The following is a 121,896-nucleotide window of genomic DNA, read 5'->3' on the forward strand; positions in this document are numbered from 1 at the left end:
TTCACCCCCAGGCCAGGCCAATTTTTCGCCTTTCAGCGCTCTTGCACTTTCAATTGCGTGGTCAAGCTACGATGTACCCAAACTAAATTATCATTTTGTTCGCACAAATAGAGCTTTTTTGGTGGTATTTATTCACGACTTTGTTTTAATTTTTTTGCGAAAAAAGCGGAAATGGGGAAAAAAAAAAAAAAATATCTTTTTATTTTATAAGAAATCCAATAAAATCGAATTTTGTCATAAATTTAAACCAAAATGTATTCTGCTAAATGTCTTTGATAAAAATGTCTTTGGCCCGGTCAATATTCGCTCCATAGGAAGCACAAACATTTCCCCCCTATTTCCTATTTATTTTCTCTCCCACTTCTTGTGACTATTCACTTGTGTGTTTTTTTTCAATGGATGAAAAGCGTGAGTCCTCAGGCTCACCTTAGCATCTGGGGGGGGGGGGGGGGGTGGGAAGGACGATGTGTGGCCTCTGTGGGGGGGGGGGGGGAGGAGGAGTCTCTTCATGAGATCTTCTTTGACCTAGTATTATAGTTTGACCTTGGCTATCCCAAAAGAACGGGGTCTACCAGGCCTTCTGGCTAGGCAGACCATGTAAACCCATGTCCCCATCAGGAGCTTTGCATCCTGGGGGTCAGGGTAGAAGTCCTACTCCTTCGGGGGGGTGGATAAAGTATCCCTGAGTTTTCAAGGATCGCCTAAAGGCAGACAGTGTAGGAGCTGACCAGTCATACTGGGTTAGGGAGTTCCAGAGGATGCAAGAGGGAAGAACTGAAGACTAGCATTGGAGGAGATGACTACAGAGCAAGAGGTCTTAGGAGGAGCGGAAAGGACAGTTTGGGCAATATCTCAAATTGCAGTTTGTGATGTAGTTGGGGGCAGAGTTATGCATGGCTTTGTACGTTGTGGATGGCTTTGAATTTTATACGCTGGGCTAGTGAAAGCCAGTAAAGGGATTGGCAGAGTTCCTGATCATTCGACCACTGATTGGCAGCCTAGCGCTCACATGATCAGGAGCTCCGCGTAAATGGTGACCTGGAGCAGTCAGTGACCGCTTAGTCAGTGTGCTGGGAGCACGCTTTCAGCGCAGAACAGCAATGCATCATGAACGAATAGGTGTGGCACATGGTCATTAATACGTTCGGCGAGGGATTAAACACAAAGTTCCATCAACTGTCCCTATAGACTTTAGATAAAGGTGATGTCACAGCTAACTGTGAGCTCGGTGTGGCAGTGTGTTCTTCTGGGACTGTGAACTGGAACATCGCCGCTGTCCGCAGAGACAAAAGCGAAGCATCAGCTCCCCTAGTAACAGAGCTACGCTCAGAAGAGACACAACAAGGCCATTATCAGAAACATAAACATTCCACGCCGCGCCCTGCGCACCGAGGTAACAACCTAAGGCAGGCCGGTACTTAATAGGATTGCACACTGTTTAATTATAGACAAGCCAGCTAAAGCCTGCCATTCACTCAGATCAGCTTACTGTTTGCTACATGATAACCAAACATAAAGAATACCCTTCTATTTTACCGGCACAAGTGTCAATCCAAATCCATAAACAATCAGCACTGAGCCAACTTAAAGACGAACTCCGATAAACACTGCTAAATACAAGACGGGAGAGAAGGCTTTACATTTCCCTTTTAAAAGGGTCCCCATCATTAGAAAAGCATGGGGGCTGCCATTGCTGACCACTCCTTTGACACGTACGCCGCCAAAGCATTATTTTTTTTTTTAATTCACGTTTTAGGTCTGAAGATTAGTTAAAACTTCCAAACATTTTCTCAAAGCAGAGACCCTGAAGAATAAAATGGTCACAAGTGCACGTCAAACCATTTTTATTCCCCCATATAAAATACACCAAAACCCTCTTTCACACTGGGGCGCTTTTCAGTCGTTTTAGTGCTAAAGATAGCGCATCTCGTGCCCAAAAGTGACACCAGAGGGGGGAGAAACCAAAAGTTTAATTTTTGGGTGGCACTCTGCTTTAATGCATTTTATGCTTTAAAGCGGGCATCTGCTGACTTTTTATAAATGGACACTTACCTGTCCAGCACACCCGCGATGTCAGCAGCCGAAGCCAAGAAATTGCTCGTCTCTCGGCTGCCCCCACCACCATCCTCGGCAAAGGAATCAGAAGTGAAGCGTTGCGGCTTCACTGCCCGGTTCTACTGCGCAAGCGCGAGCATCCTCGCTGGTCCCTGCTGTCTCCTGGGACCAGTGTGCTTCCCAGAAGACAGCGTGGGAGGGTGGGGCGTGACTGCTGCTGGAGTATATTCCTGGAAGTGGGTGCAAATACCTGTGTTATACAGGTATGTGCACCCCCCTCCCCTTTGAAACGTGCCAAATGTGATACCGAAGGGGGGGGGGGACCAGAAGTTAAATTTTTGGGTGGAACTCTGCTTTAATGCATTTTATACTTTAAAGAGGGAGTTCACCCGAAAAAAATGTTTTAACATTAGATTGATGCTCATTTTGTCTAGGGGAATCGGGTGTTTTTTTTTTTTTAAATCGAAGCAGTACTTACCGTTATAGAGATAGATCTTCTCCGCTGCTTCCGGGTATGGTCTTCGGGAGTGGGCGTTTCTATTTGATCGACAGGCTTCCGACGGTCGCATACATTGCGTCACTAGTAGCCGAAAGTCGGTGCGGCTCTATACGGCCCTGTGCACCGACGTTCGGCTACTTTCGGAAAATCGTGACGCGATGTATACGACTGTCGGAAGCCTGTCAATCAAATAGGAACGCCCAGTCCCGCAGCCCATACACGGAATGGCGGAGAAGATCTCTCTCTAAAACGGTAAGTACTGCTTCGATTTAAAAAAAAAACACCTAAATTCCCCTTGACAAAACGAGCATCAATCTAATGTTAAAAAATGAACTTTTTGGGTGAACCTCCACTTTAAGGTGAAAAACCTATGCTGCAACGCAATTGCACAGAGCAGGTAAGTATAGACATGTTAATGGTTAAAAAAAAAAAAAAAAACACAACCCACAACACACACACACACAAAAAATAAATAAAGTTTACACCCTCTTTCAGCTAGTAAAAGCAAACAAGACATAAAAGGTGAATAGATAAACACATCGTTTAACAACAAATCTGTTGCACTTCGTTACATGTTCTCAAAATATGTAACTAAGGAAAGGAACAAAACTAAAAGATTTGTTACAATGAGCTTATTCAATACCGATGTAACAGACAGGAGGCTTTTCAAGTTTAAAATTCAGAACAATGGACTGTGGCTGGGAACAGCTGGCAGCATGGGCATCTGTCATAAGAAGTGGCTCAACCTTGCAGCTGTTGGGAAACTACTACAGATCCCATCCCAGACCACAGGCTGACTGTACAGAGCGTGGAGATGATTAGCTGGGCTCAAGTTTACCAGCAGGGAATGCAGATTGCAGACTATTCAACCATCCGATTTATAGCAACCAAGAGATTCTGGGACCCATTTAAAATGGTTTAGGTTGGCCATACATGTTCAATCCTCTTGTACAATTTCCCTTGAAATTTGCCAAAAAACATAATATGGAGGTCAAAAACTAAACAACTTTTAATTGCATCCAATTAGGCAGGTCCTTGCACTACATAGTTTAAAGAGGAAATAAACCCTCACATTTTTTTTTTAAAAAAAACCCTGCAAGAGAAAGGCATAACGAGCTAGTATGCACAGAGGTGCCAAAGGTGGCACCAGAGGGGGGGGGGGGGACAAATCGGTGGAAGTTCCACTTTTGCGTGGAACACAGGTTTTTTTTAAAGAAAAAAACCTTCGGGCTTTACAACCACTTTAAGGTAGATCTAAAAGGAAAATTGTGCAAGAAAATTGAACATGTACAGCCAGCCTCAGAACACCTTTAGTTCTCTCAATTTCACAATTCAAAAAAGTTGCTTTCAAGCTCAACATAGAACTGAAGGCAAAACTCTGCCCCCCCATTTCTGGACAGAAGAAGGGAGGGATTTGCCACCCGTGTCCCAAAAAAAAAGGGGGGGGGGTTCATTTCACTTACTGTCCCATAGCCAAAACAGGGAGGGGTAGGAAATCCCTTCAAAGTAATGGAATCATTGGCCGTCACCAGAATTAGTGTCCCTTTTGCAAGATATCCTCTATTCCTGTTCTGGTGACTCAAAATTTGTATTGTTTCCCCACAATTAGTCATAACAGTCACCAGGACAAATAGAGAGGGTCAATCTCCCTCAAGCGGTTTGCCTCTGGTTATACTTTAACCACTCGCCGACCACCTTCTGCATATATACTGTGGCAAGGCGGCTTGGCTCGATGTCCACCGGCCACCTGCGATTGCGGTGAAGTGACAGAACAGGGAACTGCTTTTGTAAAGGCAGATCCCCATTCTTACAGGAGAGAGAAAGACCAGCTGTTCCTAGTGATCAGGAACAGCGATCTCTCTCCTCATCCAGTCAGTCTGTCCCCCCCAACAGGAACACCTCCCTAGTAAACACTTAACCCTATTGATCGCCCCCTCGTGTTAACCCCTTCCCTGCCAGTGTCATTTATACAGCGATCAGTGCATTTTATAGAACTAATCACTGTATTGGCATCACTGGTCATCAAAAAGCGTCACTTAGCCCTGGTTCACATTGCAGCGATTTGACACGTCGAATTGCATTCCAAATCGGCGATTATAGAAAATTTGAGAGCATGGTTTCCACATTTGTTGTCAGAAATTCACACACACACACACACACACACTTTTTCTTACTGTACCTGAGCCCAATCCAAACCAGTGATGTGCACGAGCGCAGCTGCTCCAGCCGTCGTCTCTCTCCTCATTGGAAAGATCGATAGCAGTGGGAGCCAGTCCCGCTGTATGTCAATGGACGCAGCAGAGGAACTCGAGAGCGAGCCTACATGGGTGTCCTCAGGGAAAGCAGCTTTCTGTGGGGGTACCCGATTAGGATGAGGGGCCTGGAGCATCCGCAGGGAACCCCAGAAGAGAATCGGGGCTGCTCTGTGCAACACGATTGAGCAGGTAAGTATAGGCATGTTATTTTTATAAACACACACACACACACACACACACACACACACACACACAGGTTTACAACCCCTTTAAGCTTTGGCAAAAAATAAATACAAATTTTAAATCTGAAGCCGATTGGTTTCTATGCAGAGCGGCTCCATTTTTAGTAAATTACACAACTGTCCAGTGACGGTTCGTCCATAGAGGGCGCTGGAGTGCCGCCCCCTCTGGCTCTCACACAGCCACTGAAATACATAGATTCATGCATTGCATGAATCTATGTATTTTTGCTGCTGCTGCCCACTATTCAGATGGCCGGATGCTAAGCGCTGGCCATCTGAATAACGGCAGCTGGTTGGCTGTGTGGAAGTGCCTATCAGACATCGAGGGACGATAGAAGCACTGCTGACCCCAGAAAGGCAAGTGCCAGGGAGGGGGGGGGGGGCATTTTACAGGTCACAGTGGCAGCATTTTACTGGGCACAGTGGCGACAATTGCGGGGCACAGTGGCTAGAATTGATGGGCACAGTAGTAATTGATGGCACATACAGGTCACAGTGGCATTTTACTGGGCACAGTGGCGACAATTGATGGCTGGGCACAGTGGCGACAATTGATGGCTGGGCACAGTGGCGACAATTGATGGCTGGGCACAGTGGCGACAATTGATGGCTGGGCACAGTGGCGACAATTGATACAGTGAGGCTGGGCACAGTGACTGCGTTTAATGGCATGGCACAGTGGTGACAATTGATGGCACAGTGAGGCTGCGTTTGATGGCATGGCACACTGAGGCTGCAATTGTTTGTTTATTTTTCGTTTGCGCCCCCCAAAAATTTTGAGCATCAGCTGCCACTGTCTGCTTTATCTCTGCAGCCACTGCGTCCCATTTGAGATGAACAGGACTGCTGCACTGGGGATGCATGGAAAGCACCTGTGCATTTCCATGCAGGTAAATACGGTCTTCCACGGGTGTAGCTGTAGTGTGCCCTGTGTGAATGAGGATTTAAAGCAAATTGAATTTTAGCAAAAGGGTGAATATATTCTTTAAATACTCGGCTTTCCCACCTTGCTTTTGGAATATGCTGGGATTTGTAATTTCTCAACAGCTTCCAGGATCAGCTGCTCCCCCCCTCCCCACTTTTTTTTTCTTTAAAATTTACAGATACCCGCACCCCCAGATTCATGTTGCAGGCAAATTGCTTTAAGACAGGTTCCCTTGAAGTTTTACCATGTACGGATACAGTCTGACCATACAGCACATTCTTTGTACAATTACATTTCCCACAACTTTGTAATGTGTATGGTGAGCCTAGGGGAGAATGGTCCCCCTTGGCCTTGTACATACTGGATACAGGGCTTCACTTTATGAAAGGCCAATGTGTACAGTAAGCTTTTGCAAAGCTTCTGTACGATTGTAAGACTTCATAACCACTAGTTTTTAAGATGCATTAAGGGCCGGTTCACACTAGTGCAAAGTCAGACATTGCATGCGATTCGCACCGCAGTGCTGATCACATGCGATGTCCGCACAAAGGGAATTCAGCCATAAACTGTATTGTACAAGACCCTTTTTTTTGTCCGCACCAGACTCGGATGCGATCAGATTCTGCAAATCGTGCTGTGTTTTGTAAACTGATTGCGGGGTGTCATCAACATAAGTATCAACAGGTTTGCGATTTAGACGCGGTGCGGATTTGCATCTAGTGTGAACCGGCCCCAAGACACTGATCTCTCTCATTTGAAAGCCTGTAAAGCAAACTTCAGTTACAGTCTGGGAATGTCAGGGTTTGTTCACACCATGTCCATTGATCTGCATTGATCAATGCAGGCTCAGGGCAATGACACATGGAAAAGAATGGCTATGTGCCCTGTTCACACCATACAGGTGCATGGCATACAAATGTAGGAGACCTGCATTTCGCACAACAAGTTAGGCTCCTTTCACACAGGCTCATCGGGGGAATCGATTCGTTGATCCCTGCACACTGTGCAGAGACAGACCTGTGAGAGCCCTATTCTCCTCCATGTAGAGATCGCATGAAAAAACAGACCACCAGTCCATTTTCATCCGATCCCATCTGCCAGACGGATTGGAAAATAGGGTCACCATCCATCTAGATTTCACGGACAGGATCGGATAGCAGAGGAGTGAGTAACTTCTCTATAGCGCTACAAATGCTCACAATCCCAAGTTGCGGCAGCATGTATGCTTGTGGGTGCCATTTTTTATGCCCCCCAAATATGAAGCGATTCTGCTGCGATTGTCACAAAACACAAGTTTTATAAACACGCTTTACTCGTCACCCGAAAAGAGCACAAGCTTCTCAGGCGACAAAGCTCACATAGGGCAGCCCATAAAATGAATGGGGGCTGCCCTATGTGCAACACGCAAGTCGTGTGTAAATCGCTTAACCAAAATTGTGAGCGGAAACGCTTGTTCCCACCATGCAAAAGTGTGAATGTGGCCTAACAGATGGGACTATAATACCCCCCTTTTTTTTTTTTGGGGATGAAGAAGGGTCTTTAGTTCGGGGGCTTTAAATATGTTGAGCTGCTAACCCAGAACAAAATATATGGACAGCTGATTGCACTTCCTATGTTCCCAACATGTGCGATTATACATATTGCTGAACCCAGAGGGTCAGGAGGTTGGCAATAGCAGCTCTTGCATATCTTTTTCTTAGAAACAATTTGCATTAAAGGAATGACAAAATAAAAAAAAATTGCAAAGGCTGCCCTGAAAATGCCAATTACCTGGCGAAGCTGATCCTCTGCCTTGGGACACGCACCATGGATAGGTTTGTAAACTAGGAGCCAACTTCACTTGTGTTGTAGGTTGGTGAATCAAAGCTATAGGATTAATGCGGCAGCCAGGCAACTAGCATTTACAAACAGTGCTCAAAAGAGGAAGCACATTGTGCCTTATATGGGTTTTGCTAGGCCATTGTATGTATTGTTTAGCAGCCTTGATATTGTAAATGCAAACCTGAAAAGGGACTGCAATGTCACTCTTGCATAGGTATGAATGGAGCCTCGGTGCTGTTGGTCTCCACTTGCCAGTTCCTGTTCAAATGCACATAGTCCTGCAATGGCTGCAACTCATTGGCCCAGATTCAGTAAGCAATTGCGCCTGCGTAACCATAGGTTACGCAGCGCAATTTCTCACTTGCGCCGGCGTAACGAGTTCTCCCGATTCAGAGAACTCGTTACGCCGACTGCAGCCTAAAATCTGCGTGGCATAAGGCTCTTATGCCACGCAGATTTTAGGCTGCATTCTTGCGTTGACCGCTAGGGGGCGCTCCCATTGTGGTCAGCGTATAGTATGCAAATTGCATACTTACGCCGATTCACAATGTTGCGCGGGCTCTGCGTACGCAAGGTACAGAGTTTCCGTACAGCATCTTTAGCGTAAGGCTGCCCCTTCTAATAGTAGGGGCAGCCAATGCTAAAGTATAGCCGCCGTTCCCGCGACGTGAAATTTGAATTTCACGTATTTTGCGTAAGTGATTCGTGAATGGCGCTGGACGCCATTCACGTTCACTTTGAAGCAAATGACGTCCTTGCGACGTCATTTGCCACAATGCACGTCGGGAAAGTTTCCCGACGGAGCATGCGCTCTACGCTCGGCGTGGGAGCGCGCCTAATTTAAATGATTCCCGCCTCCGGCGGGATCATTTACATTGCGCGCGCTTACGCCGGGCAATTTTGCCGGCGCGCCCTCGCAATTTACGGAGCTACTGCTCCGTGAATCGAGGGCAGCGCAAAATATTTGCGTGGGCGCAGGGCAAAATCGCTGCCCTGCGCCTCCGCAAATATAGCGCAGGTCTTTTTGAATCTGGGCCATTGTTTGGAGTTGTTTGGAGTGGCCTGGCCACCGCATAACAGGTAGCGCCTTAAAGTGGAACTAAACTCAAAAAATCAACGGGGGAAAAAAAACACACACACACAAAGAAGTTGCTAGCAGGCAGATTTTCATTGCAGAAGATAGTGTGAGTGTGTGTGTGTGTGTGTGTGTGTGTGTGTGTGTCTCAAATGTATATATTATGTTGTTTTATATATTACATTTTTTTCAAGTAATGTCTTACTGCCAGCAATGTTTTGTGCAGCACAGTGTAGTCATGGCGACTGCTGCATGCCGGGATGAATTAACTCCCATGAGCATCCGCGGGAGTTATGTCACCCAATCTAGTTAATCTAAGATGCTGATCCTGGAGAAAACTAGGCAAAGATGTCAGTGGCAGTGACAAAGGAAACTGCAGCCATCGCAGTGCTGTAGTAGGGCACTTTGTCAGGCAAGTCTGCCATAATGTGCAAACATGTTGTGCCTACTTGCATATGATGGCAAGTACCCTGGGTACCAACACCAGAGTTTAATTCTACTTAAAGCGGGGGTTCACCCCAAAAAAATGTTTTAACATTAGATTCAGGCGAGTTGTTAGAATCACAATCGGGTGTTTTTTTTTTTTTTTTTAATCGTTGCCGTACATACCGTTTTATAGTTCACCACGGCTTCCGGGTATACTCTGCGGGACTGGCCGTTCCTAATTGATTGACAGGCTTCCGACCGTCGCATACAGCGTGTCACGAGTTGCCGGAAGAAGCCGGACTGCGAGTCGGCTCTATACGGCGCCTGCGCACCGACGTTCGGCAACTCGTGACGCGCAGTATGCGACGGTCGGAAGCATGTCAATAAATTAGGAACGCCCAGTCCCGCAGATTATACCCAGAAGCCGCGGTGAACATATATCTATAAAACGGTATGTACGGCAACGATTTTAAAAAAAAAACACCCGATTGTGATTCTAACAACTCGCCTGAATGTAATGTTAAAAAATTTTTTTGGGGTGAACCCCCGCTTTAAGGGAATATCACATCCCATGTGGCTGGTTCACATGCATGCCTCATAATTTAATTGGGAAGGATATGTGCCCATTCACACCTACACATGTGCGTTACTACATGGAGCTGCATGCAACAACAGTGGGAATCCAGCATTATACAAGGACATTCCTGGAAGGTTTTCCCAGGTTTTATAGTAATGAAAATTGGCAGATGTGAAAATGTGTCGTTATTGTTTACATAACCTAATTTCTGCAGTCACAGATGATGATGACCATAGTGATACAAGTTCTTATATTGATACATTTCAGGAAGAGGTTTGGAACATTTGTAATTGCAAAGGGAAACATATAAAAACTAGAAACATAAGTCCGGGTGTACAGTCCTCCTTCACAAGTCCAGGCAACCAGGCACAAACCAAGCCCAGCTATAAACACCTCATCCTGGGTGACAGTTTATCCCCCCAGGCATGGAGCTGTCACCTATAACATGACAGAGCTGCAAGTCACAACATGACCTCCTTCACTACTCCAGTATCCTAACATAGTCACCTGGCACAGACTCTCCCCTTCAGGGGGGCAAAGGGTCCTCAACAATACCAGCTTCAGCATCTCAGAGACACCTCCAATACTGGCACAGGGGGGCCCCAACAATACCAGCTTCACCACCGAAAAAAAAAAAAAAAAGTCACCTCCAACACTGGCACAGATCCTCCACTTCTTGGGGGCAGAGGGTCCCCAACAAATCTTCAGCATCTCTAGAGTCATCTCCAGATTTCCCTGTGCCACTTCAGCATCTCAGACACCTCTGATACAGGATCCTTCATTTCTGGGGGCTAAAAGATGCCCCCTTACCCAAAGTCACTTTTAACACTGGCACAAATTATCTACTTCTCATGGAGGAAAATAACCCCAACAGTCACCTCTGATACTGGCACAGACTGCACTTCTAGGGAGCAACATTACCAGCTTCTCTCCCCTGCTTAAAAATATCAATAGTCACCACTGACCCAAATCATGCCCTCCACTTCTGGGTGCAGAAGATCCCTAACTCATATTTTAACCCCCCCCCCCCCAACATATGTGGGATTGTGTGGAAGATATTCCCATAGACAAATAGGGCTTTCTGTACAAAAATCCCAGCATGCGACACCCTCTTCCCCCCCCAAATAGAAACTTTAATTTCTCTAAAAAAAAAAAAAAAAATAACAACTGGCAGACAACTACAAGAAATGATACATGTATTAGGTGTCCTGAACACAGTGATAGAGGGATCATTGCAGTGCCATGAGCACCCCGACACCATCCACTGCCAGCACCCCGACACCATCCACTGCCACCATCATCTTCCTGCCAGCCCCCCCCCCCCTCCACTGCCCCCCCATCATCTTCCTGCCCCCCCCCCCCTACACACCATCCACTGCCCCATCACCTTCCTGCCAACCCCCCTACACCATCCACTGCCCCATCACCTTCCTGCCAACCCCCCTACACCATCCACTGCCCCATCACCTTCCTGCCAACCCCCCTACACCATCCACTGCCCCATCACCTTCCTGCCAACCCCCCTACACCATCCACTGCCCCATCACCTTCCTGCCAACCCCCCTACACCATCCACTGCCCCATCACCTTCCTGCCAGCCCCCCTACACCATCCACTGCCCCATCACCTTCCTGCCAGCCCCCCGACACCATCCACTGCCCCATCACCTTCCTGCCAGCACCCCGACACCATCCACTGCCCCATCACCTTCCTGCCAGCACCCCGACACCATCCACTGCCCCATCATCTTCCTGCCAGCCCCCCGACACCATCCACTGCCCCATCACCTTCCTGCCAGCCCCCCCCCCCCCCACACCATCACCTTCCTGCCAGCCCCCCGACACCATCCACTGCCCCATCACCTTCCTGCCAGCCCCCCGACACCATCCACTGCCCCATCACCTTCCTGCCAGCGCCCCGACACCATCCACTGCCCCATCACCTTCCTGCCAGCCCCCCGACACCATCCACTGCCCCATCACCTTCCTGCCAGCCCCCCCACACCATCCACTGCCCCATCACCTTCCTGCCAGCGCCCCGACACCTTCCACTGCCCCATTACCTTCCTGCCAGCCCCCCCACACCATCCACTGCCCCATCACCTTCCTGCCAGCCCCCCCACACCATCCACTGCCCCATCATCTTCCTGCCAGCCCCCCCCCCCACACCATCCACTGCCCCATCATCTTCCTGCCAGCCCCCCCCCCACACCATCCACTGCCCCATCACCTTCCTGCCAGCCCCCCCACACCATCCACTGCCCCATCACCTTCCTGCCAGCGCCCCGACACCTTCCACTGCCCCATTACCTTCCTGCCAGCCCCCCCACACCATCCACTGCCCCATCACCTTCCTGCCAGCCCCCCCACACCATCCACTGCCCCATCACCTTCCTGCCAGCCCCCCCCCCCCACACCATCCACTGCCCCATCACCTTCCTGCCCCCCCCCCCCCCACACCATCCACTGCCCCATCATCTTCCTGCCAGCCCCCCGACACCATCCACTGCCCCATCACCTTCCTGCCAGCGCCCCCGACACCATCCACTGCCCCATCATCTTCATGTCAACCCCCCGACACCATCCACTGCCCCATCATCTTCATGTCAACCCCCGACACCATCCTCCTCTATCCGCCCTTGTAGTATCCGGAGACTTTGTGCTCCATGAGCTCCAATCACATCATCCCCGAAGCTCCGCACGTTGTATGGGATGAGATCACTGATCATGGCCCCCCCGGGCCCCCGGCAGCTCCATGCATTGCTCCGGACTGGATGGGAAGTGCGCCCAGCCACGCAGGATGCTGCAATCTCCCCTCCCCCAAATCAGGACCGCTACTTACCCCTATGGTCAGTGTGTGTGCCGGGGTGTCATCCTCCTTGGGGGGCCGGGGGGACACAGATTGCCGGTGATGCCAGATCCCCGGGTGCCGCACTCAGCCTCCCCCACCACTGATCTGTTACTGAGAGCTTTGAACGGTCTGCTAGAGGAGGAGGAAGGCTGTGACGTGTATATACGTCACGCTATATTTCCCAGCGACTGGGCGCCCTCTACAGGCAGACGTGGGTAACAGCAGGTGACCTGGAAGCATCTGCTCCTCTAACATTGAGCTGGGGGGAGGAGAGAAACACAATGCAATACACAATATAAACAATGCAATACACAATATAAACAATGCAATACACAATATAAACAGTACAACACACAACACCACCTACTGTTATTTGTTTATGTATTTGTTATAGGACAAATAGAATGAAAAATAGAAATGGAAAAATGAAACAGGGTTCCAGCTTTAAAGTTCAACCATAAAAAATGACAGTTCCATTTAGAAAAAAAAAAAAAGATAAATGACAGAGAGCTCCAATAAAAAGACACTAAACGATGACAGTTCTACTTTAAAAAGATACATAAAAAATCATAGTTTCACTTAAATGTAAGTTCCACATAAAATAGCCCAACGCCAGACAAAGTTTTATTTTTATCTTTGATTTATTTTTATATATTTATGGTTTTGGGGCTCGTTCACATTACGTTTAGTCTCTGAAGTGTGATCCACACTCGCATCACTCTTCAGAGAGAATTTTACAGGCAGTGAGGAGGCACTGTATCACCTTCTTACTGCCTACTTTAACCCCTTCAACCCTAAACTAGTACATAGAAACATAGAAAAAGGCAGCAGAAACAGACAGAGTAGTCCATCGAGTCTGCCCATTTTTTTTTCCGTGAACTTTTTTTTCTGAGTATTGATCTGTGTTTGTCCCTCAAAATCAAACAAACAAATCCTTATAGTGGAGAACTGCTGGAACCCCTGTCAGGTTTTTATTGTAGTCTGTGTCCAGACTGGGGAGATTAGAATATTTTACAGTTGTCATGAGAACACAAAAAAAGATGCCGACAAAAGAAAAGAAAGAAAGGCGCACCAGCCTAGTGTGTTACCGTTGACAGTTTTAATGAAATAAAATAGTAATGGAAAACTACTCACAAGAGAAATGACATATTAGGCTTGTCAACAACGATGTGGTAGATACCCCTCGAACCACACTCCAGAATAAGGGGGATAGAGGTGTGACACTGCCGGCTGACGCGTTTCGAGGCGACAAGGACCTCTTCATCAAAACGCAGCAGTGCAGACCCTTCCACAGTCACCCCTTTATATACATATACACATGTGCACATTTCCCACCTACCTCAGACCACAGAGCACCTCCCAGGGGCCGTCCAGACTCCTCCCAAACCAGAAAGGGCAGTCCTGGATGTCACATACCCTTTCTGGTTTAATAGGTGCAACTAGAGTCTCTATAAATGGCATCAACTCAGAAGGATGAAAAAGGTCCTGCTGTGCACCTTGCAATTTCAGGTGGGCGTATGAATCTCTAGTGTTTGAGTACCCCTGAAGGTGACTTAAAGTACCTGGCACCTGATAGTTAATGTTGGCCAGCTTTCGGTGGGGCCCTTTTTTTATGTGGTGCACATGAACAGTCCCTTCAATAGTGTGGGTAGAGAATGGCAGATTGGCTGTGAAGTGAGAGCAGTCTCTTTTTGGGTTAACAGTGTGTAGCGGGTATGCAGGTCATATAGTTAAGCTCACTACTCCCGAGTCCCGGGCAGGCAACTAGTCTGGTCCCAATGGCTTGGCGATCAGCAGGTTCCAGAAGCCAGGTCTTGTATCTTCACACAGTACAATTCTTGACAAACCCTCTGCATACTGATATACACCTGTTCCAGCAAACTATGCAATGAAAAACAGGGAATTTCACTTCACATTTTGAAATACTTGTTTAAGCCGGCCAGCTGTGTCAAAGTATAACTACATGTACAAGCTGCAAAGTCCAGGATCAAAGGGAAGAGGGATGTCACTCTAGGAAGGGTGTCTGGAAATGTAACTCTCCTCAGAATAGGAAGAGCAGGTGCAGGCTAAGCATAAGCAATCGGGTGAGGAGAAAATTCTGGTCAGCCGCATTTAAAATCAATGCCTTTATTAAAAAGGGGTAATAATCCAAAAAATGCAAGCCACAGCAAACAACGGAATACAGGAGCTGACGCGTTTCACACTTTCAAAAGTGCTTATTCATAGCTATATTTATCTCAGGATTACTTGAAAATTATATATATATATATATATATATATATATATATATATATATATATATATATATATCGGGTTGTCCCGATACCACTTTTTTAAGACCGAGTACAAGTACCAATACTTTTTTCAATTACTTGACAATACCAAATACCGATACTTTTTTTAAATGTCATGTGACAGTTTCTCAAAGCACAATACAGATTAGGTGGCACTGATATGCAGCACTGATAGATGGCTGACTGGCACTGACAGCTGGCTGGCACTGGCAGTTGGCACTGATGACTGGCTGGCACTTGCAGATGCCACTGATGGCTGGCTGGCACTGGCAGGTGGCACTAATGGCTGGTGGGCACTGGCAGGTGGCACTGCCGTCTGTTGGGCACTGGCAGGTGGCACTGACAGCTGGTGGATACTGGCAGGTGGCACTGATGGCTGGCACTGGCAGGTGGCACTGATGGCTGGGGGTCACTGATGGCTGGGGGTCACTGATAGGTGACATTTATGGGCACTGATGCACAGGCACTAAAATGCCATTAGGGAAGGCTGCCTGCAATGCCCATCCTGGTACTTCTTGCACTCGGCCGCATAAAAGCAGCAGCGGCCATCTTGTTACACCCAGCCCAAACTATATAGGCTGGGTGTAACAAGATGTCCGCTGCTGGCATACTGTGGCCGAGTGCAGGGTGTACCAAGATGGCTGTCTCTGACGTCAACACGGAGCGTCACTTCCACAGCCAAATGTGACGGCTCCGGTCACCCTGAACGCTGCACTCCCTGCCAGCTCGACGCGCCGCCCTCAGCTCTGCCCGCTGACTTCGCCCGCCACTCCGCTTGCAGGTATCGGCTAAGGCATCGGGAGCATTTGTGCGAGTACAAGTACTCTAGCAAATGCTCGGTATCGGCCCCGATACCAATACTAGTATCGATATTGTGACAACCCTAATTATATATATATATATATATATATATATATATATATATACATACATACACACACAATTATTAAGTAATCCTAAGATAAATATGTAAGCTGCCATTGCTTTTGAAAATAAAAGTTGCCAGGCTGCCATGCCAATCTATTAGATTACAATAAGTTTGATTGAAAGCAAGTTTGTAGTTGGGGTATTTTGTTTTTACTTGCTGCATTATTGCGACTCTGACATTACTGAAGCCAAGGACTCAGCATGACTGCCAGGCAATTAGCATTTGCAGAAGGGGAGGCCAGCAATGTTTCTCTCCATACAGGTTTTATGTAATGATGTCACTCTTCATGCTGCATTGCTAAGTGAATGTCATTGTGTGAAGGAGGGATGTCTATTGGATTGATCCATTTACATATGTTGGTAATGCTGCTCTCTATAGGTATTTCGGTAATCTCCTCCGCCATCTGGTGCCAGGATAAGTCTGATTTCCCAGTGCATGGATCAGTGACTGCTCTATAGGCGGCTCAGCTGTAGCCAGGCCTGAGGGTCAGATCTAGGAAAGGTCCCATAGACATTGGATGCCATAGTTCCCATCTATTCACAGACCACGCCAGCCAGGTCTACTCTGATGGTAAAGTGGCCAGACTTGTTAGTAAACTGTGTCCGACTGCCCCCCACCCCCTTCCCCCCGGCTGTCCTTGTGCTTTTGCTACTGCAACACAACCTCCGGCATGTAAAATGTGTTGCTGTATTGTGGCGCCATTCATTTGAGTGCCAACCCAATGCAGTAGGGCAATACATCTGCATTGCAGCCTGCCACAACGCATTGTAGGGCAGTTCGTTAGCTTAAAAAAAGGGTCACGTGTGCTTTTCAAAGCATGTTAGGGTGCGTTGGCAGGCCATTCAGTTTGAGTGGACTGCCTTAAAGGGGTTGTAAAAGTTCATGTTTTTTCACCTGCATTCTATGCATTACGGTGAAAAAACATCCGATTATTAGCGGCCCCCCAGCCCCTCATTTTACTTACCTGAGCACTAGAAAGTCCCGCGTCGTGAACGCGCTCGATCGTTGCCGGGGGTTCTCGGCTCTTCATTGGATAGATTGATAGCAGCGCAGCCATCAGCTTGCGCTGCTGTCAATCAAATCCAATGAAGCGGGTGCTGGGGGGTGGGGTCGAGTGTTGCAATTGGCGGCTTTTTTCTCATTATGAAAAACGGTCGTGTGTACGCGGCACAAGGCCTGATTTACACCTATGCAGGTTGCAGTATGCATATTCCGGGTGCATTTTGCATGTTTCAATATACATTTTTGATCGATTAAAGTCTATGGAACCAAAAACCAGAAAAAAGTCCCTGGCAGTGTTGCCAACCGTCCGTATTTTTACGGACAGTTCGTAAAAACTGGCACTTTTTTCCCCCGTTCGTAAATGCCCGTGGTTGCGGGAATGTGTCAGTAAAAATAGCCGAGATCGGTTCGGCTTGGAACTGCGCATAGAGATTGGAAACAGGGGGTGATGGTGGCTGTGGTGGCACCGCAGAGGGGGATGGAGGCAGGGGGAGATTGGAGGCAGGGGGAGATTGGAGGCAGGGGGTGTTGGTGGCACCGCAGAGGTGGATGGTGGCACCGCAGAGGGTGTGGGATGGAGACAGGGGTTGTTGGTGGCACCGCAGAGGGGGATGGAGGCAGGGGGCAATGGAGGCAGGGGGAGATTGGAGGCAGGGGGTGATTGGAGGCAGGGGGTGTTGGTGGCACCGCAGAGGTGGATGGTGGCACCGCAGAGGGTGTGGGATGGAGACAGGGGTTGTTGGTGGCACCGCAGAGGGGGATGGAGGCAGGGGACAATGGAGGCAGGGGGTGATTGGAGGCAGGGGGCCTGGGGAAGATTGGAGGCACCGCAGAGGGGGGTGAAGGCAGGGGGTGTTGGTGGCAGAGGGGGATGGAGGCAGGGGGTGATGTGACTAAATAATTTGCCCTTATTTTATTGAAAATAACAAAAATATGTTTTTTTACCTTAATATCTACCTTAAATCACATTGGGCCAGATTCACAGAGGAAATACGCCGGAGTATCTGCTGATACTCCGGCGTATTTTCAAATTTGCCGCGTCTTATCTTTATTTGTAATTCACAAAAAAGATACGACGGCTTTTGGCTAAGATCCGACAGGCGTACGCCTTCGGATCCTAGGTGTAATTTTCCGGCGGCCGCTGGGTGGAGTTCGCGTCGTTTTCCAGCGTCGGGTATGCAAATTAGCTGATTACGGCGATCGACGAAGATACGCGCGTTCGTCGCAATCTCTTACGTCGTCGCTAGTCAGTTTTTCCCGTCGCAAACTTAGGCCTGCTTTTTCATGGCTTATATTTAGAACAGCCATGTTAAAGTATGGCCGTCGTTCCCGCGTCGAATTTAAATATTTTTTTTTTGCGTAAGACGTCCGGGAATACGAAACGACGTAACGCACGTCGCCATTCAGAAAAACGCCGGGGCGCCGTAATTTCGTGCAAAGCACGTCGGGAAATTTTCACACGGAGCATGCGCAGAACGTTTGGCGCGGGATCGCGCCTAATTTAAATGGTGCCCGCCCCATTTGAATTAGGCGGGCTTGCGCCGAGCGTATTTATGTTACACCGCCGCAAGTTTACAGGTAAGGGGCCAGATTCACGTAGCTCAGCGGATCTATAGATCCGCTCGATCTACGTGAATTAAGATCCGCTCCCGCAAGTTTAGGAGGCAAGTGGCTAATTCACAAACCACTTACCTCCAAACTTGTGACGGCGGATCCTAAATCCCCCGGCGGAATTCAAATTCCGCGGCTAGGGGAGTGTACTATTTAAATCAGGCGCGTTCCCGCGCCGATTTAAATGCGCATGCGCCGTCCGGGGAATTTCCCGGCGTGCATTGCTCCCACTGACGTCACTAGGACGTCAGTAGTTGCGATGTGAGCGGGACTTGCGACGCGCGTGTTCGTGAATCGGCGTACGCAAACGACGTAGGAAAATTCAAATTCGACGCGGGAACGCCGGCTATACTTAACATTGCCTGCGCCTGATAAAAGAAGGGGTAAGTATACGACGGGAAAACCGCTACGGAAACGACGTAAGAACACTGCGACGGGTCCGCGTACGTTCGTGATTTTGCGTATCTCGCTGATTTACATATTATTTATCGTAAATCAGCGGGAACGCCCCCGGCGCCATTTTTAAATTGAAAAAAAGATCCGACAGTGTAACACATTGTAACACTGTCGGATCTAGCCCTATCTATGCGTAACTGATTCTATGAATCAGGCGCATAGATAGGACCAGTGTAAGTCAGAGATACGATGGTGTATCTGTAGATACACCGTCGTATCTCTTTGTGAATCTGGCCCAAGAGCTTTGTGAATCAGGCACTTACGCTGTAAACCTGCGGCGGTGTAACGTAAATTGGATACGTTACGCCGCCGCAGTGTAACTTATTTCTACCTGAATCTGGCCCACTGTTATTTGCCTAGCGTACTTGTTTGTAGCCTAAATACTGAAATTTGCACCTAAAAATGTAATTTAGTAACTTTTCTGAAATGCCAGTAAAAACGTGGTTGTGCCAGTAAATTTCGGGTGTCATTCCAGTAAATTTCAATCTGGTAGGTTGGCAACACTGGTCCCTGGCCCTTTCCATAAAATGCACAGATGTGAACTACATCCATAGGAAACCATGTTAAATGGACTGTAGTGTGTTTCTGCAAAACTGAAAACGCACTAAAACATGCATAGATGTGAACCAGGCCTAACTATATCTGTCATAAAGTAAAAAAAAAAAAAAAAAACGAACAATATAAAAATGTCTTCTGTATTATAAGTGATATTGAAACTATTGTTGATTAGCTAAAATGTAGACGGGGTGTAGAGATCCAGGAGATGGAGTGGTTAAACATCTAATTGATTCATGCTGTCATTATTTTCTAGCAAATATTAATCTCACCCCGGGGATGTGCCTGCGATGTATATAAATATCATCGTTTAGTTTTTATCATGTGTACATAAAATATATCCATAGTCATGGCTGTAAATAAACACATATGTTCATCTGCGGTCAGATTCCAAGGGAAAGAGACAGATACGAGCAGACGGAAGCTCGTTAGAGGACAGATGGTCTAATTGCATGGTGTGGAAATTAGACTTGGACGTCCTGCAGGGTCCAAACCAATGAAGTACTACAAATCCCAGCGTTCAAATCAATGTCTACTCTTCTCAACAAAACCAAGAAGCTTCTGCGAACACTGCAGACAATGTAAGTAGGTAGGTAGGTAGGTGAGCTCCTCCCGGAACAGAACATTTCCATACTTTCAGACATTTTAAGAATTTTAAACATTTATCTACAGTAACTCACTGGGGCAGATTCATGTAGATCTGCGGATCTTTAGATCCGCGTAATCTACCTGGTTTGCGATCCACCGGTGCAATTTAGCGAGGCAAGTGCATGATTCATCAAGCACTTACCTCGCAAACTGCACCGTCGGATCCTAACTCCCCCCGGCGGAATGCAAATTCCGCGGCTAGGGGGAGTGTACAATTTAAATCAGGCACGTTCCCGCGCCGATTTAACTGCGCATGCGCCGGGGCGAAAAAGCCCAGTGCGCATGCTCCAAATGACGTCGCTACGACGTCATTGTTTGCGGCGGGTACGTCGTTTGCGGCCATCGGTATTCCCGATCGCGGTACGCAAACGACATAGAAAATTTTAAAATCGGCGCGGGAACGTCGGCCATACTTAACATTAGCTACCCCTCATAGAAGCAGGGGTAGCTATCCGCCGGAAAAACCCGAACGCAAACGACGTAGAAAACGAGCGACGGGCGGGCGTACGGACGTGAATCGGCGGTTTTCCTCATTTGTATATGCGACCAGGGGCGTCCCTAGGGGGTGGCCAGAGGGGGCCCTGACCCCCCCAACATCATGCTGTGCCCCACCATGTGCCCCCCCAAAAAAAAAAAAAAAAATATTTTATTTTTTTTATTTTTTTTTGCAATTTTTGTATTTTGCTCCCAGAGAGGGAAAGCGTCCCCAGTCAGCTCTGCGGGGGATTCCTCCCCCTCCCTCTGCTCGCCATCACTGCATAATGCGAGAGCGCTCACACAACCAGATATTCTAGCCTGGACCGTGTTTAAGTGTGTGCACTGCAGACTGCAGTACAATGTAATCACTGAACTACATTATCTCCATCCCTTCTCTCCCCCCCCCCATATGTCTCCCTCCCCCTCTCCTGTTCTTTCAAAACATTCACAATTTACTTTCACTTTCAGTTAGGCAGATAATATACGGTGCAAATTTCTTTCCTGCATCCACAGATTGCAGGAAAGAAACTTGCATGATTCCCCCATCAACAGACAGTGGTGACAGGGGAATATCCCTCCTGCCCAGCAATTATATTCTCCCGACAAACAGTGATTATCACCAGTGGCTATACAGCAACCACTAGTGATAATTATAAGAGAATCTGCTAATTAATGGTTCAAATCTCAGCCAGTTTCTGCTGAACCAGCTGAGATTTAAACTGTCTATGGCTGGTCTTAGCTCTTAGGCAGCCCATACATTGATTAGCACTGTGGAGTGTCGGCTTCCTGGCGGGATCGGGCATGTGGGATTTCAAACACACCCGAGCCCATCTCTATTGGTTGTAGACAGTTGAGCTCCCTGCAGGTTGCTTAGCAGCAGTGGACCCTTCTCTGACATGCTGATCGGGATGCAATCCAGGTGATGCTCTTAGTCAAATCCTAGTCATAAATATCAGAGATTTTATTGATCAAAGCCCACACTTTACAGGCATAGAGCCCACACTTTACAGGCATAGAGCCCACATGGCTGCTGATCATACGGTTGATTATATTTATGTGGTTGTACTCTTGATGCTAATAAATACTGTGTTTATTAGATCTGACTGGGAGCATCACCTGGATCACATGCCGATCAGCATGTCAACAGATAAGGTTATACAGCATTACTGCTGCTAGGTGACCAGCTGGGGGCTCGGCTCTCTATAACCAATAGTGCCAGCCTTCCCCTGCATGCACCCATAATGTCACCAGCACTAGGTCCTAATAGACTGCTGCCGCTGCCAAGGAGACAGACGCCAGACCAGTGCTGTAAATAGCAGGGACAGGATAGCTGGGGATCCCCACTGTGGCAGAACACCAGGGCCCGGTGGCAAGACAACCTTTGCAACAATGATAGTTCTCCCACTGCTTTGGACCCTTATATTTTCTTGGTGTGCTGGTGACATATATCTCTTGTTTTCTGCCACCCTGGGGGGCCCCAGTATAGTAGGAAGGGAGCTCACTGCAGAACATATGAAAGGGCCCATAGTGGGATCGTAGTAAAGGGCCCCAGGATATATATATATATATATATATATAATTGCATTTTATAGTTGGCCCCCCTACTTTTGTCCCTGTCCCCCCATGTGCCCCCCCTAAATATGAAAGCTGGAGACGCCACTGTATGCGACGGGTAAAAAATCGCGACGACACCTAGCGGCCGGCGGGAGATTACAGCCTAAGATTCGACTGCTGTAAGTCACTTACACCAGTCGGATCGAAGGGTGATCTATGCGGAACTGATTCTTATGAATCAGTCGCATAGCTCCGACGGTGGGATCTCACAGATCCAAACGTCGGGTCTCACAGATACGACGGCGGATCAGGAGATCCGCCGTCGTATCTATTGATGAATCTGCCCCAGTATCTCTAATTAGATCTGAGACTTGAGCTAAAAGGGTGATTTTAATCTCTTGCTACTGACAGATTGAAAACCCAACTCTGGACATTTTTAATGATCTTGCAGCCATAGTAAAAAATAAACAAATCTCTGGCTTGGGGAAGAGACTCAGGGCCAGATTCACAAAGGAGATACGACGGAGTATCTCAGATACTCCGTCGTATCTCTCAGAGTATCTATGCGACCGATTCATAGAATCAGTTACGCATAGATATCCCTAAGATCCGACAGGTGTAATTGTTTTACACTGTCGGATCTTAGGATGCAATACCGCGGCCGCCGCTGGGGGGAGTTCGCTTCATAAACCAGCGTCGGGTATGCAAATTAGGAGTTACGGCGATCCACGACGGATTTTCGCGTTCGCTACGTCGCCGCTAGTCTAGTTTCCCGTCGCAAAGTTAGTCGTCGTTTTTGGTGCCTTAACTTTACACAGCAATCGTATTGCTGTCTAAAGTATGGCCGTCGTTCCCGCGTCAAAATTTTAAAATTAACGTCGTTTGCGTAAGCCGTCCGGGAATACGGAATTACGCTACGCGCGTCGCCGTTCGAAAAAATGACGTCACTGTGCGCAAAGCACAGCGGGAATTCCGAAACGGAGCATGCGCAGTAGGTCCGGCGCGGGAGCGCGCCCCTAATTTAAATGGCACACGCCCATTTAAATTACGCGGGCTTACGCCGGAGAGAGTAGTAGTTTTCATCGCAAGTGCTTTGTGAATCAGGCACTTGCAAGGAAAACTTGCGGCGGTGTAACGTATCTACGATACGTTAAGCCGCCGCGATTATACGTGAATCTGGCCCTCAGTCCACTCAAACTAAGCTAAGGGGGGAGGGGCGGGGACAGCCCAGGAGACACTGTGGGGACACTTTACCCATGTCATACCTGGGTTTGATACAGTTAGTAGGAGGAAACTTCCTACATGAAAGCCAAATCCACTTGACAGCAAGGGCACAAGCAGCAGCTGCTTTGGGCTCCTCAACAATGGCTGGACCCAGGGCCGATCCTAGGCAGGGTGCACAGGGTGCATTGCACCCAGGCGCCTGCAGAGGTGGGGGCGCCGAACATCTAACAAACTCTCTAACAGAGGCCCCCCTCCAGGTCCCAATAAAGTGCTCTGCTTCTCTTCCTGTATTTTGTTTATTGTTAAGAGATCATGTAGGGATCCCAGGTTAATGAAGACTTTGTGGGGGAGCATCTCTGTGGTTGAGTCATTGCCATAGAAACATTTGTAAAAGGGAGGAGTTAGTAAAATGACGATGCCCATGTGGGGGCACCAGAAATATTTCTGCACCCAGGCGCCTGTGACCCTAGGATCGGCCCTGGCTGGACCCGGGGGAGCTGCCCCGTTTGCCCTATACTAAAGATCAGTGGTCTCTAAACTGCAGCCCGGGGGCCAGATGTGGTCCTTTGCTTGCCTTTATCTGGCCCTCGGGGCCACTATTCCACCAACTGATACCAATGATAGAGCACCATTCCCCCTACTGGGATGTGAGAAGGGGGAAGCGCTATTCATTCTTCCTACTGACCCCATCAATAGGGCACTATTCCTCCCAAAATACCAATGATGGGGCACTGATGCTGGGGCATTTTCTACTCCCAATGGCTACAGTCTGGCCCCCCTAAAGCCTGAAGGACAGTATCCCGGCCCCTTGCTTAAAAAGTTTGGAGACCCCTGCCCTAGAAGACCTACTGAAGCTGGCCATAGATAGATCATCCCATTGAAGGTCCCTGCTGAACCGGATGAATTTTGATCCATGTGTGGCTGCTCCCACCCAACAGAAGACAGTCTTGATAAATAAACAATAAAATCAAAAGCATTTATGGTCTCATTCACACTGGCGTATCTAGCAGTACACCTGTCTTTGCCAACATGGGGTGCACAGGTGTTCCATTCGTGTCTATTGGGATGCAGAAGCAGTATGGAAACAGCCGCTGATCTCAATTTTACAGCCATGTAGGCATAGGCGTGCGCAACGGGTGTGCCTGGGCACACCCTAATCCTGGGATTGGCAACCTGTCAATGGTGGGCAGGTGACAGGTAAAATGCAATCCTTATTGCCGGTGATCTGACGATATGGTTCCGGTGATCTGACGATGGTTCCTGTAAGGACTGCGCAGGCGCAATCCTTTCTGACAGGAAATCACTGAACCTCCAGGGCGACGTGAAATTCGAGGTTAGTGGCCAGTTGGCTCCGCTCGATCAGCCTAGATGCCGGCCGAGGTTCGGAGATTTCCGTTGGCAAGAGTTGCGCCTGTGCAGTCCTTACAGGAACCATCTTTTTTAGAGGAACCATACTGACAAGTCACCGGTCTTCAGAAACTGCACAGGAGAGGCGGCCGGGGTGGAATTTAGTGGAACCAATCTGTATTTTCCTCCTGCAGCAGCTGAAAGTAGGCTTCTCCTACTCTCCCCTTTGTCAAAGCAATAGGCTGCGCACACCTATGCATGTAGGCACAAGTCCATGAATGCACACTGCCTTTGTTCTGGGGCATACACCCGCATGGCTGTCAAATTGGGAGCAGCGGCTGTGTCCGAGCAGCCTCTGATCTGATGAAAGCTGCAGTATCATTGGTTGGTGTAGGTGGCTACATTTTGCACATTGTAGTTTCATTGGGTAAGTCATCAGCCAAGTGATCTGAAGGATCCGACCATGCTGTCTGCAGATCCTGCTAATGAAAATCCTTCCCGTCCCAATATTTTGGGGCAGAATGTGATAGAGTATCTCCTCTCCTGTGTGATAAATGGGTTTATCAGAACGTTCCACCATTAAAGACGGGAACATATGGACACTCAAGGAACAATAAAGGAGGAGAGAAAGTGATGGATGAATCCTTAGAAGTAGCCGGATTGGAACATCCCACAAAGCACTTGAATTTTTATTGATGTCGGACATATGGGCTCTTTTGCTAATGATATCAGACACGATACAGCAATTAAATCGCAATCCTGAGAAGCGGGACGAGCGCTGGCTCTGGGGTTTGTACAATGACAGTTATTTATGGAGAAAGACGGAACGTACATTTGTTGGCCATGTTTCTACCAGGGAAAATCAGAAAGGTCTTCCACTGGAATTATAATGAAGATCTTCAAGTTAACGATGCTGCCAGCTGTGCCCGTTTTGGAGGCAGTGGGGTGGATTCAGGTAGGGGCGCGCAAAACTGCGGCGGCTTACGAATGACATTTACGTTACGCCTCCGCAAGTTTATACGGGCAAGTGCTTGATTCACAAAGCACTTGCCTGTAAAGTTGCGGCGGCGTAGCGTAAAAGGGTCGGCGTAAGCGTGTGTAATTCAAATGATCCCGTAGGGGGCGTGGATCATTTAAATTAGGCGCGTTCCCGCCGGGCGCACGTACATTCGTGAATCGGCGTAAGTATGTAATTTGCATACTCTACGCTGACATCTATGGGAGCACCACCTAGCGGCCAGCGTCAGAATGTACCCTAAGATACGACGGCGTAAGAGACTTATGCCAGTCGTATCTTAGGCTAAAGTCGGCGTATCTAGCTTTCTGAATACAGAAAGTAGATACGCCGGCGCTACTTAGCAATTACGCGGCGTATCTATGGATACGCCGGCGTAATTGCTCTCTGAATCTACCCCAGTGACACTAAACTCTGGTTTTAAATTCTATCTGAGTTTATATCCTTAAAGCAGTATTAAACCCAAAAGCAAACATGAATTATATTACAGTTTACCAATTCTTGAAGGTGATGGCTGCATTAGCTTTCTTTCTTCTATTTTCATCTGGTGATCCAGCCACTACAGTGCCTTGAAAAAGTATTCATACCCCTTGAAATTTTCCACATTTTGTCATGTTGCAACCAAAAATGTAAATGTATTTTATTGGGATTTTATGTGATAGACCAACACAAAGTGACACATAATTGTGAAGTGGAAGGAAAATGATAAATGGTTTTAATTTTTTTTTTACAAATAAATATGTGAAAAGTGTGGGGTACATTTGTATTCAGCCCCCTTTACTCTGATACCCCTAACTAAACTCTAGTGGAACCAATTGCCTTCAGAAGTCACCTAGTTAGTAAATAGAGTCCACCTGTGTGTAATTTAATCTCAGTATAATTACAGCTGTTCTGTGAAGCCCTCAAAGGTTTGTTAGAGAAGCTTAGTGATCAAACAGCATCATAAAAGCCAAGGAACACACCAGACAGGTCAAGTTGTGGAGAAGTTTAAAGCAGGGTTAGGTTATAAAAAAAACTATCCCAAGCATTGAACATCTCACAGAGCTCTGTTCAATCCATCATCCGAAAATGGAAAGAATATGGCACAGCTGCAAACCTACCAAGACATGGCCGTCCACCTAAACTGACAGGCTGGGCAAGGGGAGCATTAAAGCGGAGGTCCACCAATTTTTTTTTTTTGTTTTAAAAGTCAACAGCTACAAATACTGCAGATGGTGACTTTTAAAATAAGGACACTTACCTGTCCAGGGAGCCCGCAATGTTGGCACCCATTGAAGCCGATCTATCGCTCGGCTCTCATGTGCTGCCGCCGCCATCTTCGGTAAGGGAATCAGGAAGTGAAGCCTTGCGGCTTCACTTCCTGGTTCCCTATTGTGCATGCGCGACTTGCGCTGCGCTATCTCACTGGTTCCTGGGGACGAAGGAAGTGGCGTAGATTCCCGCGGGTGGCTTGGGTATCTATGCCCGGAAGTGGGAGCAAATACCTGTCTTACACAGGTATCTGCTCCCCCCTGAACAGTGCCAAATGTGACACCGGAGGGGAAGAGGGTTCCGAAAAGCGGAAGTTCAATTTTTGGGTGGAACTCCGCTTTAATCAGAGAAGCAGCCAAGAGGCCCATGGTAACTCTGGAGGAGCTGCAGAGATCCACAGCTCAGGTGGGAGAATCTGTCCACAGGACAACTATTAGTCGTGCACTCCACAAATCTGACCTTTATGGAAGAGTGGCAAGAAGAAAGCCATAAGAAGTCCCGTTTGCAGTTTGCGAGAAGCCATGTGGGGACAAAGCGCCTTCACTCTGGTCAGATGAGACCAAAATTTAACTTTTTGGCCTAAAAGTGTCAGCTACAGGGGCGGCCCTTCCATTAAGGGCGCACGGACACCGGTCACCCAATTGGCTGAAAGGACAGGCAATCCTATTGGACGCCTAGGAGGAGGAGAGGAGGAGCTGGAAGCCGCCATCGAGGAGAGGACTCAGAGCCAAGCACCAAGCTGCCTGTCACCCGCCACGATGGGGTAAGTGCCGGACCGACACCGGGGGGAAATGCCGCTCAGGGGGATGGGTGCTTGTTTGCCGCCCCCCCACCCAAAAAAACACACCAGCCCCCACTGGTCAGCTACATAGAGCAGTAAGGCTATTCTCACCATGCATGACATGTTTCCCCCATTTCAACGGGCTTCCCTATAAGAAAGAAATTAGCAAAAGAAGTCCCTGAAGTCCTTTTGAAAAATCGCGCAGCACCAAGACCGTAAGGTGCATTTTGATGCACGCATTAGGAGATGCAGGGGGGGGGGGTTCGCTTATTTGATTAAGGGCAATGTATTTCTGTGCATGCTGGGAAAGCATATAGTTTTGCACATGCACAAAGTGTGAACATTGCTGAACCCTGAGCAACCAATCAAAATTGATATTACCAATACAAAAGGGATTCTGATTGGTTCCCTGCTCTTTGCCCTGTTTTATCTCATGGACCTGTAGTACACATGCTGGAGGTTCAATCCTTCAATGTAAATGATCTTTAAAAGAGAGAGAGGACCCAGGTTTAGACTGGGAATAGTGGTGTCACCCAGAAATCCACCATAGTGGTGTCACCCAGAAATCCACCATAACAGAGATCCATGTACAGCCCAGACACTGCGTACTGCAGCCAGCCAGCGATGGGCCTCCCCCATACAGAGAGACAGACAGGATTCCATCCTGAATCAAGGTCAGCCGCAGATTATGAACACATGATGTCTGCTGTGATTCTCCCAGAGCATCATTACGTCTTCTTTTATCCTACCCAGCAAATCTGCCAGCTTTTCATCATGGTGACTCACCGCTGAGGACGCTGCGTGCCGCACTTAACACACTCACTGCACAAAGGAGACTCAGCCTGGCCTCCACAACCAGCAGCCTCCAATAACCAGGAGAGTCCCCATCTTCCCATCATCATGGATAAAAGGGGAAAAAATAGGAGTAAATATCAATGAGTGAAACAGCGAGAGGAGGGGGAGGGGAGAGAGAGAAGAGAGAAAAAGAATGAAGTACAGAAAGACAGAAGAAGAGGGGCCTAAGGAAAGCAAGACAGGGCGCAAAACAGAGGCTGAAGGACATGTGTCATGGTATGCACTGACATGCATTGCAATAATGCAACCCATTCATTATTCATAATCAATGGGCAGCACAGTGGCTTAGTGGTTAGCACTTCTACTTTGCAGCACTGGGGTCCTCGATTCTAATCCCAATCTATCTGCATGAAGTGTGCATGCCCTCGTTGCCCTGGCATTGGGCGTTCTCCCACTCTCCAAATACATTTATTTGGGTAAATTGGCCCTAGGCACTTGGAATGTGGTGTGTCCGACACCCAGGACTGCCCTAAACAGCAACATTATTTATGGTTATTATTAATATTACTAACAATACAAATAATTATAGCCAGAAAACAAAGGGAAAATAGTAATCTTCCCTCAAATAGGTGATCAGTGGGAAGAATGCTCCTTACATTGGTGATCAGTGGGAAGAATTCTCCTTACATTGGTGATCAGTGGGAAGAATGCTCCTTACATTGGTGATCAGTGGGAAGAATGCTCCTTACATTGGTGATCAGTGGGAAGAATGATCCTTACATTGGTGATCAGTGGGAAGAATGCTCCTTACATTGGTGATCAGTGGGAAGAATGATCCTTACATTGGTGATCAGTGGGAAGAATGTTCCTTACATTGGTGATCAGTGGGAAGAATGTTCCTTACATTGGTGATCAGTGGGAAGAATGTTCCTTACATTGGTGATCAGTGGGAAGAATGTTCCTTACATTGGTGATCAGTGGGAAGAATGCTCCTTACATTGGTGATCAGTGGGAAGAATGCCCCTTACATTGGTGATCAGTGGGAAGAATGCCCCTTACATTGGTGATCAGTGGGAAGAATGCTCCTTACATTGGTGATCAGTGGGAAGAATGTTCCTTACATTGGTGATCAGTGGGAAGAATGCTCCTTACATTGATGATCAGTGGGAAGAATGCTCCTTACATTGGTGATCAGTGGGAAGAATGCTCCTTACATTGGTGATCAGTGGGAAGAATGTTCCTTACATTGGTGATCAGTGGGAAGAATGCTCCTTACATTGGTGATCAGTGGGAAGAATGCTCCTTACATTGGTGATCAGTGGGAAGAATGTCCCTTACATTGGTGATCAGTGGGAAGAATGACCCTTACATTGGTGATCAGTGGGAAGAATGCTCCTTACATTGGTGATCAGTGGGAAGAATGCCCCTTACATTGGTGATCAGTGGGAAGAATGCTCCTTACATTGGTGATCAGTGGGAGGAATGCTCCTTACATTGGTGATCAGTGAGAAGAATGCTCCTTACATTGGTGATCAGTGGGAAGAATGTTCCTTACATTGGTGATCAGTGGGAGGAATGCTCCTTACATTGGTGATCAGTGGGAAGAATGCTCCTTACATTGGTGATCAGTGGGAAGAATGTCCCTTACATTGGTGATCAGTGGGAAGAATGCTCCTTACATTGGTGATCAGTGGGAAGAATGCTCCTTACATTGGTGATCAGTGGGAAGAATGCTCCTTACATTGGTGATCAGTGGGAAGAATGCTCCTTACATTGGTGATCAGTGGGAAGAATGTCCCTTACATTGGTGATCAGTGGGAAGAATGACCCTTACATTGGTGTTCTGCGGGAAGAATACCCCTTACATTGGTGGTCAATGAGAACAATGTTACCTGAATAGATAGCTATAAAGAGCTAGAAATGTCTGTTTGCTCAAGGAACCCCTAGCAATCTCTGGAGGAATCCTGGCGGAGAAGGCTGCTTTAAACCAAAGCGCCTGAAAAATCGTTAAGCTCTCTACTGCCATCCTGTGTACATCTCCGGTAATGCAATCTCAAATGCAAACACAGAAGACAATGTGGAGCTGACAAAGGAAAGAAGCATCAGCATGCACTGGGTAAAAATCACAAACAATAACTGTAACATTGTAGCAGTTGGCTTCTATTTGTTAATTTTGTATTCATCGCATTGTGAACTGAAGGGCAGGCGCAAGATTCTGGGAAGGTGAGTCTACCTCCTTAGAAATTTTGGCTTTGTTTTGATTGAAGGTAAGAAGTAGATTAGAAGTAGTTGCACAATTAATCGTTAAAGAATCGAGATTCTATTGGCCTTGTGATTTTAACACAGTATTTCCTCAATTCAATGCAGGAAGTTCTCTGCTCAAGCCGACAGCTGTCAAAAAAAAAACAACAACCAGGCATCCTGCCAAGTTTATCACAACATTGCTCAGGCGAGATAAAGTGAAACATTGTAACATTTCCTTCTTTTAGATAAAAGGAATGAACTTCTGTCTGTAGATGAGGTCAGTTTAGCCACTTAAAAGATTAAACCTTTTTCTGACACTTGTTGCTAACAAGTTAAAATCAGTATTTTTTGCTAGAAAATTACTTAGAACCCCCAAACATTTTATATATATATATATATATATATATATATATATATATATATATATATATATATATATATATATATATATATATATATATATATATATATATATATATATTTTAGAAGAGATCCTAGAGAATAAAATGGCAGTTGTTGCAATATTTTATGTCACGCGGTATTTGCGCAGCAGTCTTTCAAACGCAATATTTTTGGAAAAAATACACTTTAATGAATAAAAAAAATAAACAGTAAAGTTAGCCCAATTTTTTTGTATAATGTGAAAGATGATGTTACGCCTCGAGAATTGTGAGAGAATCGTGATCTTTATTCTAAGCAAAAAAATTGTGATTCTCATTTTAGCCAGAATCGTGCAGCTCTAGTAGATTATTATTAATAACAACAACTGCATTTGATTTTCAGGCCAACGGTCTTCTATTAGATTTAGGAGTACCTGTAAAGCCGTCCATACAATAAAGAATTGAATTGTACAATCTCCTTTAGATCTACCAACAACTATAAAATGTAAAGCCTCGTTCAGAGGGGCCCATACCACCCCTTTGAAAAGCGATCCGCTGTAGATTGACAGGCAGCTTAGACTCGTTGGCCCGGATTCAGAAAGGACTTACGCCGACGTATCTTCTGATACGCTGCGTAAGTCCACGGATGCGCCGTCGTATCTATGCGCCTTATTCAGCAAACAAGATACGCCTGAATTTTGGCTTCATACGACCGACGTAAGTCTCCTACGCCGTCGTATCTTGGGTGCATATTTACGCTGGCCGCAAGGGGTGCTTCCATTGATTTACGCGTCAAATTTTTAAATGACCTAGATACGCCGATTCACGAACGTACTTACGCCCGTCGCATTAGTCTACGCCGTTTATGTAAGGCGTACGTCCAGGGTAAAGTTATTGCATATAAAGCAGGGGTAAGTCATGTTAGGGTATGGACCAGGGAACAGCCGTCGTATTTTACGTTGTTTACGTAAGTCATACGTGAATGGGGCGGGGTGTAAGTTACGTTCAAGTTGTAGGCATTGAGCCGTCGTATCTTAGGGAGTATATGCGTCATGATTCTGAGCATATGCGCGCATGCACCGTTCGTTCGGCCCTTCATTTACATGGGGTCACGGTTAATTTAAATGTATCACGCCCACTACCTTCCTACTTTGAATTAGGCAGGCTTACGCCGGCCAATTTACGTTACGCCGGCGCAAGTATGGGAGCGAGTGCATTGTGAATACTGCACTTGCCTCTCAGAGTTCCGTCGGCGTAGCGCATATGAGATGCGCTACGCCGGCACAATGATGCACAGATCTACGTGAATCCGGCTAGTTATGTTTAACCCTGAAAAGGGCGAACCGCCATACTGCAGCCACATGCATTGCACAGCAGCCCTTTTCACCTGAAAGGGGTAAATATTAAAACTGTGGTGGCAGCTCTGCACATGCTCAGTTTTCAGTGAGTTTCTATTGCTGAGAACTTCATCCCTACCACATCTGAACAGCTCATGTGACTATCGAGTCACACATGTGGGCGTATACACAGTGGTATATGACAGCCCACTCCCTCCCTTCTCCATGTCCACCAACCAGCTAAGCACAATTGGGGGCGGGATATTACATGTAGATTAATGAATGCTTCACCCCCAACTTATTTTAGGATGGAGGGGCGTGACACAGCCTATGACTGGCAGAAATCCGCCCACACCATGTTATTTCCACAAAATAATAAAGATTTGATGTTAAAGCGGGGTTCCGGGCATCATTTTTGAATTTTTTTTGCAAGCTAAAATTAATCACATTAAATAGTCCCTAAAACATATTAATAGCTCCCCAATCGTTCCAGGAATCATTGCAAACACTTGCCTTATATCCTCCAGCTCATGTTGTGGCCGTATCCATCATATGTGTGGGCATGTGAAGCCCGGTTCCTTTTTCTTCCTGGTTTTCAGGGAGAGGTGCATGCTGGGTGATTTTTAGGCACAGTAATGCCCAGAGACTCCTGGGAAATTAGTGTCATAATTTCCCAGGAGGCAATGGGGTCTTAGGATAGGAAGTTGAACCACCTAGGACCAGGAACTAGGCAGATTATGAAATCTGCCTGTTAACAGCCAAATAGAAGTGAGTAAAAAAAATAAAAAATAAACTTTTTCTTTTTTTTTTTTTTACATTAAAGGCAAGCTATTAATAGAAAGTTCATTTTTTAGGGTGGAACTCTGCTTTAAATACATTTTTTATATGTCAATTTTAAACAGTTTATTGATATTATTTAATTTTACTCTGTACTCCAAAGGCGTTTTTTTTTATTTCTTTTTTTTTTTTTTTTTTTTAACATGTGACCAGCAGAAGAGGACTAGAAACACCTCCTGCTTATGTTTCTCTGCAGACAAGCTGGGAAGGACCCGGGTTATGTGACAGCTGTATATCGATTAGGAAAAGGGTACTTAGATTTTTTATTATTATTATTATATTATTATTATTAACAAAATTACAGTGCCATCATCCATATACAGAAAAATAAATACCGTATTTATCGCGGTATAACGCGCTCCCGCGTATACCGCGCACCCCTAAAGTGACCCCCAATCCTGTGGAAAAAAAGTTATTTTTGTACTTACAGTTTTGGTGTCTTGCGCGGCGTCCATCGGCGGCCTCGTCGGGTCCGGCGTCCTTCTGCGGCTTCAGGTGTCCCTCTGTGGCTTCGGTGTCCTTCTGCGGCGGGTCCGGTGTCCTCTTCGGCGGGTCCGGTGTCCTCTTCGGCGGGTCCGGTGTCCTCTTCGGCGGGTCCGGCGTCGTTCCTCCCCGCTCGTTTCCCGCGCCGAGTTTTGAATACTGCGCCAGCATATACCAAGCGCAATACACTAGGGCAAGCTCGGCAACTGTCGCGCTCACGTCCTGTACGTCCAGGACGTGACCGCGGAAGAAGCCGAGACTGGCCGACTATACCCGAGTGTACTGCGCTCGGTATATGTCGGCGCAGTATTCAAAACTCGGCGCAGGAAATCGTCTATCGGCGTATTTCGCACACCCACGATTTTGCCCTGATTTTCAGGGCAAAAAAGTGCGCGATATACGCCGATAGATACGGTAACAATGTAAATGACTTAGTGTGTGTTTAGTATCACTGAAAATCATATCAGGCCATCTTTCAATGTAGCCATTCCTGATATAAAACCATTACTAGTAATTTGTATTTAAGTCCAAATTAAATGCCAAAGTCAGTCGTGGGTTTACACGTTCCACCACTGAGCACATGGGGCTGCTGAATAGACATCTGTAATCCGTATTCTTAAAGGGGAACAAAAAGTCATTGTTATTCAGTAAGAAGCTGAGAAAAAAAAAGATCTACCCTCAGCAAGAGGAATTACACTGGATAATAATCCTGTTATATTTTCTTTTAATACAGAGAGCTATTTATTATGCTGGATCTTCTTTCTAAAATTGTATTATCAATGAATAGAGAGAACTGTAGGCTCCTCATAAAGGGATTAGAGCAGCTGTCAGAGAAGTTCTTCTATTTTACCTTCTATGAACCAGAGATGAAATCTGTCACTCAGCACATTTTCCTGAAGTCACTGCTGCCTGTAGAGCTGAAAGTGACCTTTAGGTGGCAGTAATGAGAGTCAAATTTTTCGCTTATGTACCCAATTTATCCATAACAAAAAAAAATATATATATATATATATATATATATATATATATATATATATATATATATATAAAACCACTTCAGCCCTGGACCATTTTGCTGGTCAATGACCAGGCCACTTTTTGCGATTCGGCACTGCGTCACTTTAACTGACAATTGCGCGGTCGTGCGACGTGGCTCCCAAACAAAATTGACGTCCTTTTTTACCCACAAATAGAGCTTTCTTTTGGTGGTATTTGATCACCTCTGCGGTTTTTATTTTTTGCGCTATAAACAAAAATAGAGCGACAATTTTGAAGAAAATGCAATAATTTTTACTTTTTTCTATAATAAATAACCACCAAAAATATATAAAACATTATTTTTTTTCCCCTCAGTTTAGGCCGATACGTATTCTTCTACCTATTTTTGGTAAAAAAAAAAACGCAATAAGCGATTATGGATTGGTTTGTGCAAAATTTATAGCGTTTACAAAAAAGGGGATAGTTTTATTGCATTTTTATTATTATTATTTTTTTTTACTACTAATGGCGGCGATCAGCGATTTTTTTCGTGACTGCGACATTATGGCGGACACAATTTTGACACATTTTTGGGACCATTGTCATTTTCACAGCAAAAAATGCATTAAAAATGCATGGTTTACTGTGAAAATGACAATTGCAGTTTGGGAGTTAACCACAAGGGGGTGCTGAAGGGGTTAAGTGTGACCTCATGTGTGTTTACAACTGTAGGGGGGTGTGGCTGTAGGTGTGACATCATCAATTGTGTCCCCCTATAAAAGGGAACACACGATCGATGACAGCGCTATAAACAAAAATAGAGCGACAATTTTGTAAATAAAATAATATTTTTTACTTTTTGCTATAATAAATAAACTTTAAGTAAACTTATGAGCACAACTGTATTTAATTTAAAAGAAAAAAACTTTAAAAGTACTTGAGAACTTATTTTATTATGAACCAAATGCTTAAAGGGGTGTTCCAGCCTTTTTTTTAAGTTTATTAAAAGTCAGCAGCTACAAAAAGTGTAGCTGCTGGCTTTTAATAAACAGACACTTACCTGCTCCACGGCTCCAGCGACGCGCCGGCCGGGGCTCCGCTCCTCGCCCCCCCTCGCCGGCCGGCGTCTTCATTCTTAGTGTGGGCACCCGGCAGTGACAGCTTTCGACTTGACGGCCGGGCACCCACTGCGCATGCGCGAGCGGCAGTGCGCATGCGCGAGCGGCGCCATCCGATTGGACAGGCGCTCACCTACAGGGAGGGGCTGCAATAAGGCGATTAAGCTAATCGCCTTTCCAGCCCCTCGGCGGAAGGAGGAAGTGGGACAGGAAGTCCCCTTCTCCTGAAGCCCCCACTCCCCCCCCAAAAAAAATTACATGCCAAATGTGGCATGTAAGGGGGCGAGGAGTGGGTTAAGAGGAAGTTCCATTTTTAGGTGGAACTCCTCTTTAAGGAAAATAAAATGGCAATTGTTTTTTTTACCTTTGCATGGACACGGACAGCTGAATTCTGATTGGTGGCCATAAGCAGTACAAACCTTGGCTTTCATACGCGCCGCTCACACTGTCCATTAATATTGTATGTATGGTTTGTATTCTGCTCACTGCAGCTGGTGCCGGCCTCTCCTCCCCTGTGAACACCTGATACCATCGGCGAGTTATTTAGTTCTGTTTCCATGGCAACACTTGTCAGGCTTTTTGCCAAAGCGAATAATATAGCATTTAATAGGAATTCACTATGGTGTTGTGTTGGGCCAACTGCTGAAACAAGGCAAATCTACTGATACAATTACTTTCTTTATCTCCTTATGATTCCATATTAATAGCAGTTCTGGGGTATTGTCAGGCCGCTGCTGTTTATTTAGATGGGGGGTCTCTGATCTTTTCACTACGAGGGCCACACGGTGTATTTTACAGATATTCACCCAAGAAAATTTGTTTTATAAATCGATGAATAAAAAATGAAGCAAAGGCCTCCTTACACCAGAGTCCCCACTAGAACCCCTTTACATCAGAATCCCCACCAGAGTCCCCTAAGGAAATCCCACTTACAGTACATCAGAGTCAATCAGAGCCCCCCTTACATCAAACTTTGCCTTAGGTTCCCCCCTAACATTAAAGTCCCCAACAGAGCCCCCCCCCCTCGATCAGCTCCCCAATACAGCCCCCTTTAGATAAAGGTCCCCATCAAAGCCCCCTTACATCAGAGTTCACCTTAGGATTTTTATATTAGCGTCCCCCTACATCAGAGTCTCAACAGAGCCACCTTTACACCAGAGTCTGACTTTGGAGTCCCCCCTTACATCAGTGTCCCCATCAGAGTCCCCCCTTACATCTGGGTCTCCATCAGTGCCTCGTTTACATCAGAGCTTGCCTTAGGAGTTTCAACTTACATCAGAGTCCCCCCAGTGTTCCCATCAGAGCCCATCCCCTCCACATCAGGGTCTCTATCAGGGCCCCCATTTACATCAGGAGCACCCCCACTACATCTAGGTCTTATCAGAGCCCCTCTTATATCAGAGTTCACCTTAGGATTTTTACATCAGAGTTCCCCTTACATCAGGGTCTCAACAGAGCCACCATTACACCTGGAATCCCCCTTTACATCAGGATCCCCACCAGAGTCCTCACTTACTTTAGGGGCCCAATCAAAGTCCCCCCTTACATCTAGGTCCCCATCAGAGTCCCCTTTACTTAAGGGTCTCTTTTACAGCTCCCCTTACATCTGGGTCTCCATCAGAGTCCCCTTTACATCAGAGTCAGCCTTAGGAGTTACAACTTACATCAGATTCCCCCTTACACCAGGGTTATCTTCAGAGCCCCCCACATCAGGGTCCCCATCAGCACCCCCCCCCCACATTAAGGTCTTATCAGAGTCCCCCTTATATCAGAGTCCACCTTAGGAGTTCCCACTTACATTAGAGTCCCGTGTACATGAGGGTCCCCATCAGAGCCCTCTATACAGCAGAGTTTTCTTTAGGAGCCCCTCTTACATAAGACTCCCCATCACAGCCACTTACATCACAGACCTCATTTGAGTCCCCCACTTACATCAATGTCCCATCAGGGCTCCCCTTACATCAGGGCCCCCATTAGAGCCAATCTTGCATCAGCAGCCGCCCCTTACCTTAGATTATGTTATGGCTGTAGTCAGGGCCGTCTTTAATATGTTTTTTTTTTTTTTTTCAAAGGGGGTTGCTTTGGGCCCCCAACAGTGACAGGGCCCTGGGCAGCTGCCACATTTGCCCTGTGGTAAAGATGGCCCTGGCTGTAGTTAGTGTAAGAGGAGGGTGGGAGTCAGGAGCTGGAGCAGGTATGAATGGAGGAAGTTTTGTCTGCCTGCTGGGGAAAGCATGCCTCTGGGTACAAGGACTCCGGTGGACCTACCTAGCACCCAACTGACCTGGAGAAAGACACCACAGGGGAAGAACCCAACCTTAGCTGCACCTGGATGTGATCCTGAAGTGGCCAGGTGTGGCCCACAGGCTGTAGTTTGGAGACTCCAACAATAGCAATGTTCCACAGACATGCAGTGATGTGGATTTAAATGTACTAGGACAGAAGGAAAAGGTTGATGTAAATGGTTTTATAAATGTTGGATGTGATAATATACCTGTTGACATTTGTTCCTCTATTTTTGATAAAATAAAGAAAGATTAAAAATGTTGTCGCGGGAACGACGTCCATACTTAACATTGGTACGCCACACTTACGCTACCATATAGCAGGGGTAACTATACGCCGGGAAAAGCCTAACGTAAACGGCGTAAATTTACTGCGTCGGCCACGTGTACGTTCGGGAATTCGCGTATCTTGCTGATTTACATATTTTGCAGCGTAAATCAGCGTACACGCCCCTAGCGGTCAGCTTAAAAATGCAGTTACGATCCAACGGCGTAAGAGACTTACGCCTGTCGGATCTAACAGATATCTATGCGTAACTGATTCTAAGAATCAGGCGCATAGATACGACCGGCCGGACGCAGAGATACGACGGCGTATCTGGAGATACGCCGTCGTATCTCCTCTGAGAATCTGGCCCCAAGTGAGTTTAATTACCACCTTAATCAGCCACAAAACCTGTGTAATTAATATGTGTTCAGTTTTAAAGGGATGAGGTGGCAACCCTAACTCGGGGGCACACCTACACAAGTGTCCCTTATGGTATGGGGCTCTCCATGGGGGCACTTGATGTGGGGAGGAGCCAGAACACCCCAGAAAAGGAGGATCGGGGCCACTCTGTGCAAAACCCTTGGACGGAGGAGGTAAGTATAGACGTGTTTGTTATTTGTTTTTATTTTTTTTTAAAGAGCCTTTACAATCACTTTCAAATCTGGTAACATATCGATTGATTTATGGGATCTTGAGAAAATGTGGAGCAATGAACTCCCAATGATTCCCCCTGCATAGTTGGTATAAGTGGCAACTCAGTTTTTAGAATGGGTGTGCCCAGGGCTTTTTTTCAGGGGGAACTTGGGGGGAATCAGTTCCACCACCTTTGGCTCAGACCCTTTGGTGCCTGCTCACCACAATCACTTGTAAACACAGAAGTCTGGTTTCTGTGTTTACAAGTGACAGCTCTGCACTCTGTATGTAACCCCCTGAACTCTGTACTCTCTATGTAATGCAATCCTGGTATTTATTGCCCCTTTAAGACCCTTCTACTGTTTGTGAAATTTGAACGGGGTCGTGGTTGAGTTCCTGCACCTATTTTCTGAGAAAAAAAGCTCTGGGTGTGCTCATTAGGACCCTGAAGACTAATGTGATCTGCTTGTGAAAGCCATAACCAGAGAGGAAGTGAAGATATGGCTTATCCTTTGACCTAGTGGAGAGTGTGTGATCATTGCAGCCCTGCCAGAGGATTCAGACAGTAAAGAGGCGACATGAAAAGGAGAGAGGCGACACATAAAGGGGGTCCCGGAGCTCAGACCTCTGGGAGAGGAGCACAGGAAGACTATAGGGGAGCCCCCCGCAGGAGTAAGAGACGGTGAGTGTGTGTACTTAGTACTGCTAATCGTTATGTCATCTCATAGATCTGAACTTTGTTCTTTGTATCCACGCTGGGAACACCGGTGACCACTATACAGAACTGGAAAAATAAATCTGATCGCAAAATGTTTTTTTTTTTTTTACCAATTTTTTGTCAAGTTTTGGGCGTTTGTGAATTGTGGTGTAAGAACATTTTGATGGTATATGGGTGATACTATTGGCTTGATGGTATACGTTTTTGCTATTGATAACATTAGGGCCAAGCGTGCAGTTGAGTTTAGTGGTGGGGTTAAAGCAGTATTAAACCAAAAAAAGCCAGCATTTCTTATCAGTTCTTATGTCGCGTACACACGATCGGATTTTCTGTCGGAAAAATCTTGGATGTTTTTTCCGACGGAATTCCGCTCAAGCTTGGCTTGCATACACACGGTCAAGAACGCGGTGACGTACAACACTGCGACGAGCCGAGAAAATGAAGTTCAATGCCTCCGAGCATGCGTCGAATTGTTTCTGAGCATGCGACTGAATTTTGTGCGTCGGAATTGCTACAGGCGATCGGATTTTCTGATTGGAATTTTTTCCATCGGAAAATTTAAGAACCAGCTCTCAATCTTTTGGTGGCAGGAATTCCGGCAGCAAAAGTCCGATGGAGCATACACACGGTCGGAATTTACGTTCATCGGACTTTTTCTGGCGGAAATTCCAATCGTGTGTGGGGCATTAGATGTGATGGCTGCATTAAGCTGGCCATACACTATACAATTTTCTTTAGATTTACCTTCCACTACGTAGTAGAAGGGCATGCCTGATTGCACACAAGTTGAAAGAATAGCGCACTTTTTATTGTTTGGCTAGAGCTTGTTACACGTCCTTCTTGGATTGGTGATTTAGAAGCTGCTGTCTGTTTGATCCATGTGAGTTTTTATTGCATTTGTTTTACTTTGTTTTTTGTCACTAAGGTTTACAGTTTTTTTTGCAAGTGCACGAATATTCTCTTGGGTTTATTTAGTGCATTTAAATCTGCTAATACATTTAACACGCCCATCCTCTGAGACTGACATTGCATCTGTTTGCTGTGCATCCTGAGCTCCTTTGTCCAGGGTGGGGGCACTCTAATACAGAATGGGGCAGATCCACAAGTATTACGCCGGCGTATCTTTGTTTTGTGCGTCGTATCTTTGTTTTGTATCTTCAAAACAAGATACAACGGCATCTCGGCTAGATCCGACAGGCGTACGTCTTAGTACGCCATCGGATCTAAGCTGCAATTTTTCGGCGGCCGCTAGGTGGCGTTTCCGCCGAATTCCACATTGAGTATGCAAATTAGCTAGTTTACGGCGATCCACGAACGTACGTCCGGCGCATTTTTTTTTACATCGTTTGCGTTCGGCTTTTTCCGGCGTATAGTTAAAGCTACTGTTATGAGGCGTACTCAATGTTAAGTATGGCCGTCGTTCCCGCGTAGAAATTTGAAATTTTTACGTCGTTTGCGTAAGTCGTTCGCGAATAGGGATTTGCATGGAATGACGTCACCGTCGGAAGCATTGGCTTGTTCCGGGTTAATTTCGAGCATGCGCACTGGGATACCCCCACGGACGGCGCATGCGCAGTTAAAAAAAACGTTGTTTACGTCAGGTCACAACGTATTTGCATAAAACTCGCCCCCATCACAGAGATTTGAATGGCGCACCATTACGCCGCCAAAGATACACTACGCCGCCGTAACTTACGGCGCAAATTCTTTGAGGATTCGAAAAAAAAAAAAAGTTAGTGTATCTTGGATACGCTGCGCCCATCGTATTATTGCGCGCAGGTACGTGGATCTGCCCCAATGTGTGTTACTGGCCTGGTCCCCAGGTAAAAACAGAGGGGAGAAAGCCCCCCAAAAAAGTAATGCCGCCACTACACTCAATGATTGGTAAGCTGCAATAACTTTTTTGGGTTTGACGCTGCTTTAGTTTTGTCACAATTTTCACTTTCCAGCCACCAGAAAATGCAAATAAGGAGTAAGGCAAGCAATGGCCAAAAATAAAGCACTCTACCACCCACGATGGACAAGACTTGGGTCAATTGTAAGGTTGAAGTGTGGCAATAAATGGAGAGATTCCATCAAACTGGGATAAAAAGGTGCAATTTTATTGTCTGATCCTGCGTTCACACTTCATTGCGGCTTGCATACAACGACTTCAACAGAAGTCAATGCAAATCGTATTGAAGTTGCACCAAAAGTAGCACAGGAACCCTTTTCTAAGTGAGAGCGAGTCGCACCAATTAGACGGGTTCCATTGCAGTTAATGGGGCGCGACTTGTCATGCGACTTTGAACTCTCAAGTTGCGGCAGTGTGAACCGGGGCTCAATTCCATGTTTGATGAAGGTCAATTAGATCTCATTTCCCTGTTATTGATCACAGCAGATATTCTATGGGGTAGATTTATTAAAACTGGGGAGTGGAAAATCTGGTGCAGCTGTGCATAATAACCAATCAGCTTCAGGTTTTTTGTCAAAGCCTAATTGAACAAGCTGAAGTGAGAAACTGATTGGCTACCATGCACAGCTGCACCAGATTTTGCACTCTCCAGTTTAGTAAATTAACCCTGTGTCTTCAGTTACTTTGAAAAAAAAGTGTAACCCAAAAGCCCAAAAATACCAGCTTTGGGCTCATGGTTAGGCTGGGTTTACAGCAGTGGCGGTGCATCCATAAAGGGCGCAGGAGCGTCGCCCCCTCTCTCTTGTCACCCCTCTATCACCCTAGACCAGGGGTCCTCAAACTATGGCCCGCGGGCCAGATACGGCCCACCAAGGTCTTTTGCCCGGCCCTCCTGGCCTTTTGGGCACAGGTCAGGTTGCATAACTGAGCATAGGTCAGGCTGCATTACTGGGCACAGATCAGGCTGCATTACTGGGCACAGATCAGGCTGCATTACTGGGCACAGGGCAGGCTGCATTACTGGGCACAGGGCAGGCTGCATTACTGGGCACAGGGCAGGCTGGCTGCATTACTGGGCACAGGACAGGCTGGCTGCATTACTGGGCACAGGACAGACTGGCTGCATTACTGGACACAGGACAGGCTGGCTGCATTGCTGGGCACTGATCAGGCTGCCTTGCTGGGCAGACTACATTGCTGGGCACTGTTCAGGCTGCATTGCTGGGCACTGGTCAGGCTGTGCTGCTGGGCACTGGTCAGGCTGTGCTGCTGGGCACTGGTCAGGCTGTGCTGCTGGGCACTGGTCAGGCTGCGCTGCTGGGCATTTATGAGGCTGCTTTGATCCGGCCCCCCAAGAATCTGAGGGACAGTGAACTGGCCCCCTGTTTAAAAAGTTTAAGGACCCCTGCCCTAGATAGACAGATTTGTGCAATGCATGAATCTTTTGTCACCACTGGGCCCTGGCGCTGAGCGGCCACATATTTGCATGAATTAATGGGAATACAGCTGTTACCAGGGCTTAACGGAAATCTGCTGATCACTACTTTTTGATCATGTGACCGCCGTTCCAGCCAATCATAGCGGTCACATGATCATAAATACTTTCTACACGCTCTATGGGAGAGAAGATCCAAGGACAGAAGGCCAGTCCAAGTTCATCAGGGGGAACAATGGTGAACCCAAGGGCATTTTTAACCGGTCCAATCAACTATGATGCCGCGTACACACGACCGTTTTTCGGGTTGTAAAAAATGACATTTTTTAACCACTTAAGGACCGCCTCATGTACATATACGTCAGCAGAATGGCACAGGCAGGCACATCAACGTGTATATATACGTCCTCTGCTTGACGTGGGTCGGGGGTCCGATCGGGACCCCCCCCCGGTACATGCGGCGGTCCCCGTGGCTTCAGGAGCGATCCGGGACGACGGCGCGGCTATTCGTTTATAGCCGCTCCGTTGCGATCGCTCCCCGGAGCTGAAGAACGGGGAGAGCCGTATGTAAACACGGCTTCCCCGTGCTTCACTGTGTCGGCGCATCGATCGCTTTATGCCCTTTATAGGGAAGACACGATCGATGATGTCATTCCTACAGCCACACCCCCCTACACTAGTAAACACATACACAGTGATCCCTAAATGTTACAGCGCCCCCTGTGTTTAACTCCCAAACTGCAACTGTCATTTTCACAATAAAGAATGCAATTTAAATGCATTTTTTGCTGTGAAAATGACAATTGTCCCAAAAATGTGTCAAAATTGTCCGAAGTGTCCGCCATAATGTCGCAGTCACGAAAAAAATCGCTGATCGCCGCCATTAGTAGTAAAAAAAAAATAATAAATAAAAATGCAAAAAAACTATCCCCTATTTTGTAAACACTATAAATTTTGCGCAAACCAATCGATAAACGATTATTGCGATTTTTTTTTTTTTTACCAAAAATAGGTAGAAGAATACGTATCGGCCTAAACTGAGGGAAAAAAAATGGTATATATGTTTTTGGGGGATATTTATTATAGCAAAAAGTAAAAAATATTGCATTTTTTTTAAAAAGAAAAAGCTCTATTTGTGGGGAAAAAAAGACGCCAATTTTGTTTGGGAGCCACGTCGCACGACCGCGCAATTGTCTGTTAAAGCGACGCAGTCCCGAACTGTAAAAACCCCTTGGGTCTTTAGGCAGCATTTTGGTCCGGGGCTTAAGTGGTTAATGGTCTAGAAAAAAAACAATTTTTTTCAACCCGATCGTTAAAACGGCCTTGCCTACACACGATCGTGAAAAAAAATGCTCTAGAAAAGCGCCGTGACGTACAACACGTACGACGGCACTATAAAGGGGAAGTTCCATCCGGATGGTGCTACCCTTGGGGCTGCTTTTGCTGATTCGCGCTTTTCAGTCTGTTACAGCGTGATGAATGTGCTTACTCCATTACGAACGGTAGTTTTACCAGAACGAGCGCTCCCGTCTCATAACTTGCTTCTGAGCATGCGCGTTTTTTTTCACGTCGTTAAAGCCCACACACGACCATTTTTTTACGACGTTAAAAACGACAACGTAAAAAACGTCGTGAAAAATTAGAGCATGTTCGAAATTTTTAATGGACATTTTTTACATCGTGAAAAATGCTCTGGAGCCCACACACGATTGTTTTTAACCACTTCCCGCCTAAGGACGTCATATGACGTCCTGGACCTTCAGTGGGGATATCTGACGTCACGCCCGGGTCCTGGAATGTAAACACAGTCGCAATCGCGGCTGAAAGCCTTAGATCTGTGAATTTTTTTTTCACAATCTAATGCTTTCCAGCCTGGAGGAGAAATGTGGGGTCTTATTGACCCCGCCTCTCTCCATAAAGAGTACCTGTCACGAACCATTCCTATTACAAGGGATGTTTACATTCCTTGTAATAGGAATAAAAGTGATCAAAAATTTATTTTTTTAGAAAAAAGTGTAAAAATAAAATAATAATATATATTTTTTTTAAATGCCCCTATCCCCGGTAGCTCGTGCTCAGAAGCGAACACACACGTAAGTCCCGCCCACATATGTAAACACTGTTCAAACCACACATGTGAGGTATCGTCGCGTGCGTTAGAGCGCCAGCAACAATTCTAGCACAAAAAAAAAATAAGCGACGCCTATGGAGATTTTTAAGTACTGAAGTTTGGTATTTGCTATTGCATGAGTGTGCGCAATTTTAAAGTGTGACATGTTGGGTATCTATTTACTCGGCGTAACTTCGTCTTTCACATTATACAAAAAAATTGGGCAAACTTTACTGTTTTGTTATTTTTTAATTCATGAAACGTTTGAAAAATGATTGCGCAAATACCGTGCGAGATAAAAAGTTGCAATGACCGGCATTTTATTCCCTAGGGTGTCTGCTAAAAAAACATATATAGTTTTTGGGGGTTCTGAGTAATTTTCTAGCAAAAAAATTATGATTTTTGCATGTAGGAGAGAAGTGCCAAAATAGGCCCGGTATGGAAGTGGTTAATGACATAAAAATAAATCTTAATTTTTTACAACCCGAAAAACGGTCGTGTGTACGCGGCATCAGGCTACCCAAAATAGTTGGGACCCTTCCATAGACAAGGGCTCAAAATGGATTTATGTTTATGTACAATGAACTGTTCCTCCACCAACATAAATTGTATTCTTTTTTATTAACATGTCTTTTTTTCTTTCTTTTTTTTGACAGTTAAATGTTTTTTTTTCCTTCCAGCCTATCGAATTGGTTGTTCTTCCTGAAAAGGTTTGGTGTGGGCCTTGTCGTCATTTATATATGTGTCCCTTTCATCATCAGGCTCTTCCCTGCAATACTAGGCAAAGTTGTTTATTTAAACATGGGTGAGTACCAGAAGGATTGTCCTATCAAACGGCTGGCCATGTCCATGTTTGGGACCCTCTAGGGCAGTGGTCTCAAAGTACCGGCCCGCGGGCCATTTGCGGCCCGCGGACCAGTTATAAATGGCCCTCAGGCAGGGTGGAAGTGAGGGGAGCAAAAAAAAAAAAAAAAAAAATAATTTTTTTTTTTTATTTTTTTTTAGCTGGTGCCATCTGGTGGTGAGCCGTTGGTATTACAAGTTAAGCATTACAAGTTAAACAGCAATTCTAATGTCATTTTACACTATTTTCACTGCCATATTCTTCCCTCTAATTAGAACCCCCAAACATTATATATATTTTTTATCCTAACACCCTAGAGAATAAAATAGCGATCATTGCAATACTTTCTGTTACGCCGTATTTGCGCAGCGGTCTTACAAGCGCACTTTTTTGGGAAAAAATTACACTTTTTTTAATTAAAAAATAAGACAACAGTAAAGTTATCCCCATTTTTTTTTTATATTATGAAAGATAATGTTACGCCGAGTAAATTCATACCCAACATGTCACGCTTCAAAATTGTGTCCGCTTGTGGAATGCCGACAAACTTTTTTACCTTTTAAAATCTTCATAGGCGACGTTTAAAAAAATCTACATGTTGCATGTTTTAAGTTACAGAGGAGCTAGAATTATTGCTCTCACTCTACCAATCGCGGCGATACCTCACATGTGTGGTTTGAACACCGTTTACATATGCGAGCGCTGCTCACGTATGTGTTCGCTTCTGCGCGCAAGCTCGTCGGGACAGGGTGCGTTTTCTGGCTCCTAACTTTTTTAGCTGGCTCCTAGATTCCAAGCAAATTTGTCAAACCCTGACTTACACCAGTGCTGGTGGTAATAATGCGCTCGCTGACACCAGTGCTGGGGGTTAATAATGTGTTCGCTGACACCAGTACTGTTGTTTTTGAAGTTTGAAAGTTTGCATGCGGCCCCCCATGGCATATGAAAACTTGTCTTGTGGCCCTCAGGTAATTTGAGTTTGAGACCCCTGCTCTAGGGCCCACATATTTATTTTTTTGCAAACTCTTTCTCTAGTAAAAATTCCTCTGTTTGTGGACTACAAGAATCCCGGAGCGCTCCTGAACCACACCACAAATTTCTACCTCACGTCTGACGAAGGTGTGACCATCGGCGTCTGGTGAGTGGTCATACATGATGGAAGAAAAGTTGGCCGCGCATTTTTATGAGATGTAACCAGGGATTTTTTCTCAGAGAATAGGTGCAGGTACTCCAAACTTCTGAGCCACCCCTAGTCTCCGCCCCCCACCTACCTCTTAGCACCATCCCTTGGTTCCTCAGCCTACCCACCTACCAGTATTACTCATTTTAGAGCAGGGATCCTCAAACTACGGCCCTCCAGCTGTTGTAGAACTACACATCCCATGAGGCATTGTACCACACAGACATGACTAGGCATGATGGGAATTGTAGTTCCTGAACAACTGGAGGGCCGTAGTTTGAAGACCCATGCTTTAGAGAATACAGAACCAAGTATCAAGTTTGTGGTGCTAAGTCGATTGTATAGAATTTGTTAATGAGAACAAGGAAAAGCAGGAAAAATGTATTCCCTGCCGTCAGCAACAAATAAACCCCACAACAATATACCCCTCAGCAACAGCAGACCCCAGCAACAATAGATTTCTCAGCAGCCAGCAACAATAGACTCCTCTCAACAGTAGATCCCTACCGGCAACAATTGACCCCCAGAAAATATGACCGCCCCACCAGCAACAATAGACCCCCCTACAATAATATATCCTCAGCGACAATAGATCCACCCAGCAACAATAGACCCCAGAACAATATACCCCTCAGAAACGGCAGACTCCTGCAACAACAACAACCCTGTAGAAATAATAGATTCACCCAAGCAACAATAGATCTCCCAGCAGCCAGTAACAATAGCCCCCTCTCTCAACAGATAGATCCCTACCAGCAGCAATTAACCCCCCAGCAAAATCTGACCCCCCCAACAACAATAATAGATCCCCAGCAACAATAGATCCACCCAGCAACAACAGACTCTACAGCGAAATATAACTTATACCAGCAATGGGGCACTATTCCTTCCACTGAGACCAATGATGGGGGCACTATTCCTCCAACCGATGCCAATGATGGGGCACTAGTCCTCCCACTGATACCAATGATGGGGCACTATTCCTCCCATGGATACCAATGATTGGATACGATTCCTCCTACTGATATCAATGATGGGGCACTATTCCTCCTATGGATACCAATGATTGGATACAATTCCTCCCACTGATACCAATGATTGGGCACTATTCCTCCCACTGATACCAATGATGGGGCGCCATTCCTTCCACTGATACCAATGATGGGGCACCATTCCTTCCACTGATACCAATGATGGGGCACCATTACTTCCACTGATACCAATGATGGGACGCTATTCCTTCCACTGATACCAATGATGGGGCACCATTACTTCCACTGATACCAATGATGGGACGCTATTCCTCCCACTGATACCAATGATGGGACGCCATTCCTCCCACTGATACCAATGATGGGACGCCATTCCTCCCACTGATACCAATGATGGGGCACCATTCCTCCCACTGATACCAATGATGGGACGCTATTCCTCCCACTGATACCAATGATGGGACGCTATTCCTCCCACTGATACCAATGATGGGACGCTATTCCTCCCACTGATACCAATGATGGGACGCTATTCCTCCCACTGATACCAATGATGGGACGCTATTCCTCCCACTGATACCAATGATGGGACGCTATTCCTCCCACTGATACCAATGATGGGACGCTATTCCTCCCACTGATACCAATGATGGGACGCTATTCCTCCCACTGATACCAATGATGGGACGCTATTCCTCCCACTGATACCAATGATGGGACGCTATTCCTCCCACTGATACCAATGATGGGACGCTATTCCTCCCACTGATACCAATGTTGGGACGCTATTCCTCCCACTGATATCAATGATGGGGTGCCATTCCTCCCACTGTTGGTGCTATATAAATCCTGTAGTATAGTATAGTATATCAATGATGGAGCGCCATTCCTTCCACTGGTACCAATGATGGGGCACTATTCCTCCCACTGATATTAATGATGGAGAACCATTCCTTCCACTGGTACCAATGATGGGGCGCTATTCCTCCCACTGATATCAATGATGGGATGCGATTTCTCCCACTGATACCAATGATGAGGCACTATTCCTCCCACTTATACCAATAATGTGGCACTATTCCCACCAATGATGGGGCACTATTCCTCCCAATGATACCAATGATGTGGCACTATTCCTCCCATAGATACCAATGATGGGGCACTATTCCTTCCACTGATATGAATGATTGGGCACCATTCCTTCCACTGATACCAATGATGTGGCACTATTCCTCCCACTTATACCAATAATGTGGCACTATTCCCACCAATAATGTGGCACTATTCCCACCAATGATGGGGCACTATTCCTCCCAATGATATCAATGATGGGGCACTATTCCTCCCAATGATATCAATGATGGGGCACTATACCTCCCACTTATAACAATAATGTGGCACTATTCCCACCAATGATGGGGCACTATTCCTCCCAATGATATCAATGATGGGGCACTATTCCTCCCAATGATATCAATGATGGGGCACTATACCTCCCACTTATACCAATACTGTGGCACTATTCCCACCAATGATGGGGCACTATTCCTCCCACTGATATGAATGATGGGGCACTATTCCTCCCACTGATACCAATAATGTGGCACTATTTCCACCAATGATGGGGCACTATTCCTCCCACTGATATGAATGATGGGGCACTATTCCTCCCACTAATACCAATGATGAGGCACTATTCCTCCCACTTATACCAATACTGTGGCACTATTCCCACCAATGATGGGGCACAATTCCTCCCCCTAATATAAAATCGGGTAATGTTGACTCCCATTGAGGTCAGGAAACCTTCCACTCCCGCTGGCCACACTCCGGCCCCCCTAAAGTCTGGAGGCCAGTAACCTGGTCCTTGGTTTAGACATTTTGGAGAGCCCTGGTCTGGTAGAATGGATTTGGAATCGCGTTGGCTCAATTATCTCTAAACAATGAAATTAGCAGCGGGAATAAACAGATTCTCTTGAAAGGAAGCCATTTGTAGAAAACAAATATTTGTCTAATTATACAGATAGGGGTTAATTATAAGAACGCCGTTTCTAAGCATGGCGGCTGACTTCACGGACGATTTGTTTAATGATATTTTGTTTCATTGCGGTGGATTTAAGCGAGATGAGACAGTCGCCTCCTGTACACGAAGCATGCATATTAATCACGCCGATTTGTTCTCCTAGGCATACCGTGCCTGCCAGCAGGGGGGAAGAGGCGAGAGAAAAGGGCCGCCGCTGGTTTGAAGACTCTCTCGGTGATGACAACCCAATTATAATTTATCTCCATGGCAATGGGGGAACCAGGTGATTACAGGCTGATCCGCCGTAACCGCGGACCGGTGTCACTTTATTCTGCGCGTTTCATGTGAAGGGCCACAGTCTGGATAGAATATTAAGAAAACATTCCGTTCATTATATCCTTCTTTTATAAATGAGATTGTGCGCTTGCTTTAAAGAGATCTCATCGCCTTACTTATTCAGGGGAAAGTCACAGTGTCTTTGCAAAAGTTTATATATTTTTTTTTTCTTGCAAATAGAGCTTCCTTTTGATGGTTTTTGATCACCTCTGCATTTCTGCTTCTTCTTTTTTTTTTTTTTAGTTCTAGTTTTGCTTTCTGCTATAATAACAGATTATTTTTTTTCCGCTGTACATACCGTTGTATAGCTATTTTCCGCTTCCGGGTAGCGGCTCCTGCGTGAGTGGGCGTTCCTATTCAGAGATTAAGTGATTGACGTGAAGACAAAAGCTTCCCCCCCCCCCCCCCCGTCGCATAATGCGCGTCGCCAGTTTCCGAAAGAAGCCGAACGTCGGTGCGCAGGCGCCGTATAGAGCCGACTCGCAGTTCGGCTTCTTCCGGAAACTGGTGACGCGCATTTATGTGCCGTGGGAAAGCTTTTGTTATCACGTCAATCACTTTGTCTCTGAATAGGAACGCCCACTAGCCGGAAGCCGGGGGGGGGGGGGGGGGGGGAATAGCTATACGAGGGTATGTACAGCGAAAAAAAAATAAAAAAACAGCATACTGTACATGTCGGCAGTATGCTGGATGGAATGGTATATACATGTTTTAGGGTGAACCTCTGCTTTAACCACTTAAAGCGGAGGTTCACCCTCAAAATGAACTTTCCAGCATCCTTAAAGCAGAAGTAAACCCAGCTTTGAAAAAGCAGTTACATTCCTGGCATGCCGGAAATGCTAACTGTCACATTGGTTGTGCTCTCAACCAAACTGTCAAACCATCCAATGGCTGGTGTCATAACTGATCACATGTGCAGCATCATGGCAGTTGAAGATTAAACAGAGGCCAAGACGCGCCTTAGCAGCCATCAATCAACTCCTCTTTGCTTAGAAACGCCCATTCCCCGCAGGATTCCCCGCTTGGAGCCGGAAAACAAGGGCTCATATAACGATAAGTACAAGTAAAAAAAAACAAAAAAAAAACAGCATACTGCAGATGTTAGCAGTATGCTACAGCTAATGTCAAAAAGTGGATTTTTGGGTGAACCTCCGCTTTAAGCCCTGGACCAATATGCTGCTAAATGCCCAAAGGCGTTTTTACAATTCGGCCCTTGCGTCGCTTTAACAGACAATTGCGCGGTCGTGCGACGTGGCTCCCAAACAAAATTGGCGTCCTTTTTCCCCCACAAATAGAGCTTTCTTTTGGTGGTATTTGATCACCTCTGCGGTTTTTATTTTTTTGTGCTATAAACAAAAATAGAGCGTCAATTTTGAAAAAAATTCAATATTTTTTACTTTTTGCTGTAATAAATATCCCCCAAAAATATATAAAAAAAATGTTTTCCTCAGTTTAGGCCGATACGTATTCTTCTACATATTTTTGGTAAAAAAAATCGCAATAAGCGTTTATCGCTTGGTTTGCGCAAAGTTTATAGCGTTTACAAAATAGGAGATAGTTTTATTGCATTTTTATTTTTTTATTTTTTTTTTACTACTAATGGCGGCGATCAGCGATTTTTTTTTTTTTTTTTTTTTCGTGACTGCGACATTATGGCGGACACTTCGCACAATTTTGACACATTTTTGGGACCATTGTCATTTTCACAGCAAAAAATGCATTTAAAATGCATTCTTTATTGTGGAAATGACAGTTGCAGTTTGGGAGTTGACTCAATGGTCAGTCCGCCCCTGGTTGCCTGTAAGGAGTCCTCTTCCACTATAGGGGTGTACAGTGTTGCTAATGATGATAAAGTATATGATACATTGATTGTTCAGATGTCTGTTTCTGCAGCCGTCCTGCACATTCACAGAGGATGCAGAACCGTCTCCTACAGCACACACTTCAGTTTACTCTCAGTGAGATGATTTCTGATTGGTCCTGTGGGTGATTGCACTATATACACTACTTTATATAGTATTCAATCAGGTAGTTAGACCTGCCTGATTCTTCCTCTACAAGACACAGTCACAGCAAGCTTATGTTTCATGTCCACAAAGACCTCAACTTCTTTTTTCTTTCTTCCTCCAGGGCTGTCGATCACAGAGTGCAGCTAATGAAGGTGAGCATGTCTCCATGTCTGTGCTGTGAATTTCTGCCTTTAAAGCACAACTCCGGGCACAGAACTTTCCTTTAAATATAGTCCTCAATAGCGGCAAAGGATATCAATGCATTTTGCGTGCACCAAATGCCTTTTGCATACCCAGATATTACCTTGTTAATGAAAGAGTGACATCATCACTGTGCTGTACATAGCCTGTATGGAGAGCAGAGTTGTGGGAGGGGCTCAGCAGGCCCCACCCACTACAGGCTGCCTGCAGAAAACTACAGGAGGGGGCGGAGACAAGACCAGTCACCCTGCAAAAGGAGAGAAAGCAGCAGTGTGAGGTCTTTATTGCAGGAAGCTCCTGCACAGAGGTAAGGGTTTCACTCGATTACGGCACAGACCTGGAAGAAATACCCAAAGCACATTAAAATTCAAGGAAGATGGGGAAGAATATTTGGCACAATGAGTGACCTATGTACACAGATAAAATTCAGCAAAATTCAGTTCAGCAAGAAGCCATTAAAGCGGAGCTCCACCCTAAAGTGGAACTTCCGCTCATCGGAACCCTCCCCCCTCCGGTGTCACATTTGGCACCTTTCAGTGGGGTGGGGGGGTGCAGAAACCTGTCTAAGACAGGTATTTGCACCCACTTCCGGGAACACACTCTGCGGGGACCTGTGGGTAGTGCGTCACTTCCCGTCCCCCGTTGTGTTCTGGGAATCACACGGCTCCCAGAACACAGCAGGGGACCAGTGAGGACGGCGCAGCGCGTCTCGTGCATGCGCAGTAGGGAATCGGGTAGGAAACGCTTCACTTCCTGATTTCCTCACTGAGGATGGCAGTGGGGGCAACAGAGAGACGAGCGATTGCTCGTCTTCTGCTGCCGATGTCGCTGGACTCCAGGACAGGTAAGTGTCCATTTATTAAAAGTCAGGAGCTGCAGTATTTTTTTTTACAGCGGAGCTCCGCATTAAGTACAATTAGAACATACAGGGTGACTTCTTGCTGGCCCCAGACATTTGGTGCAGCACCTCTGGAGAAACTGAAGTAACTGTGGATAACAAAGTAGCAGAGAAAAGGGCGAAATCTAAGTGCAGTATAAATACACTTAGTGCGGTGAATAGACATATGGCAACTCACATTAACAGCTAAAAACAATGGCTCGTCAAAAGACAAGGGAAGTCCTCAGCACAGTAGGGTGTCTGGGTCCAGACACCACAATGGGTAGGCTGCAGGGCCGTTGGAAGAAATTTGGGGGCCCCAAGCAAAATGGGGGCCCCCAAGCACCCCCCGCGCACACAAAACCTGCGTTAGGTTTTTAAATTTTTTACACCTATGTTCTTACTCCCCCCCCCCCCCCCCACCCAATACCTATGTATTTCTATTCTCACCTCCCCTTCTTCCCTGTAGGGTGGCCGAGCTCCTCTTAGTCCGGTGTTCTATCATTATGGGTCCCCAGCCCCCTATCAGATAGTGCCGGGGCTGGGCCGTGTACTGCGTGTGGTACAGGAGATTCAGTTTCCTGTGTTCCCGGCCGGACTGAAAGGAAGTGAGCACTCAGTGTGCACTTCCTGTCAGTCTGGCAGAGAACCGGAAACTGAATCTCCTGTACCACGCGCGGTACCCGGCTGGACTGACAGGACTCCAGGAGGAAGGAAAAGGAGTTCGGACACGCTACAGCGTGGAAAAGGGAAGTTGGGGGCCCCAGGCCAGCTCGGGGCCCCAAGCAATTGTTTGTTTTGCCTGTCCTGTAGCAACGGGCCTGGTAGGCTGTTACAGTCACCTGTAGGGCCAAGGCATACTGTGCTGTGGACTCCCCCCACTGGCCTTTATCTTTTGATGAGCTTTTGTTTTTTAGACATGTGCAATTTGTTTAGTTCCGAATTAGTTTTTGTTTAGTTCCGAATTTCCGTTTTTTTTTTTTTTTTGTTTTTTGTTTTTTAATTTCTGAATTTTCGTGGTTCTCAAATGTCGAATTTTCGAATTCCGATTTTTCAAATTCCTGAAATTTTGGAATTTAGAAATTTTGGACATTCGGAAATTAAAAAATGTAAAAATCGGAAATTTGAAAATTCAAAAAATTCGAAAATCTGAAAATGTGGATTTTCAAATTTCCGAATTGCCAATTTTAAAAATTCAGATTTTTCGAATTTCCAAAAAAAGCTAAAAGATGAATGAAACAAACAAACACATTTTTCAGCAGTACATACTGTATGTCTATTGTTTTTAGCTGTCAATGTGAGTTGCTATCTGTCTTTTCGCCCCAAATAAAGATTGTGCCCTCTTCTCTGCTATCCAAACAAACCTATATCTTATATCTTGGTAGTTTTGGCTGGAGCTCTGCTCTATATGAGATTTAGTTTAGGTTTATGTTAAGAGCTGAACCACTTTATTGAATCAGGTCAAATCATAAAGAGTAAAAAAAAATGAAAAGTATATAAATGAATTAGAAGGGATTCATGATTGTATTTGTGGTCCTGATGTGATGTGGAATCCCCCCGCAGGTTCTCAGTGAAGCCGGCTTCCATGTATTGGCTCTGGACTACAGAGGTTTGTGACTCCCTGATGCCCAATTGTGGCCGAGTGACAACCTCTCCATGCCCTCACTATTCATTATTCTTTAGGTTTTGCTGAATCCACTGGAGAACCGAGTGAGGCCGGTGTGACCCACGATTCCGTCTATTTATATGAATGGGTGAAGACTCGCAGCCATGGAAACCCTGTCTGCCTTTGGGGGCATTCTCTGGGCACTGGGTAAGTTCTGCCCAGGGGCGGACTGACCATTCGAGCACCTGGGCACTCCCTGAGGGCCCCATGCCACTAGGGGGCCCCATCAGGGTTGCCAGCATCAGTAAAACCTGGGACATTATGTAAAAGTCAGTGTTTAGAAAAAAAAAAAAAAGATTATAGCTGCCCCGCCTCTCCAGTACCTTTTCAGTGTGTGTATACTGTGTGTATATAGTGTGTGTGTATACTGTGTATGTATTGTGTATACTGTGTATGTATACTGTGTGTGTGTATGTATACTGTGTGTATATAGTGTATACTGTGTATGTATTGTGTATACTGTGTGTGTGTGTGTGTGTGTGTATACTGTGTGTGTGTATACTGTGTGTGTGTATGTATACTGTGTGTATATAGTGTGTGTGTGTGTGTGTGTGTATACTGTGTATGTATTGTGTATACTGTGTGTGTGTGTGTGTGTGTGTGTATACTGTGTGTGTGTATACTGTGTGTGTGTATGTATACTGTGTGTATATAGTGTGTGTGTGTGTGTGTGTATACTGTGTATGTATTGTGTATACTGTGTGTGTGTGTGTGTGTGTGTGTGTGTATACTGTGTTAGGTAGATTCAGGTAGAGTTGGGCCGACATATCAGTAGGTAAGTCGACCTAACTCAGAATCTACGCCGACTTATGTTTAAGCATATGCTCAAACAGAGATACGCTTAAACATAACTAAGATAAAACGGCTTGCGCCATCCTATCTTGGGTTGCAATTTTTCGGATGGCCGCTTGGTGGCGCTTCCATTGCGGTCGGCGTAGAATATGTAAATGAGTTGATACGCCGATTCACGAACGTACGCCCGGCCGCCGCAGTAGTTTTACTCCGCTTCCGTAAGCCATTAGCAGGCCTAAAGTTATTCCACCTATTAGGTGGAATAACAATGTTAAAGTATGGCCGCCGTTCCCGCCGCGAGATTCAAATTTTTTACGTCGTTTGCGTAAGTCGTCCGCAAATCAGGATTTACGTAGTTTACGTCCACGTCGAAATCATTAGGCCCGTGCGGGCCTAGCCTAGCTAATTTACGGCGGCGTAGCCTAAACACGCTAAGCTACGCCGCCGTAACTTTATTCCAATGTACCTGAATCTACCTAAAAGTGTATATTGTGTGTGTGTGTGTGTATACTGTGTATGTATACTGTATGTGTGTGTGTATACTGTGTGTGTATACTGTATGTGTGTGTATACTGTGTGTGTATATTGTGTGTCTGTGTGTGTATACTGTGTATGTATACTGTATGTGTGTGTGTATACTGTGTATGTATACTGTATATGTGTGTGTGTGTGTGTGTGTGTGTGTATATTGTGTGTCTGTGTATGTATACTGTATGTGTGTGTGTATATTGTGTGTCTGTGTGTGTATACTGTGTATGTATACTGTATGTGTTTGTGTGTATACTTAGTGGCCCCGTAATCTCCTATTGCCCGGGGGCCCCATGAGTTGTCAGTCCGCCCCTGGTTCTGCCCATTGTTTTATCTTGTTCATGGGCATCATAGTTTATCTGTAAGCTTAAAGCTGAACTCCGAACACAAAAACATCCATTTAAATATATTCCCCAATAGCCACAACGGATATAAACCTACTTTGTGTGAACCAAAAACCTTTACAAATAAAAAGTGTGTGTACCTTACAAGCTTCCCAATGACTTCACACACTAATAAATGCCAACCAGCACCCCCCCCCCCCCTCCTGCAAGGTTTCCTTGGCTCTGCACACCCATTGGCAAACCCAGGAGGACCAGCATGGCGGGCACCACTGGGTAGAGGGGGAAGGTCTGTTCCCTGATCTCCCCTTACTGCTAATGACACAGAAGCTACATGTAAAACATCACTTCCAGGTTCTTCTGTCACTTCCCATTTTCCTCAGCCAGTGTGATTGGGGAAAATCTCTTGGGGCACTAATTGCATTCTATTGGCTTCATTACAGGGCAAGTGAGACATCAGGGGTGTTTTGGATGAAATTCCATTTATAGTCAGGGCCATCTTTAATGTTGATTGGACCCTGGGCAAAGAAAATCCCCCCCCCCCCCCCCCCCCACCATGCAATTTTGATCTTCACCATACAATAAATATCAGCTAGACTTAAAATCAGTTTACTGTATCAGATCAGGCAGTGATTGTGATTGGTTGCCAGAGGTTACAGCATATCATTGCCACTTACTGACTAGTTGCTAGAGGTTTCAGCACACATTACGGCTCACTGATTAGTTGCTAGAGGTTACAGCACATGATTTCTTCTTGTTGATTGGTTGCTAGAGACTGTACAGTAATACTGCTCACTGATTGGTTGCTAGAAGTTACAGAACGTCATCTCTTCACTGCAGAGGGACATGATATACACAGGGCTTTTTTTCAGCGGGAACGCAGTTCCGGCACCTCTAGCACTGAATGTATGTGATGTCAAGAGGTGCTGGGTTGTGCTACAGTGTCTATTGCTGATCTCGGTTGCTGCAAGGGATCTATATTTGCAGGGGGAGGGTCTATTGATGCTGGGGAGGTATATTTTTGCTGACGGGGCATCTATTTTTGCTGGGATGGGTCTTATGTTGCTGGGTCAGTTGTTGCCTGGAGGGATCTACAGTTGAGGGAGAATTATATTGTAGCTGGCTGCTGGATGGTCTATCGATACTGTCTTTGGGGAGATCTTTTGTCGCTGGGTAGGGGGTCTGTCGTTGACGGGAGATCTATTGTTGCTGGGGGTCTATTGTTGTTGGCTGCAGGGGATATATTTTACTGCTTTCCTTGTTATCATTAACAAATTAAAGGTGTAGTACTGGGAGGGGGGTAGGGGGTGAGACCAAGGACGGTGCTCAGAGTTAGGTAGTGGTAAAGACGGGGTAACTCCAAAAGGGAGAGTTCCTGCACCTATTCTCTGAGAAAAAAAACCTGGATATACATATGAATGCCGCCTTTTATTTAAATATGAATGCTGCCGGCCTCTGATATTTACATATGAATGATGGTTATTTACATGTAAATACAGGGGGGGTGTTTACAAAAGGCAAATCCACTTTGCACTGCCACTGCCATTGCAGTCGCTTTAGATCTTGGGGGAAGACCTGAAATGAGGGGAAGCTCTGCTGATTTTATCATCCAATCATGTACAAGCTAAAATGCTGTTTTTTATTTTCCTTGCACGTCCCCCCTAGATCTACAGCAACTGCACTTCCAAGTGCACTTCTAGTGCAAAGTGGATTTGCCTTTGGTAAATCAACCCCAGGGTCTTCAGGTGAGTCATCTGCACACAACAATAGGGCAGAGCTGGGCAGCATTAGTAGCAGCACTTCACACTAAGATACCAGGACACAACACAGGACTAAAACTTCAAGGGACAAGGGAATTTAAACTGGGATAGTTGGCAAGTATGAGGCAGCTGCTTTGGGCCCCACATCGATGACAGGGCCCAGGGCAGCTGCCCATTTTGCCCTGCCTTAAAGCGGAGTTCCACCTAAAAATGGAACTTCCGCTTAACCCACTCCTCACCCCCTTACATGCCACATTTGGTATGTAATTTTTTTTGGGGGGGGGGGGGGGAGTGGGGGCTTCAGGAGAAGGGGACTTCCTGTCCCACTTCCTCCTTCCGCCGAGGGGCTGTAAAGGCGATTAGCTTAATCGCCTTATTGCAGCCCCTCCCTGTAGGCGAGAGCCTGTCCAATCGGACCGCGCCGCTCGCGCATGCGCAGTGCCGCTCGTGCATGCGCAGTGGGTGCCCGGCCGTGAAGCCGAAAGCTGTCACTGCCGGGTGCCCACACTAGGAATGAAGACGCCGGCCGGCGAGGGGGGGTGAGGAGCGGAGCCCCGGGCGGCGCGGCGCTGGAGCCGTGGAACAGGTAAGTGTCTGTTTATTAAAAGCCAGCAGCTACACTTTTTGTAGCTGCTGACTTTTAATAAACTTAAAAAAAGGCTGGAACTCCCCTTTAAAGACAGCCCTGTTTATAGTGACTACTGAAACTTCTGGTAAAAAAGATGAAGTCTTGTCTGTGTTTTTAACCTGGCTACACTGTTTCAGTACAGTCTGGATGGAGTTGTGTATGTAGAATCAGCGAGCACAAGCCGAACTCTGGGAATTTACTCTTGCAACAGTTTCTGTGTTCTCAGTGACCTCAGAATAAATTCTGCCATTTGTCAAGAAATTTCCAACTTCGCTAGCACCATATTGTCCATATTTGTATGCTTGTTCAAAAGAAAGAGAAAGTCATTTGCTTATATATTACATTTATTTGTTTTCATATCGACAGTATTGCCACGAATGCAGCCAGGAAACTGCAAGAAAAAGGTGAGCAACTTTGTTACCTACAAATACTAATTCCATATTATGAAAATTCAACTATATTAAATCTCACATGAGAAAAATAAATAAAAATTCACTCACCTCGGTGGATGTTTTTTTACTCCAAATGTCGGAAATGTCCGTAATTGCCGGTCTGCGCATGCGCGGCCGACTTACGAGCATTTCCCATCTACAAACAGGAGGAAAGTCCCTAACGGGTTCGTAACCCGGGGACCCCCTATGCTCTCAGTGTGAATGGAGCCTTACAAAAAGAGTTTTTTTTTTTTTTTTTTTAATGTCTATACATAAATATTTTGCCTTTTTATTTCTAATTTAAAATACACGGGTTGGTTTACAAGATGATAGGTTACAATTTTAGATGCGTTTGGGCATGTTTTGAGTTTGTACTGCTCTTCGACTCCTCTCCTGAATGCTCCTTTGATGGGATTTTTTCTTTGCCTGTAGATGCTCCTTTTTTTAATACGCCTATAAAAGTCTTTGGCCTGGATTCAGATACAATTGCGTATCTATCGGCGGGCGTAACGAATCTCAGATACGTTACGCCGCTGTAACTTAGGGCGCAAGTTACGTATTCGGAAAGAACTTGCTCCCCAAGTTAAGGCGGCGTAGCGTATGTGGTCCGGCGTAAGCCCGCGGAATTCAAATTCTCCATGCAGTGGGCGTGTTGTATGGTAATGAAGGCTGACCCCACGTAAATTACGTTTTTGGCTAAGGGCGCATGCGCCGTCCGTGAACGTATCCCAGTACGCATGCTCCAAATTAACCCGCAAAAAGCCAATGCTTTCGACGTGAACGTAAATTACGCCCAGCCCTATTCGCGAACGACTTACGCAAACGACGGAAAATTTGACGCTGGCCCCGACGTCCATACTTAAAGCGGGAGTTCACCTGAATTTTTTTTTTTAACATTAGATTGAGGCTAATTAGGCGAAGCAGAATCGGGTGTTTTTTTTTTAAATCAATGTAGTACTTACTGTTTTAGAGATAGATGTTCTCCGTGGCTTCCGGGTATGATCTTCGGGACTGGGCGTTCCTATTTGATTGACAGCCTTCCGACGGTCGCATAAAGCGCGTCACGAGTTGCCGAACGTCGGTGCGGCTCTGTACGGCGCCTGCGCACCGACGTTCGGGAACTCGTGACGCGCTGTATGCAACCGTCGGAAGGCTGTCAATCAAATAGGAACGCCCAGTCCCGCAGCCCATACCGGGAAAGCGGCGGAGAACATCTATCTCTAAAACGGTAAGTACTGCATTGATTTAAAAAAAGACACCCGATTCTGCTTCGCCTAATTTTGCTCAATCTAATGTTAAAAATTAATTTTTCGGGTGAACCTCCACTTTAACATAGGATACGCCTCATATAGCAGGGGTAACTTTACGCCGGAAAAAGCCTAACGTAAACGACGCAAGAAAATGCGCCGGGCGGACGTACGTTTCTGAATCGGCGTATCTACCTAATTTGCATATTCCTCGCGTAAATCTAAGGAAGCGCCACCTAGCGGCCAGCGTAAATATGCAGACTAAGCTACGACGGTGTAAGAGACTTACGCCGGTCGGATCTTAGGGAAATCTATGCGTAACTGATTCTAAGAATCAGGCGCATAGATACGACCCCGCCACTCAGAGTTATGACGGCGTATCCGGAGATACGCTGTTGTAACTCCTATCTGAATCCGGGCCTTTGTGTGCATGGAGACATAGGCTAGCACAGAGGTGCTTTTATAGGCTGAAGAACCTAAATTCTTCTAATTAATCTTTGTTAGTTATACAGTAAAGAGGTGCAAGCTGAGATTGTAAAATAAAAACTCCCCTTGATTCCTTATAATAGATTATCATAGGAATGTTGGAATTATTGTACAAATGTTGCCATTGCTGTTTATGATTTGTGATTTGTCTCCATACAGGGAATGCAGCTGACGCAGTGATCTTGGAGGCCCCGTATACCAACATCCGAGATGCTGGAGCATATCACCCTTTCGGAAAGGTCTGTGATTGTAGCATAAAACTGCAACATAGAACTTCTGTATATTCTGTTATGTATATCATAATATGAGGTGATCCCACAGGTCATTGTACAGTATATTACCAGGATGTGTTATGTGGGGGAGGGGTGGATTTCTCACTTTTTATACTGTGGATCACCTCATATTATGATAAACATGTCCAAGCTAGATATGTAAATAACCTGTCACTCAAAGCAAGGATAGAGGAACGGACTTTTTATTTAGACAGGGTTGTATCTGGAAGTCTGTTAATTTTTCACTGAACAATAAAAGAGGATTGCTCAGAGCTGGATTAACTCTGTGTGACAAGACTGGGCACAGATGATAGGAAATCTTATACTTATACTCTACATTGTCGCATCAAAAAAATAAAAATAAAACATTTTTGGGTTTACATCCACTTTAAGTAAGCTAAATTTGCACTGTCAGATAGGAAGTGTATGTCAGGGTCAGAACCCCCTGCCAAGAGTCCTCTTTTCCTGCCAGTGATAGTGGGGCAGGGACCTAAAAAAACTTATTTTGCCAGAGCTGGGATTTAACACATGCTGCTAAGATTATTTGGATTAAATGGATCTCTTTCTTATATATTTCTACAAGCAGTAAATAGGACGATGGTTTTCTTTTGCTATAGAATGGCAGGGAGTGACACGTAAGGCTGATGTCCTGTTCTGACATCCCAGAGACAGAAAACTGCTAACTGTCATTGTAGTTCTGCTTTTTACCCCATTTTTGCCTTTTATACTATAACGTTCTGTCACTTTTATAGGAAGCACTAGTCACATGGTTTGTCGCTGTTGCAAGAATTGATGGGGATATTTTCAGATCTTGTCATGTGGATTTTCCATCATGTGATAACTGATATTTTTTTCTCTGGCAGATCTACCACATTTACCCCGGATTCGAATATTTTTTCCTGGACACATTTGCACTCAGCAATCATGTGTTTCCCAATGATGAAAAGTAAGTTTTTTTTTTTTCCATTTTTTTTTTTTTTGTTAGGGCTCTTTCACAGGGGTGGCTGGTAAAAAAACACGTGGCCCTTTGTTGGAACTGTAACTACAAAGCTAGGATGCTTTACTTGAGTTCAGTGGGGCACTGCAGTTGTAGCACTGTTCCATAATGTAAAATTGCTGTTTGCCTATTAAAAAAAAAAAATTTTAAAAAACAAAACTGGAGCCCCACTTTCTTCCTGGACTCCAGCAACTTTGTAAACAACAAAGGCACACTATTAGCCAGATTCAGGTACGGCGGCGCATCTTTACGGCGGCGTAGCGTATTGTATTTACGCTACGCCGCCGTAAGTCAGAGAGGCAAGTGCTGTATTTACAAAGCACTTGCCTCCTAACTTACGGCGGCGTAGCGTAAATGGGGCCGGCGTAAGCGCTCCTAATTCAAAGGATGAGGGGGGCGTGTTTTATGTAAATGGGTGGTGACCCGATGTGATTGATGGGTGCATGCGCCGTCCGTGTACATATCCCAGTGTGCATTGCTCCAAAGTACGCCGCAAGGACGTATTGGTTTCGACGTGAACGTAAATTACGTCCAGCCCCATTCATGGACGATTTACGCAAACGACGTAAAATTTTAAAATTTTGACGCGGGAACGACGGTCATACTTAACATTGACTAGGCCAACTAGGGGGCAGCTTTATCTTTACGCCAGCATACCTCTTACGGAAACGGCGTATCTTTACTGCGACGGGCACACGTACGTTCGTGAATCGGCGTATCTAGTCATTTACATATTCTACGCCGAACTCAACGGAAGCGCCACCTAGCGGCCAGCGGAAAAATTGCACCGTAAGATACGACGGCGTAGGAGACTTACGCTGCTCGTATCTTAGCCTAATTTAAGCGTATCTGGTTTCCAGAATACGCTTAAATTTGCGACGGCGTAGATTCCGAGTTCCGACGGCGTATCTACTTATAAGCCGGCGTAACTCTTTATGAATCTGGCTACATGATTTAGTCTAGCAAGGTGCAAGACACCTCCTGGGCTTAGATGTATTATTTACATCTGACAGCTTTATAGTACTTCCAGAAGACAGCTATTACTGTAGTTCCGGGAGAGTGATGCTGATCCTTCTGAGCTATGCATCCTGAAGAGGAGACTCAGTGCATCCGCTATGTCCTCCCTCCCCTCCCCTCCTCCTGCCCACTCACAGAAGACTTTGTATTATATTCACAAAATACAAAGGCTTCTCTGAATGGGCAGCAGAGGGGAGGGGTAGGCATAGCTGCTGTGTGTGCCTTTCTCCTCTCTCACCCCCCCAAGTGTCTTGACTTTAATTCCCTGCAGAGCAATAAGCCCATCAAATATAAATAAGAGAAACGCCCAGGAGATTTCATGCAGCTCCTTGGACTTAACTTATAATGTACCTTCACTTTTTACAAAGTGGCTGAATTCCTGGATACAATTTCTTAATACAATAGTGTCTGCAATCTGGCTAATGACATTCTCTGGTATGGGTCCCAATGCCATAAAAACATTAGTTCCAGGAGAGAATATTAATGGACAGTTCAAAAGTAAAAAAAAGTTATGGAGATAAGTAAAGCGAAATGTGTACAATAGTCCGGCAAGGAAGAACCTCGGGCAGGGAGGGGTGGCAGTGTGTAATTATGTGACTTCTAGAGCCTGGGAGGATATTTCCTATGAACTCAGTCTAGAGAAAATAATGTTCCGCAGTACTAAGCAGGAAGCAGAGCCTGCAAATGTAATGAGCAAACATAGCTTCCCGATGTACATACTATATATGGCAAAAAGTCTGTGAACACCAGACCATCCCATCTATATGAGCTGTTTTCTAAAAATATGGCCATGGAGTTGCCTCCATTCTTCTGGGAGGGCTTTCCACAAGTTTTTGGAGGGTGTCTTTGGGAATTTTGGCCCATTTGCGAGGTCAGGTACTGATGTTAGATGAGAAGACCTGGCTCACCATAAATGCTCCAATTCATCTCAAAGGTGTTTAGTAGGGTTGAGGTTAAGCCTCTGTGTAGGCCATTAAACCATGTCTTTTTGGAGCTGGCCTTGTGCACGGAGTACAGTAAATTGTAACAAATAGTTACTGTAAGTTTCCTTTCCTGGTGCCAGTCCATGGCAACAGATGTGGTAGTATCCCGCCATCTTGGCACCAGAAAAACAATTTTTTTTTATCAAATACTTATGTAATTTTCCCATTCCTGGCACCAATCCATGTCAGCATACTACCACGTGTATACTGCTATGCAGGGCCGATCCTAGGCAGGGTGTACAGGGTGCTTTGCACCCAGGCGCCTGCAGAGGTGGGGGCGCCAAAGTGCCAGAGTTCTCCCCTCCCTCCTTCTCTCCTTGTTTGTGTCCGTCCAGAACTAGTGTTCTGAGCATAGGTGTGTGTCTGTCCAGAACTGATGTGTGAGCATTAGGGAGCCCGTCCAGCCTGGCAGTGCTCGGGGGAGGGGCCGCTCCTCTTCCTGACACAAGGGTTCTAGTTTTCAGTGGCTGCTGAGTGCTGATGTGCAGGAATGAATTCCTCACACTGGGAGTCTTGGATCTGGCACTGTCTCCACCAACTCCAGTTGGAATGCCTCCCCATCCCATCTCGGGCTGCACAGAGAGAGAACCAAGGTGAGTCACAGTGTTCAGTGTGCTGGCATCCCCAGCATCCCTTTACATGTGCTCTGGGCTGCCCCTGCTCTAGATGTTTTATGGCATGATAGATTGCATAGGATACACAGCCCCTGCCCATCTCCTGTACTATGTCTGCAGTTTCTGACCATCTCCTGTACTATATTTGCGGTCTCTGACCACCTCCTTTACTATCTCTGCAGTTTCTGACCATCTCCTGTATCATGTCTGTAGTATGTCTGGGGGCTCTTTCTAACAGACTCTCTAACAAATGCCCTCTCTGTGTCCATCAGAGAGGCCCCCCTTCAGGTCCCAATAAAGTACTCTACTTCTCTTCCTGTATTTTGTTTATTGTTAAGAGATCATGCAAGTATCCCAGGGTAATGAAGATTTCGTGGGGGAGCATATCTGTGGTGGAGTCATTGCCATAGAAACATTTGTAAGGGGAGGAGATAGTAAAACAACCACGCCCATGTGGGGGCACCAGAAATATTTCTGCACCCAGGCGCCTGTGACCCTAGGATCGGCCCTGCTGCTATGTTGGCCCAGAAATAAGTTTTTTCCCTAAACTGTTCCCACACATTTGTCTTCCTTGTTTTGCTGTAGTACCCTTCACTGAAAACCTCCGAGCTCAATCATTTGGAGGGTTGTCCATATCTGTTTGGCCAAATATTTTTATTATTTTTACAAAGTATAATGGATACAAGGTTTCCAAATATTATTTGCCCGAAGCTGATAATACGAATACCTATCATGCCAAAAATATAACAGACTTTTTTATGGCCATTGTTCTGCAGCATTAAAACCATGACCAGTCCACTCATGATCCTTCATGCCGAAGATGACAACGTTGTTCCTGTGTCTATGGGAAAAGAGGTGAGTTTGTGGGTCCAAATATATTGAATCTCTCCAATCTGTAGGCGGTGGACTACATTGAACAGCTTTGTATCACTAATTAAATTGACAAAAAAAAATCTGGTTTAAAAAAAGAAAATTCTATCGAAGTATGTAATCTTAACTAAAAAAAAAAAAAAACATCTATTACTCCACTTTTTTGTTTGCTGTAAAAACATAGCCACATTGTATGAAGAAACACGGGGCCAGATCCACGTAGCGGATCGTATTTTTATGCAGGCGTAGCGTATCCTAGTAACGCTACGCCGCCGCAACTTTGAGAGGCAAAGCATTTGCCTCTAAAGTTACGGCGGCGTAGCGTAATTCTCCTGGCGTAAGGGCGCGCAATTCAAATCTATGTGATGGGGGCGTGTTTTATGTTAATACTTTGTGACCCGACGTAAATGACGGGTTTTTTTGAACGGCGCATGCGCCGTCCTTGGGGGTATCCCAGTGCGCATGCTCGAAATTAAACCGTAACAAGCCAATGCTTACGACGGTGACGTCATTCTACGCAAATCCCTATTCGCGAACGACTTACGCAAACGACGTAACATTTTCAAAATTCGAAAAATAGCAGGGGTAACTATACGCCGGAAAAAGCCCAACGCAAACAACGTAAAAAAAATGCGCCGGCCGGACGTACGTTTGTGGATCTGCTCTATTTTTTTCTCGTAGTTTTTCACATCGCCATTTTTCTTTTGTGGATACAAAACAGAGATACGACGCGGGAACTTTGAAATTACGCGGCGTATCCATAGATACGCCAGCGTAATTCGTTTGAGGATTTGGCCCACAGTAGCCACCCTTCCTTACTTGCTCTCAAGATGGACTATGGGATGTGTAGTGTGCACAGAGCAGTGTACATGACCGCAACTAATCTGCATTGCTTTTTAATAAAAGTATCCTGCGATTTAGGTAAGTGGGGGCAGTTTCGGGGATGTTGTTGTGCCCATGCTGTTCTACCCTAAATAAGAGTGTAACAATAAACATGATCTAAAACCAGGCCTTAGCCTTCAGGGTACATTCACACCAAGTGCGGTGGGGCTGCGCTGGGCAGCGAAGTCCCACCACAAGATCAGGGCCGTCTTTAAGGCAGGGCAAAAGGGGCAGCTGCCCTGGACCCTGTCATTGTTATGGGGCCCAAAGAAGCTGCCTCATACTTGCCAACTATCCTGGTTTGAATTCCCTTGATGTTTTAGTCCTGTGCTGTGTCCTGATATCTCAGTGGGAAGTTTTGTTACTAATGCTGCCCAGCTCTGCCCTATTGTTGTGTAGGGATGACTCGCCTGCAGACCCTGTGTTTACATGTAAATAACCGGCATTCATGTGTAAACTGTGACGGTATTCATATGTAAATAGTGGTGTCGGGTGGAATTGATATACATATAAATGCCATCTTTATTTACATATCATGCCCCCCTAAAGGTCGTATCCACTATCACCTATACTCAATGCTGCTGGATCCCTAGGAGTTTTCTGTCTATTGACGGGTCCGCTCACCTCCCCAGTCCATGGTGTGCAGGCAGTGAGGAGATGATGTGCTGTAACCTCTAGCAACCAATCAGTGAGCAGTATTACTGTACAGTAATCTCTAGCAATCAATTAACAATCAGAAATCATGTGCTGTAACCTCTAGCAACTAATCAGTGAGCCGTGATGTGTGCTGTAACCTCTAGCAACCAGTCAGTAAGTGGTAATGATATGCTGTAACCGTTTGCAACCAATCACTGCCTGATCCGATATAGTAAACTGATTTTGAGTCTAGATGCTATTTATTGTATGTCTCAGAGCAGGTGAAGAGCGAAATTTGGGGGGGCCCCAAGAATTTTTTTGCCCAGGGTCCAATCAATATTAAAGACGGCCCTGCACAAGATAAGGCAAAATGCCTCCTCTCTCGTCGGTTCACACTGCTGTGTTAAAGCGGAAGGAAACCCATCCAGAAAACATTTCATTTCCAGCTTGTGCCGGAAATGCAACTGTAACGAGAACCTTGCTCGCTCGCTTCCGCTCCCCCGACACTCCTCTGCTACTATTGAGTCAGCTTGCAGATCGCAACGTCTGATGGTTCGGTCATCCAAGGCTCCGGGATCCAAACTACAGCTATGTGCTGTTCGGAATCCATTAGAACAAACACCAGGCAGGCTGTATGTAAGTTCAAACAGGAAGACCTTTATTAGAAGCACACAACACACTTTTATACATAATTTGGAACATCCCGCCCCCAACAACCGCTTTCCTATTGGTCAATTGTAAAGTACATGCAGTTCTCCTTCAGGTCCTCTTACCAATGCAAATGAGGACTTGAAAATGGGTTCAGCAGGGATTGGTCCGATAGCTTGAGTAGAAGGACTGCTATGTGTAATGAGACAGAAGCCCCAGGGGGCAATCAATGTACACAATAGCCACACAGAACAATGGAGCTGTCTGGCACCTTAAGACAGAGCAAAAGACCCCCCACTGTGTAACAGATTTCAAGGAAGAACACTTCCGCATTCCAAGGTCCATGACAGCAACACTCCCATTGGTTGTGCTCTCAACCAAACTGTCAAACCATCCAATGGCTGGTGTCATAACTGATCACATGTGCAGCATCATGGCAGTTGAAGATTAAACAGAGGCAAAGATGACAGCTTTCTTGTCTAAAAACAATAGGGGCGGGTTTGCTTACACTTTAAGGGTTCTACTTGCAGCTCCTTAGGGGGTGCGCTACATATTTTGGGGTTTTACAACTTTCTTTACTTTTTTTTTACAGCTGCATGAAATCGCCATAAACTCGCGTCATCCTAGGGACGTGAAGCTGGTACTGTACCCCGCCAACCTGGGCTACAAACACAAATATATTTATAAAGACCCCAAACTGTCAGAGAAGCTTTGGTGAGTACAGTATATTGTTCTTAAATCGGGTTCATGTAGATAGGTTTTGATTTTCTGTATTTGTGGCATAAAATATACAGATCTCTAGTTTGGGGTGGAGGAACTTGACTGGCCTGAACAGAGTCCTGACCTCAACCCCATAGAACACCTTTGGAATGAGTATTAGAACCGAGACTGTGAGCCAGGCCTTCTCTTCCAACATCAGTGCCTGACCTCACAAATTCACTTCTGGAAGAATGGTCAAACATTCCCATAGACACACTCCTAAACCTTGTGGACAGACTTCCCAGAAGATTAGAAGCTGTTATAGCTGCAAAGGGTTAAAACAATCAATATTGAACCATACGGACCAAGACGCAATTAAAGTTTATGTGCGTGTAAAAGGCAGGAGTCCCAATACTTTTGAGTGGGTGCAGCAGCAATAATATACACTCAGTCCATATGCGATTGAAAGAACTTGTATTGAAGTCAATAAAAAATAGTTCAGTAAGCCCAACCAGGAACATTTAGATGACAGCAGTGTGTATAGCAGAACAGATCTCAGTCAAGCTGGCAGAATGCAGCCTGGCCAGTCTGATCCCAAGTAGGGAGATTTTCAACAAAAGTGGCCGATCCCTACCGCTAATGCTGTCCCTACACTACCCACATGCTGAATGCGCACCAAACCAAGGAGACAGGGTCTTAAATGGACTCTGCCTGACCCAAGATGGCTGTCGGCATCCAGCCGGATTGCTGCCCCAGTGACCTGAAGAACCATGTTCCTCCTGACTTACTCTCCCTATGCACTGACCCTGCAGTTGAGCGCCACCTGCAGTGAAGAAAACAGACTGCACCTGCCTACAAGCTTGATGGCTTAAGCATTCTATAAAAGTAATATTTTGTTGACATTCTCTCCCAGGGCTTTCCTGAACAACGCCTGAAGCTACATCGCATTCTGAATACCAGGAGATTAAACCGGGATACTTTTTTTTTAACCTATTTTGTTTCGAAAATTTCCCAGTAAAAATAAAAAAAAAATGTGAGGACTCTGTGTTATGACCTTTGGATGTTACTTTTCACATGGATTCCTACACTCAGTGCATCTCCTGGATCCACCTGTATATATGGTGTGCCCTATAGCAGCAGATCTATGGGGGCAATATAGTAAGACTGATATACAGAGAAGCTGTACATAGTAACCAATTAGCTTCTAACTTTAGCTTGTTCAATTAAGCTTTGAGAATAAAACCTGGAAGCAGATTTGTTGCCATGCGCAGCTGACCAGCCATTTTAGTAAATCTTCCCCACTGTGTTCTTCAGCAACAGTAGATAAGGCTGGGGGACCCAAGCATCAGCAAGAACCTGTCCATTAGGACAAAGTATTTGCCATCTGGGGGGCTTTAAATAAATATATATATATATATATATACACACACACACAGGCTGGTAGAAACCAAAGTAGAATTATTCTTCAGCATCATTACTTAAAGACTTTGTACACTTTACATTTTTTTTACAGTTTTATTCTCAGTTGCTCTTACATGGTGTCTGCAGTTTGTAGTGTCACTCATGCCTGATCAATTCCCCTGTATCCATTCACTTAGCTTGTACTCCTTCACCAGAAGAACAGACAACTTCTTGCTCTGGGTCACACTGTGTCCAATGCATCCCTCACAATTTCTTGAAATCACATTAGCACTCCTGCATTTGTGATAAAAAAACATTTTTTCCAGGATGGTGATCTTTGTTTCTCAGTTTGTGTCTGTGTCAGAGCTAATCACTGTTTAGTTCTCACCTGCAGAACACAAGCCTGGAAGACCCAGGGATATGTAGTTTCTTCACAGGAGGGGTTGGTTTTTAGGTTAGCGTTCATACACTGATCTTTGTAGTGCCATGCCACGTCTTATGTAACTCAAAAACTGAAAACTTCTGGCATCAGAATGTGAACATTTAATCAACTATAGAAGTGGTCTTCAAACTGAGGCCCTTTGCCAGCTTTTCTTTAGCCCTTGGGGCATTATTCCCCCTGGCAAAGTAGTAGTCCTCTTACTGACACCAACGACGGGGCACTAGTTTTCTTCTCTCCCCTGTGATGGGTCACAATTCCTTCCACCAATAATGAGGCATTTACTCCCACTGATGCCATAACTTTTTTTTCTCCCACTGGCCAGTCTAGCTCCTAAAGTATGAAGTATAGTAAACTGTCCCTTGCTAATAAAGTTTGGAGACCCCCCCAATGTACTCTAGGGCAAACAAATGACACTGCAGCTAGGAAGGTTTATTTTACCTTTAATGCAATAAATAAGGGGGGGGGGGGGGGGTCGGAGGAGCACCTGCTTTAATCAGGAACCATTCATTCCCATTGAACAGTTTTAATTCTGGTATGTTCTCCGACTATAGCTAGCTTTGTTAGAGGAATACCTCATCACTTCACAATCAAACATAGCCAGAGTTCGGATACTCAAGAACTGCAGAATACACAGCAATTACAAGAACCCTCCCAAAACATCCTACCTTGTACTAGAGCACCAACTAACCCCAGGTTACTACAAGTAGCAGACACATAATTCCCATTGCTGTAGGCCAATGTGGGTAAATATGTGCTGTAGGCATAAGAGCCGTTTGGTCCTATCCAGTGGGTTACAGTCAGACTGGGCAACACTTAGCCCTCTAGAACAGTGTCCAACGTCAAGCTTCCTTGGGGGAATGAATTAAGAGTTAGAATTTTCCTCGCCAATAAACTTGCGCCAGCTGTTTCTAAGCACTCAAATCGGATTGTTCACATGTGAAAAAAAAAAAAAAAAAAAGAGGATCAAGATGTTGTGTCTGTATTTTGACCATCTAGAACAGGGATATGCAATTAGTGGACCTCCAGCTGTTGCAGAACTACAAGTTCCATGAGGCATAGCAAGACTCTGACAGCCACAAGCATGACACCCAGAGGCATGATGGGAATTGTAGTTTTGCAACATCTGGAGGTCCGCTAATTGCATATCCCTGATCTAGAAGTATTAAAAACATAAGTGGTCAGAGAGGTCCCTGACTGCAGCAGTTCTACATGGAACCCGCTAGCCATTTGTTGATTAGCTTCCCAGACTATTATTCTGTAAATTTCCAAAAAATAAATGGGCACAAAGCATAAGTATTCTAAATTGTTTCACATAATTACAGCTCTAACCCCCCCCCCCCCCCTCTTCCAAATTGTAATCTGGAAATTTCAACATAATGCTCTATGCAGAATTGTTAAAGCAGGGTTCCACCCAAAAATGAACTGCCGCTTATCGTGTTCCTCCCCCCTTCGGTGTCACATTTGGCACCTTTCAGGGGGAGGGAACAGATACCTGTATAATACAGGCATTTGCTCCTACTTCCACCACAGGATCTGCGCCATGTCCAGCCCTACCACTCTTCTGGGAAGAACTCTGGTCCCAGAAGACAGCAGGCACCAGTCCGGACTCTCGTATGCACAGTAGGGAACCAGGCTATGAAGCCGCAAGGCTTCACTTCCCGATTCCCTTACTGAAGATGGCGGCACCTCCACCCGGGAGCCTAGGGATGGGTCTGCTTCAGGTGAGGACATCATGGGAGCCCTGGACAGGCAAGTGTCTATATTCTAAAAGTCAGCAGCTGCAGTATTTGTAGCTACTGACCAAAAAAAAAAAAAAAAAAGCGGCACATACATACTTAGTAGGTGCGCCCACTGCTATCAGACAGTTCCAGCCCCTATCATAAACTAATATATGCTTTGCATTTGTTTCAATAAACGTTTTATTTCCTCAAATAGTGTAGCAAATAAACACCATGGGTTTTATTGAGTGCAAAATCTGGTGCAGCTGTTCATGGTAGCCAATCAGCTTCCAACTTCAGCTTGTTCAATTAACCATTTGCCTACAGGGCACTCACCCCCTTCCTGCCCAGGCCAATTTCAGTGCAGTCGCACTTTGAATGACAATTGCGTGGTCATGCAACACTGTACCAAAAAAATAAAAAAGTATAATTCCCCCACACAAAAATAGAGCCCTCTGTTGGTGGCATTTAATCACCAAGTTTTTTTTGCCAAATAAAAAAAATAAAAAATAAAAGTTCAGAAATTAAACAAAAACTTTTGTTTGTTATACAATATTGTAAACCAGTAATTTTTCACTGATGGAGGCAGGATGAGGTGGCACTGATAATTGGGACAATAAGTGCCCTTATTACCAGTGTAGATGTCCCTTTTAGAGAAGCAGGTTATCAGCTCTTATCCTCTCCTCATTCTTTCAGCGTGAGGAAAGGACTGCCGATAACCAGCATCGGTTTACCGTCATTATCAGTTAGAAAACTGCGCTGTAGCAGTCATTCAGCTACAGTGTGGATGATACGTGGTTAAAGGACATGTTCACCTTTGGAAACATGTTCACCTTTGGAAACATGTTCCCAAGCCTTCAGGATCTCCCAGATCTGCTACATCTAGGTGACAGCAAGTGGAGGACAACTGTCAAATAAAAAAAATAAAAAAAAAACACAACACACACACCAAAAACTTCTAACTTTGAAGGCTAGGTATCCAGACTAAAGTTCTTCAATAACGAAAGGATTCAATAAACTTGTCAGTCAATAATTTTAACAATACATATAAACCGTTTCTCTTTAATGATGGTGGCAGATTAGTAAACGTTTTCCAGATATATGCACAGAATAGATGTAAAAGACAATTTTTGTTCAGAGGAGAAAACACGAGCAGCGCTGGTTGGCAGAAATACAGGTAACCAATCTGAAAAATAAGCAAAAACCGCTTTGATACATAAAATCTGTATAAACCTTCTACATGGCACATGTACAGTGCATAAAGAGATTTTTTTGCTGAACAAAAGTACATAAGCAAGTTCTTCCCGAATCTGAAAATTGTGAGCTTTGCAGACAAAGAGCAATGTGCAGAGTCCAGGATCCCATGGTAAGCATTGGCATATTGCTGGATCTCGTTTATTCAAACCAGACTGGTTGCCATGAGTTCCTGCACTCTGCTACCTCATTTAACACCATGGTGTTAAAGCACTACAGGTGCTCTGGAACTTCATGCCTGTCTTGCCAGTGACCCAAGACATCATGGTAAAGCCCTTTTCGCAGCGGGGGCAGCAGCTTTCACATCCTCAACAGTATCTCTGGGTTCGTTGGGTGGTGGGATCTTCAAGTCAGAGGGCTCTACCCCCCAGATGTCCCGGGCATACTCCTTGATGGTTCTATCACTAGAAAACTTCCCAGATGCTGCAATGTTCTTGATGACAACTTTGGTCCATTCTTTTGGATTCTAGGAGCAAAAAATAATAAAAAAATCACATAAACAGAAAATACAGTGCAACATTCCTGCAGTCTTAAAAGAAAAAGGTAACCTAAAAAAAAAAGCGTTAAAAACACACAAGTATAATCAGTCTGTAATATGCAGTAAAACATGCTTGTTCTACTCAGTGTGGAACCTAAGGGGTTGATACTCTGCATTGTGTAAAAAGGCTGCTTGATCCTGTATGCACAGACCGACCCCCCCCCCCCACTGTCCCCCTCACAAGTCCAGATAATACAATCTTTGTAGTCGGGCTGCACATGCAAAGTTGGGTGTGTATTGCTAGAGATTTTTCTTAGGGGAGTGCATCAGCATTGAACAGGGCCAATCAGCACTGACCAGACAGAGGGTCAGGAGCCCTGCAACCTCATTTGACAGCTTAGTGCAGTATGAAAACTCCTCCTACAAGCCCTTTACCAGGAACTGATACAAATCACAAGACTGCTGATGAGAAGGCATTTCGCCATTTATATTTACTAAAATTGCATTTCCATGTACAATGCGAGACCAAATTTAGCAAATGCAGGGCTTAGTAACACTTTAAAACAGACAAAAAAAAAAAATTTTTATATATATATATATATATATATATATATATATATATATATATATATATTATATATATATATATATATATATTAAATAAAAATTGGACAATTTGCTATGGTATTGACATTACTTTGGCATGTAGAGCAGAAGACAGCAGCCCTGGATAGAGGGTGGGAACTGCTGAGTTAATTCTTCACATTAACAAGCCAATGATTGGTTGCTAGGTGGTCCTAGCAACCAATTACATGCTGTTAACTCTGACAGCTCCCACCCTCTTTTCAGCACTGCCGCGTCTCCCACTGTGTACAGAAATGTTCAGTTTCCTGCTCTGTTAACTGACAGAGGCAATCTGGCACTGGGTGTCACCCCTCTGGTGGGCGTAACCCAGTGTGGTATATACCCCCCATAGAGACACCACTGAGCGGGATTAATGGATGCCACCAATGGGTGCAAAGGTGGACAGAAACCCTGGTGACCTCCTGTGGAACCCCAGTTGAGAAACCCCTTTGTGCTATGCAGAGTGTAATAGGAGCAAACTGTATGTAGATTAGGGGGAGAAGTAGTCATACATGGGCCCCATCAAAGCTGCACCATGTAGGTTACTGACCTTGTACAGGGCGCTGACCTTCTCCTGGCTCTTCACATAAGCTTCATAGTCTGCAAATACTTTAAACCTGAAGAAATGCAGAAAGTAACATTAGTGCAAACAAGTTTCAGTGGACTTTCACACAATGGATGATCTTGCATAAGTTGTGCCGTACATAAACAGGAATGCTTTGCATGTTGCTAAAACTCAGTCCAATAAGTTACTCACCTATCATGATCGAAAAGCATGTTGACTATGTCTTTGAAAAGGTCGGGCTTTGTGGGAGAGAAAAAGCCGTTTTGTATCTGGTCAATAACTTTCTTGAGCTCTGGAAGTTTTTCATAGTAATCTCGTGCATTGTACCTGAAAAAGGCAATATTAGTAAGAAATCAAAATCTGAAGAAAAAAATAAAAAAATAAAAAAGAAATTAAAGCAAAATAGTGTACAGGAGAGGAACAGTTTGAATGGCAGCATATAGGGGGTATAGTCTTGTAGGGCAGTTTACAGGAATAGTTGGGCACTGTACTGGGGGGGGTCTGTAGGGCAGACAGGTGTCAGGGCACTAGGAAGAGCTTTTTCTCTCATACCTGCAGTGTACACCTGCAGTGTACACCTGCAGTAACCAGCTACACAGTGTGCAGATTGTAGCTGTGTGTGAAATAAACACAAAGGAGGACGATGAGGACGAGGACGAGGTCTTGTTGCCTGTGCACAGACAGTTTACACTGCAGGGATGGACTATGGTCAGGCACAGCAACCCGGGGTGGCCGGCAAAATTAAGTGGCTGAGCTGCAGTCCAGCAAGTGTTAACATGCCACTGCCACATTAGTACTCTGCCACAGTGCAGCAAAAATTACACCAGAGGTTGCAATTGGTGGGTAGTACAGGCATTCAAGAGGCTACATATGGCCTCGGAGCTGCCCGTCACTTGCCTGTGAAAATTGATAAAACGGTAATTGCTTCTCAGAGGGGAGGCAGTGACAACAGTAAGTGTAAATTCCATCAGAGGACCTTTCAGGCTAGTGCCTCCTAAAGTTAAGGCGACGGTGTACCATCTTTCCAGCTTAAGAAATGGCACATTGTAGTTGGTACACTGGAATAAATGTAGCCATCTCAGCATGCACATCAGTTTCTTCATACTTCATAGAGAGGCCATGTGTTGAGAGCGAGACAAAAAAAAAAAATATAGTGCCAAAGTCTATTGCAATGTACTCTTGTACATGGATCTAGTGTTGTCAAACAGCCAAGATTGTAATTTTAGCATACTTTTTCAAAGTAGGATTTTAATTTCTCTAAATCCTAGGACAGGCTCTGCCTCAGAGAAAGGACATATGATAAGTGGTGTATACATCACACTGGACACATTTAGAACATACCCCTTTTTGTCCATCTCAGCCACATCCTCAACTCGCATTCCAAAGATGAACAGGTTCTCCTCTCCGGCCTCCTCTGCCATCTCCACATTGGCACCATCCATTGTACCAATAGTCAGCGCTCCATTCAACATGAACTTCATGTTCCCAGTGCCAGAGGCCTCAGTGCCGGCTGTGGAGATTTGTTCTGACAAGTCTGTGGCCGGGATCACTGTCAACGCAACACAAGAGATTATATTTCTGCAATGATGGTTTGCCAAAACTTTAGACTCTCAAACCAAAATTTAACAAAATACAAATAAATATCACATCCAATTTTGGGTAAAGTGTAGCAGAAATAAAATGCGTTCGATTTTTGTCTGACTCCATTGAGGGAATTTTCCCCTCACCTTCTGCCTTTACAGGCATATGAACATGTAATGGCATCCTAGTCTTAGTCCGTAGGGCATACCTCCCAACTTTGAGATGGGAATGAGGGACACCTATTAGCAAAAATATGCAGGCATAGGACACACCCCCTTAAAGGAGCAATATACAGAAAAAAAAAATTGTTAAACCCACTAGTTATCACTACTATTCCTTTATGTTGGCTTTTAAAATTTACAAATGTAGCAATCCAGAAATCGGATGAAAGGTTTAGCACTGGGAAACCTTTTGATAGATAAAAAGTGCATTTTATATACAACTATACAGATCAGACCAAAATGAGGGACAAATGAGGGACATTTCTCCGAATCAGGACCAGTCCCTTGGAATCAGGGACAGTTGTGAGGTATGCATAGGGTTAAATATCGAGTTGGCCCACCTTTGGCTTGTTTTCTGTCCCGACTAGAAGTAAGGAAGACAAATAGGGAGACAGATGGCAAGAAAAAGCCTGACCAGTGGATTTAGTGCTTCCCAATCCTCACTCCATCCAATACCAAGAAAAATGGTTGCTGGAGCTGGGCTTTAAATAAGTGATGACCCATAATGCAGTGCTGACAATCTGGTTATGTAACCTCTAACCCCCAGTCTGGAGGACTACCGACTAGTATTACCAATTACTGGGCAGGTTCACAAAATGCCTCTGCAGGCAAGGCTTTGTGTATAATGGATGGGTTTGTTTTAAATTCTGTCTGGAGAGCATCTTTAAAAAAAAAAAAAAAAAAAAAGGGAATTTCACAATTTACGACTTTCCTCGGCTAAAATGCCAAGAAGATGTACTAAAACTGGTGTACACAGAATCTGGAGCAGCTCTGCATACTAACCAGCTTCTAACTTCAGCTTGTTCAGTTAAGCTTTGACAATATAACCTGGAAGCCGATTGGTTTCTATGCAGAGCTGCACCAGATTATGTGTGCTCCAGTTTTAGTAATTTCCCCCCTCCCCCCCTCCAATATATGCCAGTAAACCAATATACATTTAAAGATAAGTACTTGCACTTTTCCAGAAAAACACATTGCAGGAGCCTGCATAGAATGGGACCCACTGTGAATAAGGTTAAATAGATTATAGTATGTTTGTGGCTCTGAAAATTCACAAAAAAAAAAAAAAACCCCCTAGACCAGGGGTCTTCAAACTATGGCCCTCCAGGTGTTCAGGAACTACAATTCCCATCATGCCTAGTCATGTCTGAATGTCAGAGTTCTGCAATGCGTCATGGGATTTGTAGTTCTGCAACAGCTGGAGGGCCATAGTTTGAGGATCCCTGCCCTAGACCAATGTTCACATCAAGAACTTTGAGCCAATTTTGAACCTGCTTGACCTACTGCCATCATCCTCTGCTTCAAGACAGTGAGAACTTGACCCAGAACAGGGCAGAGGTCCGACACGCAATTTTCTTCAGGTCTGCGATTCATTAAAGTGGCGTTTCACCCTAAAAACACATTTCTACCATGCCATCAAGCATACTAGCGCGAGCTACAGTATGCCTTTTTTATTTCTTGGCGCCGTACTTACGGTTTACTGCCGTAGTGAAGTTTCAGACTCCCCGCGGAGAATGGGCGTTCCTATGCACAGGGAAGATGATTGACGGCCGGCTATGGCGCGTCACGCTGCCCGAAGATAGCCGAAATAGGACTTGCCTCTTCACGGCGCTATACGGCGCCTGCGCACAGACATCGGAGCTGACTGCGCAGGTGCCGTGAAGAGGCAAGTCCTATTTCGGCTATCTTCGGGCAGCGTGATGCGCCATAGCCGGCCGTCAATCATCTTCCCTGTGCATAGGAACGCCCATTCCCCGCGGGGAGTCTGAAACTTCACTACGGCAGTAAACCGTAAGTACGGCGCCAAAAAATTAAAGAAAGGCGTACTGTAGATCGCGCTAGTATGCTTGATGGCATGCTAGAAAAAAAAAAAAAAAAGTTTTTTAGGATGAACCCCCGCTTTAAGTAGCAATGGCTGGATAAGTACGAAACCATTGGAGCCTGCATCTTCAAAAAAAAAAAAAAAAAAAAAAAAGTTGGCAATAGCAGCTCAATTCATTCTACAAGGCACATGTCCCTAAACTCCTAGAAAAGACCAACCATGTCCACTATTCAACCACCACCATTATCCAACCACAACCAATATGAAGGTTATAGTTCTAAAGAACCTGTGAACTATACAAAGAAATAGGCCCTTAAAGGGGTTGTAAAGGAAAAAAATAAATAAAAAAAGAAGGTCTTCCCTAAATAGCTTCCTTTACCTTAGTGCAGTCCTCCTTCACTTACCTCATCCTTCCATTTTGCTTTTAAAATGTCCTTATTTCTTCTGAGAAATCCTCACTTCCTGATCTTCTGTCTGTAACTCCACACAGTAATGCGAGGCTCTCTCCCTGGTGTGGAGAAAGCCTCTTGAGGTGGCGAGCAGGAGTGTCACCAACACACAGCTCCTTTCTCTACCTGCAAAGGAGAGTGTCCTGACTTGCCTACTCGCCCCCTCCCACCTCAGGTTTTCTCCACACCAGGGAGAAAGCCTCGCATTACAACCGGTGCACAGGTGACTTCCTGTGATAATTCTACAAAAGATCCCATCTTCCCAACATCTCCAGCACAAACCTTTTTCTGCCAGAGAGACCCTGTAATTCTCCAGGTAAATGACTTTCAGCTTGTTCCCCACTCCAGGGTCATTGTTCACAATCTCCCCCACAGCGGTGATGAGTTTTATGATAATCTTGGCCATGTGATACCCTGGAGCAGCCTGAAAACACAGAAAAGTGAACATTGGATTAACATTGCAGATAATGTGTGCAACTTGCATTTCCTTTTCAGCCATGAGACCAGCATCTCATTCCATGGGCAGCTAGCACCAATGCAATTTAGAGGGCCTGTCTAAAGAACCCTTGTTGCCATATCAAGTAGGGCCTGAACCATGCCAGGCAACTGTAGTATATGGTACAGCAACAGATGAGCCCTCTACTCCAAATCAGAGGCGATAAACCTTAAAGCGGAGTTCCACCCAAAAGTGGAACCTCCGCTTAAGCCACTCCTCGCCCCCTTACATGCCACATTTGGCATGTCATTTTTTGGGGGGGAGCTTCAGGAGGAGTGGGACTTCCTGCGGTTTTCAAGCTACACCAGGTACAAGGAAAAGATCCCCACCTGCAGTTACAGATAGGGAAGTTCTGGTGGCAGAAGGCACCAGAATATGGCAGGAAGGGGGGGGGGGGGGGGGCACCACACAGGCTCCTAAAAAGTAAAATATAGCCTTTAAAGCATTTTATCTGCCATTGGGGAAGTTATCTTTGTGTGCTCAGAGTATCATACTAGGGCCCAGGGGTGGACTGACAACTCCTGGGGCCCCCAGGCTTACAGATGGCCACAACGCCAGGAGGCGGGGCAGCTAAAATCTTTAACATCAAAAAGCATGCCGTTTCGGACATATCAGGGACAGATGTAAAAAAAAAAGAAAAAAAAAAAAAGATTTTTACATACTGTCCCTGGTTTTATTGAGCCTGGCAACCCTGATGGGGCCCCCCCAGAGGTATGGGTCCCTCGGGCAGTGCCAGGGAGTCCCAATGGTCAGTCCGCCCCTGCTAGGGCCAATTTTAGACAGGATCCAATTAACCAATTTAGGCATCTTTGCTGGTTAGCTTGAAAGTGTGCTGGGGACCCCCTTTGTATATTGCCTGGCCTATGTGGATCTCTTCTTTTGACAATTGGAAATAGATCTGAAGGACTATAGATTTGATTTTATTCCCTGAAACACATCCATGTCTTTAGAGCTTTTCGGCCATAGTGTCAAGATTTTATAATGTACTACTGATGCAGTTTGCCATGCGATTTGACAGTTTCAAAACACATGACAAGTCGGCAATGGAACCATTCAAAGTGCCAACTTTGAAAGGTTCCTGGCACTACTATTTTCTGATTTTATTGAGACTTGCATAGACTTCTGGTAAACCAAGTTGCAATGAAATCAGAGATGTAAATATCTCTGCGGCTTTGAAATCACACTGAAAAAGCAAGGATCTCAAAACCAGTGTGAACCAGAGCTAAACCAACTTAACTTCTGCATTCACATAGACTTTTAGAAATTGCAAAACCTACTTGAAGTAAACAAAAGCCCATCGACACCAGGTCTGATGCGGCGTACACACACACACGATCATTTTTCGGCATGTAGAAAAAACAAAGTTTTTCCAACTTCATCATTAAAACGGCGTTGCCCACACAATCATTTTTTTAAAAATGCTCTAGCAAAGCGCGGTGACGTACAACGGCACTATAAAGGGGAAGTTCCATGCAGATGACGCCACCCTTGGGGCTGCTAGTAAAAGACGATTCGCGCTTTTCTGTCTGTTACAGCGTGATGAATGTGCTTACTCCATTATAAACGGTAGTTTTACCAGAACGAGCGCTCCCATCTCATAACTTGCTTCTGAGCATGCGTGGGTTTTTAACGTCGTTTTAGCCCACACACGATCATTTTTTACAACCCGAAAAACTACATTGTTTAAAACGTCGTTGGAAAAAAAAAAAAAAAAAAAAAAAAATTCGAACATGCTGCATTTTTTGTTTTTCAGAACCCGAAAAATGTGGAACACACACACACACACACACACACACACACACACACGATGATTATTTTAAATTACATTTTTAAAAAACGTTTTTTCATGCCGAAAAAATGATTGTGTGTACGCGGCATAAGGCCTGGTTCACACCTATGCATTTTCAATAAACACACTAGTCCATTTAACATGGTTTCCTATGGATGTAGTTCACATCTGTGCATTCTGGCTCTCGTGCCCGCGATTGTGGGTGGCCGACATTGGACACCCACATCTGGTGCCCCACTGTACAGCATGTTCTATCGCCCTTAAAGGTGCCGCGTTCGCCTACAGCGATTTGTGGGATCGTGCTGACCTGTCGCAGTATGACAGTGGTTGGTCGGCAAGTGGTTTAAAAGCAAGACATTTGTCTGCATGGGCAGATCATAGTTGTGGCACCCAAGCGGACAGCAGGCCATATGTTAACACTATGGGATTGATTTACTAGAACCGGAAGAGTGCAAAATCTGGCACCGCTTTGAATAAAAACCATCTTCTAGGTTTTTTGTCAAAGCTTAAAGCGATTGTAAAATGATCACCCTATAAAAACCTAGTCAGCTTAAAACAGAAATTGCATGCTAAACTTTTTTGTAAACGAAAACAAAAACATGCATTATGAATACTCCTCTTCTCTCCCCCCCCCCCCCCTTTTAGAAGTGATCACATTCCCTCTGTTCTTAGCTGCATAAGAGCTGGGGGAGGAGAAGCAGCAGCACACTGACAGCGGGGGCATGTCAGCACAAGTCTGATCAATGGAGGAGATTATACAGAGTTCCCAGCATAGCTAGGGAACTGACCATGGTGCATTCTCCTGCTTAGTGTAGTCAGTTTTTAATAAAAAAAAAAAGGCAGAGGGACTGGTAGGAACACTAGGGATTTTACACAAAGGAAGCAATACAAAGAACCGGATAATTTCCTCATACAAGTACGTGGTACAGCAGGCACATATCAGGAACATGAAAAGTTGGGGTAACAAACGCTTTAATTGAATAAGCTGAATTAGAAGCCGATTGGCTACCATGCACAGCTGCACCAGATTTTGCACTCCAGTTTTAGTAATGCTTCATTTACACGTGTCTCGTCATGCAACTTTGGACACAGTCGCATGACAAGTCCCAGCCCAGTATTTCAATGGAAGCTGTTCAAAAATCGATCACACTGAACCACTAGAGAGGAAAGACGTCCATAGCGCGGCTCTCAAGTGCCGGGTGGACGCCTTGCTGTTTACATTCCCCGGGCGCGCAGCGGGGAAACACTGCGCCCGGAGCATCGCTGAGCAGCCGATGCGCGTGCCTGGCGGCCGCGATGTCCGCCAGTTACCTGCGATCGGCAGTGACATGGAGCTCTATGTGTGTACACACAGAGCTCCACGTCCTGTCAGGGAGAGAGGAGACCGATGCTGTGTCCCTTGTACATAGGAACACAGCATAGTCACCTCCCCCAGTCAGTCCCCCAATACATTTGTTCATACAGTGTTGTATGACCACGCAATTGTCATTCAAAATGCGTCAGCGCTGAAAGCTGAAAATTGGTCTGGGCACGAAGGGGGTTTAAGTGACCAGTAATGAAGTGGTTAAAGTCACAGCGTGTAAATAAACTCCAAAACTCCTTATAATAAATTCCCAGCCAATAGAGTCAAGCGAAACATTGACAATTTATCCCAATTCAGGTCACCAGTGTAGAGGACCCATTGCTTTGGCTAGGCTACATATTCAACCTAAAATGTGGAATGAATCCGAATCATCAAATACTAAAAATCACAACATTTGGTTACCTTTCCACCAATTATAACAGTCCTTGGAACAAATTCCTTTGTAGGGTTTTCTTTAATACCTGAAAAAGGGACAAAAAAAGTTGGATTGTGCAGAACACAGCGACTTCTAAAAGATGAACTACAGCACATCCATCCTCGGCTGTCACTCATTAACAGAGAATGCAAGAGGGTTTAATTAGCCATGTAATGGATATTGTAGATTATTAAATAGAGGTCTGGTATGAACCCGCTCAGCCATGACATGAATGGGTGGCTGAAATGTGCCAATTTCAGTCTATGTTCAGAGTCCCCTTAACAACAAATTGCTTTTCAAAACAGGATTTTTTTTGCTGCTGAAATTGCTCCAGGGGTGTTGTGGGCTGAATAGTTGGGGGGGGCTAAACCAGGGGTCTCCAAACTTTCTAAACAAGAACGATCAGTTTTCTATCCTTCAGACTTTGGGGGGGGGGGGGGGAAGACTGTGGCCATTGGGGAGTTAAAGTTGTCCTGGTGCCAGTGAGATTAAACAATGCATCTTTGGCATAGGGAGGAATAGAGCCTTGCATCAGTGGGAGGAAAAGTACCCCTAGGGCCAGATAAAAGGCAAGCAGAGGGCCACAGTTTGAGTACACTTATCTAAACCCAAGAACAGGAACTCCAGCCAACTAGAAACTTCTCCATTGCAGCAAGGCTGTGTGCACTATAAGGGTTAGCGGCTTGCTTAGGGAACAAGTTAAAGTACATTCTTACTCCACACTGCTAGTCCCCACAGCCTTTTCTCCCCCCAGTCTAAGGTCCTGACATCAAGACCAATGTAGAGCCCATAGCCCTCCACTGAACATGGCGACCCTGAGGGACAGTCTACTGCCGTGGCACAGGGAGCACCACCTGCTGGGGTATTTGAGGATGGGGTACTTAAAAGTTTTGTGCTCCAAGACCTATACAAGCAGTTAACCCTTGCAGCATGGAGTTGGGGGTTTAAATATGATGCAGCCCATCAGTCCTTGGATGTAGAGGCTGCATATCCCCATCCTCCCCCATTTTTTAAATCTTCCTGTATACCTTTCCAGTACTAGGGTGTCAACTTTCACCTAGTGTATAGGTACAACATTGTTACCCCAGGATATTAAATACATTAGAACTACAGAACACCTACTGAACCCCCCCCCCCCCCCCATCCGTAAGGAGGTGGTTCAGCTGCAGTTTTACTGCCCCCACCTGCAAGGTAAACATAGCCACCCGCCATGTTAGTTCACACTGGTGCGCTGTAGCGAGGATCATCATACCGCGAGTTGCATTTGTGGTCGCAACATCGATGCCAACAAAACCTACTTGAGTGGATGTAATGCACACAGTTGTAGCACTGAGGCATTTAAAGGGTTAAATCAGGCAGTAAGGAGGAGACTGCCTGGTAAATAAAGCCCCCCAAAAAAAAAAAAAAAAATCTGCGGGGGATCACTTTTCAGAGGGCGTAAATCAGTGCAAATGTACATGAGCCCCAAGGATGAGTATGGAGGGGTACTCACGGTTGTACATGGTGACGATATGGAGGCAGTTGAGTAACTGTCTCTTGTACTCATGAATCCTCTTCACATGCACATCAAACATGGAAGACGGATTCAACTTCATCTTGTATTCCTTCTCCAGGTACTGAATAAACTTCAATTTGTTTTCCTAGAAGCAGAAAAACCAAAAGCTCTAGTCTAGTAGATATCACCTCTGAGAGGAGGCCGGTCATTGTCGGTATTTGTAGGCTTCCTCCATAAGGCAAGGTGGCAGGACCCCTTCCCATAATGGAGCAAGTCTGGTCGTTACACTTCTCACAATGGTCACATCTCTGGTCTTCCCCAATCCCTAACCACTTACCTCTTTCACCTTCGACACGTCTCCGATGAACACATCATCATCAACAAACTTATTCAGCTTGGTCAGTTGGCTCAAATCCTTGACATAAGACTCCCCAATTTTCTGAAACACAAGAAATCAGCAAACTTCGTTTATAGCCCAAAAATCAGCATAGCCAGAGGAAAGGTCACTACAAGACGGAATAATTACCTCCGCTATAAGTTCTGCAAGACCCGGATTACACAGGAGCAACCATCGGCGAGGTGTGATGCCGTTGGTCTTGTTCTGGAACTTATCTGGCTCCAGATCACTGAAATCTTTAAACCTAAAACAAAAAAAATGAAAAAAATTAAAAATGTATATCTAAAACAGCATATCCCATTTACCTCTTACACAAGTCTAGAGGCAGCCACCTAGTGGGCATGAGTAGTATGGCAACCATCTTTCCCCGATGTAGAGAATATACATTTAGGTAAAGCTTCTTTCCCTCTTTTTGCATTACATTTTTTTAAAATGACATTTTACTCCTTTACATTTATTTAAATCTGTTTTTTTGTTTTCTATTACATTTTATTAATTTTAGATTATACATACAAATTCCCAGACCACCATGTGTTCTCTAAAGAAAACAAAGGCTGTTCTTTCTGAACTCCCTGGAGGGAGGGGGGGGGGGGGGGTTGCGAAAGAAAGTTACTGTTCCGAGTCAGTTTCGCATGGGCTACAAATAAAATCAAGACTTTTAGCATAGTAGTTGAGGATAAATTTGGTAAACATGTTAAGCTCACCACCCTCCTGGCTCAAAATCTAAAACACATGAGAACCTGATTACATGCTGGGCTAGGTTTCAGAAAACTACTGATCTGCTGGGATTGACACACCTTGGGTTTACAGAGAATGGTCTGAAAAAGAAAATATCCAGTGAGCAGCAGTTGTGTGGATGAAAATGCCTTGTTGATGTCAGAGAATGGGCAGGCTGGTTTGAGATGGTAGACAGGCAACAATAATTCAAATAACCACTCGTTACAACCAAGGTATCTAGAATACCATCTCTGAGTGCACAACACATCCAACTATGAAGCAGATGGGCTACAGCAACAGAGGACCACAAACAAAAAATGTATGTCTTTTTTGCCCACAAATAGCTTTTTGGTGATATTTGATCACTATAAAAAAAAAAAAAAAAAAAAAAAAAAAGAAAAAAAAGATTCTCTTCATTGGTTTGAGCAAAAGTTATAACGTCTAAAAAATAAAAAAAAGGATAGATTTTTTTTTTTTTTTACTATTAATGGCCTTGATCAGCGATTATCGGGACGGCAACATTGCAACGGACACTTTTGACATATTTTTTGGGACCAGTGACATTTACACAGCGATCAGAGCTAGAAAATAGCCACCGATTACTGTACAAGTGTCACTGGCAGGGAGGGGGTTAACACTAAGGGCAATTAAGGGGTCAACTGTGTTCCGTTCGGTCGATGTGGCCGACTAGAGAGTGATCGTTGTTCCTACTTGGTAGGAACAACGATCTCTCTCCTCTGACAGAACCGGGATTTGTGCGTTTACACAGATCCTGGTTCCTGCTCTGTCACGAGCAGTCGTGCGTGCCCGGCGGTCATCTCTGGAGACACACTGCGCACGCCTGCTACAGAATCTTGAAGAGCCCATGTACAGCTAGGACAGATAATATAAATACGTACACCCTTATAAGATTCCCCCATGACAAATCCCTATGAACTTACACTTGATTTTTCACAATGTCAGAGTGGATTCTGGCCACCCCATTGACAGCATGAGAGCCGACAATGCACAGGTGAGCCATGTTGATGCGCTTTATGCCATCCTCTTCAACCAGCGACATACGTCTGAGGCGGTCTACATCTGCGGGGAAGAGGGCGGTGATCCTCTGAAATGGAACAGAAAAAAGGAATATGAATGAAAAAAAAAAAAAAATATATATATATTACACACAAAACTTAATTTTAAATCTCAAGTTTATGGTCGGGTAGATAATCAGAATGGAGCTGCTATGAACAGCACTAGTTTGGATGAAAGGAAACCTGTCACAACAAATGTATTGGCTGCCACTTCTGACTACAGCCAGGCAATGCATGCCGACTACCTGTCATATTTGGCATCAATACAGAAAAAGTATATGGCAATCCAATCCCCCCCAATTTTTCTTTGCTGCATCCAGGTTCCGATTTAAGTACAGAAATCAGAGCCAGGCAATCAGCATTTTTTTTTTTTAAATGAAAGCCAGCAATGGCTGCCTCCTTCTAACAGGTGAAATTTAAATGAAGAGATGGATTTTGGGGAGGAAAGTCTTACATCCAGGTGCCTCTGGTTTATTTCATAGATGATCTGCAGGTGTCGGGGAAGCAGCTTTTCCACCAGGTCCACTGGCCAACGCTCCAGAGCCTCGGGCAACACTGTGTGGTTTGTGTAGGCAAAAGTCTTCTTTGTGATTTCCCAGGCCTAAGAGGCAGAAAGAAAAAAAAAATTTATATATATATATATATTATATTATATAAACACACACACACACACACACACACTATACAATTTACCACACACTATAAAATTTACCAAGTAGTGGCAATTACAGACCCAGAAGTGTCACCCTGCCCAACCCAAAACATTTGCAACTAGACATGTGCGATTTGTTTCATATGGAAATTCGGTTGAATTTTTAGTTATTCGGAAATTCAAATGTATCCAAATTTCAATAGTAACGAATTTAACTGAATCTGAAACAAAACAAAATTCCGGACGAAAAAATTTAATTGAAATTTCCTAAGAGAATAAAAATAGAAAAATAAAGTATCTGACAAATAGTTTTTTTTATTATTTTAAGTATAACCATCTTCCGAAATGCTAAATGAAAAATAAAAAAAAATATAACCGTTTTCCAAACTTGACAGAATTCTGATTTTTTTATTTAGAGAATAGAATGAATATAACAATCTTCCAAAAGTCAAATAGAATTCCATTTAAAATTAAGTGGATTGAAAAATGTGATAATAGATTTGAACATCAATTCTAAAAAATAATAACGAATCTAAAAAAAAAAAAAAAAAAAAAAAACACATTTGCATTTTGCACATGTCTATTCACAACAGCACTGAAATACTGAATTTGCTTGGAGAAACTGTTGCTCTGGATCCTGGCTGTGATATCTGCTGAAAGGGAGCACCAGCCAGACCCAATTCTGAAACACACATAGGGGGTCATTTACAAAAGGCAAATCCACTTTGCACTACAAGTGCACTTTGAATTTGTCGCTTTAGATCTGAAGGGTAGGTCTGAAGGGTAGGTCTGAAATGAGGGGAAGCTCTGCTGATTTTATCATCCAATCATCTGCAAGCAAAAATGAATTTTTCCCCCTTGCATGTCCCCCTCAGATCTATAGTGACTGCACTTCCAAGTGCACTTGAAGTGCAAAGTGGGTTTGCCTTTTAGTAAATAACCCCCTCCAAGTTTCCACATTTTAAATCAGAATACGAGAATTTCATAGTTCCTGGCATTCGTTCAAGAAAAGTATTTTTTTTAATCATCAACTAAAAACAGAACGGCTGCCATTGAGGTTTTAAAGTAGAACTAAAGGCAAAACAATTTTTTTTGGACAGAGTCGAGAGAGATTAAAAAAACACCCGTCAGTTTTTTCCAGCTACCTTCCCCTTCGTTAGGGAGATTTACCTTCTCACAGTAATTAACGTGAAACAGGACAAATAGAACATAAAAGAAAATCCCAAATTTTAGGTAGTCCCCAGAACAGTAACAGAGGAAAAATCTCTTCCAATGGGGACACTAGTTCTGGCGACCTGGAAAATTAATTTTACGCAACATTTTTACATTAAAGTGAATTGTGTATTTTAGATTTTCTGTGGTCCAAAAACTCTTAATACATTAATGTGCAGCTTCAAACTTCAGATTGCCTCGTTGATTGCACATTTATGAATGACTTACCTTTTCCCATGGAAGTTTCTCTATATCCAGGAATATTCGCATCAGTTCTGGGATTCCCAGCGCCGGGTGAGTGTCATTAAGTTGAATGGCCACCTGAAAGATAACCATACTGCAGATGAATATATAATACAACAATGCCAGAGACCACACTAAAAGCATTTCATGGGAGCTCATGGTACCTTTTCTGGAAAAGAATCAAACCCGGTCCGGACTGTGTCCCGGCATCCGAATCTGGAGGCTTTGAAGCGCCGTATGATGTCTTGCAGGGAGGCCGCCACCACAAAGTACTCCTGCTTCAGACGCAGCTCCTTCCCTTCAAAAAACTGCCAAAAACCCAACAGGTATTTAAATAAATGGATATGACGATTGAACATATGATGGAAGCACAACAGTACAATATGACCATTATATAAATAAAACCCATACAACCCAATTGGAATCCATGCATCCGGTGCCCCGCATGTAGATTAGGGGCCTGGACCAATGGATAGAGGGGCGGCACCCCTAATGGATGGGCCACCACTGAGTAGCATAAATATTGCCTTTAGAGCACTAAACTGTAGAGGACCAACAGTAGGTGATAGCAAGCCTCAGGAACTGAAAAAGTAGCTCAATCATTCCAAAACCAAGATATTTAGTGTTTGCCACTCACACCAACTTGACCCATCATGGGGGTTAAAGTACAGCCAAAAGGGTGCCCAGCAAGGGTGCCCCATCACAATAGGTCAGCCAATATTTGTCTAATGCATAATCAGTTACACAGCCTACTACAAGTTCCAAGGTCCTCCAAACCCAGTCTCAGCAGACTTGATTGAAACAAGGGATCCAGCTTCATCTATCCATGGGCGCAATAAAATATCAGAGCCGGTTACACCCCATAAAAGGGCCCCCGCCTGGGTGCCAAATATTCAGTGTCCCCCCCCCCCCCCCGCTGGCAGACTTAGTTTTTAGTGCTTGGAAGGCAATATTTTAGGGTACTCACCATTTTATTCAAGAGTACTGGGTCCTGAGGAAGCAGTCAAAAAACATGTCAGCCCCCGATCTCTTGGCTCATCTCTTTTGGGGTTAGAATTAAGAGTAGTACAATTGTAGGATGTTGGTTTTCTACTGTATGTGGGGCCGTTAAAGTGCAACATCTTTTAACAAAAAAAGTGATTTTTATCACAATAAAAAAAATAAAAAAAAAATAGATCATGCACTTTTCGGAGGTTTGTATGGTTGGTTTCCAACACAGACAGTACTGCACCAGTCCTTAATGATCATGCGCTGTAAGCTGCAAATCACCGTAGTAGACAAAGTGATCAGGTATGGGCAATGCACTTCCATTGTGCCAAGCTTAAACCACAGTATGCAATACAAACTCTGGAGCTCAGCTTTATCCCCATATACACACACAGTCTAAAGCCTAGTACACACTGAGAAAACTGTACAAAAAATATGTCAAACCGATTGTACGATAACCAGATCAACGGTACACTGCTTTATTCCTATAATATCATTGTGTGTACTAGACTTCAGGACAGGGGTAGGCAACCTGGGGCACTCCAGCTGTTGCAGAACTACAAGTCCCATCATACCTCTGGGAGTAATTTTAACCGCCAGCCTTGCAATGCCTCATGGGAAATGTAGTTCAACAGCTGGAGGGCCCCAGGTTGCCTACCCCTGCTTTAGGACAATGCACACTTACCAAAGTGCCAAATCTGCAGTACAGCTTGGAATACCTCCCCAGCCTGCTGATTGGACAACGAGCAGCACACTGAGAGCCCCTCCTGTGCTCTCCCGTTATGCAATGCTTCCAAGCCCAATGGGCGCACATTGATACCCCCACCCCTTTAGGGGAACAGCTGTAAAGCAAACTATAGGAGATACTATAATTAAGACAAATTCAGATATTTACACTAACTGCACTTTAAGTGTATTTACAATTTTCAGTAAATACAGCAGCACTTTTGGATCTTCCAGGAGGTTTAGCGTCATCACGAGTGCTCTTGTCAGTTTATTTCTTCATCCGGCTCGGTGACATCAGCCAACAGTGGGTGTCAGCCCGTTGTCTGCTGAAAACAGGTCACAGGAGTGCAAAACGATCTGCACTCCTGTGATCCATAGGCGAGGTACAGCCAAACAAGCTTTGGTTGTACTTTATTTCTTTTCTGCAAAGACCAGAAGTTCAGGGAAGTGGAGGGCAGGAGCCAGCAGCATTGAAAGTTGTACACAAAGTGCTGGGGGGCAGGGCCAGATTTGCTCTCGGCTGCCCCAAGGCCAGGTTCCACAATGCACCCCCTCCCCGCCAATCGAACCCCCCCCCCCAAATCAACGGAGAATGTGCAGCATGGTTAGTTCAAATATGTTTTGTTTGTTTACAACTTTTTTTATTTTATTTGTAGCTTGTCGCTTACTTTGAATTTTTGTATCATTTTCTTATTCTTTACTTTATTAATTTAACTATTATTTCTTATTTATTTTTTATCATTTTTTTCTTTTTCACTTAACTTTTTTGCCATCACACAGGAGAAAACAATTCCCTGTGTGATAGCCATTGGAGGTGACATGTTCTCTTTATTGACCCCGTCACCTCCAAAACAGGAGTCCTAGCACTGTGCTAGAACTCCTGTCACAGCTGAGATGGGAAGAGCACAGCTCTCCCCTCTCAATGTGTACATCGGCAGCAGGGACAGGAGACAGACTCGTTGCCGGGGGAGGACGGAGTCCCGAAGACAGAGCCAGCAGAGAGGTATGTGGGGTGAGGGGGGTGGGGAGGACGGACGGCAGCACATATTTTACAAGTGATTTCGGCGACATCGCCACAATCACTTGTTAACGAGCGAGCGGATTCCCCCATAACTTACTGCCCTTAACTATGTTCCGGGCGTCGGGGGGACTCCAAGCCACTGCCGCCCCTTGGAACCCTGCCGCACCAAGGCCTGGCCTCAGTGGCCTTGTGGGAAATCCGGGCCTGCTGGGGGGGGGGGGGGGGGAAGGATTTTACCAGTTTGCTGCAAAATGGTTAGATTCATGTGATCAATGTGTCAAGCTATAAAAATGTACAATTTAATTTCTCTTTAATGGAAGGCCTCTTACGTTATCATTGGGATAGAGCACTCGAGAGATGTTCTCTGCCAGGTTACGGTCCAATACAGCCTCGATGTAATCTCCAACATTAACTGCAACAGAAAGCAGATGAGTCAAGACGCTGTCCATTATAGTCTATGCGGTGTACACCAGATATTTCTTCATTGGCAGCCAGGGGTCAAGTCCTGGGGAAAAAAGTGTGGGAACTTCCACCCAAGATCCACTCCCCAACAACCCCCCCCCCCCCAAAAAAAAAAAAATACGCTCATATGCATAATTACTAAACCACATGTTTTTTTCGATCCACTGTACCTTAGTAATCCTTTATGTTCCTGCCCGCTTCCTGTATATAGATTCATCGGGTAGTGTGCGGGTATTCCGTCACTTCGATGCCGCAATGTCTCCTGGAAACAATGACAAAAGCTCCCAGGAGACATTGCGGCATCGAGGAAGTGACGGAATACCCGCACACTACCTGATGAATCTATATACAGGAAGCGGCCAGTAACATAAAGGATTACCAAGGTTCGCCTGCCCCTGACAGTGACTCGAGCTGGGCATCGCCGCTTAGTGAAGGATTTGCTCGGGCGGCTCGGCTGCTCTTGGCTGCTCTAGTCCTGCAAAGGGAACTGCGTTCCTGCTGTGAAGAAAGTGCAGGAACTCCGTTCCCACGCGTCCCCGCAGGACATGAGCCCTGTTGGCAGCCTTGCTCATGAATGTAAAACTCCGTCCTGCTTTCATTTCCATTTACCAGCAGTGAGCCGGAATGAATGTGCAATTTCTGCACCAGTATTCATCAGCGCAGATATTTATGGTCAGTTTCCAGCAAGGACAGATCATGCTTAGAGGAACCTGTTGCAAGGCAGTTTTTGCAAACAAGCACGCCTTACAAAAATAAGTTCCTCTGTACAATACAGCTTGGCAAACCTCAAAATGTTAAATACATTTGTTTCTGCAAAAGTGACGACTTTACAACATACAAACCAGTCCTCCTCCAGACCCTGCACTTTCTTCTGATGGAGACAGAGAGCTCTCCATCTTAGAGATAAAGCTAGCTCTTTGAGGGCAACCATAATGCTGATGCGTGGCCCGTGATGAAATGGGAGTTTGACACCCCTGGCATACAGGATGCACTCAGGAAACTGAATCCACAAGTCTTATTAGGAGGCTGCGTCTGTGCAGTCGCATGTCCCAACAGAAGTGAATGGGACACCAGCATAGGGATGCATGCAACACCTGTGCAGCACCATGGAGGGAAGACATGGACCTGCATGGGGCACACAGTAAACCAAAATGTCCCATGTGAATGGGCCTTTAGACGCCTGCTGCCCAGGAACCAGATGACATGTCAACACTTTAGGATAGCCGTACCAAAAAGAACTACGAGTCCAGGGCCATTTTCCCCACTTTGAGCAACTTCTAAATGAGGGAGACGGCATTATGGCTCAATGTTTAACAAATGTAAAATAATGGACGCCCACTGCCAAATTGTATGGAATCCCTTGGTCAGTGTACACAAAATGTTCTAGAGTCACTTACAGTCCTGGAGTTTGAAGTCATTAGGTGCCCGAGCCGACCAGAGTCTCATTGTGTTCACTGTATTATTCTGGTATCCAGGAACGGGAGTATCATACGGCATGGCTAGAACTACCTGGAATATGGAAACAAGTATAGCATTAAAGAATGAATAATCATCCAATAGACAAATTACAGTGATGAGAGAAAATTACAAGATCATTCTCCATTGCCAACATCTATTATGTACCAACAGGATTTAAAGTGGAGTTGCACCCAAAAGTGGAACTTCCACCTGTTTGACAGGTACCATGTCACCACTTCCATCAGACCTGGCCGCAGCGAGGTATGTCAGAAGTCTGGCCCCCTCCTCCTGGGCCAGTAAGAGCCCAGCAGGGACCCAGGTGTGACGCTGCGAGGCTTCACTGCCGAGTTCCCTTAACAGCAATCGGCTGCCGAAATCGCTGGAATCCAGGACAAGCAAGTGTCCTAATATTAAGTCTGCAGCTACAGTATGTGTAGCTGCAGACTTAATTTTGGAGGGGGGGGGGGGGCAGGTTTTAAAGTGTAAAATGAAATTCATATCATTATAAATAGTTCTCTTCTCTACCTTATAAAAAATAAAAATGTTATGTTAAGTATTTAGAAGTATACACACACACACACACCATGCTTGGAGTTTTGGCTTTTAGCGTGATCCATCATATGTAAAATGTTTAACAGCAGCTTTAGAAAATACATGTATAAGTTACCACTGAGCACCATTGTCACATCCACCCCTTGTTCTCCTGTAAGTTTCGAGCCATCATTAGAATCCAAAGCTTTTAGCCGATTCCTTGTTCGTAAAAGACGATTCACGCTTTTTTGTCCGTTACAGTGTGATGAATGTGCTTACTCCATTATGAACGGTAGTTTTACCAGAACGAGCGCTCCCGTCTCATAACTTGCTTCTGGGCATGTGCGGGTTTAAAACGTTGTTTTTGCCCACACACGATCATTTAACACGAAAAACAGTTAAAAAAAAAAAAAAAAAAAAGTGAAAAAAATGCAGCATGTTCGAATTTTTTTTTTGTCGTTTTTCAGAAGCTGAAAAACGATGTGAAGCCCACACACGATCATTTTAAATTAAGTTTTCAAAAACGTTGGTTTTTCTTCATGCCGAAAAACGATGGTGTGTACGTGGCTAGAGGCAATTCAGGCGACAATGGTGAGCATCACACAGGTTTTGATTATTTTCTCAAGCTGTACTTTATGAATTATGACACTTTACACTGGTTCAGTGCTTGCAAAACCAACAGGCAATGGCAACTCCCAAGTCATCCCACAGTGGTCACCCGCCACTCACCTGGGTATCCACCCACCGTACGCCGGTCTTGCCGTGCTCCACCCTACCATAGAAATGAACTGGCAGCATGTACTCTGGCCGAGCCTTTTCCCAGGGGTTTCCATGTCTTAACCAATCATCTGCTTCCTCAACCTAAAACAAACAAAATAAATAAGAAGAGTTAGGGGTACATCACTAAATGTACAAGAGTTAACCAACTGAGTCCACCAGAAACCAAAACCTCAAATACCAGCAACTATGAATTTCTAAGGTTGGCACGGTAACCCCCGCAACATTTTTGCATTATACCCATCTTAGTGTTGCAAAGAGAATGTTGGACTTGGTAAATGTACTATAAATGGCACGGACAGGCCACTACCATTAGAATAGCACATTGCAGTATAGAACAGAAGCTCCCAGCATTTCTAAGGGCAACACAGGGGCATCGCTGCAGCAGCTGTCTTCACATACCCATGTTCGTATATTCCAGCTGGCATGGCTGCCGTCCGTTTCCTCTGGGTGGTCCAGTGCCCATTTGACTTCCCCTTGGCATTTGCTAGGGGTTAGGTGGCCTTTTTAACACGGCTTCTGCGCTTTTGAAGTGTGGCAACTGCCTGCTTTTGTTCTACTCATTGAGTAAAAGTTCCCTGAAGAAGCAGAGGTGCTTTGCAAAACGTGTTGGAACCCAATGTGTTGAACACATTATCGGGAACAATGGACATCCATGTTAAACTGCTGACCAAGTTCCATGTCTGTTGACTATTTGGAATGCTTTTAATATTTGTATGGTCATTTTGACCTGAATATTGTTTATCCACTTTTTTTTTTTTATTACAAAAGTCTACAATGCGTTTACCTCATTGACAACCTCACATACATTAAAGTACCGTTAATCACCCCCCCCCCCCCCCCAGTTTGCCTTCAGTTCATTTGAGATGTGGATGAGATTTGTGGTCTTTAGAACTGGTACTATTGAATTGATGGCTAGGGCCAATAAATGGTTCAGACCCAAAAGGTCCATTGTGTAGACAAGAGTGGTACTATCAGTCCATAGCAACCAAACAGTTCTGTACAAGTCCCCCAGGTCAAGATTCAAATGTCAGTTTGCTTTATAAACTTTTCTTTGTATCATGCCATAGCAATCAGCAATCATTTAAATAACCACCATGATGAATATATTATAGCCGCAGGAAACTGAATCAAGTAACTTCTGAATGTTTTTTTGCAAAATCGTCAGATACTGTGTAACTATTAGCTTATTGCATTATATCCATTCATTACATAATATTGTAAGATAACAGCTGTTAGAAGACAGGATGCAGGAAATGTGCACAGGGACAAGATAGAGTGCCAGGAAACCATCACTTGAGTAATTTTTGCGTTTAGTATACACAGCTCAGGCTTTCACCATGTCTATTGGTCAAACATTTCCTGTAATCTATATATGCAAGCAAAAAATAAAAAAAATTAGATCCCCAATAAACTACCATACTAAATAGATAAACACATATTTGCAAGTGTTAATTCACAGATTGGCGGCTGCATGGTTTTCAATGGAGACATTCCCACAGGCTTGTAAACATGCACTGTGTTCAGATGTCCAACACAAAATCCAAACATCTGCATCTAAAGGCATGCATATACAGCAGTGACAAAGTGTTGAGAATGACACAAATTGATTTTAACAAAGTCTACTGCCTCAGTTTTTATGGCAATTTGCATATACTCCAGAATTTTATGAAGAGTGATCAGATGAATTGAAATCTATTTCAAAGTGCCTCTTTGCCACAAAAATGAAATTTATCCCATAAAAAACATTTCCACTGCATTTGCGAGGGCATCCAAGAAAGTCTAGCAATCGCCAGGACCGTCTCCTACAGTTTATTCAGCTGCCGGATCGGGGCACCACCAGTGCTGAGGAATGGCAGCAGGCAGGTGTGAGAACATCACCATGCACAGCGAGGAGAAGACTTGGAGGATGGCCTGGTGTCAAAGAGGGCAGCAAAGAAGCCACTTCTCTTGGAAAAAAAGATCAGGACCAGATGTACAGGTAAAGGATTGGACTGCTGGGGACTGGGGTAGAGTCATTTTCATTGAAGCCCCTTTCCGATTGTTTGGGGCACCTGGGGAGAAAAAAAAAAAAAAAAAAAAAAAACACACACACACACACACACACACACACACAACCTTGTCCAGAGAAGAAACAGTGAAAGCTGCCATTAGCCCTGTGTCATGCCAACAGTAAAGCATTCCAAGACCATTAATGTATGGCAGGGCTCAAAATTTCAAGTCCTGAGATACTAGCCAGGCCCAAAGTGTTACTTGCCACCAGTTGCCCCGCCCAACCCCAACTATGCCCCATCCCTAAACCACGCCCTCAAATTATCTCATTAAATTACACAATATTTTTGAAACTTAATTCTGCATAAAACCTTTAACAACTTGAGCAGTGCCTGTCAGCAGAGCCTCACCTGTGCCAAGGAAAAATGGAGCTGGCCGATAAATTCTTCATGGCTGTGTTCTTACTCAAAATTGTGAGCGAGCCCACTCCCTAGGCTGAACAGCAACACCATACAGCAGCCCTCAAATCTTCCACTTGCATTTTGCGAGTGGAAAATAATGGCTGGCAAGTGTGGGCTGCCTTGGAGGTGGGGGGGCAAGCACCGCTGGCAGGAGCCCTTTTTCCAGCCAGGTGAAGAGAGGAGAGAAAGTCAAGCTCGCTGTAACTGCTTTCGTTTGAATTGCTGGGTTTCTGGTGCCGCTCACCGTCATATACAGCCCAACCTCCTCACTGCATTGCACCCGGTTCTGTCTATCAAATGCACCGGGCAAAGAGGCGGGACTGGGATGCAAGCAGCACCGGGAACCCAGCAATTCAAATGAAAGTTGTAACAGCGGGCAATCCCTGCTCTGATGATCAGCGAGCTTGACTCTTCCTCTGGCTGGGAAAAGGGCTCCTGCTGGCGGTGCTTGCCACCACCAAGGCAGCCCATGCTTGCCACCAGCCATAATTTTCCAAAATGAGAGTGAAAAACTTGGGCCGATGTATGGTGTTACTGTTCAGCCGAGGGAGTGGGCCCACTCACAATTTTGCCCAAGAACACAGCCATGAATATAGAATGGTACAAAAACATCCCCAGAAAGAATTTTCTCCCAACCATCCAACAGTTTGGTGAGGAACAATGTCTTTTCCAGCATGGAGCAAAATTTTGGGTCCGAGGCCAAGAAACTCGCCAGACCTTAATCCCACTGAAAACGTGTCAATCCTCAAGAGGCGCAAAAAAAAAAAAAAAAAAAAAAAAAAAAAAAAAAAAACACAATTCTGACAAACTCCAAGCATGGATTATACAAGAATGGGCTGCCGTCAGTGAGGATGTGGCCCAGAAGTTGATTGACAGCATGCCAGGGTGAATTGCAGAGGTCTTGAAAAAGAAGGGTCAACACTGCAAATCTTGACTTTGCATAAACTTTATACAATAGTCAATAAAAGCCTTCGACGCTTCTGAAATGCTTGTACAGTAAAACCTTGGTTTGAGAGCGTTTTGCAAGACAAGAAAAATGTTTTAATAAATTTTGCCTTGATACAAGAGTAGCGTCATGTCACAACCGAGTAGAAAGAAGGAGACTCCAAGTGTAGCAATATGGTTACATTTGATGAAGGTACAACATTTAGCAACTTATTGCTACACTAAAGTGCCTCCTTTTTATATCCTAAAAAAAAACGAATTGATTAATCGACAACTAATCGATTATGAAATTAATCGATTACAATTTTTATAATTGATTAATCGGCCAGTAACATAATGGGGTTAAAACTAAAATTGACACATTATAGTACAAAAAAAAAAAAAAAAAGCAAGTCGCTACTGTAAATATTACTTTCACAGTAAAAAATGAACCCCTTACAGTAGCGATTATTTGTTCTTTTTGTACATTTGTTTTTTTTAACCCCATTATGTTACTAAACATCTCAGGCCGGGGTCACACCTCTTATTTGGTGCTTTTTGCAGAAACGCACTACAGTTCATTTACATGTTTTCCTATGGGACACGTTCACATCCAGGATTTCTTTCCAGCTGCTTGGTTCAATATACTTCAATGGAGAAGCTGCAGAAAAGCATGTAATGTGTTTTTGTGGCAATTTGTGTTTTGTAATCTGCCCAACAACAAATTGGCCCAATTTTTTTTATAAATATTGTAATTATTTTTTTTTTAACTAATCGATTATGAAAATAATCATAATTGCAGTAGGGCTGCAACTAACACCATAGTAACATCTGACAAAAAGGATGTAAAAACCACTAAAGCAGCAGACTTTGTGAGAATGTGTGTCATTCTCAAATCTTTTGGCCACGGCTGTACATTTATACAAGGAAGGGGAGGAAGGACGTTTTTACGTATAATAAAAATCTAGTTACACAGGAACTTGTTGTTATTTGCCCAATGATCGGTTCAATTTTAACATCCATGGGAACGTAGACTAAAAATAGTTGGTGGTAGACTCGGGGGGGGGTTCTGGTGCCCACCAAAGACTGGAAAATCTCACAAGCATGCTTACCTGCCATCCATCTTTTATCTTCTGGTTGAATATTCCATACTCATATCGGATGCCGTACCCGTAGGCTGCCAGTCCTAGAGTAGCCATGGAGTCCAGGAAACAAGCTAGGTTATAAGGGAGAAATGTCAGATTAGACAAAAGTAATATGGTTTGTAACCTTCTCTGAAAAACTATTCGTTTATTAAGCAAACTGTGCATAATATAAAAAGACTGTGGTGGATGCAATAACCCAAAACTAGGCAGGGCCACCGATAAGGAGGTAGCACTGATCCTCCAGTACCGGGGCCTGGGCTGCAGGGGAATTGGATACGGGATGAGTGATCTGGATTAGTGCAAGGGGGGGGGGGGGGGGGGGCACATTTACAGAAATTGGTGTCTCTCCTTGCAGCAGTTGAATGCTGGCTTTTCCTGCTGCAGGAAAAAACCCCACAGAGTATTGGTTCCTGTAACCCTTTTGACAAAGGGGCAGTCCTGCTGGAACATAAATTGGGTCTTCAAACTGATACCACAAGGCTGAAGGTTCACAATGTTCTAAAATGTTTTATGTATGACAAAGCATTAACAGGAACTTTCACCCAATACAAGAACTTGGTTTTGGAGGGGTGACAAGACTTTGCCATAAGTAGGCCTCATGGTCTGGTGTCCTCACCTGAGCACGTTTCCAAAAGACCCATAATTCCCTGGGGCGATACCTTTTACACGAGTTCAGGACCATCCCATCCCCCAAATTGACCAATCCTTAAATGACCACCACCTTGTACAGTACCTGGACATGCCCCCCAACAGTCAAGGCTCTTTCCCTAAGGGGGTTCAAGAGGCCTTCAGGGTATCAGCTGCTAGGGTCAACTTTGCATATTTTTAAAGTAATTTCTAATGTGTGGAACTTTATGGAAGTGCCTTGAATTCTGTATGCCTAAACAGATTCAGTCCTACAACTGCAAGCTCAGAACTTTCTGTGCACAGAGCCAAGTGGATGAGCGCCTCCAGATACAGAAAATACTTCAGTAATTAGTAAACTTCTCTAGGTTCCTATCCCAGCCTCAGCATATTTACACAAAGTCTGTTTTAAATAAATCTGAACCAACAACTTGAGTCTAGAAAGATTTTAACCATTACAACAATCATTTGATTACATTCCAGGCAATAAGCTTTGTTTAGTTAATCAGCCTTCAGCAGCAAACCCATGAACAGTCTTTACTCAGTAGGCCCCATCAGTGCCTGAAATGTGAACTGTCCGACAGCACCTGTGTTTCTTTTAAAAAATACAAAGAAACCTGCACCTTTATGTGAATCCAAGGAGTTCAGCCATACAACTGTGCAAGTGCGAAACGCATGCAATGTCTGTTCGCTATAGTGTGAACCCAAGCTGCAAAGGCAGTGAAGGAGGGGGCAATGGTTGTACATATACCACGGCCATGATGCTTTTCATTGTGGCACAGCAAAAACGTACTCACCCACCCGTTGTGATCGGTGGGCAGTACTACCTGACAAACATGACCTATTCAACTGAATAGGGGAGCCCCACTGGTGAAGGGTTTAAAATAGGCAGGAGGAAGCGATATAACATCTTACCACCTGCCAAATGCCCTTGAAAGAGCAATCCAACATTTATCACTCTTCAAAGGGGAAAAACTGTGAACAAGGCCTTAGCCCTTGTTCACATTGAACGCAGCTTTGAAATTTCATCTGAAATCGCAGATCAGTGCGACTGCAACTTGCAAGACATCTGTGTGACCTAATGTAGAAATGTCTGCAACTTGCACCCAAAATCAGCAAAAGTAGTGCAGGAACTACTTTTTCAGATCAATGCGGTACCCCACACACACAAAGTTGTGTCACACTGGTTTAAAAACTGCCATTGCCAACAATAGGGCTGCTCCAGTGTGAATGGGGCTTTTAGAGCAAGACACACACTAAATAAAAAATCCACCACACAGGAATTTGCTTTTTATACGATTTGATAAAATAGAGTCAAGATTCACTCCTTTAGTAGATCAGCCTCAGGGTGTCAATGAGCAGTGAATTGCCTTCCAAGAGTTCAAAACAGGAAGGGATACCAACCAGCGAGACGTCCCAGGCCACCGTTTCCAAGCCCTGCATCTTCTTCCATTTCCTCCAGTTCCTCAATGTCCAGTCCAAGCTACAGAACAAAAACACAAAAAATTAGGCAGAGAGCTCAATTATGCCAACAGAGTCAATAGATCATTTGTTTTAAAGCTGAACCCCAGGCCAAGCATTAAACACACAGATGGCATAAAATGGGCACCATATTACATTGTAGGTCTGCATCGAGTCTTGAGATTTACACATTTCTGCAACACAGAACAGTCTAGTTCAGCAGGGCAGAAGACATTTTTCTATTCTGAAGTTACTTACTGGTCTTTTGTCTCTCCCCCCCCCCCCCCCCCCCAAGTCCCCTACACAGTAATGCCCAAGTTCTTCTCAGGAACCTGAACCGGACCTAAGAATGTCAAGGATCCCCGGCACTCATGTGGCCTCAATGACCCATAGGGGTCTGTAGGAGCTGAGGAGGGCCAGAGTTCCACCTTTTTAACTCCAAGCTATCCACGTAGGAGCATAGTTAGTAGCCATTTACTAGGGTTAAGTTAATAAAGCTACACTGAAAGTGGTTGTAAACCCTTACATAAACTTAATGAAGGGACTATCCTTAGGTGATACAGATAAAACAATTTCTCCTACGCAAGTTGTACCAGTCTGCAGTCTTCTCTAGATTCAAAGTCCAGAATGTACAAGCTTGTCAGAGTTCAGAAACCAGGGGGTGGAGAGCTAGAGTTACAATCTGTAGAGCTCAAGTGAGAAGAACTCTGAGAGCTGATTGGAGGAGAGGGGAGGGGAGGGACACCCCCCACAGCTCACAGGAACAGACCCGAGGCCGAGTTGGAGGTCCCTACCTGGTCACCTTTTATCTCTAGGTGTCAGGAAAACTGAGATTCATGCTAATGGCAGGAGGAACAAAGCAACACAGTGTGCATTTGTCCAAATTAAAAGCGCTATGCTTTGTTCACATTTCAGGTCTGAGGTTTACAACCACTTTAAAAAAAAAAAAAAAATGACGTTCACAGCTCTCGAGTTATAACGATTTAGAGTACTAGTAGTCATTTTTCCTAGATTGAAACTCATGGTTTTAAATTCCCTTAGTCTTGCAATTTGGATTTCTTTTTATTGAAAATAGGACGAAGTATATATATATATATATATATATATATATATATATATATATATATATATATATATATATATATATATATATATATATATATATATATATATATATATATATATATATATATATATATATATATAAACACACCAATAGGGGTCAGTATGTCATTAGAATATTTCCAGAAATCAAAGTGAAATAAAAAAAAAAAAAAAAACACACTTTTCCCCTCCAGTTAGTTTCGTCCTAGTCTCTCCGGAGACTTCAGGCCAGGCTTGTTTACCTCTGACTGTCTGCCCAGACATTGGGCAATGCCAGGCATTTCCTCAATTCAACACTGAGGATTAGGGGGGTTTATTGCGTGTACACACGCAAGGATGAAGAACAAGAAAACAAAAAACGAATTCAGCCAAAATGGCTTAGATTACATTGATGTACACATTCAGGCAAAGTTGCCGATTGGCTGGCACCTTTCGAAGAGACCGAATGACCACCATTGGCCTGGCATACACCATTGGAAATTTGGTTTAACATTTTCAAATTTGGCAATAATAATAATTATTAATATTAGAGGCAAATCCATGTTAGTTTCCAACCATAGTGTCAAGAAAATTCAAAAAGGAGCAGGATGGAAAATTTCTCAAAGAAAACTCTAAAAACAGAACATAGTTTTTGTTCAGAAAACATTCCACATATTGTAAAGCAATTGGTTTAATATGTCTGGACAAAATTTTAATCGGTTTGAACAAAATTAGTTGACTTAAATCATAGGAACATCGATTGGTGGGAAGAAAATTTGAGGATTTCCAAACGTTCCAACAAAATTTTACGGGTCTATAGTTAGCCTTCCCCATTATCAGAATGCAAGTATTTCAGCTGTTGGGTTACACCCTTGTGAATAAACTGATAACTGTTAGATATTGACTTAAGATTTTTGCTCCAGGCCACTGGCTCCGTTACAAATAAAAACCCACACCAACCAACCACAGTTGGCTGTATCATGCTGAAAACATGCTCGTCGGCTGCTGCAGGCTTCCTTTGGCTCTCGTCTCAACTGTGTCTAACCACTTAACCCCCGGACCATATTGCTGCCCAAAGACCAGAGCACTTTTTGCAATTCGGGACTGCGTCGCTTTAACCGACAACTTTAACGGACAATTGCGCGGTCGTACGACGTGGCTCCCAAACAAAATTGGTGTCCTTTTTTTACCCCCACAAATAGAGCTTTATTTTGGTGGTATTTGATCACCTCTATTTTTTGCGCTAAACAAAAATAGAGCGACAATTAAAAAAAAAATATTTTTTACTTTTTGCTGTAATAAATATCCCCCAAAAATATATAAAACATTTTTTGTCCTCAGTTTAGGACAATACGTATTCTACATATTTTTCGTCAAAAAAAAACAAAAAACGCAATAAGCATTTATTGATTGGTTTGCGCAAAAGTTAGCCATTTTTTATTTATGTCATTTTTATTAATATATTTTTTTACTAGTAATGGCGGCGATCAGCGATTTTTTTTCAGTACTGCGACATTATGGCGGACACTTTTGACACATTTTTGGGACCATTGGCATTTTTATAGCGATCAGTGCTATAAAAATGCATTGGATTACTATAAAAATGCCACTGGCAGTGAAGGGGTTAACACTAGTGGGCGGGGAAGGGGAAGTATGTTCCCTGGGTGTGTTCTTACTGTGGGGGGGGGGGGGGGAGGGGTGACCTCACTAGGGGAAACACCGATCTTCTGTTCATACATTGTATGAACAGAGGATCAGCGTTTTCCCCCCCTGACAGGACCAGGAGCTGTGTGTTTAGTGGCACGCGCCCCTAGTGGCCACTAAAAGAGCCGGCGTATAGCTACGGGCTCCCGTCCAGGAGAGCCGACCTGCCGCCGTAGAATGACGGCGGCTGGTCGGCAACAAGTTAAGGCAGAGCAACCAACCGTCTTCCTCTGGTTAAGCACTCCATGGTACCGCCTCATACATGCCCATAGAGAAGACAGTGGCCACTGACACCTACATGGAGCCCAAAAGGTGACCAACATGTATCACAAATGGGTCATCAGCCTGAATCAGCAGCCCCAAAGCCAATAGGACTTTACATAAGATACCAGCTGAGCACAGGCCTACTTTAAGTCTATGTGCAAACTACAGTTACAAACTTTGGATCCGACCAACATTCGTGTTCATCCAGTGAATCAAGACCAATTGGCTGGGAGCCCTCCGCTATACTTCATTACCCTTTGCAGTGCCTTAATTAACCTTTTACATATTGATCAACTGAATTCTTGCCAACAAAGTACCAACCACATCTTTAGTATGCCAGGCAAGACTCTATTCATGCAAAAAGCCATCTTACATAAAAGGCGAGGCCCGGCAAGTCACAACCAGAACATCACATTTCATGAACAAAGCCAGCAACTCCAACACCTGCCAACTTCTCATCTATATTTGGAAAGGCAATGATCTGAATTTTTATAGCTCAATATGCATTCAGGACAGGGCGAGTCACAGTTGTCAAGCTAGATCAGTTTTTCTCAACTCCAGTCCTCAAGTTGCCCCAACAGGTCATGTTTTCAGGATCTCCCTCAGATGAAACGGCTGTGGTAATTACTAAGGCTGGGTTCACACTTGTCCGACAACGGTCCTACATTGGGAGCTCATGTAGCATGACGTGTGAAAATCAATGTTTCCCTATGAGAGCCGTCTTAACTGGTCCTACACAAGTCGGTCCGACTTTGGAAATGCTCCCTGTACTACTTTGGTCCTACATTGATCCTACTTCAGCCCATTGAATATCATTGAAGTCGGACCAAAGTAGGATCCTTGTCCTAACCATCCGACTTTTGACATCCGACTTGTGATTACAGCAGCAGTAAAAGGAATTTATCTCACTCTGGGATTGTTTTGATTGGTCAAAGAACAAGTCAGACTATCACAAAGTCGGATCAAAGTAGTATCCTGTTCATGAAAGTAGGATCAATGTAGGATCAATGTAGGATCAATGTAGGATCAATGTAGCAGAGCAAAGTAGGATGAAAGTAGTGTAAACCCAGCCTGAGGCTGGGTTCACACTACTACACTACTTTCATCCTACTTTGCTCTGCTACATTGGTCCTACATTTATCCTACATTGGTCCTACATCCATCCTACTTTCATGAACAGGATACTACTTTGGTCCGACTTCAATGATATTCAATGGGCCTGAAGTAGGATCACTGTAGGATCAAAAGTAGTACAGGGAGCATTTTCAAAGTCGGACCGACTTGTGTAGGACGCTACAAGACGCTCTCATAGGGAAACATTGAACACAGAGCAAAGTAGGATGAAAGTAGTGTAGTAGTGTGAACCTGATCAAATCACCTGTGCAAAATAATGGAAATCCTTAAACCATGACCTGTTGGGGCGCCTTGAGGACTGGAGTTGAGAAACACTGAGCTATATAAAAGACATTGAGCATATGAATGGTACTCAGTGGTGGCAAGGACAAAAAAAAAAAAAAATGTAGTGCCAATGTGCCCATCAAACGCTGCCACTGTGCCTAGGCACCCAATCGCAGTGCCCGTCCTTTCAGCCAATCAGGTGACAGGTAACAGACCCGGTGCACCCGATTGGCTGAGAGGCGGGTCAGTGTTGGCAAAGCGAAAACCCTTCCCTTTGCTAACACAGCTGAGGAAATAGCGAACGCACAGCGTTCCGCCCGCTATTCACATTTTTGTATGCCTATTGCTCTAATCAGGTGCTTCCAAAAGCCACCCCTGCTGCTGTAATTCAGGTGCCCAGCGCTCAAAAAAGGGGCCAGGCACCTGAATGGGGGCGTTGGCTGCAACCATAGATAGATTCATGCAATGCACAAAGCCATCTAAGGCAATTAGAGCGGCGACAGTAAGGGGGGTGGCGGCGCTCCTACGCCCTTTATGGACGCACCGCCGCTGGTACTCACCCTACAATAACTTGGCATCGGTGGCAAGACCTCCCCAGCAAAATTTCAGCCAACAAACTGCTATTACAAAGAAAAATATATTGTCACCCACATTACATTATTCTCCCAGATGAAACTGGAAAGTCAATTGTTGGAGGTACAGACAGACATTGTGGGGAGGGGCACAAATTTCTGTGTAAAAAAATTAATGACATTGCAGGGAGATAAAAGTCTCACAGCAGTTCATTGGTCCCAACAGAGTGCATCCAATACCAATTACTAATTGGCATTTGCCCTAATGCAGAATGTAATATTGTGTGAATTCATCATCTTGCTAAAGTTATTACATAAAAGCAGAAAAGTGACATTTTAGTTGGTTGGAGCCTGGTTGGCCAAGCCAGCTCATAGCTTATGGACTCCAATAGTGAGATCTCCCTGGCAATGGGTTCTGGCACTTTACACACCGACTCCTTGGAGAAATCTGGTAAAGCTCACCATAGAAAAGACTTACCTGATAGATGGCTTCGTCGCAAGCGTTTTGCAGCCCCAGGTTGATCATGGTGTTCTGTAGGGTGCGGCCCATGTAGAACTCCAGGGATAGGTAGTATGTTCTCTGAAAAAGAAGATGAGCACATTTAGACAAAACTGTCAGATGAAAAATCCATTTGTTTATACCCCATTAAAGCACAACTCCAGCTTTAAAATAGTTTGTATGGACCAAGCTGTCCAAATGGACTAATGCCTTCACCAGATGCAGCCACTGAGGGTTTCGCCAACATCACCTGACCACCTCAGGCAATCAGAGGAAGCCTGACATTCATAGAATACAAAGCTTCCTGAGAATGGATGAGCAGCACTCAATTTTGCTCCCGGGAGTGGGACGGGAAGTCCACTCTGTTGCCAGAACACAGCGCTGTATACTTTGTAGCTGGGGCTATATACAAAATACTACATCACTCCAATGGGAACATCTACAAATGGTTTGACAGAAAACTGGAGTTCGGCTTTAAAGAAGTATTTAAAGGCAGCCTGTATTGCGATATGCAAGAGCCATTAGTGCCAGTTGACCTTTAAAAAAAAAGAAAAAAGCCTTTATATTATTCAGTTCTCACTGAAAGGCGCATGCAGTTAAAGTTGGTTTAATCCGCTTTTAATTTGACTTCTCTGGTTCCTTTCTCCCCCCTCATTAACATGCAAATTAAATTGTTAAGATATTTATTGCAGACGGCTGGTGGGAGGGGCCAGCAGGGTGATGTACACAGCTTCTAAAACATCAGTACTCCTCTACAGAGCCCTAAGGCTGCATTCACACCTTGGCATATTTACGCCCTACACCCGTGCCGCTGGAAGGGCGATTTTACATTGTTGTCTATGAGATGGTTCACATCTCACGCCAAATGCCGAAACGCCGTACGCCTGCCAACAAGTCCCAGACCCTTTTTTTCCCCAGGCGGCTTTCGGCATAGACAATGTGTTGTCAAAAAAAAAAAAAAAATAACTGAAATTAGCAAGGATGCAGTGTCTAGAAAATTCTGTTGGAGATCTTAAATGCATCAACTGCATCATCTAGGCCAGAGGTCTCCAAACATTCTAAACAAAGGACCGGTTTATTGTCCTTCAGACTCTTGGAGGGCCGGACTCTGGCCAACGGGAGTAGAAATTTTCCTGGCATCATTGTTAGTGTACATCTGGTATTAGGGGGAGGAATAGTGCCCGATTGCTGGTATCATAGGGAGGAATAGTGCTCTATTAGTTGTGTCAATGGGAGAAATGGTGCTCCATTGTTGGCGTCAGATGGCAGAATAGTGTCTCGTATCAATGGGAGGGATAGTGCCCCAAGGGCCGGATAAAGGCAAGCAAAGGGCCGCATTTGGGCCACAGTTTGGAGACCACTGATCTAGGCCAGGGGTCTCCAAACTTTCTAAACAAAGGGCAAGTTTACTGTCCTTCAGACTATAAGGGGGCCGGACTGTGGCCATTGGGAGTAGAAAGGTCCCAATGTCAGTGGGAGGAATTGTGCCCCATCATTGGCATCAGTGGGATGAATTGTGCCCCATCATTGGCATCAGTGGGAGGCAGGGTTTGGGAATTATGCCTCATTGTTGGCATCAGTGGATAAAATAGTGGCCCAAGGGCCAGATAGAAGCTAGCAAAGGGTCAAATCTGGCCCCCCAGGCCACAGTTTAGAGACTACTCATTTGGCCATCCTTCAACCAGGGAAGTTCCTTAACGCGGGAGTTCACCCATAAAAAATTTTTTACCAGTAGATTGATGCTCATTTTGTCTAGGGGAATCGGCTAGTTTTAAAATCCGAGCAGTACTTACCGTTGTAGAGCGATCTTCTCCGCCGCTTCTGGGTATGGGCGTTCCTTCTTGATTGACAGTCTTCCGACGGTCGCATCCATCGCGTCACGAGTAGCCGAAAGTCGGTGCGGCTCTATACGGCGCCTGCGCACCGACGTTAGGCTACTTTCGAAAAATCGTAACGCGATGTATGCGACCGTCAGAAGCCTGTCGGAAGACTGTCAATCAAAATAGGAACGCCCAGTCCCGCAGCCCATACCCAGAAGCGTCTGAGATGATCGCTCTCTACAACGGCAAGTACAGCTTCGATTTTAAAACCAGCTGATTCCCCTAGACAAAATGAGCATCAATCTAAGGGTAAAAAATGTTATTTCCGGGTGAACCTCCACTTTAAGCATTAAACAATTTAATATTTAGGTATGCAACCACTGACAGCAAATAGTAACAATCTTTAGCCGTCTGGTATAGGAGGAGTTCTTCCCACCCACCTCCAATGCAAGAATTCTTACCATTGACCCCCAATGTAGGGGGCATGCTTCCCACCATATACTAAAGGAAGGGTCAGCCTTTCCACTGACCTTCAATGTGTATTGGGGTCCTTCTGCTGACTTCTAGTGCAAGTTAGAACTACTCAGTTACCAAACTAAAGGGGTCCTTCTCTACGGACTTCCAAAAAAGGGAGAAACATTTAGCCAACAACCTATGTAAGAATTATTATACAGGATTTATAAAGTGCCAACAGTTGGCGCAGTGCTTTACAATACAAAAGGAAGACAATTCAGCAACAATACAATTTGTCACAAGATTGAGGGCCTTGCACCTGTGAGCTTACAATCTAATAGTGTAATGCTGCGCACACACGATCAGATTTTCCGTTGGAAAAACCATGGATTTTTTCCCCCGATGGAATTCCGCTCAAGCTTGGCTTGCACACACACGGTCACACAAGTTCTCTGACCTTTCATCCGTCAAGAACGTGGTGACGTACAACACTACGACGAGCTGAGAAAATGAAGTTCAATGCTTCCGAGCATGCGTGGAATTTTACGCGTGGGAATTGCTACAGATTGGATTTTCCGATAGGAATTTTTTTTGGCGGGAAATTTGAGAACCAGCTCTCAATCTTTTGTTGGTGGAAATGCGACAGCAAAAGTCAGATGGAGCATACACATGGTCGGCATTTCCATTCAAAAGCCCACATGGGACTTTTGCTGTCGGAATTTCCGATCGTAACTGTCAGTCACCGGCTCTCTGCCCCCCACGCTCACTGGGCTCTGGAGGGGGCAGGATCAACTGGCTCAGGCTCTCCGCAGCTCGCCGGGTGCCAGGCCAGGCTGCTGGGTGGATCCTGACCACAATCTTTCCCCAGCCTGAACCGACTGACATCAGCCCGCTGTCTGCTGAAAAAACAGGTCACAGGAGGTGTGCAGAACAAACTGTGCTCCTGCAATCCAGGAGAAGCACAAACACGTTTTGGCTATACTTCTCTTTTCATTTATCAATTCTGAAAAGAATGGGCATATTGAGTGGGTGTCTTGCGCACACAGTATGCCACATTTCTTTAAATTTTAGAATACGACTCACTAAAAGTCATTCAAGGGTCCCCATTTTAAAGGTTGATGAAGGCTTATCAGGGCTCAGAAGGCTGAACTTTGTTTGCAGCATTGCAAAAAAGGTTCAGCTTTCCCCGTTAAACTCTTCTGTGTGGTTTTATAAAAAAACATTCATCCCTTTTCCCTCCCAGTGAACCAGCCAGAACCTGCAGACTCAGCAATGTTTCTCTCTGAAGGCCAAAGCTGCGATTTCAAAATCCTCACCTACTGTGTCACCAAGGTGGCCTTTTCGTATTGTGCAGCGGAACGCGGGCAAGTCGGTGCAGGTTTCTTTGGGACATGGGTTTAACCCTTCACAGACCAGGATTAAATAACCAGCCCAGTGTTTAAAGTGTACCTGAACTCAATGTTATCTATGTGACCATGTACACCGTCTCGTTTATTGCCGTTTTTAGGCAGTTGCGTTTAACAGCGTTTTTGAAAGCAAAAAAAAAAATGGGTTCAGACGCAGAAGATTTCCACGTTTCAGACGCCAAATGCGACTAAACGCGATAACCCATGTTTGGCAGAGTTTGTTTGGCAGAGTTATTTTATAGGAGTTTATTTTTGGCCATTAAAAAGAAACAAAAAAAAAAAAAAAAAAAAGCTACAAACGTCTCGTGTACATGGAGGCTAAAGCCCGATGCAGGCCGACACCACTGTGGATTCCTGCCATTCCACCCGCCTGGCTCTACATTTATCTGTCCTTTGCCTCCGTCGATTGTGGTAGGCATTTGGGGAGTGTGCTTTTAAGCGACAACTTTGTCTTAGATTTTCTTACATGGTGTTTGATATTTGTGCGATTTGTGACATTTTCATTGACTAAAAAGTTTATTACTGAAGGCGAGACTGCAGGTGCCTCATTGCCTTCCTCCTTCTAGAACTCCTTTGGGGCTCTCCCCATTTTGTGCCCAGTGTCATCTTAAGAGCATTATAGGCCCCCGGGCAATACAGTGCACTGGGGCCCTGTCTACACAATCACGCACGAGAATTTACTGACAAAAATCATAAAATTTACTGGCAGAACCACATCTTTTACTGCCAGTGCAAAAAAAGTACCTAAAATTACAGTTTTCAGTGCCGAACAATGCAAATGTCAGTATTTAAACTGTAAACATATAGCTAGTGCTATTAGCAATGTGTTTAAGTTAAACAAAAGTAAAAAATAAAAATGTCTTCATTGACATGAAGGTCAGGTTACTATAACCCAGCCAGCACAGAGTTTCCTCTTACATCAGAGTCTGCAGGATTCCCCCTTACAGTGAAAGGGAACTCTTATGTAAAGGGGAACACTGCAGATCATGATCTAAGGGGGGAACTCCGATGTGGAGGGGGCTATGGTGACCAGAGACAACCTTATATCAGAGTCCACTGCTTTCTCTTTCCCACTTACATCAGGGTCCGCAGACTGAGTTCCCCCTTGCATTGTAAGGGGGAATCCTGCAGACTCTGATGTAAAGGGGAACTCTGATGTGGGGGGCACTCTGGTGACCAGAGACCACCTTCCGTAGAGTAAATACACTAAGGTAAGGGGGGTCACTAATATAGGAGGGGGAACCTTTATATCAGTGCCCCCTTAAATTTTTGCATTCACTCCCCCTCCTTACATCAGCAACCCCCCGCACTCGTGGAGGATCGGATCTTCTCTGTGATTTCCGCAAACTGGGCATGGGCAGTTCTAACCCGTCACTCTCCAAAATTTTTTACTGGAGTTGCTGGGCAGCCGGTGGGGCCCCCTAGGCAAGCGGGGCCCCCGGGGCAACTGCCCAGCGTGCCCAATGGAAAAGATGGCCCTGTTTGTGCCATAAGTTATGGACCTTCATTTGCTGAAGTCTATCTGTATAATGGATTGCTCCAGGTTACAGGACTCCCCCCGGTGAGCCTTGGAAGCATCTGCAGTTGACCAGACTTAAATTTAAAGAGACCCTGTCACCAACTCAAAAAAATACACATAAGCAAATATACAGATAAGGTTTTTACCTTCTATAAACCATTTTTTTTTAAGTGGTTGTAAAGCCTCCCATATACCCAGTGAAGTGACTGGCCTCAGTTGATACACAGATGAAACAAATCCTCCTACATAAGTTGTACCCATTTAGCTACAGCTTGCCTGTGCCGTAAATCTAGTCAAAGTGCAGAATTTACACAGGATCTCAGCTCTGAAAAGCAGGGGGCAGGGTGCTGAAGCTACATCAGTGGGGGAAGGAAAGGGGGACCCCCCCCCTTTCACACAGGAACAGAGCCTTGCAATCTGGAGCTCCCTCCCCATCACCTTTTTTCTCTTGGCGTCAGGAAAACTCATCAGAAGTAACTCCTGCCAATAGCAGAGGAATGAGGCAGTGGACAGAAATTACACACTATAGAGCAGCGGTTCTCAACCCGGGGGTCGTTTGGCAATTTGCTGGGGGTCGCGAATGCTAGTCCAAACTGTAAAAGCTGGCCGAGACGGACCCGAAATTACTGTTTACGTCCGTCTCGGCCAGCAAGATGTCACTTCCACTTTGGTGGGTGTAAAAAGATGTCCGCTTGCAGACTTCTAACTGTAGCCTTGCTGCGGACGAGGGTACCAAGATGGCGGCGGCATCACTTCCGGTTAATATAATAGACGGGTTGCTGATGCTGACGGAACACCTGAGGTAACCTGAGGTACTTTGGCAAGCCAGGCACTAAATACCAGTAATTAAGGCATTTGTGTACTGTTTGTCACAGCAGTGTAATTAATACATCGATTTTGATTAAATAAAAGTCTGACATGACTGTGAAAAATATAATTGTGGTACAATACATATCATTTATATATAAATGTCCCAGTTGGTTCCTCAAATGTGGTTATTCCGTGTCAGTGCTAGATACATGTTTGGGTGCTATACACTTTGAATATCTAGCACTGACACGGAATAACCACTTTTGAGGAACCAACTGGGACGTTTATATATAAATGATAGGTCTTGTTCTATAATAGTTTTTTTCTTGCATAGCCACGTCATGTTGGGCAAAAAAACAAACAAAAAAAAAAACACTATAATCTGGTTGTTCACAATCTCCTTTAGCATTGCCATCAGAAATGTAGTGCATGAGCCAATGCAAATTACTACTTCAATTTATAACAATCGGATTGACCTTTGACCCACTTGGTTGATACAATGGGATTGTATAATGACACTGACAGTGTGGACAGCCAAGTCCTTGTTCATTCCCTCATACAATCCTTCATCCTCCATTACAAAGAGCAGATCCATTTTCAAGCCGGTATTTTCATTGGGAGCCCCTATATGTAGTTGTCGCCCCAAAATTATGAATATTGCCGGCTTGCTTCATTGTGGAAGAAAAACCTGATTCAGTCAGGCGAAAAGAGATCTAATGAGGTCTGATGGTCATTTTCAATTACTCCAAGAGTTTCTATTAAGCACAGCAGAATGCCATTGTCTTATGACCCCGTCATGACTCAGTGAAGCATGGAACGAGAATTGCTGCCCATGTCCCCAAAAGACTTCCTTCTAGTGTTGTCACAGAGACATGAATGGACAATTTCATGCTCCCAACTTTGTAGGAACAGTTTGGGGATGGCTCCTTCCTGTTCCAATATGACTGCGCACCAGTGTATAAAGCAAGGTCCATAAAGACATGGATGAGCAAGTTTGGGGGGGGGGGGGGACCTTGACAGGCCTGCACAGAGTCCTGACCTCAACCTGATAGAACACCTTTGGGATGAATTAGAGTGGAGACTGAGCCAGGCCTTTTCGGCCATCAGTGCCTGACCTCACAAATGCACTTCTGGAAGAATGGTCAAACATTCCCATAGACACACTTCTAAACCTTGTGGACAGCCTTCCCAGAAGAGTTGAAGCCGTTATAGCTGCAAAGGGTGGGCCAACTCAATATTGAACCTTACAGACTAAGACTGGGATGCCATTAAAGGGGTTGTAAAGGTAAAAAAAAAAAAAAAAAAAAAAAAAAATTCCCTTAAATCGCTTCCTTTACCTTAGTGCAGTCCTCCACTTACCTCATCCTTCCATTTTGCTTTCAAATGTCCTTATTTCTTCTGAGAAATCCTCACTTCATGTTCTTCTGTCTGTAACTCCACAAAGTAATGCAAGGCTTTCTCCCTGGTGTGGAGAAAGCCTCTTGAGGGGACGAGCAGGAGTGTCAGGACGCCCAACACACAGCTCCTTTATCGGCAAAGTAGAGAGCGTCCTGACCCTCCTGCTCGCCCCCTCCAGAGGCTTTCTCCACACCAGGGAGAAAGCCTCGCATTACGGTGTGTAGTTACAGACAGAAGAACAGGAAGTGAGGATTTCTCAGAAGAAATAAGGATGTTTAAAAGCAAAATGGAAGGATGAGGTAAGTGAAGGAGGACTGCACTAAGGTAAAGGAAGCTATTTGGGGGGGGGGGGGGGGGATTCTCTTTACAGCCCCTTTAAAGTTCATGTGCATGTAAAGGCAGGTGTCCCAATACTTTTGACAATATAGTGTATGAATATGGGCCTTAGCAACCCTGCTGCCCTAGGCCACTGCCTATTTTGGCTATACTTGAACACCTTCACCGTGCGTTCCAAAAAACCGCACCCAAAATAAACAGCGGTTAGAATACGCTTGCCAAGGGCAGCTCAGAGTAATGCGCCAACTAAAGATAATAATCTTTTCTTCCTCTGTGTAGACATAGGACAATGCACACAGCCCCGGAGGCAGCACTGGGTGGATGGGGTGACTTTGTAAACGCTGTCACACGCAGAGGAAAGGGTTAATGTTGCACAACCGCTGACGTTCCAATGTCCAGGCAGAACACAGGAGTTATTGTAACACAGAACCAGAATTCTATTACTGGAATCTTTAGAGCGTTCTGAAAGGAAAATTACAGAGAAGAGACAGTTTAGGATCCAGGTTAGGACGGAGGAGGAGGAATGGACGGGGATGGATGGGGGAGGGGCTGTGGTGTTGATGTGGACTGGCTCACGTACTAGACAGGGAAGTGGCACCTCAGGCTAACATTTGTTACCATGCATTGTCTGCTCAGTGAAACGTGATCTCTGGTTGGTCTACAGAATGACAGTTCTGGGTGAGCCATAGAGGCACATTCTGAAGATGCCAGTTGCCTGGCTAGCAGCTGATCTGGGCCATGAATGTCCTTGCTCAGACATACCAAATGAAGGCGTGCGTTCCATCACAGGTCTGCAGGCACGGTGTATAAGAAAGTGTTACTTATTTCATTAAAAACTTGAATGTGATTTACTACTACTACTTTCACATCTGGCTGAGAAACTATTGTTGCTGTGAGGGATCTATCATCGTTGGGGGGGGGGGGATATTGTTGCGGGGGGCTAATGTAGCTGAGGGGTATATTGTTGCATCTACTATTGTTGGGGGGGGGGTGAGTGGCTATTGCTGGGGAGGATCTATTTTTGCTGGGGCTAGATATTTGAGGGGTCTACTATTGTGTGTGGGAGGGGGGGGGGGGGTGTATTGTTGCTGGGGCTATATATTTGAGGGGTCTACGTGTGTGTATTGTTGCTGGGGCTATATATTTGTGGGGTCTACTGTTGCTAGGTGGATCCATTGTCTAGTAATTTTTTGCAGTGGGTCAATTGTTTCTGGGCTGACTCTAATGTTGCTGAGGGGGGGGGGGGGGGATATATTGTTGCCGGGACTACTGTTGCCGAGGGGTCTACTATTGGGGGGGGGGGGGTATTGTTGCTGGGGCTTTATTTTTGTGGGGTCTACAGTTACTAGGTGGATCTATTGTCACTGGGGAATCATTGTGGGGGGGGGGCTATTGCTGGTGGGGTCATTTTGCTGGGAGGAATTTACTACTGGAGGGAGGGGTCTATTGTTGCTGGCTGCTGGGAGATCTATGGTTGCTGTAGTGGGTATTGTTGTAGGGTCTATTGTTGCTAGTTAGATCCATTATTGTGGGGGGGGGGGGGGGATATTGTTGTGGGGTCTATTTGTTGCAGGGAATACATTTTCATGATTTTCTTGTTCTCAAATTCTATACAAATTATTTAGCGCCACAAAATGATACTTGGTTTTGTATTCTCTAAAAGGGGCAATACTGGGAGGAACCAAGGGATGGTGCCAAGAGTTGGGTTAGGGGCGGAGACAAGGGGTGGCTCGGATGTTTGAAGTACCCGCCCCTATTCTCGGAGAAAAAAAAAAAAAACGTGTGGACCGCTGCTCTCCAGTCTAAGCTTAGCTTTTGCCATCAGAGCATGGGCATCCACTCCATAGGGCAGGGGGGGCAATTGACCCACCCCCGGAAGATCGAGAAGGTGTTTTAGAGTCTCGCGGCCGCGGGCTGTCGGAGTGGTTCCGGGACGGATGTCACACAGACACAGTGAGCAGAGTGAAGCCGCCTCCCCCTCCAGTGTTTATGTGTACACAGGGGGAGGGAACCTGCTGTGACCCAGCCGTGCCGATGGCTGATCTGAGGGGCCGATTAAAGAAAGGGTGGTTAACATTACATTGGCAGTGTGCATACAGGTTCTCACACCCGCTCAGAAATGTCGGTACTCCCAACAATGGGCCTCCCCTGTAATTTATTAATTATTCAGTCAGGCTGCAGAACAAGGGAAGATTATTTTTTTCTTCAAAAGATTAAAGAGTGCAGCACACCGGAGATCCTGACCTCTGCTCACAGAAAACTCAGCTCTGATCTCCAGCGGTCTGACACACCCCCTGTACAGTGCTCCAATCAACAAAACGTATCCTCCCTATGCAACTTTTCTGATTGGAGCACTATGCAGGGGGCGTGTCAGACAGCTGGAGATCAGGACAGTGCACCCGATGTTGGCGGCACACTGGAGATCCAGAGCTCTGCTGTCATATCGGGTGCACTGTCCTGATCTCCAGGTGTCTGACACGCCCCCTGCATAGTGCTCCAATCAACAAAACGTATCCTTCCTAAGCAACTTTTCCGATTGGAGCATTATGCAGGGGGCGTGTCAGACAGCTGATATGACAGCAGAGGTCTGGATCTCCAGTGTGCTGCCAACAGGACATGTTAGTAAAGTACTCAACCACTTGCTGACCGCCGCATGTATATGTACGTCCACAGAATGGCACGGACAGGCAGATGGGCGTATATGTACGTCCCCGCCTTTCCGCGGGTCGGGGGTCTGATCGGGACCCCCCCCCCCCACTACATGCGGCGGTCGGATTCCCGCGGGGAGCGATCCGGGACAACAGCGCGACTATTCGTTAATAGCCACCCCCTCACGATCACTCCCTGCAGCTGAAGAACAGGGAGAGCCGTGTGTAAACACGGCTTCCCCATGCTTCACTGTGGCGGCTGCATCGATCGAGTGATCCCTTTTATAGGGAGACTCGATAGACGACGTCAGACCTACAGCCACACCCCCCTACAGTTGTAAACACACACTAGGTGAACCCCAACTCCTACAGCACTCCCTGTGGTTAACTCCCAAACTGCAACAATAAACAATGCAATTTAAATGCATTTTTTGCTGTGAAAATGACAATGGTCCCAAAAATGTGTCAAAATTGTCCGAAGTGTCCGCCATAATGTCGCAGTCACGAAAAAAAGAAAAAGCTGATCGCCGCCATTCATAGTAAAAAATAAAAATAATAAAACTATCCCCTATTTTGTAAACGCTATAAATTTTGCGCAAACCAATCGATAAACGCTTATTGTGATTTTTTTACCAAAAATAGGTAGAAGAATACGTATCGGCCTAAACTGAGGGGAAAAAAATGTTTATATATATGTTTTTGGGGGATATTTATTACAGCAAAAAGTAAAAAATATTGCATTTTTTTCAAAATTGTCGCTCTATTTGTTTATAGCGCAAAACAAAAAAAAAAACGCAGAGGTGATCAAATACCACCAAAAGAAAGCTCTATTTGTGGGGGAAAAAAAAAAATGCCCATTTTGTTTGGGAGCCACGTCGCACGACCACGCAATTGTCTGTTAAAGTGACGCAGTGCTGAATTGTAAAAACGATTTTGGGCATTTAGCATATTGGTCCGGGGCTTAAGTGATTAAAGTTATGAAATGTTGCACACATTGGCTCTGCAGCCTGACTGCAAATATAAATATATATATTCCCCCCCCCCCTTTATACAATCCAACCTGTGCGTGCCTTTGGTGAACCCCAAAATTTCACCTCCCCCATTGCTTCTCCCCCAAACTCATCCCCTAACAGTCATCACTGCCCTTAACCTGCCCTTCCCTTATAGGTCAAGGTTACACTTGCAGTAAAAACAAGTAGGTGAGCCACGTTCATGTAGTGTTGGGGGGGGGGGGGGGGGTGTAGCTTTTAAGCCCTCAGGAGTAGGAATCATTTTTTTTATTATAGTCCCCTACATACAAACCTAGAACAGCTTCACCTCTTCTGGGAAGGCTGTCCACAAGGTTTAGGAGTGTGTCTATGGGAAGGTTTGTACATTCTTCCAGAAGTGCATTTGTGACGTCAGGCACTGATGTTGGACGAGAATGCCTGGCTCACAGTCTCCACTCTAATTCATCCTAAAGGTGTTTTATCGGGTTGAGTTCAGGACTCTGTGCAGGCCAGTCAAGTTCCTCCACCCCAAACTCGCTCATCCTTATGGACCTGGTTTGTGCACAGTCATGTTGGAGGAACTTGACCAACCCCTGAAAAACAACCCCACGCCATAATCCCCCTCCACCAAATGATTTGGACCAGTGCACAAAGCAAGGTCCATAAAGACATGGAAGAGCGAGTTTGGGGTGGAGGAACTTGACTGGCCTGCACAGAGTCCCGACCTCAACAAAACACCTTTGGGATGAATTAGAGCAGAGACTGAGCCAAGCCTTCTTGTCCACATCAGTGCCTGACCTCACAAATGCTCTTCTGGAAGAACGGCGTGTTCGCATAGAACACGTGCAGAGCCCGCCAGGAAGTCGGCACCTGCGCTGCGCTAATCACAGCCAGGGAGACCTTGTCCGATGCTCGGCTGCAGAGATGGGGAAATGTCTCCCTGGCTGTAATTAGCGCAGCGCGGGTGCCGACTTCCTGGCGGGCTCTGCACGTGGTCTATGCGAACACACCGGAGCTCATCCTTACCTGTCACATACATCATATCGCCTTTTGGCAGCCCCTCCCTGTAGGCGATCGCCTGGGACACGTGACAGGTCCCAGACGATCGCCTGTCCAATCAGATAGCGCAGAGCCGCTCGCGCATGAGCAGCGAGTGCCCAGCCGTGAAGCCGAAAGCAGTCTCGGCCAGGTGCCCACAGTAACAATGAGGATGCCGGCAGAGGGGGGGGGGGGGGGGGAGAGGAGCGGGTGAGTGCATGTTTATTAAAAGCCAGCAGCTACACTTTTTGTAGCCGTTGACTTTTAATAAACATTAAAAATGCCAGGAACTCCCCTTTAAGGAAAAGTAGTACAAGAAAAATTGTATAATGTCTGGCCAGCCTAACACTGGGATGCCATTAAAGTTCATGTAAAGGCAGGTGTCCCAATACTTTTGAATACAATTTTTTTTTTTTTTTTTTTTTATTTCTTTCAAATACACCTCCCCTTCCATGCAAGGTAACATTTTAACCTGCCCCCCCCCCCCCCCCTGTAGTTCTCACCACCTTCTTTTGAACACTTCCTGTCCCTTTAAATATCAGTGTGACAGATCCACCAGGAAGCCAATGGGATCAGATCACAATCACAACTGTCAGTGTTAGAATCCCCCCCCCCCCAATGACATGATTACCGGACAGCTGTGCACAATGACATGCCCAGTACCAGGCGATGTTCACCCCATTCAATGCCCAGGCATGCAAGTGTGCACAGGAGGAGGGGTGCCCCCCCAGCAGGGTACCTTGGGGTCCTTCTCATAGTAGTACTGCTGTGTCCGGATCCATCTGCCCACCAGGTGGTCCCGCACGGTGTGTGCCAGGGCGAAGTAGTAGTCCCGGGTGGTGGACACATTGCGGTCCTTCACCAGGGTGAAGTGGAGGTGCCGGTTGAAGCCTTTCTTCAGCTCGGAGACATTCTCCACCCCGACGATCCCCCGGATACTGATCTGCTTCCGCTTGTCCTGATCGCTCAAAGGTTTGGCCATGACTGCTCCGCAACCGGGACACCGGAGGGCGGCTGGAACTTTATAACGAGACGCCAACTTCCCCCCCGAGATCACTCCGCCCCTACTGCGCCTCTATTGGATGGGGGGCGGGGGCTGGGGCGCGGATTGGCCAATACGGGCTCATCTACCTTGGCACTGTACAGTTGGTGACATAAAGTTACATTGTAACATCATAAGATTGGAACATAAAATAACATTGGAACATTATAACATAAAGTAACATTATAAAATAAAGTAACATTATAAAATAAAGTAACATTTTAACATAAAGTAACATTTTAACATAAAGTAACATTGTAAAATAAAGTAACATTGTAAAATAAAGTAACAAAATAAAGTAACATTATAACATAAATTAACATTATAACATAAAGTAACATTATAAAATAAAGTAACATTGTAAAATAAATAGTGCTGTCAAGCGATTAAAATTTCTAATCGCGATTAATCGCATTAATGTCATAGTTAACTCACAATTAATCGCGCGATTAAGGAGGTTCACCCTTTAAAACATTTTTTTTTTTTGTTTTCTTATTTATTTATTTATTTTTTATAATATTAAATTGTGTTTTTTTTATTTTTTTACATTTTGATCACTTTTATTGCTGTCACAAGGAATGTAAACATCCCTTGTG

At 45.1% G+C, this 121,896-nt stretch overlaps 3 protein-coding genes across 6 annotated transcripts in view; 1 reads left to right on the plus strand and 2 right to left on the minus strand.

The window, feature by feature from the left end:
* The window catches only part of NIN (ninein), a 176,171-nt gene extending 163,295 nt beyond the window's left edge, over positions 1 to 12,876 (minus strand). For 2 of the 4 annotated variants that reach the window (XM_040332070.1, XM_040332071.1), the window contains exon 1: positions 12,717 to 12,875. The gene's annotated coding sequence lies outside the window, so the exon portion shown is untranslated. Of the gene's footprint in view, positions 1 to 12,716 lie in introns of all 4 variants that reach the window. The other 2 variants (XM_040332073.1, XM_040332072.1) reach the window with 2 other exon arrangements.
* Positions 12,877 to 39,665: 26,789 nt separating this feature from the next.
* Positions 39,666 to 70,387, plus strand: ABHD12B (abhydrolase domain containing 12B). The gene is made up of 13 exons (XM_040332184.1): positions 39,666 to 39,908; positions 46,064 to 46,188; positions 47,263 to 47,365; positions 50,586 to 50,705; positions 52,889 to 52,919; positions 55,409 to 55,454; positions 55,529 to 55,658; positions 59,927 to 59,964; positions 61,884 to 61,963; positions 62,860 to 62,942; positions 66,384 to 66,462; positions 69,236 to 69,357; positions 70,256 to 70,387. Exons 1-13 carry the CDS (start codon positions 39,805 to 39,807, stop codon positions 70,275 to 70,277), a joined length of 1,083 nt encoding a protein of 360 aa, XP_040188118.1. The 5' UTR covers positions 39,666 to 39,804; the 3' UTR covers positions 70,278 to 70,387.
* Positions 70,388 to 73,933: 3,546 nt separating this feature from the next.
* On the minus strand, positions 73,934 to 121,294 carry PYGL (glycogen phosphorylase L). The gene is made up of 20 exons (XM_040333144.1): positions 120,998 to 121,294; positions 107,821 to 107,922; positions 102,265 to 102,343; positions 100,204 to 100,307; positions 95,667 to 95,798; positions 94,346 to 94,457; positions 92,816 to 92,898; positions 89,917 to 90,060; positions 89,738 to 89,830; positions 88,100 to 88,246; positions 87,511 to 87,674; positions 85,982 to 86,096; positions 85,793 to 85,894; positions 85,453 to 85,600; positions 83,948 to 84,006; positions 80,180 to 80,321; positions 77,166 to 77,373; positions 76,017 to 76,151; positions 75,810 to 75,876; positions 73,934 to 74,623 (listed from the first exon to the last, which is right to left on the minus strand). Exons 1-20 carry the CDS (start codon positions 121,238 to 121,240, stop codon positions 74,420 to 74,422), a joined length of 2,583 nt encoding a protein of 860 aa, XP_040189078.1. The 5' UTR covers positions 121,241 to 121,294; the 3' UTR covers positions 73,934 to 74,419.
* Between the last annotated feature and the right edge of the window lie 602 nt (positions 121,295 to 121,896).

Source organism: Rana temporaria, chromosome 13 (genome assembly GCF_905171775.1).
Source record: "Rana temporaria chromosome 13, aRanTem1.1, whole genome shotgun sequence".
NCBI lineage: Eukaryota > Metazoa > Chordata > Amphibia > Anura > Ranidae > Rana > Rana temporaria.

What these genes read in the sequence shown, in the direction of transcription:
- ABHD12B (XM_040332184.1), top strand. Translation starts at nt 39,805, where the DNA reads ATGAAAAGGAGAGAGGCGACACATAAAGGGGGTCCCGGAGCTCAGACC. An exon ending in AGTTGTTTATTTAAACATGG is followed by an intron (nt 46,189 to 47,262) that starts GTGAGTACCAGA and finishes CTCTTTCTCTAG; the next exon opens with TAAAAATTCCTCTGTTTGTG. An exon ending in CTGTGTCTATGGGAAAAGAG is followed by an intron (nt 66,463 to 69,235) that starts GTGAGTTTGTGG and finishes TTTTTTTTACAG; the next exon opens with CTGCATGAAATCGCCATAAA.
- PYGL (XM_040333144.1), bottom strand. Translation starts at nt 121,240, where the DNA reads ATGGCCAAACCTTTGAGCGATCAGGACAAGCGGAAGCAGATCAGTATC. An exon ending in ACTATGAGAAGGACCCCAAG is followed by an intron (nt 107,923 to 120,997) that starts GTACCCTGCTGG and finishes CTTCTTTTTCAG; the next exon opens with AGAACATACTACCTATCCCT. An exon ending in CTGTTATAATTGGTGGAAAG is followed by an intron (nt 80,322 to 83,947) that starts GTAACCAAATGT and finishes CTGTGTTTTCAG; the next exon opens with GCTGCTCCAGGGTATCACAT.